The sequence below is a fragment of the Diabrotica undecimpunctata genome, chromosome 8, assembly GCF_040954645.1.
Source record: "Diabrotica undecimpunctata isolate CICGRU chromosome 8, icDiaUnde3, whole genome shotgun sequence".
Classification (NCBI taxonomy): Eukaryota; Metazoa; Arthropoda; class Insecta; order Coleoptera; family Chrysomelidae; genus Diabrotica; species Diabrotica undecimpunctata.
Genome location: NC_092810.1, coordinates 129,529,157 through 129,673,335, shown reverse-complemented (window position 1 = coordinate 129,673,335; position 144,179 = coordinate 129,529,157). Strand labels below are relative to the sequence as shown.

The 144,179-nt window shown below is 33.2% G+C and overlaps 3 protein-coding genes and 5 non-coding genes across 9 annotated transcripts; 2 read left to right on the top strand and 6 right to left on the bottom strand.

Annotated features, from left to right (window-relative positions):
- Positions 1 to 8,612: 8,612 nt before the first annotated feature.
- LOC140448566 (uncharacterized) lies at positions 8,613 to 21,675 on the top strand. Its single transcript, XM_072541650.1, has 3 exons — positions 8,613 to 8,865; positions 18,234 to 18,449; positions 21,265 to 21,675. The coding sequence occupies exons 1-3, from the start codon at positions 8,639 to 8,641 to the stop codon at positions 21,524 to 21,526; spliced, it is 705 nt and encodes a 234-aa protein (XP_072397751.1). The 5' UTR covers positions 8,613 to 8,638; the 3' UTR covers positions 21,527 to 21,675.
- A 29,843-nt stretch (positions 21,676 to 51,518) lies between these two features.
- Chd64 (transgelin calponin-3) lies at positions 51,519 to 120,597 on the top strand. Of its 2 annotated transcripts, none has more exons than XM_072541048.1 (4): positions 51,519 to 51,727; positions 97,138 to 97,274; positions 117,302 to 117,506; positions 119,736 to 120,597. In XM_072541048.1, the coding sequence occupies exons 1-4, from the start codon at positions 51,674 to 51,676 to the stop codon at positions 119,904 to 119,906; spliced, it is 567 nt and encodes a 188-aa protein (XP_072397149.1). In that variant the 5' UTR covers positions 51,519 to 51,673; the 3' UTR covers positions 119,907 to 120,597. The 2 variants fall into 2 exon arrangements, with proteins under 2 accessions (XP_072397149.1, XP_072397148.1); XM_072541047.1 differs by lacking the exon at positions 51,519 to 51,727 and adding an exon at positions 61,754 to 61,891.
- Positions 120,598 to 133,889: 13,292 nt separating this feature from the next.
- Positions 133,890 to 133,982, bottom strand: TRNAY-GUA (transfer RNA tyrosine (anticodon GUA)). Its single transcript has 2 exons — positions 133,946 to 133,982; positions 133,890 to 133,925 (listed from the first exon to the last, which is right to left on the bottom strand). It is a non-coding gene; the product is annotated as a tRNA-Tyr (tRNA).
- Positions 133,983 to 134,299: 317 nt separating this feature from the next.
- On the bottom strand, positions 134,300 to 134,392 carry TRNAY-GUA (transfer RNA tyrosine (anticodon GUA)). Its single transcript has 2 exons — positions 134,356 to 134,392; positions 134,300 to 134,335 (listed from the first exon to the last, which is right to left on the bottom strand). It is a non-coding gene; the product is annotated as a tRNA-Tyr (tRNA).
- A 299-nt stretch (positions 134,393 to 134,691) lies between these two features.
- Positions 134,692 to 134,784, bottom strand: TRNAY-GUA (transfer RNA tyrosine (anticodon GUA)). The gene is made up of 2 exons: positions 134,748 to 134,784; positions 134,692 to 134,727 (listed from the first exon to the last, which is right to left on the bottom strand). It is a non-coding gene; the product is annotated as a tRNA-Tyr (tRNA).
- A 1,779-nt stretch (positions 134,785 to 136,563) lies between these two features.
- Positions 136,564 to 136,655, bottom strand: TRNAY-GUA (transfer RNA tyrosine (anticodon GUA)). Its single transcript is given in 2 exon segments — positions 136,564 to 136,599; positions 136,619 to 136,655. It is a non-coding gene; the product is annotated as a tRNA-Tyr (tRNA).
- Positions 136,656 to 136,877: 222 nt separating this feature from the next.
- On the bottom strand, positions 136,878 to 136,969 carry TRNAY-GUA (transfer RNA tyrosine (anticodon GUA)). Its single transcript is given in 2 exon segments — positions 136,878 to 136,913; positions 136,933 to 136,969. It is a non-coding gene; the product is annotated as a tRNA-Tyr (tRNA).
- A 674-nt stretch (positions 136,970 to 137,643) lies between these two features.
- LOC140449113 (uncharacterized) lies at positions 137,644 to 138,327 on the bottom strand. Its single transcript, XM_072542256.1, has one exon. The coding sequence runs from the start codon at positions 138,325 to 138,327 to the stop codon at positions 137,644 to 137,646; it is 684 nt and encodes a 227-aa protein (XP_072398357.1).
- Between the last annotated feature and the right edge of the window lie 5,852 nt (positions 138,328 to 144,179).

Below are 144,179 nucleotides of genomic sequence, written 5' to 3'. Positions count from 1 at the left end.
CTGATCAATTGTTGACCTTTTTTTTCGGAATCCACATTGATATTTGCCATTTTTTCCTCAGTATATACTACTAAAAGATCATAAAGTATATAAGCCAGTACTTCGTAAGCCGTATTTAAGAGTGTAATGCCTCGATAGTTATCACATATTAGTGGATCCCCTTTCTTGTGAATAGATATATTGAATATTTTAAGTCTGTTAATCACCATGTGTTTGTCTAGTCTCTTATATACTGAGTGACAAAAAAAAACATCTACGTATGTTTATTAGAATTCATTATTTTTTTACATGTCGACTTATCGTGCCATGAGCAACAAGTGATAAAATTTTAAGGTTTATTTGATAAGTTTTTGTGGTGTCTGTGTGGATTGTTTAGTAATAAAAAAGCATTAAATTTTCGTGAATTTAGTGTCAGTTAAATTTGAAATTACGTATAGCTGATTGAGAAGCTTTTTTATTGTTCAAAATTCCTAGAGTGCGTAGAATTCGCCTGGTATCCCAGTTAAGTGACATTAAGAGGATTCGAATTGTCGGGTTGCGCGAAGCCCTTTTTGTTATCGCCCACGTTGGGTGCTACTTCTCACAGCTGAACATCGGCGTAACCGCTTGCTCCAGTGTGGACAAAAAATTCTGTGAGATCGAGAATGAAATCAGGTCATCTTTGATCGGGAAATCAGGGATGCATGATGATTGGGCAAGAGTGAGAAGGCGACATAGTAAAAGACGTGACCCATAATTTGACAGTGTGGCGCATTCACTACACCGTGGGAGTTATGATATGGTATGCTATTGTTTATGGTAGCAGATCACCACTAATTTTCATCAGAGGCATTATGTTATATGCTATATTCAGGAAATAGTGGAGCCTCATCTTATTTCATAACTAAACACCATTTAAAACCTAATTCTTCAGCAAAACAATGCCAGACTGAATCTTGCCAGAGAATAGTTAGACTTTATATATTTACATTACATCAACCATTTACTTTGGCTACCACGATCGCCTGATATGTCTCCAATTGAACCATGATAGGTCGCAGGCTTTTGAATGTGAAACACCCTTTACAGACTTTATCATCTCTTACTCACAAAATTGCAGTAGCCCGGAATGAAATACCTCAACAGGATATCGACCACCCCATCAGAACGACATCCAGGTGTGTCAGTGAGTGTATAAGAAATCGTAGGTCCTCAAGACACTATTGAAAACCAGCTTTGGCAGTAAGTTGACGAATCAAGCTGAAAATTTAGTCGTTTTAATATAGTAAGGGACACTGGACAGTATATTACGAATTATTAAAATTGGATAAATATATGTAGGTGTTTAACAGCTTTTTTTGTCACTCAGTATATTTCTGAGCCACAATTTATGTGTTCCACTTCGTTTTTCTTATTTTTTCATATAAAATATTATATATAGCGTATAAAATTAGAATTTGATATCAATGTGAAGATTAAATTAAATCTAACACCAAATACTTACTATGTGGGGACAGTGTCATCAGTTTTTATGAAAATGTACGGAAATCTGTATTAAATGAAAATACAAGTATTAAAAGTTTAACAATCGTATTTAGGTAAGAACCCGTGTATTTTTCACTTTACTTCTAGTGAAAGTGTTTTCTGTTCTCTTTGTAGATAACGCATTATTCAAAACTATTGTTTGCATTTTACTCATTAATTCAAGGTTAATTTGAGCACAAAAAAATAATAAAATGCAAATCACTAGCGCCTACTAATTTAACAAATCGGTGAGATATTTGTCAGACTAATCTTTGTCTGCACAAGCTATAATATCCGTAATATTCAATTCAATTGTCTGAAATTCGAATTAGTTGTGGGAACGTAGGGAAGTGCGATATAACATTAACCATAAAAAATAAATCATGCGAATTGTTACTTTCGTATTGTTTATTGTTAGAGTTGGATCAAACGCCCTCCATTAAAAACGAGTATAAACAAGGGAAAGTAGGGAAACCTATATATGCCAATTTTGAATCTAGACAACGAAATGCGTTAACCGGTTCATGTTCATTGTTTATGCGATTTTAATGGTAGTGCATTTTTCTACGGTAGCGAATAATCAATATCTATTTAGCCTACTTTATTTAATTCCTAAATTATGTATATTTGCATGAAATTTGAGCAGAAAAACTGGTATTAAGATATTATGTAGAAATTTAATTTTGACTTTCCCTTATTTAGCCATTTTATAGAAGTTAAAAAAAGATGTGTTAAAGAATAAACTTAACCGGTACTTCTACCATTTTTACGTAACTACATATTAGTTAGTGCAACAGAGGCTATATGTCATGAACACTCATTTTAAAAAAGCCCCCAAAGAAAGTGAACTTGGCAATTACCAAATGGCTTAAACAAGAATGAAATTGGCTTAATATTAACCAAAAAAAAAAGACGCTGTTCAAGACTTAACTGTATTAAAATAATTTTTAACCGGAAGTGGTCCTAGAATGGTTAGAGCGAAGATTGTCTTGATCGTAAAAAAGTAAAGAAGAAATATGGTAACAAGAACTAAAAATGTCACATACACTACAATTACTAACACAGGGGCATATCAGGAAGAAATAGAAAGTAACCTACAGAAACGTGCAAAATGAAAGCAATAATGAGTAACTTTAAAAAATGTTGGGGGATGTCCTAAAGAAGGCACAGAAGTACCAAGCCAAGCAAACAAGGAAAATCGAAAAACTTACAGAAGGCACAAGAAACCTAATACAAAAAAAAGGAAATGAAAAATAAGCACACAATTAACATTGCAGAGCTAAAAAATTTAAACAAAATAATTTCTAAAGCCGTTAGGAAAGACACAAGGAACCAGTGTTGAGTAATATATAACAACCGGCGATTTTATAGCTGCTATTTGAACATTAAGGAAAGAAGAAAACTTAGGGAAAATCAGGATCATAACCAAAATGAACTAAGACTTTTGAATAAGAAAATTAAAAAGGAAGTTAGAAAAGATCTGAGACGATACAATACTATGGAAATAACTAGAGTAATAGAAGAAAACAAAAGCTTGAAAGTACTTGAAATGAAAAACAAGTCCCCCGGAGGCGATGAAATAGTGGCAGGTGCCTTGAAAGTGGCTGGAAAGAGATTATGGCAGGTCCTTGCCAAACTATTCACTAGATGTTTGCAGGAAGCAATAACACCAACCCACTGGTATAACGCAGAAATTATCATACTTCATAAAAAAGAGGATGCTACCGACCTCAGGAATTAAAGGCCCATAAGTCTACTTTCACATATTTGTAAACTATTTACAAAAATAATTACGAAACGACTAGAAAATAAATTGGAATTTTATCAGCCCATAGAACAGGCGGGTTTTAGAAAAGGCTATGGAACAAACGATCACCTACTGGTAATAAAAAATCTTATAGAACAATGTACTGAATATAATAAACCACTAGCTTTAATATTTGTCGACTATGAAAAGGCATTCGACACCGTAAATCAACAAAAAATGTTGGAAGCCTTGTTTATTGGACACCATATCGCCGAAACTGTTCACTACGTTTTTGGAATATATATGTAAAAGGGCAAAACTGACCGACAAGGGCATAAACATAAACGGAGAAAAGCTTAGCCATCTAAGGTTTGCAGATGATATTGTACTAATAGCTGATAGGATAGATGAGGCCAAAGAACTTTTAAATCAGCTCTACCTTTCCTCGCTAGAAGGGGGATTGAAAATAAATATATCTAAAACCCAGATGATGACAAATCTAGGTCATGAGATTCGCATAGGAAAAGATAACCAAACCGTTGAGCTTCTCCGTCGTATAAAACTGACTTGGGCAGCCTTCGGCAAGCTGAACCATATTTTCAAATCGTCTGATATACCAATATGCCTTAAAAGAAAAACGTTTAATCAGTGTGTTTTGCCAGTGTTAACTTACGGTGCGGAAACGTTGACCATGACAAGGAGAACAGTTCAAAAGATCCGTGTGTGTCAAAGGGCGATGGAGCGTGCTATGTTGGGCGTTTCACTACGGGACAAGATCCCAAATCGCCAGCTACGACTAAGAACAGGAGTAACTGATGCAGTAGAGAGAGTAGCAACACTGAAATGGAACTAGGCAGGCCACGTGGCTCGAATGACAGATAATAGATGGACAAAGCCGATACTGGAATGGAGACCAAGAGATGATGCCTACCGAAGAAGAGGTCGTCCACCAACACGAACTGACGATCTAAAACGTTGTCATATGGATGCAAGAGGCACAAGATCGAAATAGATGAAAAATTATGAGGGAGATCTATGTCCAGCAGTGGGTAAGCGAATATTGAATGATGATTTGAACATCGCAGTTAGAAACTGTTATGGAAAAATAAAATAGGATTCTGAATATAGCTATTTATAAGAATATGCGAATCGAATAGCAATAGGAATGATGAAGGCGGTAGTGCAATATAACTTCTATAATATTTGGTGCGATGTGCAGGATGTGCGAGATATACCTGTATATGTATGAGGTAAATAATGGAGTACTGGTACCGTTATCTAGTGTTGACTAGAAAAATAATATTTATTTATGGCTAGTTTAAAGTTTTCCATTTTAATACTGATGGTATACTTTGAAGTAATTGAATCCCTAAAGTAATATACCGATAAGTTATTATGCTATTAAGTAGAGTTGAATAGTCATTTTTCTGATGACCTATTCGTAAATTGTTTCTCGTGAATGAAGCATTCATTGTTAGATATTACTATTTTAAGAGTTGTTGTTTGTTTATTTTTTAGATTAAAAATGTCTTTAAAAAGGATGAAGTAGATGAAGTTTGTAAAATCCACAAGGAAACTAAATTCCTGTAGCTGGCTGTATACCACGTACCACAAAAAATTTATTTAAACTTTTCTTTAAAAAAGGTATAATATTAAAAAATCCTATCGGGCTACATCACAGAACGTTTTCGGAATTAATATTCCATTATCAGTGCTATCTAGATGTACACGTTAAAAGCCACTAAATACATGGGTAAAAACCCTTTAAATGTTGTTAAATTAACTTTGAATTACATTATTTAACTTTATAAACTATGATGTTTAAGTTACAACAGGAATGGATAACATGGGAACCTAAGACTCCACTGGAAGTTGCTAGTCCTGAGACGAAGTGTCTACGAGTACTAGTTGCTATCAACAAGTCCTTTGTTTAAATGTAACTTTAAAATGATAATGCCTATATTTTGGAGTTGCGTTCCTGGGACGACTTTATTGTAAGATGGTTCATTCGATTACATGAAATCAACTTTAACCTATATCCGTCAGGAATCCGTCAGAAAAATCATAGCAAATGATTTGTCTTCAAAAAGACAACAACATGAAAGCAATAAACAATGAGGAAAAAACCAGGAAAAAAACTCATGATACTATCCCGACATGGTATTTGTTCTTACATTTATTTTACTCTCAATATTAAAACCAAACTCTGATGTTATATGTATGTTATTTTAAAACATAAATGATGTACTCTCAACTTACCAGTAGTGTTCTTTCTTCTGAGGAATTTGCTACGCAATTGGATTCACTTAACATAATTAGAATCGCTTCTTTGATTTTTCTCTTTTGATCATCTGTCCTTTAAGGACTGTACCTGAATCTTTCCACTGAACTCTATGTTCATTTTCTCACGCGTGTTTATATATTTAAGATCTATCAAATTCTCCATTATTTTTAATATAAGATTGATGTTCACTTATTCTAACATTTAATGGTCTTGAAGCTTCACCTAACTAAAAATGTTCACATTCACAAGGTATTTTATAAACACAATTATTTGTTCTTTCTTGTTCATTTTTAGGATTAGTTTTAGATCAAATATGTCTCAATGTATCTGTTGTTTTAAATGTTGTTGAAATGTTGAATTTATTTCCTACCATTTTAAGTTTTTTCGATAATTCTTTTATGTATGGTCTTGTTATTTTCTTCGCATTGTTTCTTGGGAATTTTATAGGTTATAAGTTGTTTTGTTCCATTCGGTATATTCTTGAAAATTCTTTATAAACGACAAAGGATAATACTTTTTTAATAAAACAGTTAACAAATGTTTATCTTTTAAGAACGAGTTTTTGTTAAAACAAGTAATTTTGGCTCTATCTTATACGGTTTTAACATTGGTGTGATTTGATTTGTAATTTAGATATCTGTTAGTGTAAGTTTTGGTTTTTTATACAATTCTGTTTCATATCCAGTATCCTTCTTTCAGATTAAAGTATCAAGGAAAGGTAATGTGGTATTATATTCCATTTTCATGGAAAATATTATTGTCTCTTCTTTATCATTTATATTAGTTAGGTATGTGTCCAACAACTCTGATCGATGGGGCCCATGGACGTATAAACATAGATGGACCCAGCAATAAGATACCTTAAACACACACTGTTTTGAAGCTTCGATATTCCTGGACAAGAGGGTAAAGGGGAGTAAAACGGGTATCGATAGACTGTGATACTTCCTCAATGAGCATAAGCGTGCTTGAATTTTTACTCGCGGGGATAATTATTCAGACGTTAATAATTGGAAGTAGTAATAATGTATAAAAACACGTTTTTATAGAAAAAATAAAATACAATTTTATTTGCTTTAAAATTAATACAATAAAATATAGTTGAGCTCAAGTTAATTTTTTAATAGGTATTAAATAATCCTACGATAAAAAAAACAATTAAAAAATATACATTTGTCAAATTTAAGTACATTTTTTTATTAATCAAAATATTCATAGGGTTTTTAACTAGTCTGTTGTAGAAATTTATAGTTTTATTAAAAAATCTGAAATATTTTTCAACTTCCTTACAAGTTTAAATAACCAAAAAGGGTGCTTTTGAAAGGTTTTTATACTGTTTTCTCTGTTGAAGTTTAGAGTAAGTTTCATCATTAATCAATATTATTTGGAAACCTACATAGAAAAATAAATGAGTTTTATTCATTTCACTAATTTATTGTTAATTCATGAGAAATATTAAATTAAAAAGCTACTAAACAGATCTTTTTAATCAGATGATGTCTACTTACAATTTAAAAATGTCTATACTAATTTCATGAACTAATATCTTGTTCAATACATTAATGAATATGAATAAAGCCAATGGTACGCCTATGAAAGACATATTTTAAAATGTAAACACACAGGCCTCCTCAGTTCGTCATCTTAAATAATGTAAACAAACAGTACTTACAAATTAAATGAGACATTGGGATGTAAATATTTCGTTTTTTTTTTGCAAATGCAAAACTGTAGCACCATTATTATAATATGTTTATTTCACTATTTACAAATATCACTTAAAATACAGCCAAAATATCGAAAAACAACTTTTCCTCATCTTGGGTAAAAAGTAAACAAACATGGACATGACATGGAACAGCATTTGAAGTTTGACGTAGAGCCATAAGACAGAGAAATGTAAACACCGTTGCCATTAATAAATAGGTTTCAGTGCTTCTACATATAAAATAATTGGTTGATATCTGTTATACGCTATTATTAAATGATATGCACACTTGATGTTTTAATTACAATTAAATATATTAATATAAGTAATAAATTATTATTTTGGTTTGATAGCACCTGTAGATTATAAAATAAATATAGTAATATTTTCAGCGATACATGAATAAGATATTTTAATAAAAAAATGTGACAACATTTGAAGGTGCTGAGAATGTGACCTAGTCAAATAATTTTGGCTTCACATTTTTATGTAAATAACTGAGTCCATCTGTGTTTATACGTCCATGATGGGGCCATATTAAGAACAGATCATATACATATCTCCACCACACTCTTGTCTAAACCAACTTAGGATTATTTTAAGTGGGTCAGTCATCTAAATAATGTTGTTTATAAAACGAAACCTGCAAATATTGGAGACTTAAAAACAAGAATTCGTAAAAAAATAAACAATATTTCTCAAGCATAAACAAGGTTCTACAAGAATTTGTACAACGTTTGGGTTACTGTCAAATACAACAAGGGCTACAATTCGAACATTGAAGATTAAGTCATGTATTAATTACTGGATTACTTTCAAGTTATTTATTATAATTTATTTATAATTTATTAATATTATAAATCAATAAAAATTAATTTTCTAAGCGCATATCTTTCAAATTATATCCGTTAGACCCCCAGTATTATACTTTTTTGGAATCAGCTCATTTTTATCGATCTAAAAATGTCCTAAAATATAGGGTGTTACATTTAAAAAAAGAGCCGATGACGTCATCACTGTAATGTGTATCACCTTGTATAATGAAATTTTATTGTAAAATGTAGGACATTAAATTTAAAAATCGACGTGTTTTAGATTTTTTTAAAAGGGCTTTTCATTTAGGAAATATCGAATTTATTCCATACTTTACGGACACACTGTACAAAACTGTTTAGTGTTTGATAAAAGTATTGCAGTAATTATTTCAAACTTATTCCTCTACAATAATTTTAGTAAAACGAATTCAAAGAAATTTCTATCGCTATTTTCTCAGACAAAGGCACATTTTTTCGTCGAAAAACATCGGTAATGCATAGACACCTTACAAATTCAGGTAGATAAAGTATCACTTATAAATACCCTTAACAACACTTTTATGAATCAGTCTTGAACGAAAATGTGGCCTAAGACAGCGTGGTGCTTACTTCTAGTAATATTTAGTGTACATTGTAAAGAGATTAAACATAGAGCCCCCAGATTTATTGGAGGTTCTTACACCAGTACCGTCACATCGACAAAAATAATTACTTCGTTAGTGCCTTCGTCATGTATATATGTGGATCCTACATTGCAGCCTTGCAGAAGTGTAAGATTTTTGAATTTTCCTCAGTTTGATAGTATAAGGTAAGTAATTGTTAACTAAATAGATCTAAATTTATTCATAATATCAAAGAATATAGATGCATGCATATTTAATAGTATTAAAAGATAGTAAATATATAGAGTAATCTTTATTCAATGATTATTACAGATATTTTTTACTATACAGATAACCATGCTAAATATAAATCCGTAATCATCGATAGTCAGCTAATTTTCAACATGATTTTTTAAGTCCATTTTCATAAAAATATATTGATGATTGGGTATTAATTACATATAATATGAAAACAGAATTATAGCTGCGTTTAGGATATTTTCGTTTGGGTGCTCAGTACTGCTCAGGCCGTAAGTGAATGCTTCCCCTATAGACTGGGGAAATAAAATTTCTCTTGGGACTCTATGGCTAATTCAGATATTGTACAATTTTTTTAGTTATTATAGGTCTATATAAAGAAAGAATATATTTTTCGCATAAAATTAGGCGTCTTTTTTTTTAATTATTAACAATTTAGTGTAGAAAATGCCATATTTTCGATTTTTTGCTTACTAATGAAAAGCTTAATGTTTGAGTTAAAATTACAAAACTTTATCTTTTAAAATATAAAAAAGCTGTAAAATGGCAACTTCTAAAAGTAAAATTAATTTGTTGCTTCACAATCAGCAAAATAAGGCAAAAATATTATTTGTTTATATCTATCGTAAAAAATCAACCTAGGCGTTTGTTATGACGGACACAAGTTGGATATTGTAGTCTTTAATAAACCCTCAAAATTTCAGATCGATACATTAATTAGTTTAAAAGTTCTATTTGTTTATCCCAGAGTTTATCCTCCCCATTTGTTTTTATATTTTATGATAGGAAATAATATTTTTCGTAACTTTTAAGAAACATATTATTTGATTGTATGTATAAAAAAATTTCACAAATTACATGATTCTTCTTCTTGTAGTTCCTTCTCCTAACGAAGGTTCGCTATCATCACAGCTATCCGTACCTTATTGGCGGCTGCTCTGAAAAGATCTACTGAGCTGCAACTATACCACCTCTTAGGTTTCTTAGCCAGGAAATTCTTTGCCTTCCTATGGATCTTTTCCCTTGATTTTACCTTGCATTATAAGCCTCATATTTCGCACCTCTGGTAATGGTGCCTAAATATTCCAGCTTTCTTGTTCTGATGTGCTTTATGACCTCGCAATCCTTTTGTAGCCTTCTTAACACTTCTGCCTTTGTAACTCGTTGGGTCCATGGTATTTTCAAAATCCTTCTATAGCACCACATCTCAAATGATTACAACTTCTTTATATTATCCACTTTTAGTGTCCAGCTTTTCATTCCATACAACAAAGTCGAGAAAAAGTAGCATCTTAAGGCTCTTATCCTCAGCTTCAGAGGAAGGTCTCGATTAACAAACATTGTTTTCATTTTTATAAATGCTTGTCTTGCAATTTCAATACGTGTCCTTATTTCTCTACCTTGGTCATTGTTTTTATTTACCCAGGTTCCCAGATATTTGTAGTTATTCATTCTAACCACTTTTTCTTGGCCTTTTTTAACTCTACTATAATCCTACTTTGTAGTTCTTGATATTTTGGCTCATTTCTCCCTTCGGCTTTTCTGCTCTCTTCCATTATTGCTAAAATTTCTGAAGTAATCCACTTCTGTTTTTTATCTGTCTTTTTAGGCTTTAAATTTTCTTCTGCAGCTTTTAGCCTTCTGAATATTGCTTCAGTTTTCATTGACATCTTCTGATGTCAAGATTTCTTCTCCTACGTCTATTAGATTTGAGTTGACTTGTTGAATTACTTTTTGATGTATTTCTCTTTTTCTTAATTTTGTATAAACGAACGTTGATTTATTTTTAGGTATTAGAATATTTTTGAGTTTCACGTGCATTCTAGCTATCAGCGGGTTATGGTCTGAGTTGACATCTGCTCCGGGATGTGCTTTTACTGTTTTAATTGAGTTTTTGTATCTATTTTTCACTAATATATAGTCTATTTGATTTCTGACTATGCAGTCATTTCTGACTATCGACTTGTTGTCTGCAGGAGAACTCCAAGTGTATAATCTTCTGTCGGGTAAGTGGAACATTGTGTTTATTATTGCAAAATGTTCATTTTGACAAAAATCCATAAGTCTATCCCCTCTTTCGTTTTTGTCACCTAGTCTAAATTCCCCAACATATTCGTCAACTTTTCCTCTTCCTTATAGCATTAATGTCCCCCATTACTATTGTAATGTCTTCTTTTTTAATAGATCTTAAAATTGTATCTAACTCCATGTAAAAATGTTCTATCTCCTCTTCATTCTTGTCCGCTGTTAGTGCGTATACTTGAATTAAGTTAACTTGTTGTATGTTTGTCTTCAGCTAAACCATTATCACTCTGAGCAAGGAGTGAAGCTTATAACTGATTTATATTTAAGTACTATCAAGTAGTAGTTATCTATACTTGGTTGAAGAATTAAGCATTTTCTTGTCTCAAGTTTAAATTTTAATCTTTATAAAAATTAAAACTTAGAACAAGAAAATTGAATAATTCTTCAACCAAAAATAACTAATACTTGGCAGTACTCAAATTTACTATTGACTCTTTAAATTTTCCTTTTCCCCACCCAACTCCACTTTTTTATGTATGAGTGTAAAATGTAATGATAATTACTCTTGTCTACTTTTTTTGTTCGGTACCATATACACTTCTTCCATATCAAAATCAATATCTACATTTTCATTTTCATTATATTATTTATTAAATCGTTTTCTACATTATTTATTTAAGATAATTATTTAAAGAAAGTGTATTTTAACTTTTCCCATAGATAACAATAACTAGTATTACAAAAATATCGATTTTTGGGGTAATTTTTTTTTTTTTTTTTTCATAAATCGTTTAAACAAACTACACTGTTTATTAGTTAGTTGATTTATAAAAAAATTACATACTTGTAATGTACGTAAAGAATACATACAAATTAAAAAAATAAAGATTAAAATCTGTTGAGTAGATCCGAAGATATAAACAACTGTAGTAGTTTGAAGATGAGTTTTCATTTTTTGACAATTTCATTTATAAACAAATATAGTTCGTCCCAAACCCTTCTTTCAGTGCGTCATAGTTGATCGAATTCTCCATATTAAGCTAGAAGCATCGAGTTAGAATCTATGGAGAAGCTATGAGCATATTAACGGGTGTATTAAAAACGGCGTAGGTAGGCGTGGCTAACGGTGATACCAATATGGCGGTGGGATCATGGCCGGACTCAATAATATTAAAACTACTATAAAAATATGACTAGTTCTTCAGAAGATTTAATCATAATCTGCAAAGTGCAATACATTTTTAATAAACCATGATTTATTTATCCCGCGGTAAACACTAAAAACACGATATATTATACATAAAGATAAATTAATACAGTCAAATACTATTAATTTATTCTCTGAAGTACGGGCCATTACTTTGTTTACATATTTGTATACTAACCTGTAGAACGTTATTCCTGAAGATTTTTTATTAACATTGCGTCTGCCACTGCAACTACGTTGAGAACAAGAAACCATTATTATGCACTATCACAATATATTATTAGAGTTTTTATAAAAGTATTATAAAACTAAAAATATTTGAAAAACGACAAACGTAAACAAACATATACGATCTGTCACAAGTGTCAAAACAATATGGCCGAAGTGAGGTCGTTTTTAGTCACGTGATGCCCTCTCCATAGATTCTAACTCGATGGCTAGAAGTGACAGAAAAAAACGTGAGTCTGTGATTATTATACATAGAAGTTCTTTTTGTACTGTGACAGAACTTTTACAATGTCAACTGATAAAATGATAACTGTCATTCCAGGTTAGTATTATCGAGACATTTTACAGTGAAAATTTAATTTTGTATTTATTGTAATAAAAATATTTTAAATATGCCGAGATATATCGAAAAAGATATATACTAATATTAAAATTATTAAATTATTTTCAATTAGAAAAAGACAGATTACCATCCTGCAACTGTCAAATTTAACTAAAATGTCAAGCAATAATTCTCGACATTCTTAAAATTCTATATGACGTCAAAATTAGTGACGCACTGAAAGAAGGGTTTGGGTCAGACATGTTTGCCTTATTTTGCAGTTTTTGAAGCAACAAATTAACTTTACAACTTTTAGAAATCATTTTACAGCTTTTTTTATGTTTTAAAAAATATAGAGAAGATTTATATTATTACCTTCAATATAAATTTTTTCAATGGTATGCAAAAAATCGAAAAAATGGCATTTTTTACACTAAATTCTTGATAATTAAAAAAGAAGAAAATTAAAGTTTTCTTTATAAAAACTAGCAAATCAAAAATTAGGAAGAAAAAAATATTATAAAAATACGAAATAGTCTTAGTTATATAAAATGCATAATTGTAAATACCACTTTTTTCCTGTTAAATTATACAAAAATATAAAATATTGTAAAATGACCAAAATTTATTCATTTGGAAAAAGAAGACATCAACATTGAACCTGTGCAGAATATAAAATATTCTGCACAGGTTCAATGTTGCCACATATACATTTGTTTTTTGCGGAGTAAATATATTGAATTTAAATTTTTTGATAACAAAATAAAACCTAACCTAACCTAATCCAATCACATCTGAAAATTTAAATTAAAAAAGGGGATGTGGCACTCCGGGTGTCACCGAGGAAGGGAAGCGTAGCTTTTTTTATCGTCAACGCACTAAACGTTTGTTTTCAATTTAATTGGTCAATTGAATTTCTTTCGATCGGAATAGGATTCGGATTCGGAATTGGATTCAGATTCTAATTATATTATTTTATTTTATTAAGGAACGTGCACGTGACTGCTACTGCTCCACGTAGTGTATGGTCGCGCGATCTCTCTATACATTGCGTTTCTGTTTCATTGAGATTCTTTTGTTTTTATTTTCCTCCTCCTATGCGCGATCACACCTAGCCTGCGATAAGAAAGCTATGCGTCAAAAAAGAAGTGCATAACAAATGCATCCAATGAAATACAACAGAAAACGAAATATTCACCTGTTAGATAGCAATGACGTAAAAAGGAAACGGAAATTGGACTCATTAATATTTCGTAAAAACTCATTTATCATAATTAAATTAAAACCTGAGCTAAAGAAATTAAATCTAATCTATATAGAATAACATAAGTTAATAACAAATAAAATACAGTTATTTGAATCCCTTAGAAACAGGAAACTGAAATGATACTTTATTATATTATACTCATTATTCCTTTATGAAGGTACTCGAGAATTAGTATTTTCACAATAAACAATATATTTGAAAAGTGTGGCATCATTGGTTCAAAAATTATGCACTCTGCATACGCACATCATTGACAGCAGATGTAATGGCGATTGCAGTTTGAAATTTATGTCAAAATATCAGTTTTTTTAATGATAAATACGGAAAATTATAGCTCAGCTTTTATTGCAAAATTAACAAAAACAAAGGGTCAAAAATGTTTTTCGATAAATTTTCAGATATTTAAAAGTCACATAGTACTTTTAAAATTCACCCAGTATCCTTAAAATATTAAAAAAACAGTACCTATACAAAATTTCAACACAATCGATGAAGTAGCCTTTGCAAAATAATTTTGATAACCAAGTTTTTGAAAAAAAGTTTTTAATTTTCAAATTTATCCAGAGCCAGTAAAAAAATTTAAATACATGAAAGTTTTTTTACATATTATAAAATAGTATTTTAGCTGTCAAAAAAATCGAATCATTGAAATCATTTTAATAGGGGACCCTAGGAATATTTTTAAACAACTGTACAATGTTTAAGCTAATAAACAAATACAACAACTTAATAAATTTTCAATGAACATTTTTTTATGTTCAAAAATATACAGTTATTCTATAATAAAATTGTAAAATTATTTAAATTGGTGCAACAGATGAGACTCACCAATGCAGATCCATTTCCCAGTTCTAATAAGACAATAGGAAAACAATTTTACAAATATAATTGTCTTAATATTTTATAATTGATGATTAAAGCAATTAAAAAATAACTTCTGTGGGTAGCATTCTTATTAAAACAATGAAAACTTTAATTTTATTGCATGTCTGCTATAATGAATTAGAGGTTGTACTAGTGTTCCCAACTGATTTATGGCATTTTCATTCATGTATTCTTCTGTTGTAAAATATTTTTTATAATCCTTTAGCTTGGCCTATACTCGATGTTGAATAGATAAGTTTCTATTCTAGTTAGATATCTAGTTTTTTTTACTGTTTTTTATTAAATTAAAACCAAAGACTCGATATATATTTGATTTATTTTCCTCATCGACAATAATTAGTCATTCAGCCAATCTGTTATAGTGTACTAAAACAAATACGTTAATAAAAAAAATTTGAAACCTTATGATTTTAGTCACGAGCTTAAACGTACAATTAAATATAAACTCAATACAGCAAAATAGCAATAAGTGCATAAATAAAATATGAAAGACATGCAAAAAATGTCGAAAAGTCATAGCTACACAGCAAATTTAAAAAAAATAAACTAGGTAATATGAATACAGTTGAGTCCATGGTCAGAAGATACAAAACTACAGGTTCGGTCGTCACAAAACCTGGAAATGTACGGAAAAGTAAAATAACCGAAGCAGATCGAAGGCATTAAGACGCGTTATAGTTAATAATCGACTAGCAAATTATATGAGTTAAGCCTTTTATGGAGTGACGTTATTGAAACACATGTTTCTAGATCAACATGTCATCGAGAGGCCCACAAATTGGGATTTGGTACTTACAAAGTAAGTTTTATAGTTAAAAAAATTAGTACGAATTGTTTTTAGTAAATTTCGTTTTATTTAAGGCTAAGAAAAAGCCACTTTTAACATTACAACAAAAGAAAAATAGACTGAGATAGTCAAAAGAGCATAAAGATTGGACTCAGTCGCAATGGGATTCAATACAATGGAGTAATGAGTCCAGATTTGAAGTGTGTATTGGAGACAGTAGGAGTCGCGTCATTCGTAGGAAAAATTAAGCTTTTCATCCCGACTGTCCAATGAGAAAAGTCAAATTTCCTGCATCTGCCATGATCTGGAGCAGCATGTCGTGTAAAAGTGTAGGAAAGTTACATTTTATCGATGGTATTGTAAACACGGACACATATTTGAATATTTTAGAAGAATCTCTTTTACCGATTATGGAGCCCCGTTTAACATCAGCAGAAGATTTTGTCTTCCAACGGGACGGCGCAGATTGTTATACCTCATAAAAGAGCTTAAAATGGATTAAAGACCATGCCATATCACTTCTTGAATGGGTTTCTAATAGTCCCGACTTTAAATAAAAAATATAGCTTAGACAATTATGAACGATAATGTTAATTATCACTTTTTATGTAGAACGAACCGTTCTCTCAGAAACAACGCTTGAAGTGACCGGCGTTTTTGAATGTCGCACTAAATCAATTTTAAATAAAATCTGATCTGAATCTAAAATCAACTCGACGGTAAAAATTCAATATCTTTTCAATATCAATCAACAAAAATCAAATTTAAAGGTGAAAAGTGGAGCTGTCGTATGCATTTTTTGTATTTTGTCGCAAATGAAGTCAATTTTTATAAAGGTCTTAAACAAATAAACGTTTCGCGATTTTTACCATGTTTTACGATTTTCTTGAGATTAATGTGGGGCATGTGAAATATTCTTTCACATTATAAACGATCTAAAATATTTTAAAATGCTTCTTTTCAATGACCTAAGTACGTTTTTCTTAAACTTCAGCTATAAACTCCGCCCAATACCGTCTTCATGAAGGCATTTCCCGTGACGTGTGATCGTTTGTAAGGCAAAAATTTAAATTCTGCGTTTTTCGGCATATTTTAAATGTCTCGTGTTTGTTGCCAAAACTCAAAATCCAAATTTTATGTTATAGGTTTTAAAGACTACGCTCTAACAATAATAATTCCACTACGACCGGTCAATGGAAGTGATAAATTTAAAGATCTCATGAGAATCGTAAAAAATGGCAAAAATCGCGTAGTTTATATATTTAACACCTTCATAAACACTGACTTCATTTACCGCAAAACACAACAAGTGCATACGAAAGCTGCACTCTTCGCCTTTAAGACACATTTCGGTTTTTGGCGATAGGACGCTCTGATCAAAAAATATTAAATTTTTACCGTCAAGTTGATAAAATTTTTATTTAAAATTGATTTCACGCACGAAACTGACAGAGGGTAGGGGTAGTAAACTTTTTTGCATCTTGTTTAGAGTCCCAAAATTGACATTCTCAGCAAAATTTAGCTTGTTCGTATGATTTTTAGAGGTCAAATCTCTGGCAAATGGACTATTATTAAAAATTCGCTTTTAGTTGTCAAACTTCAAATTTTTTTATTGAAATTTCATAGTTTTGTTTTTTATAATTTGTTGTATATATAATTGTTTTCAGGACTCTCTGCCATGTTATTTAATCATAACTTTATAAAAATTTATATCTTGTTTAGTCTTGAAAACTAAGTCGTCATTGATCCATGAAATTTTATTGAGTATTATAGTATGGTTGATTAGGTGCCTTCTACGCCCTGAAGTTGGCAATCATTATTACTATCCTTATGTTTGAGTGGTTTGAGGTCGGTCGCTGCAACGTCGCTGCTCGGAACAATAATTGTATTGAATTGGTCTGAATTGAAATGTCTGGAATTTCTCGGGACATTTTTCTTCGTCCTATAATGCGTTTACCTTAAATCTTGCCCTGCATTATCATTTATAGGATGTTCTAATTTTCACCACTGGTTATATGTCCCAATTTAAAGTTGAAGTATTGAAGTTTTCTTACTTTAACGGTTCGCTTCGCTTTGCATAGAGAAATTACAGAACCTTTAAAAATAGAACAAATACATAAGAATAAATAAAAGAACAGAAACTAAAATCAAATACTTTTACACAATAACTAACTATTTTTAAATAAACCGACATTTTTACAGACATCTATTGGCCAAAGTAACAACAATATTTTCAAGTGAATGTTGCTTTGTGTATATACAAAAAAATCATAAAAAAGTATAAAAAGAAACAAATAAAATTAAATTTATTATGGCATTTTTTTAATAATACTAATTTAAAAGCATTTTTATCCATAACAATAGAATTTTATAAATATAATACAAACAACTTGTAGTTTTCTGTTTTACAGTTTGCTACCCGATTTATCATTTCTCGCGGTAGATGGCATCAACAGCTACAAGTTTAGCTTTCTTGTTATTGTATTTCGATTTTAAACTATTCCTAATACATTCCAAATGAAAAACATATTTATAATGTACCTAATTATTTAAATTTTTTACCCGCTTAATTATGTTTTTTTTTGTATATTTTAGACAATTTTTCGGCAACAAAAGTTCTCCATTTCGGGCCCGATCTGATAAAACGGAAACCACACAATTAGGATGGGGTGAATATTTAGGTATTTACCAACCAACGGTAACAGTTACTGAAATCGAATTACAAACTGCCATTGTCCAGGACCCTCGAGTGGCTGTAACATATGCTGTTAAAGGATGTCGTCCTCTAAAACTCCCCAGTGATATAGACAGGTAAGACCTCTTATATAGATATTATTCTACCTGATCTTCTAATGACTGTCTTGGCCAAATATAATTATCAGTCTAATGTAGTAGGTATTTTCGAATTTTTGTAAATAAGATTACTGATACCTACTTATTACTTAACACCAAAAGCAATAAAAGCATGTTCAATTCTATTAGTAAAGAATATAATATCACAATTTTATTTTCAACTGTATTTTTTAAGTTCTACATGTAATATAAATTTTTAAAGTTGACAGAACACAGTTTGTTCATTATCAACACCATCATCCAGCCTTTATTTATCACGTCCACTGCTCGATATAGGCCTCTCTTAAACTCCTCCATTGTTTACGATTTTGTACCCTTTGTTGTCAATTTTTGGTGATACGCCTGATGTCGTCAGCCCAACGTGTATGTGGTCTTCCTCTACTACGTTTGTCTGCTCTTGGCCTCCAATTTGTAATTTTGCTCGTCCATCGTGAGTCGTACATTCTCGCTACGTGGCCTGCCCAGTTTCATTTCAGTTCCGCTATGTGTTCCACAACATCAGCAATGCTCGTCCTTCTTCGTAGATCTTGGTTTCTTATTCGGTGCCGCAACGTCACTCACAGCATAGCGTTATCCTTATCGTTTCTGTGCAATCGGAGACTTTCTTGTAAGGCGTTTATGATGCAATTATTCAAGTCGTTAAGATTGTTCTCGGAGGTTTCATGCAGTAGTAGCTTATTATTGACATGTGCCTGATATTGGTTGATATCTAATGGGGGTGTCCACATGTTATGAGATTTATTTTTAATCATTATGTTCCTTTCTCTTTTTATGTTGATTTGGACTTTCACTATTATCATTCTGTGGTCACTGCTTGTGGTAAACTTGTTGAGTACTGTTACATCTTTAATTATTTGTTTTTTGTCACTTATGGTGTAGTCGATTTCATTCCTTGTGCTACCGTTTGGACTTTCCCAGGTCCATCTTCTGTGCATCTTTTTGTGAAAGAAGCTGTTCATGTTGAATAAATTATTCTGGCGTAAGAATCCTAGTAGCGTTTCTCCTCGGTCATTTCTTCCTGGGGAACCGAATTTTCCCAAGAATGTTTCTAGCTCTCCTTCTTTTACACCTATTTTTGCGTTGAAATATTTGTATTTCCACATAAAATTGTGAATTGAGTACGAAAGTCATTAAGCGCAATAGATATATCGTCATAAAAAACATTTCGATTTCTTCGTCTGTATGGCCTATTGTTGGAGCGTATACTTTGATAATTTTGACTTGATATCTACTCTTCAGCTTCAGAATAAGATATGCCACTCTAGACGATATACTTTGGATGTTGTTCGCGTGGTTTTTATGGACAAAGAAACCGATGCCTCCAACTGATGTATTTTCAGGGCCAATCTGATAGAATATATTCCCTGATTTCAGTGTTTTAAGTTTCACCTCTCTTTCTAACTTCGCTGATACCTATGACGTCCCATTTAAATTTATTCATTTCAATTTCCATTTTTGTGAATCTCTCTTCGGGCAGTAGACTTCTGGCATTGTAAGGAGTTATGGAGTTTTTGGGTTTCTGTATAGTCAGTTTTTGTCCCCCCTAGAATCCTTGGAATAGACTGATAAATCAGTGTGAGATTTTGGATGCACCCTACTCACCTGGGGTAAATCTGTATTTGTTTTAAAATCTGACATCGCAGTTTTAAGGGGTATATTGTCATTAAAATACCAGGCCTGCCAGATGGGTTGGTGAGTGCTTGCAGTATTACAGCCAGTTAAACCAACTTGATTGCTGCCTGCGACTTTGTGGTACCGAACCTGTCAGGAATTATATTTCTCAGGCACCGGCCACTAATGACAAACCTGTGTCATCTCCTCAGTTGATCTGCGGGTACTTATTTGGCTAAGCCTTATTCGTATCTATCCTGCAAGAACTTCTCTATCAGCCATTGGGACGCGCCGTGTCGAGGTTGAGGACATCCCCACTCAGTCTGTCCTGCGCAGAGTACTTAAAGACCCCTACTTAGTTCAGGTCCCTCCTTTACGCAAGCTGAGACCGGCACGGATAGTTTGTTATTTTCTCTAAAAGTGTATGATAGATAGATTGCAATCAACTAAATAAGTAGGTAATTCGAATAAATGTACAAGAGTACTGTGTTTATCTATTCGTAGGCAAATATTAGCCAACAAACATTTTATCGAATACATCACATATAGAAAACGGCTACTTATGGCCAAAGAATTTCTTTCTTCGGCCTACCATTGTAACTGATGAACCCTATTGTGGTCTGAGACTTATCGGGAAGCTCTGTACTGAGTAGGACTACACGCAGGATAGACTGGGTGAGAAAGTTCTTATTTTTGACTGTACTCCTGCCCTCACATGTTTACCCCTGGCCAAAAGTGGATATATTCTTTAGTTTATTTTCTTTTTTGTTTCTGATAATGCTATAATCTCCGTACAATCGACAACCAGCATGAACACCTACACGCTGCATAGCGTACCAAAGAAGAAGAAAAAGCATTATTATATTATAAAAAATAGATTAACAACATATTAGTATCAGCTAAAATGATACAAAATACAATAACTAGCATTTAACGTAACAAATGGCACCCAAGTTTCATATAGGTATCAAAATATATTCTTATGACGACATTCGATTTGCAAACCGCCGCTGATAGTATTCATCATGAAATCCTTACATTCTTCCATTACATTATACATCGATTTTCTCTTAAACTTGGGCATATGTGTTACAACAATTAAAGTGTGGCACATTCTTTTGATATGAATCTTGAGTATAATTTTTTTTCTGATATTTTGCAGATGTGAAATTCAAGCACCTTCGACAATTCCCATCCTTGAAATTCTTCCCACGTCAACAGTAGCTGTTCCTCAGACGTCTGCACTTCATTCAAATGTCGGTACAAATAATTCAAGCGACAGTGAGTCTAGTGGCATTTTGTGGAAATTAAATGCAGCAGATAAAATAGAAACACCAACACCTACTCTTGAAAGTTCTAGTACACCAATAGAAGATAATACAAGAGAAACTTCACAGCGTCCTACGGAGCCGTTATTAATCTAAATAAAAATTGTGTAAATGACAAAATTCTAATGTCTTTTTTTTAATAAACTTTGGATTATAGCTCATAAAAATTCGAATACTTTTAAAGCGTTAATTTAGAATTATTGATTTTATAAAGAACATTTTCTAATAAAAATTTTCTCACTTTTTCTGTGAACTATTATTTAAACATATTTAATTTCTTTTCCTGGATCTTTATTGAATATATTGACATATTTATATTACCCTTTTTTCAAGAGTAGTTCGATCAACAGGTTATAGAGGGATAATATGGTAAAATCTGCACTCAGCTGGATTTTTATTTGGGGTTAAACAAGTACATATTTAGAAACCCCATTAGCCAAATTTTTAGTTCCCTAGGTAGCCCCTGGATACCCCTATCGCAAAAAATGTGTTGTCTAGATATTCCTTACTTTAAAAAATCTAAAAAAACTTCACTTTGTTTATCGAAAACCCACCCATACCAATTGTTACTTGCCTGCCAACTCTCATCATCCACCTTCACAAATTAGTTCTCTCGTTAATACCCTTGTCTCCAGATCAATGCGCCTTTGCAATGATGCAAGTAGACCCACTGAGCTCTCTAGTTTAAAACAAGCTCTGGTTAAAACGTTTACCGCGGAAAAATCACATCAATAGGAGCATCCACAGACATCAATCTCAACCCAAAGACTCAAACCCTCACCATTCGAAAGCTTTGCTTCCTTACATCAAAGGTGTCACTGACAAAATCGACAAAATTCTTAAATCAAAAGAAATAAAGACAATATTTACCATCAATAGGAACTTTTATCTCTTGTCCGATCAATCAAAGACAACATTCCAAATGAACAACACGTAGTTTATGAAATTCCGTGTGCAGACTGCCGCCGATCCTATATAGGCCAAACAAATCGTAAAATCCAAAATAAGATTTATGAACATTTCATTTTTGTTGGCAATTCCGATTTAATTTCAGCTTTAGGTCAACACCATCTTCATACCGGTCACAAAATTGATTTTAAAAACTCCAGAACCATAGCCCCCATCCGATTCTATAAACCAAGAATTATCTGAGAAGCAATAGGAATTGAAAATACGCCAAATTGTCTCAATAAAAAAGATGACGGGATCTTTATTAATATCATTAAAGTTTTTATTGGGTTAAGACAAATAAATAACCAGAACTAAAAATGTCGAACGATAATACCCCACACGTTCCGTCTAATTCCCATGGGAGCATCCCCTAACCAGCTAGGAAACTCTTGTGTTAAAAATCTATGCCAGTAACCGTTCGGTTGAAGAAGTAAGGTAAAATAATATATGATCCAACAATGGCTGCCCAAACACTCAACGAACACCTGTTCTGCGACCTAACTCGAAATAGGTGAGGATTTTTATAGGAGCAATATTGATAATTGTCTCTGTTAACGAACCCATCGCGATAAACTGTCGATTCGTCAGAAAATAAACTATTTTCAAAAAAATTTACGTTTCGACTTAACATTTCTTCCGTCCACATAAAAAAATTCATTCCTTGAAAATTATCTTCATTTAAATCCTGCGGCAACTGAATTTTAAATGAGTAAAATTTGTTTTTCTTTGTAATTATTTTAACTCTCGTTGTATTTAACTCTATGTTATTGCTCAAATGGCGCGTAATTGTGGATTCTTTTTTACTTGTACCATAATTCAAAATTCATTTTCATTTCCTAATTAAATATTTACCCCGATTTTGGTATTAATGGTTTTAAATATTGCAAATTGCCCTAAGGAACGATGAGGCTGAAAAGTTTTTCGAAGGATTTTTTATGGAATGTCTTCTGTGGGAAGATCTTTGATTATACATTTTTAAAGCTAGTAAACAGTTTCTAAGACCTTCGCCCAATACAAATGTCCTATTCACCAAATATTCAGTTGAAAAATTCATTACTACGATGTATTGCACACGTAAATTTTGCTTATTTCCATGGAGTATTTGTGCAGTCCCTCTCCCAGAGGCCATTATATGTTTCATGGTGAAGTTGCACTTCATGCTGTCATGGACGTTAGTTTTATGAAGTGAGACAAATGGATGGTAAGTCGCAGGTCTTTATGTTTATGAAGTAACTCTAAGAACCCTGTTGAAAAAATATCCACGCAAATTTCTTAGCTTAAACGCTTTAATATTTCATTAAAAAAGAGGTGAGTATTTGCATATTTAAATTATAAGGTAAAAACGATATCATATAAAGATATATTGTCCTGATATACGGTAATTAATTGGTACTGTCATGGACGTTAATTATGTGAGGGGTAAGTGGAACTCCTGTCACCAGACGATTTCATCAGCCTTCTGCCAGTAGTAGTCATCCTCTCACTAGCTATCCGTCGGCTAAGAATGGACCAGAAACAAATAAAAATGCATGAGGTTTCCGCAAACTGAAACTATATCCCAAGATAAGACATACTTCTAAAGATGAAGAGGAACTCCTAAAACTAATCAGTAAAACAGGAATGAAGATTATCAATCAACCCGGAAAAGGTCCAGCTGAGCAAAAGGGTTAAGTGCCTGTCAAACCAAGGCCTTGACTGAAAATGACATGACAATAAGGGCTTTCAAAACACAAACATAGATGTAAGGTATACACAAAAGATGTTTCAGATCGTTATATGATAAGATTAAGAAAAATATACTAATTAAGTATTTGTAAGCTTTTAAAAATACAATAAACTCTCTAACAACATTCAGTATCACCATGTACCAGATAGTTATTGGTAGTCACCTAATTCAAGTTGCAACCTGTGACACATATGTATAATTGCCTTTAATAGAAAATAAAAGTACTTCGTACGTTTCTAGATTGAAATGGGGTAATCCGTCATACACAGTCAGTTGTCATCTATCACTAATCAACTTGAAGTTTAGAAAGAAATAATCACACTAATTATTAATATTTGATACAAATTCAATAAATATAGACATATATGTCATGGATGTTTTTTCTGTACCTACTTAAACATGTGGTTAGTGAAAGCCAAATTGAGGTCGTGTAAATGATTCACTACATAACTGATTGTAGTCGGGTTGCACAATGTCGGTAAAAAGATTTTATTTAGTCAGCTCTTGTTCGCACTCAGAATAAAAATGCATAATTTGTGTTTGGTTAACTCCACTTCGGAAAGATGAAAGCTGATTAAAACGCATATTTAAAAGGATAATTTATAGTAAATAAAGGGTTTTACCTTCATTCGTGTGGCTCTTGTGTGTGAAGTGAAGATTAACAATAGATAAGGAAAACGTACATTTTTGTTTGTTTGTTGCTCTTGTTATTAATAGTTGGTTCGTTCCAGTTCTATTACTGTTAAGGTGGGTACACATATGCGAGCCGAACGGTATACGTACAGTACGCGTACAGATCCTTGAAAAATATTCTACATCGTACTAATCGCATACTTATCTCGATCCATGGAAAGCGACAAACCAACAACGAACACGCATGTGCGAAATGATTCATTTTATTTATAATTTAAGTACTGATTTATGTTCCTGTTTTTGCTTGTTTAACAAAAATAAAATTATGTACAATAATCATCGACGTATAAATAAAGATTTTATCTTTATTTATACGTCCATGACAATAATCAGTTTACTGTTTTCTCACGTCTCTCTAGGAAGGAACACGTCATTCACACAATGTCGATTTGATGACACAATAAAAATGTTCGCTGCGTCTAGTAAGCGCCGTCCAAACTGAAAGCCGAGCTTCCTTTGAAGTCGTGAAATAAACCGCAACAATTTGGTTCGCGACGAGTCACGATGAAACAGTACGCAAGCGGTTTTTTCTGCCGTACACATTAACGAATATAGCGTTCACAAACGGTTCGCGAACAGTTCTGCTCGCAAATGTGTACCCGCCTTTAGAGTATGTTATTTAATGTCTAATGACTTTAATATTTCATTCATAATCAAGCGTTTAGTTATTCAGTATTTAACTGTTAGATGTGTGAACCATTTTTGTGTAATAAACCGTCATTTTAGAGAGGGCGACGTATTACTCCTAAGACGACGTGAATGCCCTCTTTTGTCTGTCTAAAAGTTTGCACTACAGCTATAATATTAGATATAAGATGTAGTCATGTAGTAAGATGAGGAAGGTAGAAACAACGTTAATGGTATAGTCAGGTGAGTGAGAAAAATGGAGGGAGGCTGAATTCCGAGAATTAGGGTAGAGAGAAAGCCAGTTCGTGAATGCGAACGCGAATGCAAGTAAGTGTACCAAATAGATGGAGGTAGAGGAGAAGGCACTTCTGAAGGCACTAAAAAAATATATTTTATTTAATTTAACCTATATAGCGTTGAGTTGACTAACGGATATATGGCTGCCAAAATTGGATATCCGAAATTAGAAAACTTGATGGAATTAAATATTTACGATATTTTTTATTCATAAATAACTAGAATGGGTAAAAAGCATAAATGTTGGTCGGCTGCTGCTAGGCTAGAAGCTGTAGAGGCGGTAAAAAGTAATGAAATGGGTTATCTAAATGCGTCCCGCAAGTTTAAAGTTCCGGAATCAACCTTAGAAGACTATGAAAAAAACAGCAGTTCACCAGCTTCTCCTGGCCGGAGGCCTGTGTTTCTATTGAGCTTAGAAAAACATTTGGCTTCTTATTGTTCGAAGATGGATAAGCGGTATTATGGTTGGACAACATTGGACATCACACGGTTGGGTTATCAACTTGCAATGCATTATGGTATTTCCCATCTGATAAAAAATGGTTTAAGAAATTCTTACAACGTCATTCGAACATAAGTCAACACAAGCCTCAGGACCTCTACAAAGCAACAATAAAGAGCTTCAAGGAAGAAAACGTAACACGTTTCTTTAGCGTGCTTGAACCTGATCTAGACAAAATCAAATTTAATCAAGCGAGACTCTACGACGTTAATGAAATCGGAATAACAACGCTTCAGACGAAACACCCTCGCGTTATATCTTTAAAAGGTAAGAAGCAAGTTTGCGCGGTGACTGCTGCTTACAGAGGTTCACTAGTCACTGTGGTGTTTTGTATTAGCGCAATGGCTGCGCAAAACATATAAAGCGGAGTTGTTAGATGATACTCGCTTCCGGATCTATAGCAGCATGTCATCCATCACTCTGTATTCAACAACATATATTCACATGGATTAAACATTTTATTTCGCATGTGAAACCAACCAAAGATGATCCTGTGCTTGTTTTGGATGGACACTACAGCCATACAAGAAATCTTAAACTGATTCAAACAGCTAGGTCTAATGATTTAACGATTCTGCCTTCCTCCTCATAGTTTCCATAGATTGCAGCTTTTGAATTTAGCATTCATGTCTGCTTTCAAAGCATATTACTAACGGAAATACAATCATGGCTTAGACATAATCCAAATCGCAATATAACATCTTTCCAGATATATCAACTTATATGTAGAGCGTATCTAAAGTGCCCAAATGCTGAAATAACGGTAAAAGAATTCCGAAAGTAGGGTATTTATCCTCTAAATAGACAGTGTTGCTCGGATGCCGATTTTATTATAGAAAGGCAAAGAGAGAAGTCCACCATCGCAAAGAAAGCCCGAGAAAAATTTATGGTAAGCATGAAAAGAACACCAGAAAAAAATAGAGAAACTGCGTGTTTGGAAAATTTGCAAAAGAGAGGACCGCCTAAAGATAAGTCTATTTTCATCATTTAGTGGAATATAAAATTGAACATCGGGAAATGTAGATCTGGGTAAAAAGAAAGGAAGACAATGTTCAACTTATGTGATCACCGGCTATGCCAGATAAGAACGAACTCAAAAATAGCATAAAAGAGAAGGAATAAGACATTACAAAATATCAAAATATTGAGAAAAAGTGCAAGACAGCCTAAAAATAAAGACAAAGATACATTAGAAATTAACAAGTCAGTCAAGTGGAAAGTTCGAGACTCGGACCCGTCGAGCGACTTTGAAGAGGATTCTATTATTCTAGATAACGACTCTGACATGGATGCTAGCGATGATGACGCAGAATGTATGTTTTGCTGCGGATTTTTTTTTTTGGGGAAACCAAGGGAGAAGGGTGGATCAAGTGCTAGTCTTGTCAACAGTGGGCGCATAAGGAGTGTACCAATAGTTCTAAAAGGAAGACGTTTATACATATGTGATTTTGGTTGAAAAAATAAATGGCGATTTAATTTTTCTTTATAATATAAATAAATGAAGTTTATGTTTCTGTTTGCATTTTTTGTTTCTACTTAAATTACTATCCGAAATTAAGATACCACCAAGGTGTTAAAAATTACACACCCAATTTTTAATACGTCCAATTTGCACATTTTTTAAAATTTTTATTTTATGCTGTCCCTTTCTGACAAACATCCTAATTGTTTATATTGTTTTGATTTACCATGTATGAACTTGCTCTTGAGTAATAACACATTAAAATATACAGTTTTTCAAAATATATATACGCAAAAACAAAAGGCTATCAGAAATTAGCCGCCTTTTCCATATAGTTGTAACTCCCGAGAAATATGAAACCGATGAATCGGATATTAACATATTATTAGAAAGATCGTAAACACAAAGACCTTCATTCAAATACATTTTTTCCATAGCTAATGTTAAAGTGTTGCTATAACAACTGTTTTGAGTTTGAGTAGATAAAGTATCACGTTAACCGCAAGGGCGCAAGGGTAGATAAAGTGACACTTTAACAGCAAGAGTAGATAAAATGTTTTAACTTTTTTTTATTCAATAAAATTTACAAATTCAAACACATTAAGGAGTCGCTCCATGCACACCAAAAATAGCAATAACCTTCATCAACAAATAGACGTCATCAGGAGCATCTGTCAGAAATTTAATAATGTCATCTGACTCTAGGATTTTGGACTTTTTAGCTTTGTATCCTCCACTCAGGTTTTTTAGTAAGGTGGTTAACTTTCTGAATTTAGAAATGTCACAATTTTCATTCACCAACAAAGTACGCTTCAGCATCGAATAATACGACCATAATGACGATGGCAACGCTTTCTTCGACTTTTCAGAAAAATACGCCAGAAGTATTTTTTCACTCATGCCATTGATATCCTTAATGCTTTTCCACTTTTTAAAAGACTGGTATTCTTTCTCATACATCATCCTAGATTTTTGTGGCAACAATAAACTTTCTGCTTCCAACGCTGCATTTTCTACATCTGATGGCAGGTTTTCCTTTTCTTGTGTCAATTCTTTTCCGTCCATTTCGTATTTATTCACTTTGTACACAAAACGCAACAATATTCTCCGCAAAAACCAAAACGTAACATTTGTTTGACATTTGTTGACAGAGTAATTCATATCCCTAGCAACGGAGCAACACAATTGCGATTTTTGTGCTAAAAATTACAATTTTCTTTGAAATTCTATTTTTCACCTGAACTTGAAGTCTTGCTATAGAAAAAAATGTTGTATTGCACACGACGATAAAATCGCATTATCTTCTCGAGCATAATTAGCGTCTCGACTGACGTCTTGACGCTAAAAAACGCTCCCGAAGATAAAGTACCTACAATTTTATCGTCCTGTACAATAAATAACTATTTCCATAATAATTATTTCTATCACTCGCTAGTTTCGAGAGTTATTTTACCCACGTAATAATTGTATCACGACAAAATTATATTGAGAATTTTTGTGATACTTAATTCATGCTAAATCATCGTTCTTTTTAAATGACAGATCGGTAAATATGTAAAATAAATATTTATAAGGTCAGATTAAACGAATGAGTCTATTATGATATTGCATCAACCGTATATAGACTTATCCTTCGTGACGACAAGCTCAGCGAATTTACTTTTATGGATAAATATAAACGTAACTTGTACCAATTAAGTAAATAAGTATAAAATAAAAATTTAGTCTTTATAACCGGCCGGCGTCGTTCGATATGCTGTCCTTGTCTGGTGCATGTGGTAATATAGGCAGAACTAGGTTATTTAAAAAATCGCCGACCAGTATGAAACATTTATGTAATGTGCTAGTGTTAAAAGGAATGTGTGGAATGTAAAAAATTAATTTTCCTAGTGTGCGTGTACTAAATGTTAAGTTATCCGGTGTTTAATAAGCTTGTATAAATTGATAGTCGATTTAATTAGTCAATCGGTTTGTTTCTGTATGAATAAGTTCTTCAGCCTACTTTTTTATAACAATATACCTATGTTTGGAATTGAATATGGATATGATAGAAAGAAAAGAAATTATTAAAAAAATGTTTTGATGTCATATAGTTGCTGTGTTGTTAGCCTAGTTTAAGATATAGGTGCCGGAGTTAGGCAACACGGATGACGGGGGTTAGACAGGTCATGTGAAGGTTGCCGAAGCTCGGGCATGGATGTATGTTTTAGGGTTGAGAATAAACTGATGTTTATGTGAAGTAAGGATTATTATTTGTAACCCCTCTTCGATAACACGACAGTTGCTGTATTTGTTTTGCGTATTTACGGTTAAAACACGAATATCCGATATTATTAGAATTATCCGGATAGAGATAGAAGTACCCAAGCATAGTGGATATTTCGTTGTATTCTGCATTTATCCGGTTAACCCTGGAAGATCACACCGATTTTTTTTTAACATATAACGCACATATTACCCAATGATTTTTTGTGAAGAAAATTAAAAAAAGTAAATATTTTTTTATTATTTCCAGAGACTGTTGAATACACAAGAATAACTAAATCAATCATTTTATTTTCTCTCTCTTTTGTAGTACTATAAAAGAAAAAAATATTAAAAATATTTAAAAATAATTAACAAACATTTTCTAAAAAGCCAGAAACATAATTCAAAATGTTTTACCTTAATATAACAACAAATTGGTCTTTCTAACTAAAAGCTAACAACTTTTGATTATAGAACTATTCATTCTTAGCCAGGTATTTCAATTTCACTTATTTTGGTGAATACATTCACAACACAGTTTAGTTCTATGCAGTATGCTTTATGGCAAGCCTAGCATGCATGCTTCATTATTCTATCTTTTCCTTTGCAGAAATAACACCTAGTTTGCTTTACTAAACTTGTGGGATGTTGTGTGGTAAGGTCTTCAACTTGAAGAATGCCACACATTGTTTGCCTGAGTGGTTTCTGTGAAGAAGGTATTTAGAGTCTCTCTCGCATTAGTGGTTCAATTAAAGCCATTCCCCAAAGAATTCAGAAATGATTTTCTTTTATTAGATACATTTTTTTCCGATAGGGATTTGCGAGAGAAATAGCGGCATTGCATTTATACCACTTGTATCAAGCATGTTAAAGAAATTCTTAGTGGTCATCGTCTGGATCCAAGTAACCTTGCAACATTTCTATCTGATCTTCTATTATTAGATGCATTTTTTTCCGATGGGGATTTGCGAGAGAAAATAGCGCCATTGCTTTTATACCACTTGTATCAAACATGTTAAAGAAATTCTTAGTGGTCATCGTCTGGATCCAAGTAACCTTGCAACATTTCTAACTGGTTCATGATCTATTTCACTATCACTTTGTCCACTTTCATCAGTCCCGGTATCGGAGGTTTGTTCTTCGACATAATCCTCCTCAGATTCGGAATCGGTGCCAAAGATATTTTGACCATCATCCTCGTTGTTTTCATTAACAAATAAATTTTCAACTTTCCTTCCCATTTCAGATTGGGTCAACGGACGACGTGGACATTACCATTGAAATGCGGTTGCGCATGCTGTATTTAGTTAAGTGTCTGGTTGGGTATCTCACACCCAAGTGTGAGCTTCCAGGGTTAATATTATATTATCCTGTTCAAATAAACAGTCGTTTCTAATTTTGAGTAAAAAGGAATATGATTTTTCTGCTGTTAGTTATATCAAGTTCTCAATGCTAGAAGAATCTTCTATTGGACAATAATTATTCTCTGGTAGATTTTGAATAAAGGAAATAAAGCAAATCAAATTTAAATAAGCAGTGTTAGTTACACGAAAGTTTAAAATGTACCTACTGTTTTATATGTTTGGTTTATCTAGAATGACCCGGCCGGATAAATCAAGAAGTCATCAATCTTCTTTGCCTTTAATCCAATCAGGAAAGTGAATAAAATTACTGCTTAAGTGAGATAGAAGCATTCGAAATATGGAATTTTATCCCTTATGCATTTGAGAATCTTGAAAGGTGAAATCAAGAAGAGTAAAATATTTGAAAACTGTGGGGTTTCCTAAGGAAATCTTCGTGAAAATTGAATTTTCTTTTGTAAAGAAAATAGCATGTGTTGCGACGATTTTCCGCCTCATGCCATTTTACAAATCGATAGAGGAGTATTGATTCTATTTTTAAAAATGTTTGCATAAGTTCTACTGGTGCCCTAACTATTTTTGCCTGACTATTTTTTCCACCAATTGGTTGCATTGTTTCTGTGGCGATCCTTTCCCAAATTAATTTTACCTATTCAGATTTAGCCATACCATATTTATAAAGAACAATGAGTCAGAAATGCCTATTTTTGAATGCTTTTTATCTTTTATATCTGTTAATCGTCCTATTTGCGAGCCATGCCGTTACTCATTTTATTGTAGTTTATACTATTTACTCCCATTAACCTGTCAAAGAACATTTTTTTTTATCTTATACCAATGCTCCTGATAGTTAGTTTTGCACTAGTTAAAACTTTTAATTAAATTTAGCACTTTTTAGTGTCTGTATCATTTATTGTTCTGAATCTATTTTCTTGTAGCATTTTAAAGTAATTACTATTTAAATGGGAATAAGCCACAATTAAAGGTTAAAGTACGTTTATTGACGTTTCAATTTCCACTTCGGAAATCGTTCTCAAAATACAAACATTAGTAAATTAAACAAATTTTGTTTTTTGTTACTTAGTGAAAAATTCTTCTAATTTAATTTTATCTGACTCATCTATATTGACAATTCAGACATACATTATACATTTTAAAATAGGCTTTAAAATGATATTGCCAATATTGTTGAGTTGCGTTCCTGGGACGACTTTACTTATAAGATAGTTCATTCGACTACATGAAATCAACTTTAACTTGAGGATATCCGTTAGAAAAGATCATAACAGGTAATTCGTCTTTAAAAAGACAAATACATGCCATGATGACAGTAAAATTCTCCTGTTAGTGATTCCATAGTAAATTATGAGGGAAAAACCAGGAAAAAAACCTCATAATACTATCCCTACATGGTAAGTATTTGATCGTGCATGTAGTTTACCTTCAATAAACACCAAATTCCGATTTTATATGTTTGTTATTTAAAAAACATAAATGATGTATCCTCTATATGTTACTGACTTATTATACCAATACCAATACCAATATACCAATACCGGTATTTTCTTTTTAATAACTTCCTTTTTCAATATGGGTAACCAGATCCTACTACATTCTGCCGAGGAATTCGCGACACAATTGGTCTCATTTAGCATAATTAGAGCCGCTTCTTTGATTTTTCTCTTTTTACCATCCGTTTATTTTAGGACTATATTTGAATCATTCCATTAATGTAAGCCTCCCTTAGGTAAGTCCATCCGGTTTGCGCTCTGTTTCTACTTCTTTTGTTTACTCTTAGTCGAAATTCAATAATTCGCTTCGTCCAACGGTTGTCGTCCATTCTTCCGATGTATCCTGCCCAGTTCCATTTTAACAGAGGTAGTAATCTTTTGGATTACATCTGTAACTTTTGTTCGTCATCTTATTATTTCATTGGACTTGCGATCGCTGAGCTTAATGTTAATCATTCTCCGTTCCATAGCTCTCTGAGTCACTTGGAGTTTGTGGACTATGTTATTGTAAAAAGCCCATGTTTCAGACGATATGGTAGTGTGTAAATGCTGAGAGTGTGACAGACAGATTGGCGAAACATAAAAGTGTTTCACTGGTATGTGTTTTACCGTTGATTGAATAATCCACGGTTTTACTGTAATCAAAGAACAGATGCACATGCCAGTAAAGCAACATCTATAAGATACTTTGGTCCAGAGCCGGCAGTGGAGGTGCTAAAAAACATCGTTTACGATCAGAGAGAAGCCTAGATCCAAGTACTGCGGAAACAAGCAGGAATCAGCTCATAACAAGCTTCCATAGTGGACATGCGCCAGTTAAGGGACACCTGCATACAATGGGACTGTTTCATGGAGACCTAAGCTGCAGACTGTGTGGCAGAGAACAGTCAACCATATCTTGCATGACTGTGAGGCATTGGATCGCAGGCGGCAGACACTTTTTGGAGACTAACAAGTGACTTCAAAAACATATCGTATTCAACCACTACACCTGTACAAGCTTGTACACGGTTCTAGAATCCTGAAATGGGTATCATGAAGAAATGGAAGATGTAAAATAAGCCAATTGGTTGCTGTACGACCGGTTTACAACAGACGGATGCCGAGAAAAAAAACCTAATAAAAAGAAAGTCGGCAAGCATAAAGAGTCGGTCAAAGGAAGAAAGGAATTCGCAAAGAAAAAATGTGTACATACATTAGTAATATACGTCATTGTTAAATAAGTACTTATTATATAATTATGAATTACATCATCAATCTATATAGATGTAACATATTGTCGTTAATGTATCGTATATTATCAATGTTGAAAATTAATTAATAACTCTTAATTATTAGTCTAATTGAAAATAGAGATAATGTATAATCCTCGAGTATAGATAACATAATTGAAAAAATACCTAAGCTAATAGGCATCCCAATTTATAACAATATTCTTTGCGAATAATTCTCTGATTGAAATATAAACTGCCATTTATATAGTTATACTATTATAAATATTAAAATTATTTTAAAAATATATTTTTTATAATATCGTAGCATCTTTTGAGCTGAACTTATAGCCATCGAAAAAGCTCTAGAATGCAGTATATGCACTTGAAAACACATATTTCAGTTCATCCAAATCTACAATTTTGTTTAATATAAAAAATAATTGGCCTAAAGCGGTAGTGGTATTTATATGTGCAGAAGGACATGCTGATATAATAGCTAATGAGAAAGTGGACTGGTTGACAAAGATGGAATAACAAATGGTGAGATCCTACTTCAGATTTTGTCGAGTGATGGACGTTCAAGCTACAATATAAAAAAATATGGGAAAAAATGGAACAATATTTCGAACATGTCAAGAAATTTATATTTTTCTTTACAACTTATGCAAAATATGCGGCACATCTGCATAAATAAGGAATAGCGAATTCACTAGCTTGCTTTTGTGATAATGTTTCTATTAGAGATTTGAATCATATTTCTCTGGAATGCAAAATTAACAAGAGATATATAGACCAATTATATTACAGTCTACAACAAAAACAGTTGTGTTTTCCAATTAGTAGAGTATTAACTAGGTTTCCATGAGACGAGAATATGTGGCTAATGGACTTGCTTCCAAGCCATCTTCTCACACACACTCATGTATATATGCGGGAAAAAGCAGACAAGTCCAAATTTGACTTTTTTCAGGAAGTGATAAAACCTATTTTAAAATTAAATGCATGAGTAAATGTAGCTTTTATTACTTAAAATTATCTATATAGGATACATGTATTACAATACAAATTAAAAACAACATGAATGTTAAAACTTTTGGATTTTGATTGACGTGTCCAGTTAGGTACGTCTTTCTTTATTGACTTATCTTATTAGGTACAAATGAAGTGCAGATTTTAAAATAAAAAAACATGAATATTATATTATTATACATACGAAATAAACATTAAAAAATACAATTTTGAAAGAACAAAAGCAGGAAGTTTGATTTAATTAATTTCTTCATCATCACTTACAAAATCGGGGTGAGTATTTTGAGTTGTAGCAAGCCTTGATAAAAACTGTGAAATAAGGTAGGAATTAGAGGCAGTAGCGAGATAATGTCTACTTTTTTCTCTCTAGTAATATTGACTGGTTGATTAGTTATAATAGTTGGCCCCCTTTTCTATTGAAATCAGTAGTCTTAAATGGATCTTCTTTATTAAGGCTGTCTTTCAATTAAACGATTGCCAAGTCTTTCGTATATCGAAGACATCTTTTGTCCAGCCATCGAAATTGACAACCATCAGTGTCTTTATTTTTTAGTACCATGCAACCTTTAAGTAAAGATGAGAAATCAAAGAAGCCTGTGTGACCTGGTATCATAAACTTATGATCTATTAGCTTAATATTAGATGAGGATCTATGCAAGGCTCACGTAAACATCGCAGATTCATGAGAGTTACGGTTTTGTCTCCCACATGTATCTGAATAATAAATTACATCTTCTGTCTCATGTGGTACAATTGTTTGCAGATGTTTGTACAGACAAGATGCTATCTGATTTGCCTCTCTACCTGCAACAGATTCATAAAACGTGTAATAACCAGCTTTTCATGTGCTGTTATCATGAACCGTGAAATTAAACGTCCACAACTGCCTCATAAAATGCAACAGATGATTTTAAATCTGGTGTTGTTAAGCACTGTTGTATGTCCTTAAATGTGGAACAGTTTTGACAATTTCTGTATTTTTCCTTTTTTCATCATAGGCTTGATTAGCTTCCATTTGGTGTGATTTGTGGTCTAAAGAGAGTTTTTCTTTCTGGTCATCTGTACAAATTTTAAATTGCATAATAAATTTATCGCAGGTAAATCATGTATCAAGTTTTGACTTTTTAAATCCGAAGTTAAACTTTTTAAATTCCTGTGAATAAATTGTGATAGATGTGGGCGCAGGTGTGGACTGTTTGAACAATTCGTACATTTTTTGTAAAGTCATGTGACATGGTAAGTACTTCTTCAAAGTGTGCTTTCGTGAATAGTGACTTTCGTACAGTGGAAATGGAAGTACTTATATGAATTTTTATTTCTATTCGTTGTCTTCATTGATTTTCGTTTTTGGTATAGTCTTTTTTATCTTCTACATCAGTACCTGCGATCGTAGATTGTATCTTACTGGCGATAGTTAAAATAAAGTTTTTGTTTTCATCGAAAACGTTAAGAAGACAACCACGACAGATAGATAAAAAGAGAATAGACCAAAGTTCTTGACCTGCATTTAACCTTGTTCCACTATTTTTGGTCGATGTGAAGCAGTTTCTTTCAGTTGAATAAGAGATGCCATGTATGTTGCTCTCTTTGAGTACGAACCTAAACCACAATATTTATCAGAACACCTTTTTAACTCGTTTGCATTCAAGCGATCTTTACATTTCATTCGACATGAGCTTAATACTTTGGCTTCGCGTGAACGTATTGGTTTTCCTTGTAACGTAAGATAAGCTTTTCCTAAATTTTGTTGGAATTTCTTCTCAGCCTAGTGTTTCCTTGTCCTTTGTTTTTCTATAGAAGTTGGTTTTATCTCAGATGCTGTTTCATGTGTATATTTTATTTGCAATGTTTGTAGTGGATAAGAAAAGTGAGAAACGCAATGTAATAATATTAACGAAAACATTAAAAGTGATAAGAAACGCGATAAACGCAATGTAATCAATACCCAAATTACAAATTAAATGAATCATTCACATAATATTCTTGTTTCATAACTCCGTCAGTCTTTTCGCTAGCTAGCAATTTCACTGATAACTGTACCTAACGTTTGGTTAGGTATACGCCGATCTTAACCAGATAAAAGGACTTGATTAGTTAAGTTCATCTCTAAAATGGATAAAACTGTGAGTATGAAAAAGATCACTATTTGATAGGGAACCACACATTTGACTTGTCTTTTTTATTCCAGCAGTAGATATTTTTTTAGGTGATTTTAATAAATACAAAAATTTTCTCAAAAATTGACTTATCTGCTTATGTCCGCCGACCACACATATTTTCTGATGTATAGGTATGCATTGCTTGTCTTCTGCATTCTAATCCGTCTTCCTTAAGCCCTTTCTCTATAGAGAAATCTCTATATTTTCAATATCTACTAGCAAAGTCAAAGGAGAAAAACGTCTCAACTTTACTAAAGCATATTTAATTGTGGAAAAAGAGCTATAGAAATGGAACAGAGTACCAATTCACTGAAATTATCAAACATGTGCTACAATTACAAATAATTCATGGTATTCTACAAATGCTTGATATAATATATACAGATATATGTATAAAGATGGTATAATTTTTATTAAAATTTTTATATAGGTCATTTTCTAAATTTAGACTAATTATTATTATGAATAATACAAAAAAAAGGATGTTAGTGGTTAAAATATTGACATTATACCATATATACCGGAAATAATTATTTTTAAACTTAAACATTGGGTATTAATATAATTAAAAAAACCTCTCATATATAACAAAGGATTGCATTTTGCATATAGATGCAATATGACAGTAAGAGTAGGAAAAAAACACTTCTTGTTGACTCGTTTGGAAAAAATATATAAATATGTTTGGATGGGTTGCAGTCAATAAAAAGGGGTTATTAGAAAACTATTCTTTATACTCAAGCTTTCAATTGTGTTTACAAATTATTTTCAAGAGCCAAAATAATACAAAATATCTTATAAAGTGGAACTAATAATTGCAACAAAATAGACTTTGTTTTGTTTTTCTCTAGGCACCTGTTGCAACAAATGTTGATCTAGGAATATAGAAATGTTTATATTTATCGGTGAATATAAAACGGGTTGGTTCACAATAAAATTGTGTAAAGTGGAGAACTTGTTTGTTATTTTCTTCAACATTTTGGACTGCTGTAATACAAGTTATTGTGTTTTTATTTTTGATTAAAATCAACTAGGAATAGGTAGAACTAGGTCTATTGTTTATCAGCAAACAGTAATTATTATATTTAGATGAACAAGTTCTTGTTTTTATCGAATTAAAATAGACTTCGTTTTGTTTTTGTCTAGGCACCTGTTGCACTGAATATTGATCTAGGAATTCAGAAATGTTTATATTTATCGGTGAATATAAAACGAGTTGATTCACGATAAAATTCAGATAAAGTGGAGAACTTGTTTGTTATTTACTTCGAGATTCTGGACTACTGCAATACAAGTTACCATGTTTTTATTTTTGATTAAAATCAACTAAGAATAGGTAGAACTAGATGTTTTGTTTTCATTTCATTTATTAAGAAAATGAGCTAGTAAGGAAATTTTTCAACAATGGTTCAGCCACAAGAAGAGTAGATAAGACCTGGCCTTACGACCTACTTCAAAACTTAACCAAATTAGAATAAGATGAGACATCATTGAATGCCTCTCCTTTACGTCCAAAAGCAGTAACAAATTTACTTAAATTTTGTGTAATGATGTAGAAAAAAATATTCAATTTTGGGTTCAAATGGGAGAGTATGTCAGGAAAACTGAAGTTTTCCAGTTTAAAGAAGACCTCTGACATTTAGACTAAGCGAAGCTTTTGCTTTGCTTTTTCTTCCAGTCGCCCATTTACGACGAGTGACCTGATTTCATACTGTGTGAGTGTCTGACCTGGAATCAGAACAGCACCGGTCTCTACCCGGTTACGCTATTCATTTGGAGTGAACTCTCAATAAGATACTCAAGTGGTTTATTTCCCCTTGCCTGCCTGATGGTACTGTCGCGGTCGGATGAATCATTATGTGATATCAAGCCAACAGCAGATATCATTCCGCTGTAGTCTTGTTATAGTAATAACATAGCTTCTGCCCTATGCCATGGGGACTTATTTGGTTAAACCTGATTCACATCTGTCTTCCTTATCTGTAGGAGTATTTCCTATCAGCTGTTGTGTCGCGCCGTCTAAGAGTTAAGGAAATACCGGCCCAGTCCGTCTTCCATCCAAGAGGACCAGCAGACGAATCTTATTCACTCCACTATAAATTATCTAGTGGTCGATGGTTCAAACCCTGGCCAGAAAACAAAAAGGCTAACGTAGTAGTGTAAAATTTAAATTGATCTGCTACTTAGACTAGTAGATGCTGGCGTATTGGATCGACTTTTGGATTAGCAATACGGCAAGATATGGGAACTTGCATCTCGGTGTAACTCCTCCGTAGATTTCTACTGGAAGATTCCTTGTCCTGGAAGAATCACTTATACATTTCAAAACAGTTATATGGTTGCAATCTTGCAAAGATTTAGTCAAGGACAGAGAAGTCTGATTATAACTTATTCGTAAACAACTCTACAGTGAAGCTGAAAAAGATCAAGAGTAAATTCCAAAGAAAACGTCAGAGAAAAATTACAAAATAATAAATATGAAATCGACAAATAGGAAAAACTGCAAAACGTTAAGACGCAGTTAAAACACCAAGGAATTAAATGGTTAACAAGAACATTCAATTGTGTTTATGAGTCAGGTACCATATCACCAACTTGGCTTAAATCAACGTTTACAGTATTATTGAGTTCCAAAAACCTAATGCACAAAGTAGTTATCAATCGGTCGCGTCCAGATTAAGTGAGGGAGTAGCTAGAAGAAGGATCTGTCTGATAAAAGTGTATTTTGAGAAACAAGCATTCAAAGAGTTAACATCCATGCCTAAGACGAACCAACACTTGCATTGTTTAAGTGTTTTAGTTTTAAGAATTTACGATCCATTGATAAAATAATAAAGAACACATTTATAAAATATGTCCTCTTTCAAATGAAGAGTATTAAAACAAGTTTACATAAGCCCTTCTTCTTCATATAACTTTTTACTGTTGCATAGTACAATACAGTTATATATATATATATATATATATATATATATATATATATATATATTATGGTATACAAAGGTTTAAAATGATAATCAAGATCTTTGTACAACAAGAAAACTTTTATATTTTGTTACACTACAACACTACATTATATTTAATATAATTTTATGCTAAATTTCCTCACCATCTTAGTCACCAGCACTACTCTTATTGCCCTTTTCCGCCGCTTAAGTGCTGAAACAAGTCTCTCACGTCTTTTATTTTAGACTGATTAATAGAAACCCGAGGCAAAGGTGTAAGAGTAAGGTCAAGTTGCAACGTTTTTGCATATACACACGGTTTATACTTTAGCACGCGCTACTGTTGTATTTTAAACTCACAATCTTTATTCACAGGCTTCTTCAAAAAGAGACAGACATCTTGAACTCTTTTAAGGCCTGTCTTATAACCCCAAAATTTCTGTCGCACTGACTAAAGGAGTGTCCACGAACAGGATAAATATGTGTCACTTCGAGTCTGTATAGTTTTGATATCTATGCTTGGTATTAGGATAATCTACTAATTGATTGTGAATACAGTCAAAGATGAATGAAGCAACACTACTTGCTCCCTTTTTACATTGAGATTCTATGAAGAAATATACATACGTATCCATCATTATGCACGTGTATATTGAATACGTTCACCCATACAAGTGTTTTATAGAACTGTTTTGTTATGCTGAGCTTTGACAACGGTAGATTTTGTGCGTAATCAAATTCCAGGACAAGAATCTATCATCTGTTGCCTTTCTTAAGTAATTATTTTTTAGCTTGGAATATGTCTCGGGTCTCTTTTTATGGTGATTTTAATCAACACGGCATTCATCATTTCGGTTCTTTTCTAGTTTAATTTCACATTCACTACAATAATCACATGTGTCAGTGTTCGGTTTTTTTAACGTAAAATTAGTTTTTCTAAAAAAGTTGAAATAGGTCTTGTATTTCATGGTAAGATTATTCCCAGTAATGTCTTTAAACAACATGTGAAACTGCTCATAAATGTTCTTAATCGTTAAGTCTGGGACTGTCGAAGTACAATCTGTTTGTTTTTCCAGGTGTGTAATGACTTGGTTTTCCACTTGGTTTTCCACGTTTTTCATCAAGTGGAGTTTTCTCAACAATTTTTTCTGTAATATTCTTACACGCTTCACTCCTATTTGATATAAGTCAACAAAAAAGGAACGGCACACGGGCATATCACAACCAGAAGATTTAAGCTTATATTTTCAGTGATACTGTCTGCTAATTCTGGGATTTTCTATCTTTCTATACCTTTCTGGAGGCTCCCCTAATGCCATAAAACCTGCTAGAAGAGTGTCTTATTTTTTTAACCATTATCATAAAAAGAGTCAAATAAACGCTTTTGATCTTACGAAGTTATTTTTGCAAAACATTTTTATACACAACATTTACGGGCAACAGAAAATACCTTACTCTGTACAGTTTTTCCCGTAAATTTTGACACATACTCCTGCATAATTTGAATCTTAGATTTTGCCACGTTTTCTTTCCAACGGTCTTTCTCAACAACTTTCTTCTTGGCACCTTTTGATACAGGGTTATCTAAAATAGCTTTATGACTAGGCATTGCTTTAAAATACACTTAAACTTACAATTTAAAATATAACATAACCTCAATCACATTGTGAGAAATTCACCAAAACAGAGTTGATTTAGAGGCAGAAATCTTTCTCAGCTGTGACAACACTTCACTAAAAAAGTGTTGTACCAACGTAAAAAACCTTAATACCGTAGAAAACATTGGTAGACTGACAGAGAACAACATAAAGAGTTGAATTCTGTGTTTTCCAGAAGAAGGGCCCATACGTCTATAGGCCCTTATTCTAGCCACCGATTCAATCATAATCTAAATGCAACCCTTTTATATAACTATTTCTTTAACTTTTAGTCTATTGCTGCTACCTATTTTAATCCATTACTAAATATATTGGTGTCAACAAATGACTTACTGATGATGTCAAGATCGTATTCAGTATCCTTTATTTTATCATCATCGAGCCTGCTTTGTAAGCTCTATATAACAGTAGTTGTTGTTCTCAACCTTTTTAGTCGCCATTACAATATCTTCTACCTTTATTCTTGCCTATGGCCAGACCAGTTACACGTTAGTTTATCAATTCATGCAATAATGTCCAATATCTTTTGGTATTGTGCAATATAAGAAATATACTTTGCTTCCTGAAGGTTCTTTAGCATTTTTCGAACTTTCTTGTACCTTTTTTGGCCATTTTATTTTAACTAAAGTTTATTTGCATTAAATAACATCGTCCACTTAAGAGCGATACATTTTTTTCAGTTTTTAATCGAATTTAATTTTTTTTAGATGACATTGTCGCTAATTTTATTTATTAAACATTAAAGTTTATAAAATAATCTTTACAGAATTTTAATGTTTTAATTTACTAACCACAAATTTGTAGCTAAATTTAAAAATGATCACTTATAATAATTACCTTGTATTCTTAAAAGTATCTACATTTAGCCGAATATTTACGACGTTATATTTATATAAAAATTCATACACTTCCGGTATAGTAATCTCACCTATGATTTCCAGTAAATATGTTTCACCCTGTACACCGTTCACGTACTAACCGGTTCCTCGAACCCTCAAGTTCTTCGTTCATTCTTCGTCATCGAATTTTAAAATAATCAAAGGTGTTGTCAGTTACAGAGTCGTAACAGCTCACATTTTAAAAACTGAAATTTTTTTAATAATTTTATACTTTTTTCTTTTATTTTTTTTTAACAATTTATATATAATATAAAATCAGTATATCTTGCGTTTAGGATAAATAATTTAAGTTAAATTTAAATTACTTTTAAATGATAATTATTGAACCTAAACCCAAGATATATTGATTCTTCACTAGATTATTTCCCTGTTACTTTTCTTTTTAGTAGTTAACTAAATACTGGTATCGGAAGGTCCTGAATCGATATTTTCGATGTATTTGTATGTTTCTTTGAATTATGCCATATTTGTTCATCTCGAAGTGGAAATAATTTCCAACAGCAGCAATGAAGTTGTCGAGTATATTTTGTTGAACATCCTGTAACAATAAAACTAGCTCTGAAAGTTGGAAGCCAATGTATAAAAATAACACTCACAACTTTCTTTGAAAATAAATTGTTAAGACTTCGTCTAGCTCAGTCTCTCAGATGTGAGAACGTCTTATCCTATTAATGCAAATCTAAAAAATGAGTTTGGCTGGAAAAATAGAACAAAATATTACCTAATCATATTTATTGTACAAAAAAAAATTTAAATTTTAATATTAATAAAAAAAAAACAAAACAAATCCTAATTTTAAATTGATGCTTATGGCAAATATTGTTGGCTTCAAGTAGCTGGATAGGATTACTTGTTGGGGACTTCAAATCCTAATTGGATAAATTATTGAATGTAGTTTTGACTTCAGATGTAGCTAAATCTAGATACTTGAATGTGTGTATTCTCAGGTGGCCGTTGAGTTCTGAGTAGCAGATGCAGTTGTTATCCCATAGTCGACCATGGGCTTTGGAAAGACCACGAGACTCAGGAAGTTCCACCCATGTGGTTTGAATATGTCTCACCAAAAGGTCGACAAGAAAAAATTAATAAGGTTGAAGACTATATGAAGATTGCAAATAATTACAATTTTAAGACAATATTAAATAGAAAATAGCACATTGGCAAGGATTAAATGAATATAATAATTATTAAATGAATTACGTAAATTACATTAAAGATTCTAGCTACATATAGAAATATTACATTCAATAATAAAACGTGGTGTGGTGTGTATTTTTAGATATAAAAACTTAAAAATAGGAAATTATAAAAAACAGATATGTTAATCGACAATGAATTCAGGACAGAAACATATCTTTTTATAGATTAAGGATATTTATAAAAAAAATTTCCCTTTGTATTTAATTGAAGTAAAAACTGACAAATAATGTTTGTCGACTGAAGTGGAATATAAAAATTTTTATATGTATATCGCCTAGAACAGAATGGGGTCTGAATATAGTGAATAGAACGTAATAAGTGAAAGTTAAAATTGAAAAATAAAGCTTAAATAGGATATTTAGTTGATCGAAGAGTTAAGCGTCAAATATCTTTAGAATAAAAATGGTAAAATAAAAGGTAATAAATAAATAAAATCGAAAGAAAATGAAGTAAATTAATTATTTAAACAAAAATAACAAACATTTGACGTTTGTAACGTTACAATCTGCTTAAACTTGTTTTATTTGCCATATTTTCCACTACAACTCAACATATGCTATTAAAAATTATTACGTATCCAAATTAACATAGAATTTTTTGTTTTATGTTCGTTCGAAGTCGTCATTTTAGCTCTTCCAATAATAAGATATTTGTCTTATCGTGTAATAAAGTCATTCTCAATATTTATGTCAATAACAAAATATATCGTTTGCAATTATACTGGAATGATGACATCTACTGAGGTTAAATGCTCCGGAAGCAAACAGAGCTTCCGTTCAGATTTCAAGGGGAAGACTATTTCATGGGAAACACCATTCCATGTTAGCAAAATTAGGATAAGATTTTGAAATCTTGGAAGTCTTACAGGTAAGGGGATGGAGTTGGTAAATGCGCTTAAAAGAAAGTATATAAGTGGTATACCTACTGATAGAGAAAGTAAAGAACGTAGTAGAAGTTGTAAGAACGAGTGATAAAATAATTTCATTAAAATTTATATCTACTAAAGAATTGTTGTGTTAGTATGTGTGTTCCTTCGGTCTGGGTCGGTCTGGGTCGGTCTGAGTCAGAATAAGAAAAAAGCTTTCTATGATCGACTAGAAGACATACTTGGAGATGTTCAATCAGAGAATGGAGTCATAATAGAAGGAGATTTTAATAAACGTGTGGGTGAATACAAGAGAGGATATGAACTAATTAATGAAGGACTAGGTTTTGAAACGAAAAATCATGCTGGAGATGATATGTTGGAATTAGCAACAGCATTAGGTTTGGCGACTGTTAACACATTCTTTCCAAAGAGGGAAAGTCAACTTCATGCTCAAATAGACTATTTCATGGCAAAAAAACAAGATATACATAAATATGAGGAGTTTAAGTTGATATTCAGTGGGACTGTAAGCCAATAGCTTAAGTTGCTTCTGCTGGACATTTAAGTAAGAAGCTGAAGGAAACCAAAATATTGAAACTACCAAAAAAATCAAATGGTAGTCCTTATACAATTTGGGGAAATATGACTGCACTGTAAACTTTTTTTATTAGCAGATTTATCTTCTTTTAGAACATATTACCTTTTAAATAGGGTAATTTTACTAATCTATAAGCAAAAATGGTGTTATGACTTGACTACATATAATTTAAGTGGTATTTTTACTGGTTTTTATGTAGTAATTTTAATTCGTTTAATGAGGGTTACAAAATTTCTTACCGTATTTAATTCGGCAAAGTTACTAAAAATTTTCTCTTCATTCCTGACTCTCTGGAGGGACTGTAGTGGTAGTCGTGATGTCGTGTATGATCTGTGTCCAAAAATCTCTGTCTCTGGTCATTTCTTTTAATTCATGCATTGGTTTTTCGCATATTCCTATAGTTTGGCCGATTGATCTTATTGGGGATGGTATTGTTAAATATATTGCAGTTAAAATACTTGCAAAAACTTCAGTAAAAAGGTTTGAAGAAGTATAGTGACCCCGCAGTTGTAAGAAAATAGATCAGTAACAGATCTTCAAAACTTAAAGATCGCCAAAAAGAAAGCGAAAGTAACAGTAGCAAATGCTAAGCAGAAGCATTAAAAATTCTAAATCGTTATCTACACCCTACTACCTCTACCCCAAGGAAGGTGAAACGAAGATATATAAAAACTAATTATAGAGCAAAGAAAGTAGCAGAGAAACTTCTTGTTGACACTACAAGCTTTAGGGTGGATAAACAGCTCTGGAAAGGGAAGAAGAAGAGTCAATTATTGCACACGTAATTGCTGTATCAACGTTTAATAATAAAGACATATCTAGATAAGAGGGGCAAGAATTATAATGCTTCAAAGATAATTTTCCAGGAAAAGAATGGATGACATGATTTCTGTCTAAACATAACAATATATTGGTTATTTTGGACGATCCTGGTGCATTTAAAGTTATTATACGACGAGGCACAAAGTACCCTGCGCAAAAACGCAACGCAACAAAGGCGTGCACTTCATTAATGGTAGATGAAAATGAAGCTGGAAAAGTTGCACCAGTTTATGTCGTATACAAGTCTCAAAAACTGTGGCAAAATTGGACGGAGAATGGGCCTGAAAATGCCAGCTACAACAGAAGCATATTCGGCTAGTTTGATTGCCAATGTTTCGAAAATTGGTTTGTCATGCCAATACGCAAAGACAAAAACGCAAAAAGTACTGCTAGGTGACAATTTGAGTTCACATTTAAATATAAAAGTAATACGACAGTGGGAAAACAACAATATATCCTTTATAGCATTGCCTTCAAATACAACACACCTTTTGCAACAATTAGACGTTGTTCTGAAGCTATTTTCTTGTGGCATTTTAAATTAATTACTATTTAAATGGGAATAAGCCACAATTAAAGGTTAAAATATGTTTATTGACGTTTCAATTTCCACTTCGGAAATCGTTCTCAAAATACAAACATTAGTAAATTTACTAATGTTTGTATTTTGAGAACGATTTCCGAAGTGGAAATTGAAACGTCAATAAACGTATTTTAACCTTTAATTGTGGCTTATTCCCATTTAAATAGTAATTAATTAGACGTTGCTTTCTTTTGGCCAATGAAAGGTGGGTGAAGCAAAATAGCGAATAGCAAAAGACCAATTTCCAGCCTTTTACAGAAATTGATGGTAGCTATGAATGACAGGGGAGCTGAGATCATTCCAGCCGGTCTTAGAAAATGCGGAATGCATTTTTAGAAGTGTTGAGTCGTATGACAGAAGAAATTATGAACCAACAAAGTGAAAACATAAAAAAGTCATTGAGTGGCAGTTTTTTGGAATAATTCCAACGGAAGAGGAAGTCCATAAAACTACAGTGGGTCAAGTCCAAAGGCATAAGAAAGTAAATGTACCTCCTGGACAGAGTCTAAGTGCTGCTGATCTTGCCGCTACACCGTATTCCAATTCATCACAACCAGACAACTTAAATCGAAAGCGCAAAAAAAGACCTGCTTCTGAAAAAATACAAAAATTAGCGACCTCCAATCAATGCCATTAACCTCAAAACGCTATCAAGAAAAGAGCTCTACAAAGAAAAAACCGCTGAAGCGGCACAAGACTTGCTCTGAAACGAGCGAAGATTCAGATGCCATTTCTTACAGGGAAAGTGATAATTCGTCTATTTGTGAGTTCGATAATTTATCCGAATCGGATTAGGAAATGTTAGAACAAACCTCTTCGATAGTAAAAAAAAAATGTCAACAGATTGTCAAAGAAAGTGGCCACCACTACGGGAGAGAAAGATGCCGCCGCTATGGAAGAAGCAAATGCTACGATTGTGGAAGAAGAAGATGCCACCACTGTGGGAGAGAGAAATGCCGCCGCTGTAGCAAAGGAAGGTCTATAAGCCAAAGATAGGGGACTATGTCATTATCCAGTACGAGGGTCTCCGTTTCCAAGAATGATCACTGGAGGTGAAAAGCAAGGTGTAGATGTCAGCGTCATGGAGAAATGTGGAAGATTTTGGAAGTGTCCAGAGCGAGAAGACCAGCTTATGTACCAATTTGCTGATGTAATACAAGCCAAAATAAATGCAACCGACCAAATTTCTCGAAGAGCAATTTTTCAAGTGCCTGAAATGGACCTTTATGCGAATAATTGGAATTACCGATTAAAAATGATTTACCTAACTTCTTTTATTTATTATTTGTGGATAATAACATTTGTTTTTATTATTAATAAAGCTTTCTGGTTCAACTGTTGGGGTGATTTTATGACAGACCAACTACATATGCTCACATGCGTATGGGCGACTTTGTGACAGATCATAATTACAGGAAATTTCCATCACAATTCCGACCCGGTAAAACGCCGATTTAGACTTGTATGCAGAATTTACGTTATTACAAAGTCACCCAATGAGAGGGACGAAATTGTGACAAATATTTTTGTAAATTGCTGCATTTTTTGTAAATTTTTCCCAGTAAAATCCAGCTAATTTAGAAGTCAAAACTGCTGAATCTGTGTCAAAGAGACCTCGCTTTAGGATGACTTATGTATTGCATAGATTGCTCTAGAGTGGAATCACCAAGGAGAAAGAAAAAGAGAACAAACTTTTGTGGTGGGCGTTCATAAAGTATATCGTCGTTCAGATGTCAAAACCTTGTATCTCAAAATTAGTGTATTTTGGGAAATCACCTAAAACTTCCCATATTAGAAAATATAACTTTTAAAGTTATAGTTTTTTTTTTATGTGGGTAGTTCCACGAAATGAATTATTTGCGACAGTGACTAAACTTGAAAAAAATAAAGTAAGATTTTTTTCGACAAAAAAACGTGAGATACGAGTTTTTGAAATTTATATAGTATTTAATTTCAGGTCTTACGAGGTTTTGGTAGCATATTTTCAGCTCATTTACGCCTTTTTTAAACACAAAGAACAATATTATAGAGGAAAAATAAAATATTTATTCTTCAAAGAAATAAAACAAACATGTTACGTAAGCATTCTGATATAAAATAAAATAAACACAATTATTTTCCATATTCTGAAAACAAAAAAAAATTAATGCTTCAACGAGTCATAAAAACCATGATAATCTGGGTGAATAACAGTCTTAAGAGACTGCAGGTGATTAAATTTGTCTTCTGTAATGGGCAAATGGTTATTATACATTGTTCTTGCCGTTCCTGCATTATTCGTATTTTTGCGAACTGGTAAAAACTGCCACTCCTCATCAAAGTTTAGTTTGAATTGGACAGGCAAATCTCTGGAATACCTTAGAGCCCTCAGATTATTCACGCATGCATCTCCCACTTTTTTCCCTGGACGAATGGATGAATAATACTTAATTTCGGAATAGTCATTAAAAAATTGGTGATCAATGTTTTTAACTTTGTATGGATTTTTGGAATTTTTACGGGCCTCTTTAATTATTTCCACATAATTGGATGGTGAATAAATGCATTTATATTTTTTCTTTCTTTCAATGGTGGAGTGCACACTATCGCACTCCATTTGTGAGTGACCCTTAACTAAATATTTCTGTATAATTACCGTATCGTTTTAATTGCAGAAATGCTGAAGTGCATTAGCCAATGTCACGTTGCGATTTTGTGCAGAGCATCCATCGCTATAAAAAATTTTTTGTTTGCCCTTTTCTTGGGCATCTAACTCTTCATTTAAAAAATCAATTATACAAGGAGTTGGCATCTGTTTTGCCCTCTCCCTTATGCCATACATAACAAACTACCTTATTATTTGTTTAATTGTAGATGGTGAAGTTATGGCATGCTAGTTTCTGTTTAAAGTATAACATGCCTGCTGGGACGACAGAGACAAGTTGGACCGCTTGTATATCCATCGTAAATACGCACACTTTTCCTTCCAACGCATCTTCTTTATACTTGATTTTTTCCTTTCTAGCGCGATCTTAAACATTTTTGTTCATCTCTTTCCCAAGTAGAAAAATCTGTTTTGTCTTTTTTGCTACGCCCTTTCTTTTTATTTTTTTCTTCTCGGACAGCGTCTACTTCCAATTTTTTTGCGTCTGGCAAAATTTACAGCTTGATCTTCAGAATCCGACGAAGTATTTGGATGATAACTTGACTCTGATCCTTTGAAAGGTTGTTCAAATTCAATGTCGGTGTTATAGTGTCGATTTTCCGCAGCTTCTTCTGGAAGGAAACTGGAGTATTCTTCTCTAAAGGTCTCATAAACTTGTTCAAAGCCTGTATTTGCTTTTGACGTGACAACGTCTTAAATTAGGTTGTGGCTCGGAGTCATTCATGAAAAAGTGTAACGCCCGCTCACGTCTGTTACGATGAGTCACCGAACGAGAGAGAGGCCCGCCGGACCGGCGAATGCCTTGCGTCTCTCTCCCACTCAAACATGATCGGTCCGCTGCGCGCGCAGCACTAGAGAATTAGACGCGTTGAATCGGTGCGTGCTTGTGTCTCTGTCTTTCTCGAGCGTTCTTGGCGTTCAAGACACATTACAGCAGAAACACTTCCTTTCATTTCATATTTCTCCTATCATCGTCCTATCCTCAACAAAATCACTCAAATAGAAATTAGTTAAGTTTAAGTTTACATTATTTGTAAACATTATTTGTAAAACCATTTTTTTCCATAATTTTTATGACGGCTCTTAAGTTCTGCGACTTCCTCTTTAGAATGTGAATTTTGATTGGTAGTACTTTCATTCTGGTCAATATCAGAATTCGCTTTTAGACTTTCTAGTGCTAATTTGACCATTCTCGAAGCCCGGTTTGCCTAAAAATAAAACAAAAAAAAACACTTATTTTGTTTAAAAAAAAACCTCGTAAATCAATATTGTAAATACTTGATTATATTTTGGTAAGTAACAAAACCTCGTATCACAATTTTTTTCACCTAAAAATTCACTGTAATACAAGTTTTTGCTTTTCTCTAATTGATTTATATAATTTGTTTCAGTTGATGAATTGAAATATAATAATTGAGTCATCATAACCTCAAATTTTTTGGAATAATAATAGTTATGTTTCTGTTTAACGTAAAACAATGCGTCTACGTAATATAAAAACAAACTAATAAGATCTTTATACTTACCACAGCTTCTAATAAACAGTTATAATTCTTATAAACCTATCTAACTGCACAAAAATGTTTAGTATTTAATAATTTTTCAGACACGTGTTGACTTACGTGGTTTCGTGTACAAGATGTGAGATACAAGGTTTCTGAATTCGAGAGACGGAGGTGCAATTTCGCATGCTTTGTAATAAGAGGTTTCTCAATCGATGCAGCTCGATTTCCTAATATAGGCCACACAAAAAACGCAAAACCATCGAAAATTGAGATACGGGGTTTTGACATCTTAGCGACGATATATTTATAATACCTATATATTTATTGTTTATTATTTATTTATTTATTTATTGTTTGTCACTATTGTTTTTTGTGTTCCAATAATTCCTTTTTTTATATAAAAAAAAACACACAAAATTTAAACAACAAAAACATGAAAAAATTTCTGGGCCAGTCCGGACATTGACGAATTGGACATCACGAAATTCCCCTAGTTCCCAATAGTTAATTCTAGCGGTCCATCGAATGAATAAGCCATTATGAAACTCTCGTAACAGCATTATTGATTTGGTCGTTTCCTTGCGAGCAACTCCGTGAACTTTTGGACACGTTTGCCGGAGTGTGTCTACTACACAACTGCCGTTCCGTCGCTCACGTTAGTCGAGTTCATAGTTCGTCGTAGTTCGGGTGCCTTTAATTTGAGTTTTGTGGATATCTGCACATTTTTCAGAAACAGTACAAAATGGCAAATAACAGGGCAGCAAAAAGCGGATTCGCTGCAGAAGCTCAACGAAAGGTTAGTCAATTTTCCTTAAAAATCTTTTCCGTCAGTGCTTAATCCGTTGGTATTAACAGGTGGTTAAACACAACCAACCGGCATTTTTTGCATTGCATTAGTAAGGTAAATACCAAGGATACTGATAAATATACATTTTGCGAACAATATGTGGTTCATTATAATCACGTATATCGATATCAATAGATTTATTAGATTGTTCATATGGCTAATGACATGTGTTTAACCTGTCAGCAATTTTTTTTCCCATTTACTGCAAGGTCTTGATTAAATTTCGAAATAATTTTTTTATTGTAATACGATATCGACCACGTTTGTTGAAAGTCTCTGGTTGTGTAATTGCATCATACGTAATTTTAATGTTTATGAAGAAGTGATCTTAACCCTTCCTCCAAGAAGGAGTTACCCTTGACCTACATCCCTCCCTGCGTCCTTCTGTATCCAGTTCTAAAAGGTGTCAGTAGGACTGATTTATGTGTTTCTGTTTAATATTGCTCAGAAAAGCCAAACGACAAATATTTTCAAAAATTCTTAACTATTTCTCTTTCTAACCGATAAAGAAGCAATCTTGAACGTTTCTTCCAAAAGTTAAGATCTATGATGTTATTATTAATTTATTTTTTTGATTAATCAATACTATTAGCAAAAAGGCCTAAAAAACTAGTTGATTCCTTTAGAAGATTGATTATTATATCTATATGGATATTGGTTTAAAAGATCTATGTATAAATAATATTGTATTTATTTAAGCATTTAACCAGAAAAATTGTATTGTCACGTGGTGTACAGAAATTTTCTTAGGTTTGAATATTCTGCTGTTTTTGTGTTTCAGATGAAGATTTTTTTACTGTTCTATTGTACCTATTTCTTTCAGGAGAATTATAGTAACTTCGTTTCACAATTGATTTTATTGTATTTTCTGCTAGGGAAATTTCCTCAAATCTAATCTAATTAACTATCTCTTTGATTTGATCAATCCAGCACGGTGAAGATCTTCGTTTTACTGTAATATGTTTTCTATTTTTCTTTCAACAGTAAGGTACACCAACGAACATTTCTAGGAATTTCAAAGAAACTTTTTAAGAACAAATTATATAAGTTAAGTAGGTATCATAATATTATTGCGACAGGGTTTGCAATAGGTTTACTAATATTATGTACCTACTGCAACATTTAAAACAAAAAAATTTTAGATTTCAAAATTTTGCTTCACTGGGTTTTGAGATTATTTTTGGGATGCCATTTTCAAATGGAGTAGTGTTTTGGTTTTGGTTTTGTTCAAGAGAAAACATTTTCAATAATGAATTTGTTGTTCATTTAAATTCATTTAATTCCATGATATATACGAATTGTCATCTGCATTTAATTTTCTCATCTCAATGCCCTTTATTTTTTATGAACGAATACAGATAAGTCTTTGTACAATAATAACTTCTTTTTGTTTATCTCCATACCGTTTTGCTGATGAATATTTTTTATAGTTTTTAATGTTACAATATTATTCAAAAAGTTATGAGCAAACTACAATTTACTATAAATACTGTACCATCTATTTATGATATCACCAACAATATTTTTTTAAGTTCTCTTTATTTATTCCTCTTAGGAATTTATAATATGTATTTATAATTAAAAAAAAAAATCTTTAATTTGAATTTTTGAGTCTAATATACAATCATTTTCTTGCCCTTAATGTACATATCTTGTAAATATTCTAAATAATAATGTTGGCTCGTTTAGCCCGTTCAGCCCGTCGAAGCTGGTTCAAACCACTCTAGCCAGTTAGCGAGCCAGGAGATTCCTTTCCTTCCGAAACCTCTCCTGCCATTAATTAATATTTCATTAGATAATAATAACTTTGAATAACATATTCTTTTCTTTTCCATTTACGTTCCTCATAATAGAACCAAAGTATTTCAGCTTTCGTTGTTTTAAGTAGTTTGGGTATACTATTCATTGGTCTGAGAACTTCCTCATTAATTATTCAAGAGGCCGACGCGATTTTGAGAATTCTTCTGTAGACCTATATTAGGAATGTTTGAATTCGGTTCTGCATTGCATCTGAATAGGTGCATATGCTAAATACAATGACAGATAATACACCTAATGAGACTAGGTGATTCTTGAGTTTTAAGCTTATTGCTACACAGTAAGTTCTTCATCTGGAATGAGGAATGCTGTTCTGGCTCTTTCGATTCCACATTTTAGTTCTGATGAATTATCATTGTTTTATGAATTTTGTAACTTTTTACCTACAGCTTTACCATCTTTAGTTTTTCTGATCGCTGACTTCTTCAATGGTAGTCGGTGGTCCTGAATGATATTTCATGTCTTCAATGGTATTCTGCCTTTCCTCTGCAAAAGTTACTTCCACATATTTCGTCTACACTTAATAGTGGTTTGCCTTGGTTGTCTGCCAAACAGCCAACTGTTCTAGGCTTGTATAAGCCTGTTTCTTCTTTAAATTTTTTGTGCATATTGAATGAATCGTGTTTATGTTGCAATAGCTATATTTGATTGCTTTTTTGATCTCTTTGTCTATACTTTTGTATAATGTTGTCCTGATCTTCAAACTTTCGCTTCTCCTCCATCATATCTAAAATGTCATTTGTTATCCACGATTTTTTCTTCATATTTGGTGGTTTGCGGAATTTCTCTTGTATGTCTTGTGAGACTCTATACAACCTTTCAAGCCTCTGGTCTATTACATCTGTTTGAATAACGGTATTCAAGTTGTTCAGTATATACTGTTTTACACGTAATTCTTTGAGTATTTTGGGTTGACTCTATGTGGAATCTTCTTTAGCCTGAGCCTAATTTTGCGAATCAGTGCCATTTATCAATCATAATTTAATATATTTGATTTCTCACTACGCCTGGAGTACCTTGAGGTGATTTCCATGTGTATAATCTTCTGTATGGGATTTTGAAGTAAGTGTTAGTAATCACAAACTCTTTTTCTGCTGCAAAATCACCCAATAGGTCTATTTATTCATTTCATTCTCGAAGTTCAACCGGTCCTATGAAACCTCACACTTGCTTTTCACCTATTCTCTTCATCATGTATTCTCAATAATTTTTTTTAGATTCGTTTCAGATTCTTTTCATTTTCGTCAAAAAATCTTGTCTGCCCATTAGCACTGTAGGATGGGTGTTCTATAACATTGTTAGTTTGGTTTTTTGGCTTAAATTTCTATTTTTTATCTGCTTATTTAGTCCAAAGTAACATCTGTTCGCTATCAGAACCCTTCGTTTTACTTCTTCAGATGTATCATTATCGTTTGTTACGAGATGATCCAGATATTATTATTAGATTATTTACTACCTCAAAATTATAGTGGTCTATGCTAAAGTTTTGTTCAGGGTTTCTAGCTCTATCTCTGTTATTTGGCATCGACGTCAACATTTTGGCCATAATCTGCGTTCTTATTAAGGATTGATCCCTTGTTGTGCAATTCGGTATCTCGTATAGTCTTTTCTAATGCTATATTAAAGAGAAGACGCGCCAGCGCATCTCTCTATCCTAACCCTGCATCTGTTTTAAAGGCTTGTGACAGATTACGTTGTATTTGCACTCTGCAGATCACTTTACTCATAGTTGTTTTTACAAGTCTTATTCATTTATGGGGAATATTAAGTTCATGCATGGCTTCATATAATTTACATCTTAGGACGCTATCGTACGCTGACAAAGAGATGAAACCTATTTATGTTAAATTCATTGGTTTTTTCTAAGATTTGGCGTAACACAAAAATCTGTTCAATTGTTGACCTACCTGGCCTAAAACCGCTTTGATATTCACCAAGAAGTTCTTCCACGTACTTACTTAAACTTCTCCTTAAGAATTTCTCTCTAGTCTTCCCTATTTATCGCCTTCCTCCGCCAAGAACGTATTCCCATATTTCTCATGTCTTCATCAATGTTATCAAGGAACCTTGTTTTGCGTCTTCCTCTTCTTCTCTGACCAATGGGTCTATCAAGGAGCGTTTTTCGAGCTGGTCATCCAGTGCATCATTCCTCTGACATATGTACTTCTTCCCAGACTTTGACTATTATGCTGTGAATTTGGTGCATAATGCTGTTACCTCCACGTTTGATGAGCTCTGCAGGTATAGGTACAGTTCATTCCTGGGGCTTGTTATTTTTAAGCCGTATTATTGCTCTCACTTCCGGTATTGAAGGAGGTTCTACGTGGGTGTTATTTTTTGGTCTTTGTGGTGACGCATCATTTTCCACTTCGGTACCAAGTAGTTCTTTGAAGTGCTCAACCCATCTGTTTTGTACTCCATCATTGGTAATAACTATATGTCCATTTTCGTCCCTACACATCTTCAAGCCATGGTTTTAATTATTTTCTTTTCTATTTATATAGATGTTATAGAACTTTCAGTTTCATTTTTTCCCTAAATAAATAATTGAACGCTCTTGCATAATCTGGTTTTTCAAGGTCCGCTTTTTTACTTTGATGTTCTTTCTTCCTGAGTTCTTTGTACATTTATTCCTTATCCTTATCCTTATGTTCTTCTTTGTTGCATAAGTTTATCTTCACATTCATCATCGAGCCAACTGTTACGTGGAGTGGGTTCTTCTGAAGACGTCGTCTGCCGCTTCCTTAATTGTTCTTCTACATATGTTGTATATCCCATTGCTCGCTAGCTGTTATATTCTCATCTATTGTGTCTTCGTTTTCAAGGTAATTTTGATACTTTTCTAGTGTTCTCTTTCAAGAGTTTTAAATTATAGCGAGTGTTTTTTTGCGTCTACCAAGAAGTGTTATGACTCTATATTAGCCCCACGATAAATACGTACAACTATTAGATTAGAAAAGTGCCTGGTTTCTATTAGGATGTGATCTATTTGAATTTTTGTTGTTCCATCAGGGGAAGTCCATGTTACTTTATAGATATTCTTGTGTGGGAAGTAGGTACTTCCAACGACCATGCCCTTGGAAGCTGCAAATCCTATTATTCTATTTCTATTTCCATTATCGTTGGTGACATTATAATCACAATATTTTCTGTCCCTATTTTTGCATTAAGATCTCCAATTATGATCTTGATGTCGTTTCTGGGGAATCTGTCGTAGATAGTCTCTACTTCGTCATAGAATTGATCTTTGACACCCTCTTCTTTGTATTTAGTTGGGGCGTGTACATTTATTAGACAACTTACTCCTTACTCTTAGATAACGTATATTATTCGCGAACTTATTGATTTGAAGTACATAAGATGTTTTGCTTTTTTGTTAACAATTAATGCGGTCCGAATTCTTGATTAGACTTGTGACAGCTGTAATAAATATCGAATTGTCTCTTTTGGATAATTTCTGATCTGATCTCGTTCCAAAAAAAAGGGGCACCTGAACGTTCATCGAATACACACCGGACTCTTCAAGAAAATCGAATAAACTGTAAGGTATTCAGTTTGCCAAAGCGTATAGGATTACATGATTTAATTAACACTTTATTGTTATGTTTTGTTAGTGTCAAACGTATGATTATGCCTTCATATTTTGATAGATGTTAGTTCTAGGCGTCATTGTTAATAACGTAATATTTTATAGTTATCCTTTTTGGGAAGTCTATAGTTACATTGTTAGTGCATACTTCCTCTTCACTGTAATAAATCATGTATAGCCTGCATTTAGAACGGCATTAGTCTGTTTTTCAACCTCTGCAAAGATCGTTAAAGACTGCTATAAAAATAAAGAAGTTATGAGTAATAAAGCATTTTACAATCAAAGACAATAGGTCATAGAATGTACTTTTAAATTGTATAACTTTTACTGAATTCTACATAGACTGGATATTAAATCAAAAATAATTTATATTTAGAAAATAAAATTATCAATAACAGAATGTTGAATTTTGTGATATTAAGTATTCGTTTCATGGATAAATACACCAATTATTCTGACAGTTATTCGTCGGATCTGATTTTTAGTTGACAATTGACAATTAGATGTTGATAGGTTACGATATTTCTTGCCACTAAAAGTTAATTTTTATTACAATTTCACAAATTATTTGGTAAATCGGCTTCAAAAATTCTGGAGTACAAATCCGAGCGAATTCAAAGTTCAAAGTACATATATGTTGTTTGGGCAAGCTAAATACATTGTAATTTGTTATACAAATTGATGAAAAGATAATGATTTTTGTCTTTGAAGTTGGTGGGAAAATTATTCCCCGTGTTCAATCCCATAAAAAAAACGCAAGACTGTTATTATATCATAATAAGATATAAGATATATAAAATAAGATTCTTTTTGGTTCTGTTACTGTGTGGAATTGTTCTGTTGCACTATATTTCTATTTATGTATATCGAATGTCTTCGTTAGTTACGCTTTGCGAATTTTCTTCTTTACCTGTCCTATTTTAATTTTCTTTCCACAAAAAAGATTAATATAAGAACGTTATTTACCACAATAAAAAATTTTTCCAAGCATAAGTAAATGAACGTAACACGATTTTTATTATAGATTTGAAAAAAAAGTTCCTTTTTCTTCCTATGCCCTGCTCGATTATTGTGCGTTGGCTATCAAATTGGCTATACTAATTTTGTTGACGGCAGATCGAATAAAGTTCCGGTTATCAGAATTTTCGGTTATGCCATTATTCTCGACGTTATTTCGGATAAACGGAATTTCATTGGATATGTATAATGCACATGTATACTATGGATCGCTCGATACTCCAACAATTCATTACAGTTGGCAGGAAATTTCGAAATTTCTTTGCGAAATTTCACCAAAGAAAACAAAGGGTGTATGATCGTAGAAAGCTTATCATTTTGATTGACAACCATATTGAAGATTCAAGGTGAAATGATTTATAAATAGTATCGTTATCTTTTTATGCCAATAACACTAGACTACAACAAAAAGAAAAATTTCTTTGTTTGGGGTATATTAAATGGGGAAGGGGATCACTCTCAGGAATTCCCAATTCGAATAGAACCAGCTAGAAGTGCATTATATTGCATGATACTACTACATTTAAAGGCAAGAACACATCACGACTAACATTTACCTGTCAAGAATACATCACCAATATAAGATATGTCTCCAACTAACAATTTAAATGGACCTTTTCAGGACCAAGCGACAAAAGGACTTGGACCAAGCATCCGAATCTGCCATTTAAAGATAGAAGGTATTAGTAGAAGTAAATGTGAATACCTTTAAAAAGTACTCATTAAAAATAATATCGACGTGCTTGCAAGTCAGGAAATCCATGTAGAAAACAAAGAACAAATTCTCACTAGAGGAAGAATTCAAAGCTATGATTTATAGGGTGCTACTTACCATCCAGCTTATGGAGTGGCAACCTATGTTCGAAACAAAATAGAAAATACACACATATATTCTACATCAGACATATACAAATTGGTGAAATTACTGTCAGCAATATTTATAAACCCCCGACAGTCCTGTGGCATCCGCATGTTATTCACGCCCACCCACACCCCTCAGTTTATGTTGGAGACTTCAACAATTATCATGAACTCTGGAAGTATAGACACAGTGATCAAAACGGTGAGGGTCCGCTAAACTGGAGCGAAGAGGCTGACACTTGTTTACGTCTTTGATGCTAAAGATCGGGGAACTTTCCGATCTGCAGCCTGGAGGCGAGAAAACAACCCAGACCTATGTTTTGTTTCCACAAATGAAAACAATCAACCACTGGCAGCTTCACGTACGGTACTCCAGATTTTCCACATAGCCAACATAGACCAGTTGTAATAGAATTTTGCATCAAAATACCAATAATATCATCTTTTCCTCGACCTAGGTGGAACTTTCACAAAGCAAACTGGGCGATTTTTACTGAGAGATTAGACATATATCTGGGATGGATAATCCAAAAACGTACAAATCTTGAGATTTTTTGGCGCGGTTATCTCTACAGCGAAGAAAACTATACATAAAGGATATCGTAAAGAGTATGTTCCAGGATGAGATGAAAAATGTGAGAAATTGTATCAAGAACACAACTAACATTGTAACAACCTCAAGAGCACCTAGAGATCGTGACCACACAAACAAAGTAAAACAAGAACTAAAAATTCTAAAGTCTGCATGCTCGCCTACATCTCAATACTCTGACGAGTTTACTCCAGAAGAAATTATTTCAGCAATATCAGAAATTAAGTCTGGAAAGACACCCGGCTCCGATAAAATCCATCCAGAATTTTTACTCGACTCTGGCAAATATCCTAGGAAGTGGCTGGCTAATTTCTATACAGATATGTTAAAATCAGGAGAAATCCCCCATTCACTCAAAAAGACCTCCAGTATAGCCATAGTAAAACAGGAAAGGCAAATGATCAGCCCCAAAACTACCGACCGATTGCACTGCTGAGCTGTGTCTATAAGCTGTTGGAACGTTTAATCTACAACAGAATTAGTAGAAACATATTTGAGTTGATACCTATTGAGCAAGCAGGGTTCAGACCTAACCGCAGCTGCACAAAGAAAACTCAGCAGCAAGTGCATAGCAACCGATTTTTTTTTATTAAGTGCTTGTTGGACATGAGGCTACATTTCACAAAAATGGAACAGGAATCGGCATAATTTTCATTAATATGCATCAAGCAATCTCTACTTGTCTTTATTAACAGTCATAGCTAAAATAGGTGGTCGATAAATGTTTGAGGTGATATTGTTTTTTTTTGACGACCATATGAATATCTGGATTTTCAGAATAATCACTTTTCATTACATTGCAAAATTTTCCACTTAATATTCGCCAAAAAAATGTAGTTTTTACACGACGGTGCTTCAGTTTCTGAGTGGCTCCTAAATTTACACCGGTAAATATGATTTTGAAGCAAAAAAAGATGCTGGGAAGAGAAATACGAAAGCGGCTAATGAAGATTTTTAATAAAACGAAGTAAATTAAACCCCCAGGCCAAGAGCAGACAAACGTAGTAGAGGAAGACCACCTACACGTTGGGCTGACGACATCAGGCGTATCACGAAAAATTGGCAACAAAGGGCACAAAATCGCAAAGAATGGAGGAGTTTAAGGGAGGCCTATATCCAGCAGTGGACGTGATAAATAAAGGCTGGATGATGATGAAATCAAACCCCACGAAATCAGTCCACCATTCTACGATAACGACTTATAGATGTGGGAGAAAAACAATAAGATCCGAAGTGACAGTTATTTGCTGCCATAATGGAGAAACGATGCTATTGTACAAAACGATATTCGAATTGAACTGTTGAAGATCAGGGACACATGTTGATCTTTTTTTATTAGAATGACAGCTGATATTCATCAAAAATCCGTTGAAGGAAATGTTCCGATAGAAGATATGATGAACTCCAAAACATAGATAGAATTGCTAGAACATAAATTGGGAACTGAACTAAGAAAAGTTGCTGCCAACGGTCAAGCAATTTTTTAAGATTCAGGATCATGTCATGTTCATGTTTAAGGACAAAAACATATCTTATCGTGAATGACAAGGAAACTCACCAGATGTTTATCCGATTTAAAATCTGTGTGTTTTTGTAAAAACTAGAAATTTCGCAATATAAATTACTTACACAACAAAAGTTAAACTTGAACTTGTTGATTATATGCCTAAATGCATTCTAGTGTTATATAAATAAGTAAAAGGATGACAATATTTCCTATTCAGAGTTAAACTGTATTCTTTTTTCTTTGTCTATAACGAATAAATGTTTAGGCCTTTTATGCACTAAACTTAAATGCTTAATGGCTGAACCAATCCCTACCATTTATTACAACCACAACACTGCCCTTGACCTACATACCATTATTTACTTAAGTCCTTCCATTTTCTCCGTGGAATATTCTTATAGGCGTGTTTATGATCGATGCACAGTAATTCTTTACCTTATAAGTAAACTTGTTTTTGGGTTACACTGTCTCTGTTACCACTACCTTTTAATCATATTGCACTGAAATTTCGATTTAATTTAATTTTGCGAACTATCTATCCAGTTATCTCGGTTGTTTTATCATTTTATCAGTGCGGTTTCCCGAGTGTTTAATTCGTTGAGCTGATAGACATTTTTTGTCATTCCTGTTAGTAACTGCAGTGAGTAAACTCGTGTTTTGAACTGATTCAAAATGGTCCTGGAAACAAGAGCTGCCAAAAGTGGGCTTGCCGCAGAAACCCAAAAGAGGGTATTTATCATTTTTTTTATTATTTTTATCTGTAACTTTTTAGTCGTATAATTTTTTATATGAATAATGTCATAAATATATTATAAAATGCACTATTTTACGTTTCGCTATTCAGATCAAAGAAAAGAAGTTTATATTACATGTACGTACATACATCAATGTAATTGAAAAACTACTCATTCACGGAATTTTACGGAGTTCCTTCGATTTTATAATGCCATGAAAACGATTTAAACAAATATTTTAGCTAAAAATTGTTTCGTCTAGATAGATCATTTTGAATTATGTCTGTAATGTTGCTGATTTTTTAAGTCAATTAACTCGACAATACTTTGGCATACTTCTGCTTTTGGATACTGGCTTAAAACTTTATTAAAATAACACTAATAATATTATTTTCTTCTACTTAGCACTAACAGTTAGTAATCAGTTTTTTAATAACACTTAGATTATAGTCTATCAATGTAACTCTAAAATCTGAAACGTTTCTTGAAAATTCTGAAATAGACAATGTGTTTTCCGTAAAACTTTCGTTTAATAAAGAGTCCTTAATTAAAACCTTTTAAAATCTTCGAAAAAATGTGCTATTATTCTGATTCAAAGATAGGTACAAATTAATTAAATCCTCAATTAAATTTTCTTCTTCCATGAGAATAGGCTCATTTTTAGGCCAGGGAAATAAATTTTTCTCGGGACATCTCGGAACATATTTGAAACAAAGGCATAAAATGATGAAAAAATAATATAATTTGTTGAAACAGTTACAAAAATATATTTTTAGCGAAAAGTTCAATTTTTTTTATTGTATTGATTGTATTGATTATTGTATTGATACATGTAATTGATTTTCTTTTGTCTAAAAAAGCTTTAAGTGCTTATCGTGAAAGATAAAATAAATAAAATAAAGTGAAGCTAATTCTAATTACTAAAATTAATTCCTACTTCAAATTTGTGTAAAAATTATCAGCTTTTCAAATATGTAAAAATATTTTGTCTAAGAGTAGCTGTTTTGAAGATATTCTAATATTGTTTGTAATTTAAAACTAGCAGTAACTTTATAAAACTTTATTTTAATGTTTATTAAACGGTGCAGTAGTACATAAGTATATTTATTATTCTGTCTTAAGTCATTACAAAAAAATGACCTCTGTGATAAACAATTTAAATTTTTAAACTAACGAATGGATTAAGCTGCAATTTTAAGGGTTTGAGTTAAATTGCTGATATGTTTTGGTTAAGTTCGACCACCTTTTCCCTCAGTTGCTTTAAGTTGGTGACTCCCTCGAATATATGACTGTACATATTGGTCTTTAGCATAACCCAAAAATAAAAATCTAAGGGAGTTAAGTCTGGTGACCGAGGGGACCATTTTATTGTACCTTGTGTACTAATCAGACGTTTAGGTCAAATTAAATAAGTCTTTAACGACCTATGCATTATGTGAAAGAGAGCCATCTTGTTGAAAATATTCAATATTTTAATATTTCAAGAGAAGAAATCAACAATTTGCTAAATGTAGATATCCCGCACGATACTTGGAATATGGTAAAAAGGTGTGTTCCTCAAGGTATGCTAATTATTTTATTTGTATAAAATATTGCTCTCGTACATGCAGTATAAAAGGCGATAATTTATGACTGAATATATTTAATATTTTAATCTGGTACATAATATATTCAACACTTTTCCTTGACTTTAGAATCTTACCAGACAGAACAAATAATTTTAAATATTACTAATTCTTATGTGATTGATTAGCATAATGAGTCAAAAACCTCATTAAAAATTTGTTACAATGAAAATTTCGACATTTTGGATTGATTAGATTCAATATTTTTGTCAAATTTGGAAAACAATTTGATAATTAAACTAAATTATGTTGCTGTGAAAATGTTTATGTATAAAATTGTTTTAAGTATACAGTCAAAATATGTATTCATTATTTAATTAGATTTTCGGATAGAAAGCTTTTCTTCTTCTTTTTTATTCATTGTACTTGAGAAAAACTAAAAAAAAAACAGCTTCTGAGGTGTCTGGCATGTGCACAATTTTGGCTATCTGGGAACATACCTTTTATGTAGACATAACCCTGTCTGTTTTTCAGTGTGCCTCCAGTAAGTTGTCGTTCTATCGTTTTCGTGGTCTTCCTACTGATCGTCTTCCTACTGATCGTCTTCCTATTGGGGAACCGTCTTTGGCTATCTTTATGGCTCTATTTGTTGTCATTCGGCTTATATGATCGATCCATTCTACTCTTCTATTTCTTACCCAGTTCTTGATGTTCTTCACCTTGCATCTACATCGTATATCTGTACTTCTAGCTCTGTCCCATAGTGTCTTACCATCAATTTTGATCAAGTGTTTTCATCTCTGCTGTTTCTAACATTCTTTCTGTCCTCTCTGTATCATGTCGTGTTTCTGCCGCGTATGTCATTATTAGTCTGATGACTGTTCTGTAAATTCTGCCTTTCATTTCTTTCCCGATATTTTTATTTCACCATATTGTTTTGGTTAGGCAGCATGCAGCTCTGTTTGTTCTATTCACTTGATCTTCCACTTCGGTTTCGAGCTTTCCGTAGCTAGAGAATGTGATGCCTAGATATTTAAACTCCATCACTTGTTCTATTGTCTGACCTTCCAGATGCAATTTACATCTTAGTAAATTTGCATACGTCGTAAATCGTCTTCACTTTAAGAGAGTAGTATTGCGTCGTCTGCATAGCAGATTATTTTAAGTTGTTTTTCTCCCATTTGGTATCTTTTTTTAGTTCTTACTTTTTTTATTATTTTATCCATAATCAGGTTAAACAATAGAGGACTCAGAGAATCTCCCTGTCTTATCCCATTGCCAGCTTCAATAATATCAGTTAGTTCTTCTTCTTATAAATAGTTAAAACATATAATTAAACTAGATCACATTATGTTAAAAATGAATATTAAATATAAAATATTAGTTTACCTACCTACTAGGTACTTTTTCAAACACATATTCTAAAATTTTCTAAATTAATTTGTTGTCCCAAAAAGCAGCAAAATAAGACAAAAATATAACTTTTGCAAAAATTACTTATACACTTTTATAATTGCTCTCAAAGGGGGTCTTGAAGTGCATTAACAAACGCTCAACATTTCAACTCCATCATCCATCAATTTAAAAAGCATATTTCATGGCATACAAAAAAATTTTAGTTGTTTAATGTTTTACAATGCCATAAATACTAAATCCATACAACGGAATCTTGAATTCTTGAACTTAACACCAAGAGGAACCTATCTAGCCTGTAACTTTCAAGACTCTAGCACTTTTCCTTCAAGAAAAAGCAAGAAAAAGATTATCCATGTACCCCAGATTGAAAAGGTTTGTTAATGATACCAAGAGTATGTACCAACTTGGTACATGGTTCTTGGACTTTTTCATTAAAAGTAATGGCACAGATAAGGATACTAACAGAGGGACAACCACACGATTTCGATAATGATCTGGCGGGTCCTTAATAAACAGATAAAGAAATATCGCCGTACTGGACAGCAAATTGTACGATATTGGACTGTTTTTGCAAATTTTATATTTTTTCATCCCTGTATTAATGTCCCTAAATTATTGAGGACCATATATGGCGGAGTTAACGAACAGGGCCTGTGAAGAAGGCGATATAATTTAGAACTCTATAGACTTTTTGGCGATCTTGTTAAAATAACCATGTTAAATAGGTCGGTCGGAAAAAGACTAAGGGGGCGACCTAAACTCAGATATCTGGACGATGTGCAGGACGATTTAAGGGAGACTGGATCAAGGGAATGAAAAAGACAGCCACTCGGCAGGGAATGATGGACGAATGTTTTGAGGCAGGCCAGGACTCACGAAAGGCTGTAGCACCAACTGATGATGATGATTAATGTCCTTTCTTTTCGGAGTAATTCGTAACTTTGATTACCATTGGTCTATTGAACCCAAAATTTTTCCTTGGACCAAGAAATGTATGAATGAAAGAACCTATGTACCAAGATTCAAGGCTTTAGGATGTTTTCTTCAATAGTTGTCGCACAGATAGACAGACATAGGCGATAACGAAAAAATTTCAAGAAGGACGTTTTGTATTCTTAATAAGAAGGATTAAGTATATTGGATATTTATCATCAATAAATTTACTTTCGTGAAAAATTGTTTTCTGTTTACGAAATATTTATACGACTGTCTTCCTATTTGCCTCCTTAGTACGTGACATTAAAAGAATTTGTTGTTCGTTATTAAGCATTTCATAAATTCTATTGTTGAGAATAGTCTTGTCCATAATTTTGTGTAATATCTACACACCCAATTATTATTGTAAAAAAAACTATTTGCCCGGTCATTCAGTATCGAAATTGTTTTGCAAACCGCCGCAAATAATAAAGCAATAACGTGGTATTTATATAACACGTCTGATTGTTACAAATAAGTGAGATCACGTTCTTATCATCTATGTATATTGAATGATTACATATCTACAAAAAACCAACAATTTTATAATAAAACAGCACTTGTTTTGTATTTTATTGCAAAGTTTATTGTGGGCAGTAGTACGTTTGTTAGGTATACTAAAATGGTTTATTTGCCCATTGTACCGTTTGATATTGCTTTAGACTTATTGAACTCATATTTTTTGTATTACCCACTAGAATTGATTATATAAAGATTAAGTCAGTAGTCAGTTTGTGACTTTTTTAACGTGAGAATATTTTTTTGTTCCTAATTTTCCGTATTTTTATTAGCGAAAACATCATTTGCGTAGTGTGCTGTTATAGTAAAGTCGGCTTTATCATTTTTGCAAAATTTCTTGTTATATCCAAATGACCGCTACATATCGGTTGTTCTATCCACAATATTACGTTTCTTTCTATTCTATGCATGTTTTAAAAAGAAAACTTGGTTGTAGATTGACTTGTAAACTATCCCATTAAAATTATCAGTTTTTAACCAACCCTGTTTCTAATTAAATTATGTATATGACAAATTAAATGTATAATTCAATATATAATCTAAGTCCAACCTTCCTTTGGTAAAAGATTCCCTCTAAATGTATTGAAGCGCGAATGAAAAAAGCTGAAATCATAAGAGGTGTACAGCTTTAAACCAGTTTTCAACAGGTAGCGACCACAGAATGGTAAAAGTCTCGATAGGAATAGACCCTGGGAAAGAGAGATACCGCATGAACAAAAACATGTCTACTGGAAACCGGATAATATAAATGCATTTGAAGAACACATAAACAGCATTCTCGAAAGCAATAAGAGGACAGACCTAAATGTTAAAACCCTGAATGAAATTATAATAAAAGCTATACGGGAAAGCCATGAGATATACTGCCAAAAAAACTATAGAAAACAAGCATTGATGGAAGAGTGGAGAAAAATGCAAAGTAATAGAAGCAAAGAGCACCGTGAACACCGAGAGATAAGTAAAAGAATATAAAAATCTATTTGGACGGAGAGCCGAAAGCATAAAAGTGAACAAATCCAACAAACCGTTGAAGATAACAATAGCATCAAAGTTCTAAGGTGAAAATTAACAATTGGCAAAAAAGAAATAACGAAACGAAACAATATAGATGGAAATATCATCACCAACAGAGATATCAATTACTAAGGGTAGTTCATGATTTCTATACAGAATTATACAGAATTCAATAAAACCATGATTAGCAACTAAAAAAAAAGTTCGGGAAAAAGATTGGTCAACCAAGGATCATAATTGATGTTTGAATATTAACAGAGGAACTAAGGAACGTACTGAAAAAAAATTAAAAGAAATAAAGCTCTAGGAGAAGTTAATATCGTTATAGAAATAGCAAAGATTAGAGTAGACAGACTTTTAGAGAATATAAAAAAAACTGTTCCAAATTATGTCTACACCAACGTAAACTATCTACGATGGTACAACTTCTCGGAGTATTACTGACCCATAAGCCTGTTAAAACACAAGTTACTCACAAGAATAATAACAAATAGACTGCAAACAAACTTAGATTTTTACTAACCTAGGAAACAGGCTGGTTTTAGGAAAAACTTGGCACTAACTACCACCTTCACTGACACAAACAAGTGTACATGTTATGAGCCACTAAGTATTTGGGTAAAAACCCGTTAAATGTTATTAATTTGAATTTAAGTTACATTATTGGATCTTATATACTATGATGTTAAATTTACAATTGTAATTGATAACATGACAATGTAAGACTCTGCTGGAGGTTGTTGGTCGTGAGACAAAGTGTCTACAAGGACTTGTTGATAGCAACTATCAGTTGCGGGTCTCCTTGGCGAACACCTTTTTTTTACTTCCAATTCTTCTGACACTGTACTGTTGTATTTCACAGCACAAATGGTTTGTCTAATTGTCGTTTTTACCAATCTTACTACTTTCTTCTGGCACTTGAAATTCTTTTAGCGTTTATACTAATTTGTTTCTGTCTATTGCATAGTAGGCGGCTTTATTATCAATGAAAAGTACTTTTACTGAAATGTTGTATTCATAGCTATTGATCAGGATTTGTTTTTGCATAAAAATTTGATCGGTTGATCTTCTCTTGCGAAATCCTCCCTCGTATTCTCCTAGATTCTCCTCTACATATATTTCTAATTGTTTTTTTATTTGTATGGTGACCACTTTATATATTACCTCTAACTTCCTCTATAGTTTGCGAATTCAGTTCTATCTCCCTTTTTTGTGTATAGGAATTATAATGGACTTGTTCCATTCTTGAGGCATTTTTTCCGTAACCCACACTTCTAGTATTAGCTCATTAAGTTGGTTTATTAAAGCCTCTCCTCCATATTTTAAGTTCTCTGCCACAATTCCACTCTCTGGGGCTTTTTTGATTTTCATATCTTTTATTATTTCTTCAATTTCTTCTCTTGTAGGCTTTGGTATCTCTTCTATTACTATTTGAGGTTTAGGAACATCACAATTTTCTTCAGTAGTCACTCTGTCATTTAGCATCTCTTCAAAATATTCTTTCCACCTTTCGCATATTTGGTCTTTGTCCACTATCAGGGTTCATTGCTTATCTTTTCCATTCATTGTTCTTCCCCAATACCCAATTTTTTTATTTTTCTTGGTAATTTTCTTTAATACGCTTTACTTTATCATCCAAATGTAAATTGGTAATAAGAAGTATAATCAAACCTTGATTTCTTTACCACACGTGGGTGGTAAAATGGTAGTGAAAGCTACCATTAGCGAAAGGACAACTGACTTATCCGGCAGCTATATAGGAACAAGATGAGAGAGACGCAGACGGTAGTTTCTCGAGTAAGCGTTCGATCTCCTCAACCTGGAAATCATAAGTGAGGGCGACTATTAGCGCCAATGTTGCTTTATCCTTTAAACCAGTGGTGAATTCTCCTGTGCTTTGTACCTCCCGAATTCTAATGAGTTTCCGGTAGACATAGAAATAATTTCCATTCAATATTTAATCTAATAGTTTATGAAAAGTTGTGAAACTGCAACAATCATTTCTGTGACCGTATTTAGACGAAAGCCTCTTGTCAGTGTTGCGAATGATTTCCTTTACATACGTTTGCCTCTGTAGAAAATTGTTTTGTAGCCACTTTTAAATTTCTTTTCTTACGGCATCTTTCGTGACATTGTACATATTACAAATAACTGATCTATTGACATTACTTCGGTGTAGTACTAAGTAGATGATATAAGGAGACAAAATGGAACTTCTGTACACCACATAATCGTTTTAACATCTGGTTTTTAAATCACAGCGATAAATTAACCAATTAAACAAGTTTAAGGACATACGCCTTATCAAAAGATAATGCATTATTACATACTACAAATGACTGCATCTGTGTGCAAATGTTTATTTATAGATTTAATTTTAAGTATTCGTATTTAAAGAGGAATGATTTTATGTTAAAAGTAATACTTTGTTCAGATATGCTTGGTTAGGTTAATCCATTCACCTTTATGTTGTAGGATTTACATAACACAACGAATAAATCTGGGATTAACATACTCAAAGTGACAACTAACATCCATAATATAAGATCGATACTTTGTGAGATCTGATTTATACGAATTCATGTCACAGGAAATAGAATTAAGAATATATTGTACAAAAGAGCAACAACTTGTATAAATTAAAGCTATTGAAATGGCTTTTTAAAGGGCATCAAGTATCTTAAGTCTATTTATTTGCAACTGGTAGCTCATTATAAAAGCAAATCTCCAAATAGAGGTTAAGGCGATAATTCTGTATTGATGACTTTAACCAATTTGACAAATCATCTTTGGGTAAAGATGATTTGAGTAAGGGAAAGATGTGACGATTTTGATACCATCCGTGTTATCAGTTAGCAGTTCAGTCCATTCATTAAAATGGCATCATCGTTTTAATTTGTTGCTGCTAAACTTAAAAACGGCGCATATTCTCTGAGAAAAAAACCTATTGTGTTAAATGTTTATGACTGCCTTGTTCATCAACAACCTTTACCAACGGTTAATAATGTAGTGACTATGTGCTCCGGTACGACAGGTGTTAGTTAAAGAAATATTTACAGATTTTTCAGTGAAACACAACAAGGAAACATTATTGAACCAAAAAGACATGAAGGAAAACAATCAATGGAAGTTGATGACTTTCATAGAAACGTCCTTCGTAGAAAAGTTGATTAATTCTATTTAAACAAGGAGATTTCTACATTGGGTACAAAAGGCAATAATAGATAATAATTTTCCTCACTTTGGCGTAGATCATATATGGAAATGTTTAGCCTTTCCTGTAGATCAAATTGAATTCCACTACTAATTTGACTTCTGACCAAATGTTCTACATACAAGCTCATGGGACAGTTGTTTCAGAAAAAGTCATCTTTTAATTTCATTGAACCGTTTCCAAAGTACACTATTTGCTAGTTAATTCCACTCATATTAAAGACATATTAAAATAGTTATTGCTTCAGGATGCCACAAGAAATTAGCTTCAGAACAATATTAATTCCACTCATATTCAGCATAGAGAAGAACACTACCGTTGGCCAACGTTTTACATTTGTAGCTACATTGTAAGATGCGCATATTTTATCTGCGGTGTCTACTCCTTTTGTCTCATTATATAACGTTAAAATGGCTGGCTTGATTTTGTTACCAGTGCAGGATCTATTGATTTGCCATCATGTAAAGTAAAAACAAGAATAACCAGTCTTTCCTTTCTTTGGATCATATGAGACTAAAGCTGTGGAACCTTCGAATCCAAATTTACTTGAATACTGTTGTCTCCCAACTGAGGGAAAGTCCGGTGGTATCGCTCTCTTGTTTTTTTGACAGTTCCAACATATAAAATGTTGTTTTGCGTAGGTTTTCCACCAAATCAAAATCAGTAAACCAGTGGTTGTCAGTAGTAAGATTTCTGCCTGTGCCTTTTATATAATCTATCATCCTTTTGACAACATCTGCTGGTTTATTACTGAAATTGAACTGACCTTCGGGTTTTTTCCTGCATAGATGTTTAAGTTATGTAAGTAGCATACCTTAACCTATACAAGAGCAAAAATCTTCAAACCATGCTTTGCAAGTTTTGACGATATATATTTGCGAAAAGGCTTGTAATTTTTGATCCAAGGTTACATTTTGTCAATTAATGAGGTTATGAGCTCTAGCCGAACTCTTTTTGATTTAGGGATAAAATGCCATTCTGTCATTTTATCTTTTCCAAGAAAAAATTATTTTCATTAGGTTCAATTTCCAGTTAATTCATCTCTTGTTCAGTTTCAGAATCTTCTCGGTTTTTAACATAGTCTTTTGCATCACTGTCACTATCCTCGTCGACATTTTCTTCAATTTCGAAGTCATCATCGTCTAAAGATCTGAGTAGCTCATCTACATGTTCTTGATTCTGTAAGTTGTAAGTTTTTAGTCCACTTGCCATGGTTCTGCCTGAAAATAAAAATAAACCATTTGGTAACTTGTTCGGACGAAATGTATCTGATATACGACTTAAATATAGCCAAATATACATTATTTTTAAATTTATATATTAACATGCATAATAATAACTATATTACAATACTTACAATTTATACAAAACACAATATTTGCAATTGCTAGAATATTACGTTATTATCTGACCATTTGACACAAACTGTCTCGGTCGTATCAATTCAGTATCAATTAATATTATAAAAACCGGTGGCTATCTAGAAGTGGAAGATTGTAACTATAAAGGTTGCCGCACACAACACAAAAGACAGGTACTGTCCCTTCTGTCCCTTTTTGATTCTCCAACACTGACCCATGATATTCATTAAAGTTATGAATATAATGCATGGGTCGCATTGTTATTTCTATGTGAACAGGATGAACTCTTTGAAAAATAATATCTAAAAGTAAATTTCAACAGATGATATTATTTTAAGTGATTTCGGTTTGACTACTTTACTTGCTGTTTGCATTCGTAGTAAACTGCCAGTTGCAAACAAATAAATTATAGCTAAAAAAGATCCCAAAATCAGTGATATCCTCCATAAAAATACAATTCTTCAGTGTTTAGTAATATTACAAATTGCGCTGTACAATAAAATTATTTCGTATTTTTTCAGGACCATCTTTATAAAAATTTGACAACTCCTCTGGCAACCATTTATGTCAACGGCTATTTTAAAAACTCTTTGTACTTCCAAACTAGTCGATTGTCCCATATTCAAAGTGTGCTTGAAAAAGTCCATACTTTTACAAAATCTTGATACATTTCGCCTCGATAAACTGGCTTTAACATATATCCACTCAATAAAATCCTTTTCAGCCTTCAACGTTAGTTCGTAGTTGCATTTTGCCTGTGTCCTTGTTTTTCCTCTCATCTCGTTAAGTAGGTCAAGTTCCGGGCAAATCAATACCGTTATATTACAGCTTTTATGGCTTTACACAGGCTTTTGTGGACCATGAGATAATTTTTTATTAATTACATTGGCCACTCATGAGGACAACGCTCTCGAATAATGATGACCGTTTTGTTTTAGTTTATTTAAGGGTCTTAATTAAAGTCTTCGTTCGTTAGTCTTAAGAGAAGTTAAATATTGGCAATAGTTTATTATCAGAGGGTTAATTACAGAATTTAATAATAGAACTCAGCTGTATACAGGTAAAAAACAAATATACAATCAAAATTTTATGCGTAGTATCATCAATAATTTGTATATCTGGTGCAGATGTACAAATATAATAACAAAACATATTTCGTAGCATTGTGAGCCAATCGACTCTGCACGGTGTTGTCAAGTTTACACCAATGTAATTGGATCTAACATTAAAATGACTCTGTCGAAGTGTTAAAACCGCACCTATTCTAAGGCAGAGCACTCTAGCAAATGAAACAATAAAACACTTTTACCAGGTATTTTATATCTGAGCACACTTTAATATGATCGTGAGACCTTAGATATAACATTACATATTAATAACCAGCGGGCGTGTCATGGATGAAATATTCTCTGGAATTGCTTACACCGACGATATACTGCATTTAAATATTGTAATATGTATGCTAGCGGCTCCCAACGGAAACGACTTTAACTTTGATACACATTAGGAGGAAATTCTTTATTGAATTAATTGCTACTTCATTCGGGATGTAAACAACGTACTCAGTGACCCAAAGAAAACGGTGGGATCGTCTGCCCTTCTTCCTTTGAGCCCGTGATAAAAGTCAAGGTTGTAAAATATACAAGGCGAAAATAAAGTTTGAAAATAAGTACATTTATTTTATACTTATCTGTTACTTATATTCTACAGCGATATTTTGAAATTGACCTATTTGAGAAACCCCATAAGTCACAAAACTAAACCTTTCGGAAAACAAGAAGAAACGGTGTGAGGAAAACACAAAGATTTCTACAGTGGTGTTAAAAAGTGCTGCAATCAGCTAAGCGCCTTATAGTTTTTGAGGTTTAACACAAGTTTTTTGTATATTTTCGCTAATTCATTTTAAGTTTGTGCTTGTAATTAGCATTATCGGTATACTTACTAATGTTTTTTTAATTACTAGCTGAAAATTCTACAGAAAAGATTAAAATAATCTGATTGAAGGGATTTTCCATAATCCGAGAAAATTATGAGGTGATTAATAAGTCGTTAAAGTACTATTAAATTGAACCTTAATGACAAATTTGCCACATATTTTGACTATATAAACACTGTAGTTACCCTAACACGTTTATTCGCTCTTTGATTTTTGATGAAAAGGTCATCCCAGACCAAACAAACTAAATTATCGGACGAAAAGCGTTTTGAAATTATTTTTCACCATAAAAACGATAAATCTAGTAGCGAAATAGCATCCGCAGTAAACTGTAATCAATCTACAGTAATTAGAGTCATTAAGAAGTATGCTGAACAAGGAAAAATCGACGACAGACCGCGTAGTGGCCGACCAAAGAAAACTTCCGTTCGGGATGACGCTGCGTTAAGAAGAACAAGTCTGGCAGACCGAAGCCTTAATTCCACCCAATTGACGAAGCTGTGGTCTGAATTTACAGGTGTAAGCGTGTGCACTTCCACTGTGAGAAAAAGACTGCTTAGTTTTGGACTTCGAGGATGTAAGGCACGGAAGAAACCACTGCTTTCAGAAAAGCAAAGATTGCACCGTTTGAAATGGGCCAAAGAACATCGAATCTGGACAGCAGAGCAGTGGCAGAGTGTACTGTTTAGTGATGGATCCACTTTCAATATTAATAATCATGCTGGAAATGCGAACTATGGGGTTGCATGTCCGCTCGATGAGTGGGTCGCCTACACGTTGTCTCTGGGATGATGATTGCTACGAAATACAGGTACTACAGAATAAGATGCTGCGTAGTGGAAAAGACCTGTTTGGCGAAGAAAATTTATTTTTTAGGATGATAATGATCCTTACCATAGAGCAAAATTGGTTAAAGCTTGAATGGAGAGTAATGAAATTGATAGGGTGGACTGGCCAGCGCAATCCCCGGACCTCAATCCCATCGAGAATTTGTTACAAAGGATATCAAACATCATTTCCTAAAGCAAACCCCCAAATAAAACGAAATTAATCGGATCTCTAATCCTAGTTGGCATTTTAATGACGCGCAGTCTATTTTGAACCATGAACGAAGAGATTCTTGTAACTATTGCTTAAAATGTCTGACGATTTAGGTAAAACGATGAAAGAAATGGTCAAAATGACTTATTGACACATTATCCACGTTTTCAGTGGATCATAGGGTATTTATTTGGTTACATCTTATAAAGACCTGCCTTTTGACCTAGATTATCCATAGGACGTCCACTTTTAGGCCTCCCCTAGACGATCAGTTATATTAAGCAATATTAGAAGAAGAATATAGTTAATCGTCTAGGGCTGGGGCTAAGATTTAAGATTGCCCGATGATTGAATGAAAGCTTGAGCGAGCTTAATTTTTATTATGCCATATGTATCCATTGCATTGTGTAGGCTCAGTATTGCGCAATAATTTTTAGTCTAGGCACAATGCACGCGGGATCAAACTATTCTCCGAGTGAATACGAAAAAATTGCGCAAATCGTATCATTGTGCAAGACAATTGAGCGTTTGGATAGAAAGCACCATTCAATCTTATTGTACACTAAATGTACTGCACGATGTTATTGTAAGTCTAGGGACCGCCTAAACCATTTAGATGCGCCGTGTTCGGGATGAGAACTTCCCTGCCAGCACTATGTGCTGAAGAGCTCAGACCAAAGACTCAGTTTCAATTACACCTAGGAGTATCTTCTATATTTTAATAGCGTAAAACCATCTGGTTTAATTTTTTATGTCTGTGGGTAACTTCGTACTTGTTGCAGTGAATATAACAAGATACATACACGTTTTGATGAAATAACTTTTGCTAATATTTACTACCATAACCATGCTAATTGTAACTCAAATTAATATTCCCGAGACATTTTCATTTAAAAAAGAAGAGTGTTTGCGTTACTTTGACGATGGAACAAGAATAATGATGAGAAAAGTAAATAGTTCTCCGATAGACGTAACTGTTTACCCAAATATGTCATCGGGTATTGTTTATCTTCAATCGGTTACAATGCCTGCCGGTTAGTCTAGTATTTTGAATGGAATAATTTATCTGGTACGGTCAAAAAGCTAAAGCTAATTGGTATACACGTACAGCGACAATAAAAAACGTTGAAATAAATTAAAATGCTTAATGAGTTTATGTCATACGTACTAAAATAGTTATCTAATACATAATTTGTTTTATTTAAGTTTAAAAATAGAGGTGGGTAAGTGAAACTAAAAGGATTAACTGCAGTAAATCGAACGAAACGGATAGAAAAGATCTCAACATAAAGAAAAACGTTACATTAATTTTGAAATAAATATAAAAATCTAATATTGTTTCGTTGACACTAAGAAGTCATAAGTTAAGTGTTTTCCTTCTTTGTTCTATTGCTCGGACTGTTCCCTATTCCAAACTCTTCATGTTTCTTTTTAACAAAAACCAAGGAAAACTAGCATCGAGTATCAGACTTATAGGCGAGGCAATGAGGCAGTAAAAAGCCCAAAACCTACCTACCTACCTACCTAATTTTTTGCAGTTGGATGAATCACAATGAAACTTGTATTCGATTCGTAAGAGCGTTGGAAAATTTTGTAAACTAAATTGATGATGTTAAAATGAAAGTTGCACTACTGAACAATAAGGAGAATGCATTTTCCAAAGTGCATTTCGTATGTTTTTTCTTATCTTAATCTCTACTTATCCCTTAACTTTCGTGCAACTAGACTTGAACATAGACCTCCTCCATGACTCTTCACTAGTTCATAGCCTGCGTCTTCCTTATTTAGTGTAGGTCTTTAATCGTTTTTGGCTCATCATACCACCCTCTTGTGGTCTTCCTCTCGATCCTTTTTTCATGGAGGACATAGGCCTCCTCCATGACTCTCCACTAGTTCATATCCTGCGTTTTTCTTATCCAGTTTAGTTCTTCAATTCGTTATTAGGTCATCATACCACCTTCTTGTGGTCTTCCTCGATTCTTTTTTAGTGGATACAGTTTTAATTTAGTAATTATAGCATTATACGTCTTTATAGTATTTATAGACTATCAAAAACCATTAATCATCAAAAAACATCACAAAGAACATCAATAGAAACAGACATATTAACATATATAGAACAAAAAAGACTAAAGTGGTATGGACATGTAAGAAGAACTAGCGACAGCAGATGGATAAAGAGAATAACCGAATGGAGCCCCATAGGAAGGAGGAAAAGAGGACGACCCCGAAAATCCTGGAGGAACGAAGTAGACGACGCCATGAGTAAGAGAGGCCTAAACGATGGAGAATGGAACAACAGAGAGAGATGGAAACGGTTGAGCGAGGGAAGGCAGTGAATACTGTAGAATCCCTAAATATATATAAAAACCATTAATAGCATACAACCTGATTCAATGATGAGTACATTTAAGAAAACTGGACTTGCTACAAAGTATTCAAAATCTATATTGAAATCAATCGGCACAGCTGCCATTCAATAACCCGCTGTCAATATACCGCATTTTCCCATGGAATGCACCAATCTTCCAACCAATTTTCTCTCTAGGTTTGGATCCAGACTTCTCTGTTCTATTGCTGTGTCATCGACCTCTAGCCTGAGCATGGTTCGCGGGGTGGTTGGTGTTTCTGCGGTACTCCAGCCTTAACTATTCCGACCTCAGACAGACGTGTCCTATTTGAACCCTGAACTTTCTATTGGCTAGGTACGATGAGAGAAGTCATGTCACTGTCAAGTTAGCTCATTTTGTAAATGAGTTCCTCGTGCCACACTTTGTCAAATACCTTACTGTGGTCTAGGAATGCAGCAGCAGTATATTTCTTCTGGTTGAATTCCTCCTTGATGTCGGTCAACCTTAGGACTTATAGCTCTCTGGAGTATTTCGGTTCTGAAACTAAATTGTGCTTCTGGTACCGTACCTATTGTTTCGAACTCTTAAACTTTAACTCTTAAACTTTAACCTTGTTAGTATTACTCTCTGTGCAACCTTGCTTTTTGATTATTATTTTGATTATTATTTGATAATAAGAATTATCTCTTAAACCATTACCATTAAACTAGGACGTGTTAAGAAGATCTGGAAAGGACCGTGGAGTGTTACAAACTAAAAACAAACAAAAACTTTCCTATTTGGGACATATCATTCATAAGTTAGATATTAAGATTGATTTTAATGAGTAGGACAGAAGGAAGAAAAGGTACTGAAGAAAGCAACATTCATAGCCGTAAGATATAACAGTTTACTGTGGAATTCGAAATGCAAGTAAACTTTTTGTACTCGCTAAACAAGGAAAATTACGTATAAATGAAAGCTACACGCTGTAAGAGTATGGTACTTAAATAGATCATGTATATTATGAAGATTGAATTCTTGTTTTTATCGAACTGTCATGGAACAATGCTAAAGTCTGCATATTTCTTGTTTATTTCATACTCTCGTTAACTGACGATTTTTTGCATTTTCTGTGAATTCTTACTAAATACGTAAATTTAATGCTGATTATTGTATTCATATCATCAATTCATAATAAATTATCCATCTACAAGCAAGTACTGAGGCCAGTATGGGTATATGGGTGCCAACTCTGGGGCTGTACCAAAGCTAGTAATCTACTTATTATCCAGAGATTCCAAAACAAAGTACTGAGAAACATTGTTGATGCTCCTTGGTATATCCGTAACAGCAACCTCCACCAGGACCTGGGTATGGAAACTGTGATCGTAATAATCAAGAAAACAGCAGCAAGTCACGAGCAGAGGCTGCATAGTCATGTGAATGTCGAGACAATCCAGCTTCTTGACAACACTGAACTAAAGAGAAGACTCATAAGGACAAAACCATTTGAGTTAGTGTAAATGTGTAACAGTTTAGTGTAAAAAGCAGAGTATAGTGCTGTAATGTTATTGCATGTCAGTTGTAAGTGCATTAGTTGATAGATAAAATAAGAGTAAGCCATAGGGTAAGCCCTTAGATTTAAAAATTTGATTGTTTTCTTTACAAAAATCTGAAACTAGGTAGTTAAATATGTATAACTATTTTACTGTTTACAATATATAGAAATAAAGATAACATAAACTTGTGTCGATAAACACATTAAAAACTAATTCTTTTCAAATTAGATCGTTAATTAAATGGGTTAAATGACGAAAAAGGTTTGTAGGCTTGATAATACATGACCCCGTTAGTTATACAAACGACAACGACTAACAAATTGAACGACTTAATTTCCTCTTCATTTCAGTATCACTGATAGCTATTTCCGATTTTTCGGATAGTAGCACTCAAGTAAAAACCAAATTTCCTTTATTGGTGTTCGATGATAGCCGAATTTATCAAATTCAAGGTGTTTTGTAACAGTTTGCAGCTAATTTTATACCTAATATGTAAATAGCTAGGTCAATTATAAAAAAAACAAGTATATTTGTTTTAATGAATAAGTCATAACATTTACGAAAAAAGTTACTTATAACTGACAAAAGAGTTTCGTTTTCGAATAATAGATTCCGAAAGTGTTAAAAGGTCGTAATTAAAACTGTTAATGGTGGTAAATAATTAAGATAACTTAATAGAAAGATTTGATACGAGATTTACAAATTTACAAAAATTTAGCGTAAACGTTAAATTGTAAAAGATAACTTTTGTTCAGCATTATGAAGCAACCAAGCCTGCTTGGTTGCTTCTTAATTTCTTGTCTAGCTCTGGCTTTGGTCTGTTCAATATGTTCTTGGACATTATTTTGGATGTGGCGCTCAGCAGTGTTACTGCTCCCCAATTCACGCATCTACTTAAATCGCATTTTTTTGGTATCTTAATGATTACACCCTCGCTACATTTCTTTGGTAGCTCCTATAATTTCTACTACTTCGTTTGCGTCGGCCTTTATTCAATCTTGCAGTAGGTTGTCACTTCCAGCGGCTTTGCCACTTTTTAGTTGTTTGTGTGTTTTATATTTCTTCTTTGGTAATTTCATCTATGCTAACTTAACTCCTGTATTTCATTTTGTTCGTCTGTATCTGGTATTGTCTCGTGTGTGGAGTATATTTCTTCAAATTATTCTTTCCATCTTTGTATTATTATGTTCTGTTTTAATTACATTTCCTTGTTTGTTTTTGATTTTAAGTTTTAAGTAAATCATATCTTAAATCTGAGGACAATAGTGTGGTGAAACGTCATCACGGTGTGACATGTAGTTGACATAGGTAGGATATGTAGTTGAGTAGATTATTATGGGTGTAGATTTTACAGTTTTAAACTTAGTTGAGTTGGATAAGAATATTCAACAATTAATAACTGTTATCAAATACAGAAATAGAAATATTGAAATTTTAATAAATCTATTAAAAAAATTAAATCAAACTTCAATCAGCAGTTAAAGGTATTCTTAACGATTACGCTATTCTGGGAAGGATATTATTATTAAATTATAAAGATAACCATAACCAACAACTTGTGGCCGTTCAAAAGTTTATAACATTATCGAATTTCCTTTAAATTACGCCATCGTTTATCATTATACCAAAAAATCAAGGTTAGCATTTGGAATTTGCTTTGGGTGATCTGTTGATTAATTAATATCCTATGACTAATATCTATTAACGGCTATTTGTGGGTGAAATATTATACGGGAAGCATTGATATTTTGTATAACATTTATTGATAAATATTTTCTTTAATTATTAATTTTTGTTAGTATTTCTTTGAAAAATGCAAGTAATACAAGAAGGAATTAATAAAGAAAATATAATTCGAAATGGAAAATGAGGAAAATGGCACTTGGGTATTTCATCCCACAAATGAAATATAGAGGTGCAATTTTCTGCGATTGCTAACTTTATTACACATAGCGTAGTGGGTTCCAGAATCCTACATAACGAAGTCAGTGGGTACAACAAATAGTGATTTTTCACTTTAGGTTTTGGAGTAAAAAAGTAAGCGCCAACGCCTATATAACACAAACTTGGACCCAAAAAACGGCTCCCAAATCCTAACAGTTTTTCTCGTACGCTTATTGTTACATTCAAGTCTATAATATAAAAACCGTGTTATTGGTTATTACAAGTCCTCTTTGGATCGCGTGATTTGTATTTGCAATATAACCCCCTGGTTTGAAAGTGGTACAGCGAATTGTTTGCTTCAATTTTATGGTTCCTTTATAAATTTTGTATGCCTTTCCTTTTTTTATAAAAAATAATTCATAAAATAGATGAAAGTAAGAAGAACAATCCGCTGTTCCTAACAGAGGCGGGTTACCATATTTGCTGCTCTATTTTTAATATCGCTTTTTTAAAAGAGTCTAGACCCACCCAATTGGGATTAAAGCATAGATAAGTAAATGAATTTTACTTATCGTGGCTCATCGCGAAAACTGTAGTCTTTTTTAGCGAGTTTTCTTCTTCTTCCTCTTTATAAGCAATTCTGCTTGTTTATTGGCGGATTAATACCTCTATGGAAGGTTGTCACTAGAGACCGACCGATTAATCGGCTTCGGCATCGGCTTCGGCCACCTTCGGCCAATATTTAAACCTTCGGCCTAAATTCGGCTTCGGCCGAAACAAAGCCGAAGGTTTCGCCGAAGGTGAAATAATAAAATGCTCTGTCAGTATACTATACTACTATACTATAGAAATGAAACAATCTCTGAACAATATGCTTCGGCGAGTCTTTGATAATTTAAATAATATTTACACCCTATTTTATACCCTTAAATAAAACGTTTTACAAACTTTTAGGTCCGGTATTAGGTAGGATATAAATTTTAACAATAGGCCAAGATGTCTCAAAGATCATCATTTGAATATTTCTCACGTAGTAAAATTCTGATAATAATAATTTTATTGTATTTGTTAAAACTCACGATTACTGGTGTTTTGACTAGATACCTAAATGGCAAAACAAAGACTATTGACTATAAATTATTCGAGTTTAATGTTTTATAATGTTATTTATTTTTATTATCGCTTCTATTACCAAATAATGTATAAGTGTTTGACTTTTTATCTCATACTTTCATATTTTTGTTTACCACTTATCAGGTAATAAAAAAATAAAGCACATTATTTAAATTTTTAACATATAATAGGTATATTTTTAGTCACCTTCGGCTTCGGCTTCGGCTTCGGCCGAAGGTAACCTACAGGCCGAACTTCGGCATCGGCTTCGGCTTCGGCCAAAAAAATCACATTCGGTCGGTCTCTAGTTGTCACTCCATTTTTTCCGCGGTCGTCCGATACTTCTGCCGATTGGTGACTTATCTCTTGCTATTTTGACGACACGGGTCTCCTCCATTCTGTCTATGTGATTATTCCATTCTTTTTTCTATTTTTGTCTATTCATTAATATACTGTACGTTACATTTTCTTCTGTCTTCACTTCTCTTTCGATCTCTCAGCTTATTTCCTGTAATTCTTCCCAGTACTCTCATCTCTGTCATTTTCAGTAGCATTTTCGTGGTTGCTCTGTCGGGTCTTGTTTCTGAGGCATATGTCATTATTGGTCTTACACTGGCTTTATAAATTCTTGACTTCATCTCAGTGTTAATGTGTCTGTTTTGCCATATAGTGTTGTTAAGGCATCCTGCCAATCAATTTGCTTTTTGTATTTTTGATCTCTCACTTCTTTGTCCATATCTCCATAGCTAGACAGTGTAATTCCCAGGTATTTTATTTCCATTACCTGTTTAATACTGATGCCATCAATTTCTATTTTACATCTGGTTGGTTCTTTGCTAACTACTATTGTTTTAGTTTTCTGAGATTAGATTGTCATATTAAATTCTTTTGCTCTTATGTTAAATCTGTCGACCAGTCTTTGCAGACTATCTTCATCTTGGGCTATCAATATTGCGTCGTCTGCATAAGTATTTTTATTTCTTTTTTTCCCATTCTGTATCCGTCTCCTTTGTTAATGCGTTTGATGATTACATTCATGATCAAATTGAAGAGCATGTGGCTCAATGAATCCCCTTTTCTTATTCCGCTGCCTATTTCTATAGGTTCTGTAAGTTGTCCATCTATTCTGACTTCCATTTTCTTGTTTTGGTAGATGTTTTCGATAGTTTTTATAATATTTAGCGGAACTTCTCTATTATACAGAAGATGGATTACATATTTGACTCTTACTCTATCAAACGCTTTCTTTAGGTCAATCAGACACAAAAATGCTGGTCTATATATTACCTGTTGTTAATTTGCTAAACTTATCCTGTGGTTTATTAGCATTTGTAAAATTTTATATGTATTTTAATTTTATTTATATTGTATCTTCTTTTTGGAATAGTAGAATTAATTCGCTCGTTCTCCATTCTTCCGGTATTTTAGGTTGGTTTAAAATTTTAATTAATGTTGTTAATTGTTCTGTCCAACCAATTGATTTCTGAATCTTGGGACAATGAGAACTTTTGATCAACATGACCAAACCTACTTCTCTACAATGTTTGCCAATTTAACTGAAACCACTTTTTATCTACATAAGAAAAGTGCCTATTTACCTACATAAAAAAAGTGCCATGGTCCTTTCTTTGGTTTCTTAAAATTCTCCGTGATAATTGCAGCCAAGTAGTGGCACTACCTGCTCGTTTTATTTTCAACGTTCTTCCTTCTCCCTAGTTTGGCAATAGTTCTTTTTAGTTTTTATCGCACATAATTACCGAATTTTTTTGCTGTTTATCCTTATTTAATCTTTTCTGTTCAATTCGCTGTATTGAGCAGTATCACGTTATCTGTATATTTATAGTACCCTATGACCTTTATTTCTTTGCGTGCCTTTTCTGTTCAATTCACTCTTCCTAATTACATACTGCAGAACTAGATTAAACAAGGCTGTGGAAAATAAATCGCCCTGTGAACTCTTTCTAGGGATGCTAACTCTTCAAACGTTTTCTGATATGGAGAAAGAGTGTCATTGCTGGATGTTCCAAAATTAGTATTGTAGATACAATCCAGAAGTTTCAGAATACAGTGATCGCTTTATCGAAGATATAAACGCGAGCTGGGAAAAATTAAAAGCAACATTGAAGAAGCAACAACAGAAGCTCTAGGAAAACGCAAAGTCATACTGAACAAAAGAAACAACAATAATACATGGTTCAGAAAAGAAATAAAAGAGAATGTAAAGAGAAACGAAAGGCCTACACGAAGTACAAAACATCAAATACTCCAGAATCCCGAGACACGTATAGAAGAATACGAAATGAAACAAAGCAGTTCGTAAGAAGAACAAAATATGAACACTGAGAACAGTTTATAAAAAGGATGGAAAGCGACTTCTACGGTACACAAAAACAAATATGAAGATTCATAAGAAACCAACGGGAAAAATGGCAGAATTGAAGGAATACAATAACATACCAGCAAATGAATGGGGAAGATACCTGACGGAACTGTTTAAAGGAAAGGAAAATAATAATTAACACAATAGTAACTGAATTAAGACATGAAATAGAAATCAGTTTCCAGGAAGTAGAGATAGCCATAAATTCACTCAAAAATAGAAAGTCACCAGGACCAGAAGGAATAATCAACGAGCTTCTAAAACACGAAGGAGAAAGTATAACCCTAGAGATGACAAAACTTATACAAAAACTAATATTGTACTGCAAGGTACCAGACGCATGGAGAAACAGCATAATGATACCAATGTTCAAGAAAGGAGATAAAGAAGACCTTAACAATTATAGAGGTATAAATCTACTGATCACCGTAATTAAGCTTACCATAAAAATCCCAACCAACAAAATCAATAAACTAACAACTTTATCAGATGAACAATAAGGATTCAGGTCCTGAAGATCCTGATTAAGACAAATCACAGAAAAGGCGATCGAACACAATAAACCAGCATATCTATGTTTTATAGACGTGACAAAGGCTTTCGATCGCATCCAAGTCGAAGATGTCTTAGACCTACTGTATAAAAGAAACACAAATCAATATTATACAAACCATCGAAAACATCTACTTCCATCATCGAATACAGGCAAAGATAAATGGAAAACTAACACAGTGTATACCACTACAAAGCGGAGTCAGACAGGATGACTCGTTAAACCCACTTCTCTTTAATATAATAATGGACGAAATAATACAAGCAGTACATAAAGGTCATGGTTACATAATGTGGAACAAAGAAATGCAAATATTATGTTATGCAGACGACGCCGCATTAATCGCCGAGACAGAAGACGAGCTCCAAAGATTAACACACATCTTCAATACAGCAGCCAAGAAATACAATATGATAATGCAGAAAAAACTAAATGTATGACAACATCTAAATACCCACTACGATGTAAAATTCATGGGAAAATAATAAAGCAGGAAGCAAGGTTTAGATATCTGGGAATAGATATAACTAGTTACGGAGATGTTGAAGAAGAAGTACGACAACAAAGCTTAAAAGCAAGTAAAGCGGCAGGATCTCTTAATGACACTGTATTGAAGAACATACACCTAAGACAAGACACAAAAACAAGAATCTATAAAGCAGCAATCAGACCTATATTAACATACACGGCGGTGACAAGACCTGACACATCTAAAACGGGACGACTACTAGAAGCAACAGAGATGAAAATACTTCGGCGAATATCGGGAAAAAGTCTGTTGGATAGGGATAGAAGCGAAAACATAAGAAGAGCATGCAATATAGAACACATAAATGGATGGGTGATAACAGGAGTGGAACGAACACATTAGTAGAATACAAAGGATAGGATAGTACGAATAGCACGAGATAAGTCACCAAATGGACGAAGAAGTATTGGCAGACTAAGAAAAAGATAATGCGATAATTTAAACAATTTAGGAGGCTAATATTTAAGCAGAAACAGGTTTTAAAGCCTACATACAAGAAGGAAGAAGAAGCAATCGAAACGAAGAGCATAGTGAGATGTAGAGACGCATGCAAGGCTAGTGTATTATTTGTGATAATATGATATATGTAATCAGGATACCATAAAATGAGCTCTTAGATTTAGGAAATCTTGTGTAATTTGGTTTGCAATGGTAAAAAATGCTGATAAGGAATTAAAATCAATATACAACATATATTTTTATATATTAACAATGTACGAGATAATAATAAAGCCAGAAAAGAACTGTGCGAGAAATATTTTCAAAACAAGGCGTTCATTTTACACATTTATGCATTTCTATATTATTATAATCAAATGTCCAACCTGTTGCTCATTCTTCAACGTTACTTTCCTATGAAGCATTAATTTCTCACCTACGTAGATATTATTATGTAAATTGTATGTATTATATAACAGGACAGACTGGTTTCATTTGAACCGTGTAGGTTGAGGTATTAAACGACGGATAGAAAATAGAAACCCATCTATTACTACTTTCTTTATGAACGGTATATACTTAATCAGTAAATAATGCATATTAAGATGAAAGTGTTGTTCGAAATTAATAAAAGTGGTTGCCTTATTCATTATTGAAGAAATTGAAATAACTAGTTTTTATTCATTATAATTTTTATCTTAGTTTGCTCAATCATTCAATTAATAATGGCTTATGGATTTGTGTGTAGGAGTAAGTCTTTAAATATGGTGATCCAACTTATATTCCTATTTATTTTACATATTCAGGCCTTGTTTTATCTTTTACGTTTATTTTTCTTAAATCCCTTTTTCCCATTTCTTAGGTTAGGATGTTTGGGTTCTTATTGTTTTTGCTCTTGTTCCTGATTCGTATAATATCATTACCTTTTTGATAATTTTCATTCACTCCTTATATTAGAATATAACAGTGTTGTATCTTTGGGTTTTTGTTTTTTTTTGCTCTTGTCCAAAAAGAAGGCTAAGGTATTAAAAGATCCAAAGTCATACTTACTTACTTACTTAATCAGTATACCCATTTGTACCTTTCGGTGTTGGGGCGTTTATAATACAATTCATTAAATTACAATATTTTATAGTCTTCGAAGGTGTCCTAGCTCTTAACGAACTTTCTCCATTTCTTCCTATTGGATGCCATCTGTGTTGCTTCCTGTCAGGTCTTACCCCTTACTCTGCAGTGTCTGCGAGATGTCACTGTTCCATTCTTTAATGGGTCTTCCTCTTCTGTTCTTCCCTATTGGTTTGGCGTCCCACACTCTTTTTTATTATTGTCCATCCGGGTTAGATGTCCGAACCATGCCAATTTTTTCTCCTTGATTGAGTCGAGTATCGGTTTGATTTTGAGTCTTTCTCTTATTTCTTCATTTCTGATTCTATCAGTTCTTTTTCCTCCGATCGTTCTTCTGAGGTATTTCTTCTCTGCTGCCTGAATTCAGCTCTGACGTCTTTTGTTTAATATCCAATTTTCTGCTCCATATGTCACTGTAAGTCTATATATTGTTTTGTATATTGTCCTCTTGGTCTTTGTTGATATTTCTTTGTTATTAAGGAATCCTCTATTTAGTGCTTGGAATAGTTTTCCTGTGTTTTCCATTCTGTTGTTAAGATCGTCCTCGATGTCTCCTTTGTTGTTGATTACTGTTCCTAAGTATTTGTATGAATTTGTCTGTATTATTTTTTGTTGGTCTATCATTACTTCTATTTGATCTTCCGTCCCTTGTTTCCTTGATATTTTCATTATCTGAGTCTTCTCTTTGTTTACGTTTAAGTTGTATTTGCTTGCTTCTAGGTTCCATTTCTCTAAGTTGTATTTCAGTTTTTCTGCAGTTTCCGCAATTAATACTATGTCGTCTGCAAATATACACATCTCAGCGTTTATTATTTGCAGTCTGTTCCAACCGATGCAGTATTTCTTGAATGTTTTCTTACATTCTTTCACTATCTCATCTATTACATTTATGAATAGCACTGGGCTGAGGTCTAACCCCTTGTCTGATTACTTGTTGCATGGTGAATATATGGTTTTGTGTGTTGTGTCCTGTCTTGAATCCACTTTGTACGTCCTCTAATTTATGTTCTATTTCTTTTCTGATTTTCCTTTCTATTATGGTTTCGTATACTTTTGCTGCTACACATAATAGTGATATACCTCTATAGTTCTTACAGTCTCTTGTGTTTCCTTTCTTGTATATAGGTATAATTACTGCATTTGTCCATTGTCTGGGTATTACTTTTCTCTTCCATATTAGGTTATATTGTAACCGTTTCAAAAGATTTAAAAGAAACTCATTATATATTTCGATTATATATTTTTTTTTAATAAAACTAATAGCCCCATCTATCTGTCAAGTACCTACCTGTAGCCGACTCAAGTATTCTTCTGTACTTCCCAAATATATCCGGTAGATGAGCATATTTTTCAACTTGTCACTCACGCCCAATTTCCAGATTCAGGCGCCATGACAGCGCTTCGCTCTTTTCTGTTAAGACCGTCCAACCGTTAAGACGTGTTTCCAAAGTGGGTCTCAATTCAGAGGTGAGTTAATAAATCCTTTTCTTGTCCATATTTCAGTTCAGATAGATATATTATTTTTTTAGACCCTTATTGGAGAGGCTATAATGCTGATATTATATTTCTAATACTCGTCGCAAGATAGTATTGCTATGGAGTTATTCCAGATCATGGCCCAGTAGCAGTATCTTTTTTTGGAATCCCTAACCCCTCTTATCTAGGATGGTGGTGATTTTATATAGTACGTAGCTGAATCAATGGTTTATTTGGTGACCGATTAAATAAGAAGAGAAACAGAGCAGATTAAGGTTGTACCAATTTTTATTATACCTACTTTCAAGACAACAGAAATGATTATGAACTCAAAAAAAAATGAAAATATAGTGAAGTGTTCTAATTTAATTTAAAGGTTTATTTTCTTCATTGTTCCTAGTTGATAAATAACTATATTATTTTCAATGTAAACAAATTTCGAAATTTGGGGTTAATATATATATACATTCATTTTCTTTATAACCAATTCTTAATTTAATACGATACAAAGATTTTTTGTTTATGATAATGTTAACATAAAATAATATTTTGGAATCCCTTTGGGATGACGTAACTTTTAATGTTTTCTTTTTGTTCATTGCTAAGAAATAATAAAGAATAGTTTTCTTGTAAACTTTCAATAAATCTTAATTTTTTTTTCTCTTCCCCTTCGAGGATAAACCAGGGGTGGCGTCCAATAATAAATTATAACTTCATATTATCTAATTGTGCTTGGATTTAAAATACGATATAGTTTCTATATGTTTATGAAAACCCCGCCCAATTCTCTTCCGACAGTGAGCGATTCAGGCCTTGTATATATTATTGTAATACGGCAGTGTTACATAAATGGCGCCCAACGTGGGGCGTGTATCTTCATTATAAAAACAACGTAATATGTTTATGATTTCTGTTTACATTTCGTATTTTAGACTCAAGTTGTTTGTGTATTTGCTTTTACCCAATTTTTGTTTAATCAGTTTAACTGGTACGATTTTCGTTTTCCTTTAATTTAATCTTCGTAAAATTGCGTAGAAATATTCTCGTCGTATTTTTAATTTTGTGAAATACATAATACGTATTTGGAATGTTTATTACGTGTGCATTTTAATGGTCGTATTTTGAATGGTAAGATAATCGTCTGTTTATTCCCCGTTTGCCTAAGGTAAACATTCCATAAGTGAAAAATGAACTTTGTTTATTTCTTTATAAGTGTTTGGTATGGATTGAAACCTTGAATTTATTCCGGCTAATATGTTCAAGCATTTTATATTCTAGTCCTCAATTCATTTTCTTTGCAGTTCAGTCTTATTTGTTGATAGAACCATAATAATTATATTCCTCAATGTGTTTATTTTAAATGAACGAAATGGCTATTAGCGTTTGTTATTTGAAAAATCAATTAAGTGAATTTTATTTCTTGACCTTGATTCATGGTTTTTATTTGCGGCAAACAGCCGGGAATTATACCTATATACAGGCTGTCCCGACCTACGTAATTTTAAAATGTGTTATCTGGATTTTTGCAGAATACTTTTTTGGGTGTTTTTGATATAATATCTGTTATCTGTTAAATTTTCTTTTTAATTTGTTTTTCGTTTATTTTAAAAATTTATTTTTTCATAGTTTAACTTTTTCGTACTTTGAAAAGAAAATTTTATTTCCTGAAAAGGAAAATGCTTTCTATATTTTACAGTCCATGGTTCTTTTGTTTTGCATGTATAAGGAAGTAATGATATGACTTCGTTTCTCTCTGCCTAAGGCGTCTTTGTTGAGAATATAGAGCGGAAATATTGTTATTCTCCTTCTGTTATGTTAATTTTATGTCTTTGTGTGGTCAGATGTTGTAGAAGTATGTTTTTGGTACTGGAACTTATTGTTATTTGTGGTTTTACCTTTTTTTCTCGAGATGTCCTGTAGGACGTACAGGCACGTGACCTGTATTATTGTATCTTGAGTTATTTGTGTGGATGTCAGACTGTTGTATACGCAGCAGCTTTCTTTTTTTGTCGTTGACATTTTTGCGGTCTTCTAATAGTTTATTAGACCACATATATCTTTTTGCTTTGAGACTTTTGGCTAAGGCTCAAAAGCTTTCATTTATTATCTTGTGTTCATGATATGGCACAAGTGAGGTTGAAGTAGTTTACTGTTGTCTATTGTGACTCTTTGTATAAACAGAGGTGAAACAACCCGCTGCCGCCTATTGTGAATTTATCTTTTATCTTTATGTCGACGTTAAGACCACGTTTGTTTAACAATTGAAATAGTTCTGGTGCTACCGTAAATGACCCACTGAGAATTAAAAGTCTATATTATTTTGACTTTGTTAGAGTTCTGCTAAAGAATGGTAAACATTTCTTTGTGATTTGTATGACGACCATATTGGATTCAATTAGGTGTCAAAAATGTTTTACTGTTCAACTTTTTTATTGTTGTGGTGTGTTACATCCAACATCACGATTTTTTATTATTGATGGTGGACTGTAATATTTTTCTATTTCTTTGGAAGATTGTAATGATTCTTCCGTTCCTTTTAAGTCTTATCGTAAGTTTTTGTTTCGTGGAAGACTCCTACGATTTTTTTTGTTTCTTTCGGAAACAACAGTTTTAGACTAAACTGTTTGTGTACCGATTGTGGCTTGTATGCCATATACCCCATTTTCTTTCTTCTTCTCCAAGATGTGTATTAACGGTTTGGATTTATTTTCTTCTTTTTTCCTTTTGGGAGTCTTCTTGCTTGGAAATTTTTCGCTGTGATCAATCACAGAGGATATTCTTATGGAACTATTGGCCATCCTGTCTTTCTTCTTTTGCGTTAGTTTAATTTTCAACCAGTGGTTGGAAATTCATTCATTGCTTGACTGTCATAGTCAACTTTATTATTGTTTGATGCTATTTAGGTTGTCTACCTAGTGGATAACCATAGCGAAACTTGCTAAAGCTACTTAGTAGGCCACCCGCCTTTGTTGAGCTCGAAGCATCCTTCTTTTCGCTTTCAGAAACTTTAACACTGGTCTGTTCCACACTTTTGGTTAGGTTAGAGCCATATTTATAGAAATCTGCCATTGGTCGTTGTGCCTAATAGCCAACGAACTGTACCTGATGTCGATTCATCAAATCGAGCATCCAGTTTAATTTTGCATGTAAATATGTCGTGATTTTTGTTTATTTTTTATTGTTTTATTTAGACCTAAAAGCTTATCAACCTGTCAGTATTTCGTCGGATAATTCAGATTTGTCTGAAACCGAATAAATCGGTTTTCTTAAAATTTTAATACCTTTCTTCTAAAATGTTCAGTCCATTCTTAATTTTTAATTTTTTAGTTGATTCCCTTTACGCCTTTGCGTACTTAATCTTTGCTACCTTCTCCAGCGACTATTCAATCCCTCCGTGGCCCGTGTACAGGAAGAGTTGCGCTAACGCGAACTTTATCCTGGAGAGGATTCGTTTCCTTTCCAAATTTTTTTTTGGCGTGGGGTCAGTACAGCACTGATACCCTAGTACTTAGTACATTGAATACCACTTTGCTTTGGCAAATCTGTCCCTTAGTGCTTCTTTCCCTTCAGGAAGTTGACACGTTTCAATTTTTTTTGAGCTGTCTCGACAACCCTTGTTTTATGTCGGTGGTGTTGACTATTAGTCAGGGAGCATCCTGCTATAGTCAAGTGGATTAGTGGACCTATCCCTATTCCAATTAATAATTTTGTGTATCTCAGATGTTGTCGCAAAGAGACGAGCCTCTGGAAGTAGTGTAGGAGACTCCGCACGTCGATCTCCAGAGCAACTCAGTTTGGCTCGCACCCCAGTTCGTTGAACTGTTTTACTTTTTATTATTATAATATTGATCATTTATTGTGTTCAATATGTCTATATGTATGTATATATGTGTATATATGTATATATATATATATGTGTATATATGTATATATGTCGTATTTCTTTTCGACATAAATTTTATTTTTATCTTATCTTATTCTACTTCGGTATTATTCTCTCTCTAGTTTGTATTGATCGAGATCTTAAGTTTATGCTACCCCGACCAAGAACCTATATTGATTTTAAGGGTGTTTGCAAAATTTAATCTCATTTTATTTTTAGAATGCCTTGGTAGAATGTGATATTTTTATGCTTATGGTAGTTTATATTACAATAAATTGTACATACCTTTAGTTGTCTTCAAGTGGATACAAAATTCAGTTTATCTTATTTTACGGACTTATAAATCCAAGTAATTTTTTTTGGTATCTATACCAAAGATATCAAGATTCCTCTGTCTAGTTACCAATGATAGTTCATTATAGTATCTGTTCATTTTGCCTAAGTTTTACTCTTAGTGTGAAGACCTTCGAATTTCGACTCTCTATTCGAAACCCCCCAAAATAATGTTTGAAAAGATTATTGCTGTCTAACATCCTATATTCTGAATGGCCAGACACTGAGGAAGGCTAGGGATGAAGTAAGCGGATTCCCGCTAGTTGACTCGTCGGAATGATAAGCCATTCATAATTGTATTTCAGTAATAAATCTAGAATAACAGCCTCCCGCGTCAGGAAACTTTTTTTAGTTCTCCAATACCTGTTTAGTTATGTAATCTAGAATTATTTAGACCCTACCCGAAGTTGACCCTACCCGAAGTTAAACCTACCCGAATTTGACCTACCGATGTTGTCCCTATTATAGGCGGATGATACACGTTAGTTATCACAAATTCTAGTTGCCATACTAATAACTAAACATCAGCTTTTTTTGTTTCTAAATATAGATGTGTCTTACAGAAATTCTGATGTCTACCTTTCCCAGTAAACTTATTAAGGCTTGTCTTTGTAGAACTTTAATGTACCCAATTTTGAACTATTAGTAACTCTTTCCTTTTATTTGTGTATTTCTAAATGTGTCTATAATGACGCGCTGCGTTATTACCTTATGTTATTCGTGGATTAAGTCATAGATGAAAGACTCTATGCTTCCGAATAAACGATGACACATTTGTATTTTGTATTTTATGGCGTTAATGATACGATTGTATTATTATTCTTATGTTATTCGTGGATTAAGTCATAGATGAAAGACTCTACGCTTCCGAACAAACGATAACATTATTTTTTTTGTGTTTTATTGTGTTAGGTCTCATAACGACTACGCAGTAAATTATCTGTTTTGTATCTTGGTGACAACACTAGTATGTTTTGCTTTATATTACTTATGAAATTTCAAATAATAATATCTTAATTATATTGTTTCGATTGAATGCGAGCATTTGGTCTCAAATAATGATTTGTAGATATGTTTTGTTTTATTCCGCTTTGTTCATGATATTGGTTATAGGTGAAATACCCTATGCATTTTGAGAGTGAGAATGCAATTTTTTTTGTTTACATTTTTATAGTTGAGTCATTTCTATGCGTTCTGTTTCGCTTTGTTCTGAAATCTTTGAGTTGTTCCCACGTGAGTTGTGAAAGAAGGATTCTGTGAGTCCAGATTGTAGCTATATTTGTCCATTCTGTTTGTCTTACCTCTCCGTATATCTATTCCCACTTTTGAAAAGGTTAGTATGGTGTGCCACCATGCCTAGTCCGATTCCACGCTGGTACCCAGTTGAAATCGTGGGGAGGGCTGTGTAACCGTTTCAAAAGATTTAAAAGAAACTCATTATATATTTCGATTATATATTTTTTTTTAATAAAACTAATAGCCCCATCTATCTGTCAAGTACCTACCTGTAGCCGACTCAAGTATTCTTCTGTACTTCCCAAATATATCCGGTAGATGAGCATATTTTTCAACTTGTCACTCACGCCCAATTTCCAGATTCAGGCGCCATGACAGCGCTTCGCTCTTTTCTGTTAAGACCGTCCAACCGTTAAGACGTGTTTCCAAAGTGGGTCTCAATTCAGAGGTGAGTTAATAAATCCTTTTCTTGTCCATATTTCAGTTCAGATAGATATATTATTTTTTTAGACCCTTATTGGAGAGGCTATAATGCTGATATTATATTTCTAATACTCGTCGCAAGATAGTATTGCTATGGAGTTATTCCAGATCATGGCCCAGTAGCAGTATCTTTTTTTGGAATCCCTAACCCCTCTTATCTAGGATGGTGGTGATTTTATATAGTACGTAGCTGAATCAATGGTTTATTTGGTGACCGATTAAATAAGAAGAGAAACAGAGCAGATTAAGGTTGTACCAATTTTTATTATACCTACTTTCAAGACAACAGAAATGATTATGAACTCAAAAAAAAATGAAAATATAGTGAAGTGTTCTAATTTAATTTAAAGGTTTATTTTCTTCATTGTTCCTAGTTGATAAATAACTATATTATTTTCAATGTAAACAAATTTCGAAATTTGGGGTTAATATATATATACATTCATTTTCTTTATAACCAATTCTTAATTTAATACGATACAAAGATTTTTTGTTTATGATAATGTTAACATAAAATAATATTTTGGAATCCCTTTGGGATGACGTAACTTTTAATGTTTTCTTTTTGTTCATTGCTAAGAAATAATAAAGAATAGTTTTCTTGTAAACTTTCAATAAATCTTAATTTTTTTTTCTCTTCCCCTTCGAGGATAAACCAGGGGTGGCGTCCAATAATAAATTATAACTTCATATTATCTAATTGTGCTTGGATTTAAAATACGATATAGTTTCTATATGTTTATGAAAACCCCGCCCAATTCTCTTCCGACAGTGAGCGATTCAGGCCTTGTATATATTATTGTAATACGGCAGTGTTACAATATATGTACATATAACAATTTTTCTTTTGCTTTTACTCCTATATATTTCATCATTTCTGGTACTTCATCGCTTCCTGGTACTTTTCCAATCTTTATCTTTCTTATTGCTTCTTCCAGTTCTTCTTTTTCTATAGTTTCTGGATTTTCCGTGTTTCTCATGGATACTCTCTTGTTGTGGCTTTCCTTTTCCATTGTATTCGCTTGATTTCCATTCAGTATCAGCTGGAAATGTTCCCTCCATCTTTCCATTATTGTCTTATCGTCGTTTATTATTGTTCCTTCCTTGTTTATTATTTGTTTCAGTTTCGTTTCTTTGTTGCTTCTTAGGTGTTGTGCGGCCAAGCAAACGGGATATTCTCCAAACGAATTGATGGTTTCAGAACACATATTCATAAATCCATAGCTATTTAAATAACCTCGGGCCAATAAACATAGTTCTAACAACTATTAGGGCTCCCGGTAAGGGTCTAAAATAAATATTTATTTGAAAATATTTAAGAGAAAAGGAATTTTTCGGCTTACCTTATGTGCCAATGTGTAACGATAAGACTACCAAAGAGAATTGAAGTACTATTGTAAAAATAATACCTCAATCAACCATGGGAGCTTATCGTCTATACCTTGCCTAGCTCAGTATCTCAAGGGTGAGTTCTTCTTGTCTTAAACTAGGGATTGAACCTGAGTTCTCAGCTGATAGCAAATACGACAAATTTCAACCAAACATATTTATTTAAAAGAATAAAAAAACAATAATTAACCCTGCCAAAGTTTAACAGTTAATAAGTGCTACTTATTGCTTCGATGGGCTGCTTGTGTGTTCTAGCTGTTGGGTCCTCCAATTAGAAGTTGTGGCTTCTGGAGAGCTGCTTTCTCACGTGGCTGTATGTCCTGATTAATTGTTAAAATCCAAATAAAGTGGTTGGTATGCCAATAAACTAATAAATCCAATAAAATGTCCAATAAACCAATAAATCCAATAAAATGTCCAATAAACCAATAAACTGTCCAATAAACCAATAAACTGTCCAATAAACCAATAAACCCAAGAGAATTTGTAGACCATAAAAATGCATTTCGATAATCAATGAAACACGCATATATATGTACATTCATAATTTTTTTTATGAGTGACAAAAAATTGTTATTTCTACATGCTAAAAAAATTAAAGAATGGAGTTATATTCATATAAGGGTTTATTTGTGTTGAATAGAAAGTGTTTCGTTAAAAAATTCAGGGAAAAATCTTCGTGTCTGAAAGCATCTGAAAAAAAAAAGAGTTTGAATACTGGTGAATTTGAACGGTAGAAGAAAATTAAGTTGTGTGAATTAAAAAGTAATTTTGTTTTCGACAGAAGTTAATGTTAAGAGTATTTTTAAGGATCAATAAATTATCATTGCATTGGGAGAAGCTTAAGCTAAGAGAATTTTGTCTCCGAAAGGAGATAGGAGTTTTGGTTAGGACGTGAGATCGAGATCGGTTTTTGGGAGCAGATCCAAGGAGAGAGTTTAGCTAGCGAAGTGACGAGCGTATCCGGGTCAATTTTAAAATTGAAAGAAATTGAAAGTTAATCGGTTTATTCAAATTTGAGAACAATATTATAGAGATAAAAAGTTTTGAAACGGAAAAGTAATTGATTAAATTTATAAAATTATTTTTTTTATATATGTTTTGTAAAATAGTATCTGTTTAGTAAAGCGAAATAATTTTGGCTGCTCAGTTTTCAATTGTCAGGATAGGGAGGGAGCGATATTTATAGTTGGTTTGTTTTATATGTGTAATAAAAATTTTCAAGTATTTTATCAAAATATTTTCACTGTATCGAACATTTTGGCATTTCTTTTATTTCCTTCTATTTATGTTGTATGTCGTGAACACTATTAAAAGGCAAAGATATTTCACAACTCACAAAAGAACTAATGAGGTTAAATTTGAACATCTGATTTACAATGAACGTCTGTAATTAAGATCATTTTTATTGTTTGTTTTGTATATATGTATAACGTACTGCAAATTTTTAGAAGTTTTGTATTTATTTTTTTTTATTTGTTTCTAGGTAAATGCCAAATACAGCGAAGACTTGGCTAAAGAAAGTCTCGAATGGATCGTGACGATTACAGGAGACGAACTTAACACAGCTGGTGATATGGACAACTTTTATGAAGTACTTAAGGATGGAACCGTATTGTGCAAGTGAGTATTTAACGTAAGAGAAAGTGTAATGTACCATTAGGTAACGATTGCTTTTATGGGCATACGGGTACAACAATTGTACCAGGAATGTCAGATAATCTCGACAAAGAACGCCTTTTATACAGGTATATCATTAACATACGGTGTTTAGGAATTTTATATTGCATAAGGCTCTTTGGAAATGATTTAAAAAATAGTCTAGAAAGCAAACTGACAGAAAATATAACCATTTTTTCACTTTAACTTTGCATTTTAGTTCGATGACTGGTTAATATAATATCATATAATAAAAGTATACATTACTATTTACTAGAAACTAAATATAACTATAGAAAAAAGTAGTAAGAACAGGAATTTTGTAAAAGTTTCAGTTAAAATCGTTGTGTGGGAAATGCGCTTTGTCTATTTCTGTATACAGGCGCACAATAACTGGCTCCCCAGCTCTATAAAACCACTTTAATCCTACGCAAATTGGCTACCAATCCCATATATGAACTGGCTTCTGCGTATTACAAAATTCCCAGAATATTAATCTTCTGAAACTGGAATTTTGAGAAAAACCAGTATAATATACACCAGAAATTAGAAATGTAGTCGTAAACAATTTATTTATTAAAGAAACTGCAACTTACAGACTATAAAAGTTAATGCCTTCTTGACATTATGTTTTACAAACTCAAAAGCAGTTATACGTTTTTCCTGGAAAAGACCTATTGTATGCTCAATGAAATTTCTTTTCAGACCTATTGATTTTCGGTATACTTTTTTAATCTGTATAGTGAAGCCATTTGTGAACAAGCACTCGAGGAAGAAGATCTTGGTCTGATAATAAATGGTGAGACGATCAACAATATAAGGTATGCTGACGATACGGTTCTCCTAACGAGAACGCTAGTAGAACTACAACATCTCGTTCAAAGTCTCAATATATACTGTAACAGTTACGGCTTGAAAATTAATTTGAAAAAAACTAAATTTATGGTAATCACGAAATCAAAGAACATCAGAGCTAATCTTGTAATAGACAATACAACGATTGAGCGTGTGTCCTGTTATATGTAAATATCTAGGTGCTTGGATCACAGACGATACTGATCAAACAAAAGAGATTAGATGTAGAATAGAAATCGCTAGATCAGTCTTTAATAGAATGCGCAAACTCTTTTGCAATCGTGATATCAATATAAAGTTACGAATAAGAATGCTGCGGTGTTATGTCTTTTCTACCCTGTTGTATGGAGTAGAGGCTTGGACACTAAAACAGTTGACCACAAAAAAACATCGAAGCTTTCTCAGAATATCATGGATGGACCGCGTCACTAACACGCAAGTACTCCAAACTTTAGACAAAAGATGCGAAATTCTAAATGAGATAAAAACTAGAAAGATGGAATACTTGGGGCACATTGTGAGAGGTGAAAAGTACGAACTTTTAAGAAATATCATGCAGGGCAAAAGAAGTGTGGGAAGAAGAAAAATATCGTGGCTTCGTAATCTACGTGAATGGTTCGGGTGTAGTTCGATTGAACTTTTTAGGCGCGCTGCTAACAAAGTCGCAGTGGCCATGATGATTTCCAATCTCCGCTAGGAGTGGCACGAGAAGAAGAAGAAGATACTTTTTAGGGACACTACTACTTCTTACTTTAAAATAGGTATTTATTTAAACATTTTCCAAAACCTCCAAACATTGGAAAATGTTCTGATTAGAAGTATAAAACATAAATTGCATTTTAAGTGGAAGCTCTCGCATGCATTCGTCGTTCTTTGTAGAGACGTACTATTCTCGGCCCACATGATATGTGGAAATTTGGCGTCTATAGTTCTCCACCAAGAACTGTGAAAATTTTTGAACTGCCGGATGTCTGGATAAGATTGCTCCAAAATCAAAAGCAAATTCAGTTACTTCAGTTAAAACGGCATCCTTTCAAATCAGAATTTGGGAAAACTTGTCTAACTGGTTTGTTAATTGCTATTTTAAAGTTCACAGAACGGCTGGTCAAGAATTATGCTTAAACTCGTACACTCGTACACATAAACAAAAAGTACGTAGTGTTCATTCATGAACCCGTGAAAATTGACGACTCCGAATCGTTCTGAGAACTGCTCTCCTTCATTTATCGTTTTCAAATTGTATTTAGCTCGTCATACTGTTCCTTCACACTCGTTAGTAGTTTCGGTAACATCTTCCTCCGACTGTAGTACCTGCAGACTCTACACCAGATCTACATAATTCACAGTAAGCGTTTTAATGCCAAAACGGTTTACTTCTTTGTGAAGAAGTTTTATGGTCTTCTCACAAATGTCTTCAGCGGCCTTTTTTTCAGTGAATTGCTGAGTTTTTAGTGGTTTTGAGTTTCCAGACTACTGCGCTTATGTTTGTGCTCATCACCAAAGCCAACGATGTGTACGGTGCGAAAGTTTCCCTTTTCACCACTTACATCCAGGGTGTGCACACTGGTATCGCTTCAATTCTCCCAACAATAACTTATGGAAATTATATTTAAAACTGTTCACCACTAGCATGGGTTTTTCTCGTTTGCTTAACATTTCTGTAGCTTGCATCTTATATGACGATATAATCGAGAAATACGCAAAACTTCAGCAAATTAATTTGAAATAAATTTACGGCGAAGGGGTATATTTAAAGAATGATGAGAAAATCCAGTTTCTAACTGGCCAACTGAATAAAATCCATCGCCTACCTACTTAAATTTCCCAGAATTTCATCGGTAGCCAATTCGCGCAAACCCCTGTATTCGTATAGGGATTATTACCTACGAGCGGGTGCCAGTTCACATGCATTCTTTGTATATCCTTTCTGAAAAACTTATAAAAGTAGCTTTCGAGAATGTTAAGAAAACTTCTTCGTGCATTTAGTACTTTGAAATAATTGCAAATATGCATACTACACAAATATCTTCACCGGCAATACAAAATCATTTATAATGCAAGTAGCCACATAAATTCATGAAAGGAACTCAATATGTACTATTATCATAAACGAGAAACCAAACCCCAAGTTCCAAACAATCGCTAGATAATAGGGTCTTCTATCGAAGAATGAAAAGCATGGCTAAGCGAATCTTATTGACAAGCCGAACCTATTTCCTTTCGCTCTTAAGCCAGCATATTGTCCTTCTTTCCTATTTGCCTTTTATAGAGTGTTTTTAAGTACTTAAGTTTTTGTCTTTCGATGGTTAGTATTATTCCATGCCATATTGCCCATGCCATAAAATGAGTAAAGAGTACGTAGCAACCAAGCAACTTGCATAGACATAGGCGTAGACACACAGACAAGAGTGTGTGGCTCCTAGTGTGTACTCCTAGTCTTTCTGTCTCTATCAGTGATAGTATACTATTACTGCTTTTATTGGACGAGTTTCAGGGCACTGTTTGTTATTTGGTCTGGTAGTGGTACATTTTTTCTTGATTGGGTACGAATTATTTTCTTGAACTCTTCTTAGTCATTTTTTCGTAAATTTCTTCCACTTTTTCTATGATGCTTCATCCTTGAATTGGTTATAATGTAGATTACATTCCTTTTTGAGTGTTTTCCTCATGGCATCTATTTCTAGTTGAACAAATTGTACCTTGATCTTCGTGAAGCAGAGAGATAGGTTTTTTTATCGTTTACTTTACATAATTCTGGTTTATTTGGATTCAGTTGTTGGTTCCCATAACTGGTTTTGCTGTTTTAGTAGCTTTTGTTTACCCTGGCGGCTTAGCCAAATTGACCTATTTTTAATACTGGGTTGAAAGTTCTGTTGGCTCTCGTGTCGCTCTTATGTTTTTCCCTTATAAGCTTCTTTAATTCTTCCTCTGGTGATTGGTGTCTCTTCAGTTGTAGTACTACTTTGTAGTGCATTAGTTATTGCCTGCTCAAATTCCTTACCTTTTTATTGGAATTCGTTTTTTCTGTTTATTTCTGGAATATTTCCTATTTTCGCTGACTATTTTTCTAAAAGTATTCCATTTTGTCCCCTTTTTGTAGTATACTTGTGCATTTTCTATTTGTCAGTCTCCTACATTTATTACTGTTGGTCATCTCCTTCTTTGTCCACAATTTGGATTTACGTTTGGAGTCCTATGTTCTGTACGATTGCTATGTCTAGATGTGTGGATAGTCTGTTTCTACAGGTCCCATGACAATGTTTTTGATATATCAAGACAATTATTGAGCAACCTTCTGTCGGATACTTTTCCTGTTGCTCCAATTTAGAGATCTTGTATTTAGGTCTCCTATTATTATGGTACGTCTGTATTTAAGATGACATATAGATGGTATTCTTCAAGGACCAGTTCCCGTGGCATGTGTATAGTCTGGCTACTATTTCCTCAATGACGTTGGTATTTGTTCTTTTTCTTTTTGAATTCCAGGAGTCTATCATTAGTATTCCTTTATACTTATCTTAAAGTAGGTATAATACCTACACCACTGTTCAGAGTAATAATTTAACTTTGGCTCTAAGATTTTTGCCATTTTTTTAACATCCTCTCTTTTAGGAAGAGATTTTGTAGCGTAATTCCTCGCAAACTATGCATGTATTTAACTTTCATATTTTATGATATTTTAGGCGCTCAATTTTTTTTATTGTAAAGTTTTGACATTCAGGTTTTAATTATGTTTCTCTTTTCATAAAAAATATAGTGTACGTGTTCAGGTCAGAATCTGCCTTGTTTAGTTTTTTAAAATATTTTTTCATCTACTTTAGAGGTATTTACAAAAATTTTACCTTGTAAATATTTAACTTATTCCAAGCACTTCTACTTTTCATTGAGGAATGTAGTTTTTAGCACTATTTTCAAAGAATGACTCACTTTCTCGCTTTCAATGTTATTTATGTAACTATATGTGTTCGGTTGCCTAGAATTTTTAATATCCATATATGGAATACCATATGGAATATGACTAAGGATTTATTCAATTTTTAGTAACATTGTGATTAATCGTGATAAAATTTACAAAACGATGATCTCAGCCGTAACTGACTTTAACCATTTTGGAAAAATACTAATCTTATTGATTAGGTCATGTATTATATTTTAAAAAGCAAATCAATCAAAATGTTTTGACTTCTAACAATTGAGATTGATAATATCAATTATATTTATAGAAATTATTAATTTCGGTATAAATTATAATTTCCATGTAATATATCCTATATTTCTACAAGAAAACCATGACGAGAGAAATTTAAAAAGTGACCAAATGACAGGCGCAGATTACATCCCAATCCTACACATTTCAAATCGTTATTTATAATAGTTCCTCTTTCATTAAGTATTGTATCATTTACATTTAAATTTAGATATATTTTGTATAAAACATAATACATATATGTTTACAAACGAACGTCTAACTTATTTATATAGTCTATCGACTCTGGAGTCGCCATTAGGAAATCCTCTGACCTGCCTTGATAGGATCTTGTGGGACATGACATGAATGCGTGCCCTCCAAGTAAAAACTCGGCAGGACCCTGGGCTACCTGGCCTTTCGGCATACGCCCGTTAACGAAACCTCTGCCCCTACGAGTCCGACACCAAAGTGAAGGTGCCACGGGGCGCGTCCCAAAGACGTCCCGTGGGTCCCCCGTGGGGGTACCCCGTAGGGTTACCACGACACGTCTAGCACACGCAACCCGCGGGGGCTCCACCTTCCCCGTAGTACCTGTGTTGTGAGTACCTTGCCTACCCGTTACTCCCACACTACGGGCGGGTAGGTTCGGCAGGCGGAGGGATTTCCACCTCACACGTAGACAGGTCGCCGCCGAGGATCTCTCCTCTACCACTCTTGGATCTCCCGGTGGGTACGTGCCGGGACACCTACACCACTCCTGACCGCCGTCAGGAGCGGTATATCCACACCCCTCCTGACCGAGGTCAGGAGAGGTATTTACGGGCCCAGCTCGTTCAACCTCACCAGGCTCTTTTGGAATGGGAGTAGAGTGGTCCCACGAGTAGTCTCGTCTCGGATACTAGGAATGTAGACCGGTGACCGTGTCGCCGAAGCGACCGTGTGCGTTTCTACCAACCCGACACCTCAAACGACGGCTCTCCACCTCCCTATTCCTACCCATTAGTCGCCTCTTACGACAGGCAGGGCTTTCTGACCCCGGCCGTATTCTTATCTCCGCGAGCCGGACGGAGGATCTTGTGTGACACTGGACAGTACTGGACACTGTTCACTGTTAAAGTATATTCGTTTACCAAATTCCCATCAGTAAACATGAGCACGTGTTGATATTCGTCGTCTCATTCGTCAAGAGGCAATAAAATATAATTTATTACCGTAAGCGAGACAGATTCTCATGTTACAGATCCCAACTTGTGATTATTTTAAATTCTAATTGTATCGTGTTGATTTTTAAGTTATTATATTGTGCTATATTTATATTATAGTTATTGTTAAGTTATTTACTGGTCGTGTTATTTTTTAGAGTTTAGTTTAATTGTGATATAATGATTAAATTTCAAGAAATTCTTACACTAACAGTTTCAAAAGTAAATATTTTTAAAAATCATATGATACATAGGTCGTACGACCCTGTTTGGCTTACACGTGGTTCTGTTGACGACTGGGAATTTGTAGAATGAATAGGGTTTATATAATGTGACAGATGGTTTGTGGCTGTCCGCAGTCACAGAGTGGGGATGGTCGTTTACCCCATTTGTGCATCATGTAACCGCATCTGCCATGTTGGGTTCTGATTCGGTTCAGCATAGCCCATCCCATGTGTTGCGTGGTAAGTCAAAACCTGGTGTTTTTTGTGTGATGCAGGGTAACCTGCTATTTTGTTGTTCCATCCGTTCTCGAGTCCAAGTGGTCGTTAAGTTGAACTCTTTTCCACAGCAGTCTGTGCTGTTTTTGTTGGCGGTCGACTGGAGCGTAGATGGTTACCGTTGACAGCATCTATATCTTGATGGATTGGCAGGATCTCGTTACTAAGTATCTTTCTGTACTCACTAGTGAGGGAGTATATGCGCCGTAGTTTGGGTGGTGGAATGTGGTTCAGTACTGGGAGCCATTGCGTAGGGGTGGATTTGTTAACACCAGCATCTTCAATTGGGCATCTACTTTGTGTATATGTGGGTTGTTAAGTCAGGTTGAAGAGCAATATTCCGCGATTGAGAAGACCCAAGGCAGATGATCGCAAGGTGGAAGCCGATGTTCCCCATGTTGTGCCGCACAGCTTCTGGATGATGTTTCTGGATTTAAGTTTTCCGCTATTTTTGAAAGATATTCCTTAAAAGAGTCACCCCAAGGTACTTTGGTGTTTTATTGTAGGTGAGTGTGGTGTTTTCGAATTGGATGTTGAGTGTTCTTCCTGCAAGTTTGTTATTTGTTGAAAACTGGAAACCTCTGTTTTGGTGGCGTTTGGTTGGAGCCTACATTTACGGAAATACTTTCCCACTGTGTGTAAGTCCACCGTGAGGATTTCTTCTGTTTGTTCAAATGCCTTACACCTTGTTGCAAGGACCCAGTCATTGGCGTAACCAAACTTCCTTTCTGCGTTTGGAAAAATATTGCCATGAGATTTTTTTGCAAACTTGTAACATTTACACATTGTTTTAAATAAATTGTAACAGTTATTTTTTCGACCCGGGCAATTTTTTAGTTTTTTTGGATCATTATGAACAAAAAAGGTTTGTTGTAAGTTTTTTCTAAAGCTGATCGTTTTCGAGTCATAAATAATTATTTTTAACTCGAATTTATAATTTAAAACTGAACAAAAAACGCAAAATGATGATTTTCAAGGCTCAAAAACATACGTAAAAAATCATCTTTTTTTTTTAAATCATCAAGTGCCTAAATTCAAGTTGAAGTCTTCTTCTATCAGCTCTCGATGAAAATTCCTGGCTTATTTGATTTTAAAACATTGTTTTTTAATTGAAGCGCATATGAGCGGCCTCTCATTTGTACAATGAGAATTCAAACCAGCAAAAATTTGTGCCGTAGATCTTGTTTCTCTCTCTCTCTTCACGCCGCAGTGCCCCCGTCCTGTCATAAGCACAACATTAACAATCAAAAAACAATGTTAAAATGAAATAAATCCAAAGTACTTATCGAAAAATGATAGAATAAGGTTTGAACTTGAATTTGGTCCTTGATGAATTCAAAAATAATATTTTTTACTTGTATTTTTGAGCCTTGTGTAAAAAATTTGAACAACTTCTCAGCTGGGCGACCTCTTGAACTTTATTTTGGGGTATCTAATGAAAGTGATTATGCTAAAAAACATCATGGGAATATTTTTCCGAACGAACCCAAGCCTTGTCTATGTAGAGTACAGAAAACTTATTTGTAGGTTAGGTCGCTTTTCTTCTGCCGTTTCGTGTACACTGAATTTTTTTAATGCGTGGCTGCTGAAACGTCTATTTACATCTTTTGAAACGACTATGTAATTAAAACGTATGTTTAATCTATCTATTCATAATATTTTATTTGCTGTGTATGCACTTTTTAAAGTTTTGTCATTTATCTTGTCAATTGACAATGCCCGTATATATGTATGTTATCATACGTAGTCTGTCTTTGTTGTACCATACAGTACACTATTTTCGATCTATTTTTTCCTGTTCCCCAGTTTGCTAATTTATTTATTTCTCTATCACATCCAAAGTGTATAAAAGAGTTACTGAATTTAATGCAAGTAAGGACACAAAGATCTTGTTCCCGATATCTCAGTTTGTAATATTATTTGGTTTTTCTGTTTTTATTCCCTTGTTTCAATTCAGCTATCTCAATAAATTGTGACTTTATTTTAGGCGTTGAGAATGGTCCGCTTTCATGCAGGTTAAAATATGTAAATAAATATTGTATAATTTTTTTTTGAATAAACTAAAATGATGCTTTTTGCGATTCGACTTTAAGTCCGGAAATTGTTTTCAAAAAAAAAGGTGTGAACTGTAAAAAATGATGTAACCTGTAAAGTGTTATGTAACAAATACATACGAACAAATTTTGAATTATCTAGAAGAATTATCATGACCATATTCGGTACACGAGCAATGAGCATACCTACTCATTATCACTTTACAAAAAATAGTAAGAACAAATACCTTTATTTGACACAACATTTGCCATCAAGATAAAGAAGATTGCTATAACACACTTCGTGGTAACTAGATTATATTTATTTATAGAATTTAATGCCATTATTTTAGCTAAAGAACAAACAATAAAACTGTATTTATATAATATGTAGTTAACTTGAGATGCTATTTTCTTGCTACAATTAGTTAATGTGCAGTTTTTCAAAAGTCAGTCAAAACAGATGTTTAATAAGAACCAAATCTAATTCAAGGTGAAGATTATTATTAGGATCGAGGTCAGTTAAAATATTCCAATAAACGTTAGACCATAAGAGAGCGGCTAATCTAGACAGACCATAAAAGGATCTACGACCGTTACACACGTGACTGACAGGTCTACTAATCAGTATAATTTTGTAATTCTTTTAAAACTGAATCATAATATTCGAAAATCCTGTGCTAGTCGATTTTGGACAAATACAAAAATAATCCGACTCATAATCGATTCTCAAGATAAAAATAAAAAATTTATATTCATAAAAATCTTTGTATACGAAGGATGGAAATGCTTATTTTAAACTCAACTATTGAATTCTTTTCTATTTCTTAACTATAGACACTTCACTACAAGCTTTCAGTCAATACAGTTTGTTTAAAATTAGCAATTACGTTATGGATTATAAATTGTCCGAATAGGAAGACCTAAAGTAAACGTTAATATATTATAGGCTTGATTGTTATTCTCATTCTGAAATAAAAATAATGGATTATGAACATGATGAACAACGAATCCTGAAAAGAAAAATTTAAGGAAAATCTCTGGCCAAAAACAAACATATAAGATCTCTTTTCTAGCAAAAAATACCAACCATTACTGATACAAAAAAAAATTGTAGATTCTTTCCCTTTTCCTTAATAAATGTTGCTGAAGCTTTAAACTTTTCCAAAGATTCAAGTCCCGGATCAGATGGTATCTCTTCACCATTTCTACTACATATTCCAGACAATGGGAAACATTTATTATTAGACCTTCATCATGTTATCTGGAAAAATCAGGTATTTCCATCAACCTGGTCTGAAGCAATCATACTGAGAACTACTCTTCTTAAACCAAATAGATCCCGATCATCCCCAGAAAAATATCGGCCAATATCTTTAACCAATAAACAGGATTGTATTGCAAGCTTCTTTGATATTAATAAAGCCTATGATACTGTATGGCGGTTCAATATCTTATCAAAATTGCATAATTGGGACATTAGAGGTAATATGTTAAAATTCATATAAAATTTTCTCTATCTTCGCAGCTTCCAAGTAAGTTAAGACAATGTTACCTCAGATAAAAAAATTTAACAGAACGGCGTACCACAAGAATCGCTTATAAGCACAACACTTTTTCTTGTAACCATCAATGACATACTTAATCAATGCTCACCACTTGTTAAAGGGAGACTTATTATTTGCCAAAGGAAAAAACCTTACATCAATCCAAAAACATTTACAACAAACAATCAATAAGTTAATATCATGGTCTGAATTTATCGGATTACAATGTTCACCAACAAAAACCAAATGTATTCTATTCATATGAAAACATAAAAAACTTGCACCACATCTGAAGCTATAGTATAATCACTCAGTTTTACAATGTCCGATTTTTAGGCGTTTTTTGGCCAAAAACTAATTTGGAAAAAACATTCAGAGGAACTTAAAAAATCATGCCAATCAGGATTATATTTTATGAAAACTATTTCCAGTAAAAACTGCGGAGCAGATCAAAGTACATTATTGCATGTACATATATAAATCTTTAATTCGATCCAAACTCGACTATGATGCGATAATTTATTCCTCCAGCAAAACATCAGTATTGAAAACCTTAGGAACTGTCCAAAACTCAACTCTACGAATAGCTACATGCGCGTATCAAATAACACCAGTGAAAAGTTTACAATGCCTAACAGGAGAACTACCCCTAATTTTTCGATGCAAATATCTTTGTCTTTCATATGCTTCCAAAATAGCTAGTAATAAAGAGCATCCTATTTATACCAATACGTTTGCTGATTTCCTGACGTTTTTCAAATAAATATCCTAACTTTTTCACCTTGGTTGAAATGGAAACTTATCAAAATCACTATAAAATATACACTGACGCATCCAAATCATCAGACGGTGTTGGTGAAGCGATTCTCAAACCAAATCCGCTCTTTAAATTTAAATTCAATCCCATTACTTCGTTGTACACTGCAGAGTTTTTGTATGCAATAATACAAGTACTTATCCATATAAAAGAGCCGAAACAGTCCCAGTCTCTCATAATTACTGATTCACCAAGCTCGCTTTACACTGTCAAGCATTTATATACCAATAATCCAATCGCCTTACAGATAAAGTTAGAAATAGCGAACCTAAACGAAAAAAAGATCATCGTCGACTTTATGTTTGTCCCATTGCATTCTGGTATAAAAGAAAATGAAGAAGCAAACCAACTAGCCTACTCATCATCATTCAGCAAAGATTCCATGCACATTAACAAAGTTTCTTCTTATGATTTGAAATCTGAAATCAAATCTAAAGAAGTGCATGGTAAAACATGTGGAGTACATCGCAAAATAAACTAAAAGAAATTAAGTAATTAGTGAAACTGTGAACATCGAACAGACCACACCAAGTGAGAATAACGTAATTGCAGTAAACAGTAACTTAACCCATAAAACCTACCTCTTTATGCGAACTGTGTCACCAATGTGTGAAAATTACCAAAAAACCCTTTCCGTGAAACATATTACAAAATTAGTGTAAATACACTACGAAGCTACAAGAAAGAAGCATAACATCTCAATGAATATAAAGGAAGTGTTGAAGAAAACATGAATAATGAAAATACAATAGGTTATATTTTAAAAGACACTTGGTTATAAGTAGCAACCATAAGGCAAGAGAAAACGAGGGAGACCAAGAACAACTTGGAGAGAAAGAATAGACAAAGAGATGAGAGAAAAAATATAAAAGAGGACCTACGCAACGACCGGACAAAGTGGCAATTGGAAGTCGAAAAACGGCGGAGAACGTTATAAACCGACATCTTGTAGTAGTAGTAGATAACAGAATAATTGAAGCAATCTATGAATGTGGAATCCGGAGAAGGTGATGAAGTCTATAGGAGTAAAGAAGTAGCAGAAGAAGCTTAGATACCTTTAAGATCGAATAAAAACTATTGTCCCAGATTAATCTTACTCCCACTTGTGGAAAATAAGATGGATGGAAAGTGTAAACGAAACTGGCCTAGAAAAATTGACAATGGATGGACAGGAATTACCGGCGAAACATACTAGGACAGGTCCAGGCTAAAATAATACTGTAGTCCACCGATGAAGATAATGACTATTTCAAAGAGATTTTTCTACACCATGATCTAGACGTAAAGACGTTTCTAACTCAGATATTAAGAGTCTCTTATACAGAGAACAGCGTGTACGTCTACTAATTAATATACAATTTTAGTCTCTTAGCTCAGACCGTAATAATTTTTTAAAACCTGTAACAGAATTTACAACGCCCATAAAATTAAAAAAAAGCTATGCTGTCTCTTACGAATGTTATTGTAGTGTTTGCAATGGTTCTACCCTTTTCTTGCATGAGAGCAGGTGAGGCACGTTCTAGTTAGACCACCTATAAGAGTTAACAATGGTGGCGAAATAAATAGTTTATGTTTGCTTTAAAACATAAATTGAATTTCATGTATAGGCGTAGTATTGATTTTTCTAAAATGGGTTGTAAAATAATTACTTTTTTCTATGACCGGTATGAAAGTAAACCTTTTTAAAGCCGTGTTAGTGGATGAACAATCACTTTTTAACACGTTAAAAAAATCAAATATGTGTGAAAAAAGTGACGTAACATGTGATTATTTCACGCTCGCAAATTGTAAAACTCGCCGGTGAACGTTGGCATTCCGCAACAAGCTACCGAGATAGATAACAGATGGCGAGACCGAGACACCAAGCGACATAAGCAAAACGTGCTTCTATACTTCAGTATATCAGATATAAAAAAAGGCTTCTTCAAAACTGTTCTTTAAAAGGCTACTGGAAGAAGAAAATGACGATATATTTTTGGTATTACATGTTTCAAATGAAAAAACGGAGGTGTATAAATTCTATATTTAAAACGAGACGCGAAGAAGGATTTTATATTTTCTAGGACGATAATATCCTTGCAGGATTCTACTTGGATGTCTACTTCTACTATTCTATTTCGGATTCTATTCGGATTCTATTCCATTTCGGTTCTGTATGTATTTCGGAGGTTATTATTTTTAATAAGAAACCATGTACAAATCAGTACTACAACAGAAATGTCGTGCAAAGGCCAACTTTACTACTGTATTTTGTACTGTTTACTACATTATGAAAGTAAACACATACTCCGCCTTACACATACTTCTTGAAGTTTATATTAATCCTTACATTTAAAGTCCATTGTCTAACTACACTCAGTCTGTTCCATTCAGAGCCCTGTAAAGTTGAGTTTATCTCTTGCTTTTCCAGAACGTTTTCCACCCTCTGCACGCGATGATGGTGTAGCTTCTGTAGGGAATTCTGCTGTATACGCATATTGTCGGTAAGATAATGGATAATCTGCTATCGAGCAGCTTTTTTTAAAGTTTTCAATACAAATGACACCAGACTTACCGATTTCATGGACTTTTCCTGTACAGTCTTGCCAGGTTTAGGTATAAAAGTTACCCTTGAGCCTCTAAACAAAGGCAAATTTACTGTTCACACCCCTAACTTGCTCATCCTCGCATGATATTCTACGATTATATAGATGAGGCATAAATAGAAGGTTCTGTTACTGCAGACTATTGAAATAAACCACATTATTGAAAGCTAGATATTAGTACAACTTTATTCTCTATGTTATCTCCAAAGAACCTACAAAAGAGCTAGTATTACCTTAATACTCGTGATCTATTATATCCACATTTACTTTCCCCCAGTAATTGGCTACATTGGCTTTTGCACGGTCGTCCAATACTTCTTATGCCGATTGGTGATTACTTTACTTACTTTCCGTATCTTTAAATTTTGTATTTCCAATGGTTGGCCACATAGATGGCTCTGTCATTCGCTAAAACTAGGTCTTCTTCTGTGCAGGTCTCTATCATCTCTGTGCATGATAGTAGATGGTGACTATTTTGAACTTCACCACAGTGACAGGTATCGTCCTCCTGGTATCCCCATTTCTTCAGGTTACTTGCACAACATGAAACGCTAGTTCTTAGTCTGTTTAGCGCTTTCCATACGGCAAATTGTGTCCAGTGGCCCTTTCCTCTGAGGAAGCAAAATGTGTTGTAGCTGACGCTTGCCATAGGTGTATTCGGCGCGTCTTTGGCTCTTCGGGAAGAGATCGTGATTTTTTCAGAAAGCTTTTCCGAGATCTTAGTCGACTTGGCTGAACTTGGTGGTCATACAAGGTGTGTCTTCGATCCGTCTCCTGCTTCTTTCGTTCTATCGCTGATGTGACCTGTCTTCTGATAGTGTCACCTCGGGGGAACAAATAAGGGTCTAACCACCTTCTGTTGTCTCCGGGTGCTCTGTAGAGGGCTTCGAATATACTGTCGAGAGCTCCCCTACTTAAGTCCATTTTCGGGTTATGGACTTTATCTTCGGTGTCTTGCCTTGAAAAAGGCAAGATATTTCTTACATGACAATTTCTTCGTCGAAATAAAACACTAAGTTAAGTTGAAACAATTCTCAGCCACAGAGTATGGTAAATAAATGCAGGAAGCAGAGCCCCGAGATCACTAAGCTCTCGGAGAGCCCGTGAGGGACTGACCTGGTTGACCTGAAAATCGCCAATATTTATATGCGCGGTTCGAGCGATAAATAGGGATTTCCAGGTCAAGAGCCAATGGGAAAATTCGAGGCGGGGCGATGCGCATCGAAATGCGTACTTGTCTAGACTATGGCATTCGATGACAATAGCAGGTGGAGCGATTCCAACTATAGGGTAGACCTCTTCGATAGGTGTCGGTTTCAGGCAACCAGATATTATACGAACCGTTTCATTTAACGCAACATCGACGTTTTTAGCGTGAGTAAAGTTTTCCCATACTGGTGCTCCAAACTCGGCGACAGAAAAACATAATGCTCAGAAGTACGGAGAGTTTGTGGTTGTGCTCCCGATTTTGTATTTGTTAGTTTGCGGATGATATTATTTCTGGCACTAACTTTTTTCTTGACATCTTGACAGTGATATCGATAAGACAGAGTTCTATCCAGGCGTACGCCGAGGTATTTTGGCGTCTTATTGTGTTCCAGAATCTGATCACACCATTCCACCTCCAGTGTCCTCGGGCATGCTTGTGGAAGGTGGAAAGCACACACCTGGGTTTTTGTAGGATTGGGTTTCAGATGGTTTTCGTCATAGTGTATTGCTAAGTCTTCTAGCTAGGGCATCTGTCAGCTTTACTTCGATTTCATTGAAGGTACTTCCCTGAGCTGTCACAACTGTATCAACACAACAAGATTAGTGATTTATCTCTTGCTATTTTGACCACACGGGTCTACTCCATTCTGCTTATGTGGTTAGATTAGTGATTTATCTCTTACTATCTTAACCACACGGGTCTCCCCCATTCTGCTTATGTGGTTATTCCAATCTTTTTTTTCTATTTAGTGTCCATTCATTTATACACACTGTACTTTGCATTTTCTTTTAATCCGTTTCCAGTAGCCCTCGTGTTGTTGATGTGCCAAGTCGTGTTTCTGAGGCATATGTCATTATTGGTCTTACACTGGCTTTATAAATTCTTGACTTCATCTCAGTGTTAATGTGTCTGTTTTGCCATAAAGTGTTATTAAGGCATCCTGCAGTCTATTTGCTTTTTATACTTGATATCTCACTTCTTTGTCCAGGTCTCCATATCTGTGTACAATGTAATTCCAAGGTATTTGATTTCCAGTACTTGTTCAATACTAATGCCATCAATTTCTATTTTACATCTGATTGGTTCTTTGCTGGTTATTGTTGTTTTAGTTTTCTGAGATATTGTTATATTAAATTCTTCTGCTCTTATGTTAAATTTGTGGACTAGTCTTTGCCGACTATCTTCAGGTTGGGCTATCAATCTTACGTCGTCTGCATAATTAGAGTATTTTACTTCTTTATTTTCAATTGTGTATCCTCTTCCTTTATTGATACTTTTTTTTGACTAATATTAAGAATAATTGTTTTAATACATTTTCTATTCAACATAAGCTCTTTAAATACAAATATAATGATCTCTGACATTTTAAAGAAACTATCAATTTGTTTTTTATATTCACAATCTTCACGTTTTGCATTATCACGTTGATGTTTGTTGCATAATTATCATTCATTACTTATTTGTGAATATTTTTACTAATATTATATTAGTGCATGGTGTTCAAGAAATTCAAATCATAACTGGAATTTTTTTTTCATTTGGCATTGTAGCTGCACTTTAAAAATGACAATACATTTTATAAATAATATTTTATCTTAATATATTTAAATAGGGCGTTCATATCATCTACAATAAACATTGATAAAAAAGTAAAAGAATCAATAGTCAATAAAATTCCATGGTAAACCGAAAATGATGTCATGGCTTATTTTAAATTTATTTAAACTTCAAACGTATTGGCATACAAGGAAATGTGAGTCATGGCTTGGTCTGGCCGCTGGTTATTGTAAACTCTAGAGATGGTCAATATCGTTCCACTTTTGGTATTCTGTATCAGACCTATTAAATCATTATACCAGCACCGTCTTTACTATAATTATAAACCAGACACGGTGTGGTTAATGTTCAGATAACATAGCCATGTGGCTGTTGTAAGATTATAATTTTTTGGTTTTACAAAGATTTTTTGGTTGTTACAAAGCTAAAATTGCCTTTAGCACAGTCTGGTTATGTAAAAATCATCGATTTCACGGCAAAATTTTTCGCAGATATCTGAAGCTTTTAAGACATAGTTGGGGTTACTAGATGACGAATAGATGAAAAAGTACTCGTATTTTTACCTTGCTTTTTTTTAAACAATAATTTATGGTCACAATTTGATTTTTTGTGTTATAAGTTTTTTCCCATATATTTTATATAAACAATATTTATATCATTTTTTTATATCAAGAATATCTTTATTGTCCCGTTTTTAAATTTAAATTAATAAATAATTTACGGAAATATTTGCAAAAAAGCAGTTTTTTTGCACTAATTTATAAAATTTTATTAATTTTTTGTAAACAAAATAAAATGTATGTATGTAGGTATGTTTTTTTACTTATAAACAATTGTAATAACTTACATAGCTGGTAAAAAAACTCACAGTTACATAAATAAAAAAAAACCTATGACCATTAGGAACGAAGTTAGGGACTATTTTTAAAAAAATCATATCTCCATTGTTTATAAACGTAAAATTTGCACAAATTTTGAATGCAAATCTAAACTTTATATTGAAACTATTATAGCTATAAAATTCATCCAATTTTTCGAAACTTAAGCCCTTCGAAACGAAGGTACTTTCGAAAGATCGACATAGGAAAGTGGAGGGAATAACTGTTTTAGTTTCGTTTTTTTTTTTCGAGATTGGAACTTCAAATTGAAACACGTAGGAAAAATTTATATTATCTCGGCTTCCATTGCAGCTAGAACCCCTTTTTAATCTGGGGTAGCTCGTCGAAATATGAATAACTACATAGTTTTCACTGTCCGGGAAATATGGAAAACATCGGAAAAATTGAGTCCATTTGAAATTCACCGTAAAAACTTACTTTTTTTTAATTTGGCTGGAATAGTCTGTCCCGGTATTAATAATAATGACATAATTTTTACCCCCCTCCCCCCCAGACATCTCGGAAAATCCCGGAAATAACTGCATAATTATGACCCGAGGGTTTGAAAGGGTTAAAATTGTAAATCTTACATTGTTTATATATTGTTTATAAGTAGAAAATGACATTTAATCATTTGCATATTTTGTTTATTAAATATTGTTATCACCAAATTTAACAAAAGCAGTTGTTAGATAGTACCTGTATAATCGGAAAATCATTTGTTCGCGGTCTAATTGCACGCTTGAGCGAATGGACCTGATATGATGGTAGAGAATTTATATAAGGGCTATTATTTACCTTAAGTTACTCGTTTACGTCCAATAAACATTTGTAAGACGGCAAGAATTTTTTGTGTTATTTATTTTATATAATTTTTTCGTTAAAAACATTGTTTTTATTAAGAAGTGTGTTCAAATAACATAGAATCAGTGGCGTATAATAAAACCTTATAAAATAAATATGTTTTAAAAAAGCTTTACAAGCAAGGATCGTTCTCAATTTCTGTAAGGTTGAGTTCACTTAGTCACTGAAGAAGAACCAATAGTCTAGCAACAAGCAATAAAAACTGTCTCCCTTTATGTTATGGGTTGCTGTTGCGAAGTAATACACATCTTTTACAAATTGTACAAACCATGTCGGTTTTAGTGTAGAAAACGAATTGATGTAAGACAATGTCGTAATAATATAGAGAACAGTAGTTTTCAATTTAGTTTAACGATGTGACGACATAAGAAACATTGTTAGTCTCAGAAATAAGTAATTTATCAAATCAAATATTGAAAAAGAAAAAACGTGAAACAAAATCTAATTTTATTACCATTACTGTAAAAACTCTTTTGAAAATATGGTAGAAATTAGAGCTTAACGTAAAATAGGCATTATACAGGGTTTTTCAAAAAGGTATGTCATAAATTAAATCACGCATTCCGGGGACAAAAATAAATTGATTGAATCAACTTACCTTAGTACAAAAGTGTACACAAAAAAGTTACAGCCGTTTGAAGTTACAAAATAAAAATTGTTTTGGACACGTTACTTTCTTGTTCTGAAAGCATTTTTCATACAAAAGAAACAACAAAATCTAAGCGCACAGAAAAATTTTAAGGGGGGTGTGCCCCACATTCAAAAAATGAAAGGAAAAAGAAACTCTCGAAAGAAAGCTGGTCTGGAAGATCAAAATTACTACATTATTATGTATGTATGTAAAAATAAAATTAATATTTTCTAATATCTTCATCAGCATTGATAAGAGCTTGTAGTCCATCTGCGTGAAAGGAATTATGGAATTGTCTTCTTTAGAGAGCCCTTCCCAAACCTGTTTTATACCGTGCCACAGCTCTTCAGCATTTTGAGGTATAAAATTACGCCGATACAACCGTTTTATAATAACCCCCAAATATTCTTGATTTGAACTGTAGGTGGGCCATGGTAAGGTTTTGATGTTCTGCAGCCACTGATTTATTATATTTGCAGTGTGAACATGACAATTATCTTGTTGGAGGAAAAAATTATTTTCTGGATACAACTGTTCTACAATGGGAAGCATGATGTTTTCTAGATGATTCAGGTAGTCTGTCCAACAAACCTGCCATCAATACGCCGTACCATTCCCATTCCTCTGGATGAAATCCATCCCCATACATTGGCCAGCTGCTCGATATCTATCAACATATTAGAGGATTAAATCTATTATTATCTGGTCTATACACCCCAATTTTGCCCTTTTTAGAAGATTGAAAAATGTTCTCATCTGTAATTATTACCCTGTCCCAAAAGTCTTGATTTGTGAAACTGTGACATAATTCTTGCGGTTTTCACATCTTCAAAAGGATTCTCTTCTAATCTCTCCAAAAGCCGAGCTCCAAAAGTACGATCTTCATGAGCGGTAGATATTTTTGGTCTTCCAGAATCTTGCTTTCTTTAGAGAGTTTCTAGTTCTCTTCATGTTTTATTAATCTTAAAAACTTTTTAGGAACCAGCTGTACCTCATTAAGAGGCCAGGGCAGAATGGGACGCTTTTAATGAGAAAACTAACGCACAATAGATCTATAAAAGTTGCAGTGTATTTTTTAGAAAAATGATTAAATTTAATTTGAATAATTGTTGTTTTTTTTTAGATTAGTAAATAACATCCAACCCGGAATGGTAAAGAAAATTAACACATCCGCAATGGCTTTCAAATGTATGGAAAATATCAACGCCTTCCTAGAAGCTGCCAAACAATTAGGTGTACCACCTCAGGAAACATTCCAGACTGTAGATCTGTGGGAGAGGCAGAACCTTAACTCAGTTGTCATTTGCTTACAATCATTAGGCAGGAAGGTAAGAATGCTTCTATTACATATATTTCCAAACTGCATATTTGTTTGAATGCATTTACATATTAAGTAACCATTAATTATTAACTAGTAAGTTTAATGAAGTATTGAGGAATAACGTTTTGAGAAGAATTGTAAAAACAGCATAACTCTAGATGAAAAGGATCTTATACCTAGGACGCATCTCTCGACACGAAAGATAAGTGCTATCAAAACTAGTAATATAATGAAAAATAAAGCCCCGCTAAGGACGTGACCATAGGCAGTGTTGTATGGTTGAAAAACATACTTCATTTGAGAAGACGATTCAGATACACTTCTAAGAATGGCACAAAACCCCCTACAGTTCGCTAAAATTATTGCTAACCTTTGCTAATGGAGAGGACACTTGAAAAAGGGAAGAAGTGTAGTGAGCGGCAATGTAAAGATATTTTTGAAAATCATTTACACTAGATGACCAGAGTTTACACCAAAGTTGGGTGGTATCTTTGACATAACCTAAACATGGTCGCCATTTTCAAGTAATGGCTTAGGATGGTCTCTTTTAGTTAAATGATGTTATTTTTATAAATTAAATATACGAATTACGCAAAAAGTTTTACGCTTTCTTTGAAGATCATCGTCATTATCATTCGGCTTATTGCGTGTACTACAGGACATAAGCCTCCTCCCTACGCCTCCAGGAAATTTGTTGTTTATCGTCTGTCCATAGAGTCGGTGGTTTTCCTTGATTTTTTTTTATCTTCACAGGGTCTTCATTCTAATAATCTCTTAGTACATCTATCATCACTGAGCTGTACTACATGTCCTGCGAATCTCCATGTTAGCCTTGATAGTTTTTCTATGTATTCTATGCCCGTTCTTTTGTGAATCATTATTTAATTGAACTGTGAATAATTCTTATTGAAGCATTATTTTTGTGAGCGTTAGTGTTTTGGATTCATATGTTATAACTAGAAGCGAACATTGATGTATTCCTTTCTCTTAAGGCTCATAAGGATTTCTCAATGGTGTTCAGTACTTCTTGGTTCTTCTTCATTCTTTTGAATACCTCTTTATTTGTAATTCTATCATTTCACGGGCTCATGAGTATTCTCTGATACAGCCACTATCTCAAACGTTTCCAATCTTCGTTCAAGGTTCACGGTTTAACACTATAAAACAGAACAGAGAAGATGTAGCATCGCGGCGTTATTACTTTTATACCAAAAAAGATTGTGGCTTTTGAAGAAAGCTCTAATCCGGTTGAAGGTTCATGTAGCTTTTTCAATGCGTGTTCTTATTTCCTAGTTGTTGACCGATGCTTCAGTTATTATGGTGCCGAGGTAGTTGTAGTGGTTCAGTCTTTCTTCTAAGGTTAAGTTGACTTATAGTTGACTTTCTGCTATCTTTTTCTTTCTAATTATTATGAGCTTTATAATCTTCCTTGCGTTTGTATTCAATCCATATTGTTGACTGTGGTACGTGATTTTGTTCATAAACACTTGTAGGTCTTCTAGTTTGTCCGCATATAAATGGTGTCATCTGTGTATCTGATGTTCAACTGGTAGGATGTTTAGTAGAATCCCTATTTTAATTTCGTGTAAATCTTTGCTAAATATTCTTTCAGAGCAAAGATTGAATATTAAAGGAGGCAAAATACATTCTTACTAACATACGTATACGTCGAATGAGGACAATATTGTCTCTAAATCGAAGGTTATTACGCATTTTTTCGTCGATTTTTATCCCGGTCTTGTACCAATTAACTTTTTTGAAAGCATGCGCCAGAACTTCTGTAAAGAGAGAAGACACGGCATCGTGTCTTCTTTTTTAAAACCTCTCTCCAATGGGAACTCGTTAGTTTTTTCATGAAGTTGCAAACCCTGAGTTAGAGCCCTGATTATTCAGATCAATTCTACCATATCGAAAGCCTTTTAGAAACTAACAAAAACTAGTACTGGTGAACGGTTGTGCTCTATAGCTTTCTTTACTAAGGTTTTTGGCGCTATAAGATGCTCATTGGTACCGAAACCTGAACGAAAATCAGCTTATTCTATTGATTGATAGAGGTTTGGTTTATTTTCTAAGCTACAGGTGACTATTTTGGTAAAAAGTTGTACATAGCTAGAGGAGGCTTTATCGGTCTATAGTTTTCTATTTTTATAGATTAATATCATTCAAATTTCATTAAAACCCTTTAAATTAAAGACCTTTCTATCAGTACTTATTAATAACTTAATATATGTTTTAGGCTGACAAATATGGCAAACCACACATCGGACCAAAAGAAGCCGAAAAGAACGAGAGAATGTTCTCAGAAGAGAAGCTTCGTGCTGGTCAAACAATCATAGGACTTCAAATGGGAAGCAACAAAGGTGCAACTCAATCAGGGATCAATTTCGGGAACACAAGACACATGTAAATTAAGAACAAATAAACTTGGAACCATTCCAGCAGTTTTGTGTTAAAACTATTTCAAGGGTTTTAATGTTGAAGCTGTTTGGTACTCAAAAATAACAGAGTCTTTTATAGTACTTAGAACCACATAGTTGCCTGTTAGATGTTAGGTACTTAGCCTACTGTTAGTCGTTGTGTAACTTTTAAACTCAAGCCAGAAACTTGATTTTTGGTTGAATTAAAATTGTGATATTAACTAAAGAAATATATTTCAGAACCAAATTGGAGAAATAATTGCACCAATAAATAGCTAACACTTCCTTCTGCCAAGTATTTCAAACATTGTACTTTTCAACTAAGATTTCGATCTATCTAAATCAATTTCTTCCATCGTTATATATAATATTGCACACAAGTAGTACTATTACAATAATATGCAACATTGAATTAGACGTGCAAGTTTTTATTAAAAATAAAGTTTTTGAAATTTTAACATTTTAAGAGTTTTAGCTTGAGTTTTGAGATTCTGCTGTTTTTGATCATTTTTGTATAAGAATATTTTTAAGACTATTATTTATGAAATATATGTTTTGTTAATACATCGAAAATATATATTAGTGTAGATTTACAAGCTATTTTTGATCGATTTTTAAACAGTATTGTTGTAAACATTCCTGTTAAACACTTCCATAAACAATAAACTAAAAAATAGCGTTTTTGGCGTTTTTATTATTTTATATAGGGACCTATAATGTATACAGAGGATAAACCATAAAGAGGACCATAATATCCGTTATAAATTAACAAGGACAACTTCAAAACAGCAAAACAAAAATAACAAAATTAATCGAAACATTTTACAGCGACCTTTATATCTCAATAAATGGTTCACTTGCATCTTCGAAACATAATCTGAAAATAATCATAACACCCGTGAACTCAGAAGTAATTCCCGAAATAAGCGAAGGAGAGATAAAAAATACTATCAAAGAAATGCAAGGAACAAAGCACCTGGAAGTGAGGGAGTTATATATTACAAAAATAAAATAGACCGTTAAAGCTTGATTTGGTTACAGCGTACCATTCGCTGATATGCATATTTCTGCCTCGGGGTGTCCTCAGAGCGAACTCACGGTAAGTTCTAACGAAATAAAACCTTTTCTATGCATAAAAGTAAATATTTAAAATATTTACCGACAGACGCTAGAGCGACATCTACTAATGAGAATATAAATCGAATCGATGAAACATAGATAGAAATCTCTATTTAGTTAAGGCACGATTTAAAGATATCTTATTTAAAGAAGGAGATCGGGAAAAGGAGAGAAAAAATTGACAATAATAAACTATAAGATACCTACATTGCAAATGTATACAGACAGCAAATAGAAGATCAGATAAGGACAGAAGAAAAAGAAGACATTAACCAATTATGGGCAAATATACGAGATATTGTGTTACAGAAATCGGTTGCAATATCAAAATCAAGTCAGAAAAAAGAAATCATTGGTCACAAGTTGTACACGGAGAAAAAAAGAAGAGTATAGACGTCTTAGAAGAGAGGAAAAACGTATTCATCGACGTAAGAAGAGGAAATACGAACAGAACACTCTCAATGAAATTTATTCGATAAAAATGAAACGAGGAAATACTACCATCCTTAAATAATAGCCGTCGAGAATTTAAACCACGATTAAAAATTTGTAAAGACACTAACGGTGAAATTCTACATGATAAAAACTCAGTTCTTAACAGATGGGCACAAGATTTCAGCGAACATTTAAATATAAACGATATTGAAGAAGGTTACAACTAGACAATCAACAAAATCGACAACGTCAACTACACAGTGAAGACCCAACAAGAAAAGAAGTGTCAAATGCGATCCTAAAACTCAAAGACAATAAAGCCCCAGGAATAGATGAAATCTGTTCGGAAATCTGTAAAAAAAAAGGTGGTGATCAATTTTTTGCAGCAATCCATAAACTAATAGTACTTATATGGCAGAATGAATTGGTACTAGAAGAGTGGCTAAAGGGAATAATATGTCCGTTGCATAAAAACGTTGATCAACTAAGAACTACAGAGGTTTTACTCTGTTAGCATCTGCGTATAAAATCTTCGGCAATGTATTGTTTGAAAGACTTAAACATTTTACAAAGGATATTTTTTTTTATTTAAACAAAAATGACCCTGCATCAACTACTAAGAGTTATTAGCAGGGGGTACAAACACAAATTACAAGTATTCAATTTCTTACAATGTATATATAACTTAAATATATTCTATTAAATATTGTAAAAATTAATGTCTTTCAAATATTTCAGCACTTGGTTGAACTGGCAGCTTAGTAGATTCATGTTGGTAGAGAGGTTATTTTTTTCTTCTTTCTAGGGTGTATGTTTTGCATTCTAATGTTTCACAGTGATTTGTGTCTTGCAGTTGTGGCAGAAAGGGATGGCTTCTTTATTTATTAAGTGAATATGGGTTGGTATAGTATGTCCTAATCGTAGTCGAGTTATTATCACTTGTTCACAACGTTTGAGTGGGAGTGGTAAGGTGGTGCTGACAATTTCTATGACATCTTTTAATTTGTTCAGGTTCAGGAGTATAATTTTTTAAGGTTTATTATAGAATTCTCTTTGAAGTGAGTTTCTTGTATACACAATATTAGTGAATACTTTTGAATTAATAGTTTGAGTGATTCGAGGTGGGCGAAATACACATTTGGGTTCCATTGAAGGATTATTTAATTTTCCTCTTTTATCATTATGTTAACTGGTAATTTTACAATCGACTACAGATATATTACGTAGAATATAAAGAGTAGTAATATCCACAAATTGAAACAAACGGATAAAAACTGATCGACAGATGTAATGAAAATTGCATATCTAGTAGGGATTTCCTCGGAAGTACAAAATTTTAAATTATTTTTCTTCAAAGTAAGCTTTATTAGGGCCAAGTAACTGGTACAATCGAAATTCACATAGTTGCCAATATATTAAACAATACAGGGTATATGGGTTCAAGAACTCTGTAAAAGAAAGATGCTGTGTGAGATTTTTGGCATCCATATAATAAATGCTAGAAGTAAGTATATTATATCGATGATATTCGGCCATGTTGGTTGCCCATTTCAGATTATCAACAATGAAGAAATCCCATGGAAATCGCTAAAACTTGATTGCAAATTTTTTAGTTAGGTTTTAGATTGGTTTCTACTCCAAATTTTTAAAATTATTTGGTCTCAAAAATCTGGAAAAATGCCGTTGTTATTTCTATTATTAAACCAAATAAAGATAAATTACAATCAGAATCATATCGTCCTATATCATTAACATGTTCTTCATGTAAATTTATAGGAAAAATAGTCAATAAAATGTGGAACTTAGAACATAATCATCAACTTACCATCGAACAAGCTGGTTTTAGACCAGGAAGATCTACAAACGACAGCATTATAATCATAATCTAGAAAACGCTATTCACGAAACTTTTAAAAATACCTAATCAAAAATGTACGGCAATTTACTTTGATATAACTAAAGCATTTGATATAGTATGGAAACATTGTATATTGAACATTCTAAAAAAATTGGGATATCAAGAAACTATTTTGGCCTACATAAACAATTTTTTAACTCAAAGAACATTTAAAGTCCGAGCGAATGGTGCTATATTTTGTTTTCTTTAATCATCAATCTGGCTAATTAATAAAATAAACTGCTTTCATATTTAACCTTTATTTCCTCCGATTATATTAGATTACTACAAAAGTACAAATTCAAAAATACCATCTCTCAACATTAAATCCTATCTCTCATCTGTCAGTTCTCTTCTTCTTGTTAGAAAGAGGACAGAAAGGAGGTTTTTAGCGATTCACAATACCCTCCCTCGTTAAAAACCTTTCAAGCATAGAAAATTCTTAAATGTAGAGAAACTCATTACAGGTAGGCCTTTTTTAAGGCCATCAGCTTGTTGCTCTTTAGAACTAATATATCTTAAATCTAAAATTCCCTTCTCTACACACTCAGTAACAAATCGATACTTTAAATCCATATGCTTCACTCTCTTGTTATTTCCCTGATTTTTCACAAGTGCTAAACACCCTTGTTTATTTTTATCTTTCCTGAGTCGGGCCCTTGGACATCGCTGATTCCTAAAATATCTATATTCAGCCTTTCCATTTCTTTAACGGCATTATGTACTTTTCCAGCTTGATGTAGACTTCTAACATTCCAAGTCGCTACTTTGCAAGGTTTTCGCATGTTGACGACCGGGGAGGCCTTGCAGTCTTGTGAGTTTCCTCCTCTGCCGGATCTTGTTTTCCGAATTTCATGATCAGTACAGTGTTTGGTTGTATTGTTAGTCATGATGATTAACTAGGGATGCTCTATGAGCCTTTAAGGTAAAATGTTATTTCTCAAGATAAAATATTCGCAATGGCAAAATTACACTTCAACCTACCGCAACAATGTTTTAATGCATACTATCACAAACAGTTGCCATGACAACTAACTCATCAAACCCTACGTGTGTAACAAGGACCTGTCCTTGTCGATTTATGTCGTTTTACTCCTTTAAAACTTGCTTGTATGGAAATAGCCGCACTACATTGCCCTGCTTAGTAAAAACGTCCGATCTACAATCTTCTTTTTTTTCTCGATAAGGTTATATTCTCCTACTATTAGACGTTTATCGTCGTATTACTTAGTCAGAAAATCCTTTCTGTCACCTCAAATCGTACAAAATCATAAATTTGTTAGTCCTTTCTACAACTAACATCCGTTGTGCTTAGAATAATCATTCTATATGCTGACTACTTAGTTAAAGCGTGCTTTCTGCATCAAATTGTGAAGATAGGATTTTTGGCTAAGTAAGTCGTGTTAAAATCATTCAACTGGTGAAATTAATGTTGATCTAGCGCTTATACGAAATATATGACTAGGGGAATTACTGTGAAGTTATGTGAATACCCGATCGCGTCTCATATAGATATTTGATAGATAATTTAATTGGATGTAACATTTTTTGTTGATATCATTTGTATTTTGTGACACTTGCAGCAAGCAGGCTTATTTGGTAATACTAGTAAAATAAGTGCAACTACTATACTTTTTGATTCGCTGTGGTAAGTAAAAATAAATATAAATAACAATTGAATATTCAGTAAATTTTTGTTTTTATTCAGGAACATGGACAGAGGGAAAAAAATAGTTGCAATAGCATTGCATAATAAACAGTTTCGGGAAGAAATGCGTATTAACGGCCAGAAAAAGAAAAAACGAGAATTTGCTAATGCAGAAGTTGAATTTAATGCAGCAGAATCTTCTACAGCTTCAGAAACAACAGACAACCCGGGTGAGGAGAAAATTATATCAACCACAAACACTTTTCCAATAATATTAACGAATATGATGTGGACATCGACGTTGCAGAAGAAACTTTGTCTGTTATTAAGCAGGTACTTGATAATATCGTGCAAAACGCAGTGCATACTGTTGAGCTGAAATGTGATGAATTTTATACAAAGAAAGGTACAATCAGAAATCGCAAAAAGTATGATTTGTCACCAGCTACTAGAAAAAAGCCAAACAGTTTCTTAGAAGCAAAAATATTTGATTAAACCACCATGTAATCCAGAACAGTGCAAGTTAAAGTGTGGCCTTAACAAAAGTCTGTAAAGTATTTGACTTTGATGACTTTATGTCTTGTGTCCAGAATTCAAAGTCTGGAAAAGTGCAGATACATATTACTTATGCAAACAGAACATTTTTATTCATGAAAAGATCATAGCTCAAAGCATAAAATTAATCACTTGTCACCAAGGCCATATTTACGCGATATAGTTCTTATTTCTTGTTTAAGAGGAAGTAAAAACCTTAAATACAAAGTCAGAATCCGTTATTGAGGATAATTTGTAATTTGATTTAATTTTTTTCTTTTTTTTTAATGTAATTACTTTTGTGGTAATATAAAATATGTATCAGTTTTGCCTTTTTGCTTAACAAACTTATTTAATGAGTAAATGCAGTTGTTAGTAAAATTTTAATTGTCATTCATATTTAAACTAAATTTGTCCTATTTGAAAAATTAATAATTCTAAATAACCAATACATTAATAATACTTAGTTAAAAAGTCCTATCTATTAAATGTCAAAGGGGTAGTTTAAGTGATTGCTTGATATATGGCAAGAAATTGAAAAAATAGAGAAGCGCAATGTATGGTATAAAGTGAAAACAATAAGAGAAACAACTAACGAGAATTGAGAATATTACAGAAATAGGTATTAACATTTATTGGTATTAAAAGATTGAAAGATTTTTAACAAGTAAAAGACAGAGTGGAAGAAAGAAGATCGAGCTATTATCCCTTTTTGTTCGAGAGAAACAACTAAGTACGCAATTTTTAATAATACTTAACAAGGTTCGATAAATACGCAACGAATTATAGGATTAAATAAATATGACACAAAAACCTGGAGTAAAACATTAAATTATCTACCCTTCAAAACAAGATGTAATTATGCTACTGCGACAGTTGGTTGACTTCAAGCATCAAGTGTTTCCAAATAATTGTCCCTCTAAATAGGCCCACTGTAGATTAGTTGCTGTTCGTGTTAACTCCCTAATTATCGTTTCATCCCTTGTGTTTATAGCTTCTCCCAATCTTAACTCCTTATAAAATAGACAGAGGTTTTCCAGGCTGTTTAACTGGTTGTTAGTAGGTTAGTTGCTTTTTAATTTGAATAAAAACGAGGCATAGCACATTCTAATGTTCTAATAAAAGATAATGCATTAATTATTTTTATCGATATCATTAATGTATCTAAATATGTAATAGACAAACAATATGGAACTTCCCATGTCAGTTGGGCCACCTATGAAATTTGCAATGCATAGCGATTACCACAAATCATAATCTACATGCTTTATAAGTTTCTATATTAATTAATATGGCATTTTTATTATTATTCTTTAAACACATTACCCTTATTGTTTTTTATTTACTTCCCACAAGAAATTTATTTTTGAAGCGAAGCTTCTATACAGGCGTTGTATTATTTTTTTTTCTCTATGGTAAAATGCTGCGGCAGTCGTCACGGAACTAGCGCTATCAGAAGGCGCTACGGGTAGCGTAACGAAATATCGGTTCTTCACATTGATTCACTACTCTCGAGCAATTAGTTTATAGCCATCATATATTTTAACGTTAGTTTTTAATAAACTCCTTTCAAACTATACTCAAATTCTATTTATAGAATTTTAATTTTTATTTTTAAATTTTATTTTTAAATATTTTATTTATTTTATATAATAATTAAATTTACTATCAATATACTATTTTTTTATATATATTTTATTATTAATTTAATATTTAGTCTAACTTTGACGAGTGTGTCAGAAGTAAGCAACGCCTGCTTTGTTGATATGTTAGCAGGCGGCGTTTGTGCACACATAATAATTTATATTAATAATAAAATTAGGTACTTACTTTCTTCAATTTTGAAAATATTATTTTAATTTAAAAATACAGAAAATATAGTAGAATTATAAAACTTTTCCCACCTTTTTATCTCTAAATCGATTTTTTCATAATTACCTTAAAACCAGAGATAGCTGTAGAAAAATTACATCAAAACAATTGTCAATTAATGTCAAATGTGTTTTGTGATATTGTCTTTAGATATTAAGCTCATTGCCACTCGTTACTTTAAATGGGTCGAGAAAAAGTTATCATTGAGAAAATTTGTTCAATCAGCATTAGATTTTTTTAATTCTGAAAAATCCAATTCAGAAATCACAACTATGCCGCTATTGTCAAAGTATAGTGTGCGAAATATAGTCAGAAGATACAAAATTAGATATTAAAATGAGAAAAGGAGATAGAAAACGATGTTAAAACTACAGAAGAATAAGCGTAATATCATCAATAGGAAGATTATATGGAAAGATACTACGAGAAAAGATAGAGCAAGCGATAAAAGGCTAAATCGGGGAGGATCAGGCAGCCTTCACGGCAGGCAGATCATGCATGGACCACATATACACACTGGAACAACTGTTGGAAAAGAAAAAAGCAAACAATAGAGATATAAATTTGGCATTTGTGGACCTGAGAAAGGCGTATGACTCTGTACCAAGGTCAGAACGATGGCAGGCAATGTACAAATTAGAAATACAGACGGAACTCATAGAAGCTACAAAAGCTCTGTATAAAGAAAATAAAGTGTCCATTAATATGGGAACAAGAATCATAGGAAACTTCACCACAACAAAAGGGCTCCTGCAGAGTTGTTCCATATCTCCAACCCTATTCAAAATATACTTTGAGAAAGCCTTGACTACATGGAAAAGAAAATGCGAAGGCATGGGAGTACCGGTATGGAACGAATACCTATATACGTTAAGCTTAGCAGACGATCAAGTAGTGATTGCACAAGACCAAGACGACCTCAGCTACATGATAAAGAATCTATAAGAAGAATATACCAAGGCTGGCCTAGATATTAACCTCGCGAAACCAGAGTAACTATCTACAAGTGAAGAAGACATAGAAGATCTACAGATTGATGACAACTTAACAATCAAAGGAAAGGATAAATTCAAATACTTGGGGTTTATAATCACGAAAAAGGCAACAACAGAGGAAGAAATTTCACAACGATTAGGACAAACAAGAACAGCAATCCGACAACTTAACTCAGTATGGTGGGATAGACACCTAAATATGAAGACAACAACACAGATTTATAAAACATTAGTGCGAAGTATTATGACATATGGGGCTGAAAACTGGATCATAAACAAGAAAAACAGCAGTAAGATAGTAGCAACAGAGATGGAATGCCTGCAAAGATCCTGCAGAGTAACAAGAATGGATAGGAGAAGTAATGACGAAATAAAGCAAAGAACGTCAATAGAAACAGACATACTAACATATATAGAACAAAAAAGACCAAAGTGGTATGGACATGCAAGAAGAACTAGCGACAGCAGATGAATAAAGAGAATAACCGAATGGAGCCCCATAGGAAGGAGGAAAAGAGGACGACCCAGAAAATCCTGGAGGAACGAAGTAGACGACGCCATGAGTAAGAGAGGCCTAAACGATGGAGAATGGGACAACAGGGAGAGATGGAAACGGTTGAGCGAGGGAAGGCAGTGAATACTAGAATCCCTGAATATATATATATATATATATATATATATATATATATATATATATATATATATATAGGTATATATACATATATATATATATATATACATATATATATATATATATATATATATATATATATATATATATATATATATATATATATATATATATATATTTGTGTGCTTGCTGATACTTTTTTCAGACCTGATAGCGATCAATCATCATGTATAGCTTTATTCAAGGAGAATTTATGAAACTTAACATTTATTGAAAACTGAATTGCATTGTGGCACACAACAATTGTAAGGCATACTGTAAAGTTTTAGTAAAAGTGTCCAAACAATTAAAATGTCCTAAATAACGTATTAAAACTTAAATCAATAACAAAATTGCAAAACCACTAGGAAACAAGTACCAAACAATGTAAATAAATGGCAGCATAAAATAAGTTTACGTTTTAACACCAAACCCTGACGCTAGCGCCACCTACATGCATGTGATATTATATTAATGCACAAACTTATATTTTTAACTTTACTTTAAATAAAATGTTGAAAAATCGTTTTTATTGTAAATAAACAATGTTGAACATCTGAAAATTATGTTTAATTCTAATCATACATAATTCTGTCAAAAATAAAAATATTTTACTCTCGAGTAAACATCACATTTTTTAAAATACTTCATATGCAACTATAATCATATAGATAGTATATTATAACTGTGTGTATGGGGAAATAAAATTGCTTTTACGTCACTTTATGTTTAAATGAACTACTACTGTATTAGAGGAAGTCTGAATAAAACATTTTGGATAAGGGTATAATGTAACTGTTTGTATGGGAAAATAAAAACGTTCTTTCTACTACTCTCTTTATAATTTTGTCATAATTTGCTCACCTATTAGAACTTCCTAGGACTTCAAATAGTTATTTCAAAACCAAAATGAACCAAATCGATTGAGTTGTTCTCGATTTATTATAAAAAAAGTTATAAAAACATAAAATGACGTTTGTTAAACGTCATTTTATGATATTTTATATGTAGTTATAAAATATTATAAAATGATGTTTAACAAACGGATCAAATGAACTAAAACTGTAGAGCTGAAATCTTATAAAACTTTTTAAATTTATAATTAAAAAATTAAGGGTCATTTATCGAGATAAAAAATATCCTATCTCCAAGTTGGACCAATAAATACACTTTCACAAATTTTATTGCAATTATTTCAGTTGTTTTTAAATATTAGCTTGGACAAACATCGTGACACAAGATTTTTGGATATAAAGATATAGGGTAAATGATACAGTCGTTGGCCATGCTATAGTGATTGGCCATGTTAACATAAATTTATAAATATTAAGAATCTCTGCTGTTACTGAAATAAATCAAATCTACAGAATAATTTTGATAAGGTCGCTTAATGTTCACCTAAAGTTTCGTATGACTACAGTCACAATAAAGTGCTTAAAGGGTGTGGTTAGTTCTTGCTGTCGTCAGTTTAGTTGTTCACAGGTAAAATCTTACGAATTTCTGAAGGATTGTACACTTGTTTTTGATCCATTATAAAGTTAATCGTTGTAGATATAGATATAATTTAGCATGATATATTAAACTAAGGTTGTATCTGATCAAATTTTAGGCCCCAAACATTTTTAGATAACAAAAAACGCGCGAATTTATTATGCCAATAACTATATCAATAATTTAGGTATATAAACAGTTATTGGCCGACCGGCCAATTACTGTGATAAATTTCTAAAATAAATTTTCAGATACAATTTGTTTTCCATAAAAATATGTACTCTAAATTACATTATTCTTATTGTTACCTTTTAATATTCTAAGAGTAAACAGTCGTTGGCCGTAGGCTAATTACTATATTTTAATGTGGCCAATCACTATCGCAATGCTTTTTTTTCAGTTATAACATGCCAAAGGTCTGTGAAGGTTTTTCTTACCGAAAACTTTCTCTTGGACCTAACCCAGTATTAACTTAAGAAGAAGAAGCAGTTCTAGAAAGATGGATTTTGACCTCATACAAGAAAGGATTTCCTCGTAGAATGGAAGACTAAGAACCGCAGAAGGAATAACAGCAGCTAGCTCAGTTGTAGCCGAAGCAGACATAAGAAACTGGTTTACTAATATAGAAGACTATTTAAAGGAAAAACAATTATTTGAGATTCTTGAAGATCCCAGCAGAATCTACAGTGGAGATAAAACCTGTTTTTGGCTTTGCCCAAAGAACAAAAAGTTCTTGCACCAAGAGGAGCGAAAAACGTTAATGAAATACATCTTTCAAAAAACAATATCACAGTGATGTTTACATTTTCAGCTTGTGGTGTTGTGATCCCACCTATGATTATCTATGCTTACAAAAGACTGCCAGCTGAAATTGTTCAATCTGTACCTGACACCTGGGGAATTGGATGCAGTGATAACGGTTGGATGAAAAATCAGCTGTTCTACGAATATATAGGAAACATTCTGTATCCTTACTTAAGCAAAAACAACATCAAATTTCCAATATTAACCAATTAGCCTTGTTCTTTGATGGTCACCGCACACATTTAATCTATGAAATAAGCGAATTGTGCACAAAGCTACAGATAATTCTAATTGCTCTGTACCCTGACTCGACACGAATCTTGCAACCTGCAGATATGGCCGTCTTTAAGCCCTTAAAAGAAGGATGGAAAAGTGCTGTATTACAGTTTCGGAGAGAGCACCCTACTGAAGTTGTAACAAACGACAATTTTGCTGCAGCTTTAAAAACAGTGGTTGATAATATAAAACCAGAAAATATTAGACACGGTTTTCATGCCTGTGGACTTTTCCCTTGGAATGTATCCGCAATTGATTATTCCAAATGCACTGGCAAGACAAAAGAACAAGATAGAGACACGAAAGTCAGTAAAATTACATTCGAAACATTTAAAAAGATTGTTGGAGAGGAAAAAATGGAAAGGCTTAAAAACTTTGTTGAAAGTGATGCACATAATTCCGATTTTTTGACGTTGTATTATGTTTATAAAGAATTTTTGGAGGCAAGTCCATCCGTGAATACTGATCAACTGCAAGATATGGATAAACGTGAAGATACAGAGTAGGAGGAACGGACCAAGTCCATGGGACGATCCAATCTGAAATCTGTGAGCCAGAATTAACTCTTGAAATCGGAAATTTACAGGATGAAAAAAATGAGGGTTTTATTAAGCATACTTTGGAAATTATCGTAAATGAGCAAATGTTTGACATTCAAAATATTCCTATTCTAATAGAAGAAAATACTAGCTTTGACAACCAAATGCCTAGACCTTCATCGCTCGCCTGTGAACACGACTTATTAAATAAGTCATCTTCATCAATCAGCGATTATGTTATTTAGCCGAAAACTCCTGAAAGGAAAGTAAAAAGAGAGATGGAGAAACTACCATTTTTTCTGACTTCTTCCGTTAGGAAAAAGGCAATTAAAGAAAAAATAGCTATAAAAAAAGAACTGGAGATGAAAAAGGAAAAATATAAGACTGAAAGATTGAACAAAAAAGATCTAAAAGAAAAACAAATGAATAAAATAAAGCAGCAACAAAAAGAAAGCCTAAACATAATTATACGGAAAGATCACCAAACAACACTAACGTTAAACTTGTTTTTAAAAATAGTACAAATCCAGAAGCTGTAACAAGCACAACAGGTAATATACAGTGTATGGTGATATATAGTGTATAGGTGTTAATAGCTGTGCAATCAAGAAAGTATCTAAAATAGTACAGGCAGACGATGGTGATGCTTTACTCAACGTAACGGAAACCTTGTCAAAAAGGGACTTCCAAGATAGCCCTGAAAACATAATAGCCATGAAAGTTATCTTACTGTTGTGCCAGAAAAAACAAAAAGAAAACTGTTTAGTGACAAGAGTTAAGATGGAATCATTAACACGAATTTGGTTATTATCAAACCATCTGCTCCTAATCCATATAAGAACAAAACTATATACACTGGGCTGTGCTATACGTGTGTTAATAATACAACACGAAATTCTCCGAAATGGAGAACTTTTCGTGTAACGTTTGTTTTGACAAAATAACATTGTAATTGGTTTGTAATTTCTTGCATTTAATAAAAATTTTTGAAACCAAATTCGTCTTTGATCACTAAAAATATTATTTAATTTTTAATGGTTTTTTATTTTTTTAACCAAAATTAAAATAACGCAGGTAGGATACATAAATAAGAAAAATATGTACCTACGATAACTTAGCCTCTTACTGGTGGCCAATTACTATCTACTTACTATGCCAATTATTATCAAAATTAGGCCAATCACTATAAAATCTGCTTTTGCAAGAATAAAACTTTTTTTATAAATATTAAACATTTCTAAACAATAAATAACATACGGAGTCATAAACAGGATACTTTAGTCTAATATTTAGTGTATTATTTAAATATATGGTTTTTAATACAAATTAATGCCTTAAACATTTATCAAACTCCAATGCTTAAGTGGCCAATCACTGTAACCTTTACCCTAATTATTAAACAAAAATTTGTTTAATTTGTATTTTGAGAAATATTTGATTTCTGAAATTTAAATCGAAACGTCAAAATAAATTTATTTTAAAATAAAATGTGGCTTATTCCCAGTAAAAATAATATATTCTAATTAATAAATAAATTAGAGTATTTTACTAGTAATAATGGCTATTTTTTCGGAATAATTTATAACAACAGGTTTTTATTATTCTGTATTGATCTAAAACATTCTCATATATCTTTTTGTATCTACATATTTGGAGTAATACATATTGAATAAACAATTTAAAGAAAAAGGATTCCTTCGAGCCGGATTTGAACCAGCGACCTATGGATATCTATTGTATAACATTCAACTACAGTCCACCGCTCTACCAACTGAGCTATCGAAGGTGTAATATAAAATAACAGAAAAAAAATTGCAACAACAGTTTATAATTTTTATATTAGGTAGATATATGAGGAAAAAACATAAGGTGAGTAAAAATATGTAAAGCAGATCAAAAGACAAATTTTATGAAAAATGCAGACTGGTCACTTGTTTTTAATTCAGAAAATGGTGTAATCTATTGAAATTAGTCAATTAAGCACTAACATAACAGCGAAGGCCCTTGAACATTAGGTAAATTAAGAAAAACAGCGTTACTCATACAGTGCACTGGACACCCAAGGCAGGACACGCAATAGATTAACCATTTACTAAAAAAGATTCCTTCGAGCCGGATTTGAACCAGCGACCTATGGATATCTATTGTATAACATTCAACTACAGTTCACCGCTCTACCAACTGAGCTATCGAAGGTGTAATATCAAATAACAGAAAAAAATTGGCAATAACAGTTTACAATTGATATATTACGTATATGAGGAAAAAACATAAGGTGAGTAAAAAAATGTAAAGCAGATCAAAAGACCAATTTTATGGAAAATGCAGACTGGTCACTTGTTTTTAATTCAGAAAATGGTGCAATCTATTGAAATTAGTCAATTAAGCACAAACATAAGAACGAAGGCCCTTGAACATTAGGTAAATTAAGAAAAACAGCGTTACTCTTACAGTGCACTGGACACACAATAAATTAACCATTTACTAAAAAAGACTCCTTCGAGCCGGATTTGAACCAGCGACCTATGGATATCTCTTGTATAACATTCAACTACAGTCCACCGCTCTACCAACTGAGCTATCGAAGGTTTAATGTAACATTAAAAATACTTTTTGAAGAAAAAATGCAAACAATAGTTTATGAGGGCCGATTGGCCATCCCTCCAAATGACAGATAACTGAAAATTTAATGTTTTTATAATCTACTTAATTATATAATTAAAAAATAATTAAATCACTTCGGCAACAGGTAATCTCTTAAATACAATTTTTATTTAAGGACTGTATCTCTCATTCAAAACATTGTTAACGTTGATATTGTTGCCGAGTGTCTTAGCCTGAGGTTTCTTCGGTCAGACAGAACCCCACAGACTTGGTACGATCTTCGGATTTCGAGCGTAGGGAGGATTTAGTGTCCATGCTTCTTTTCGTTTGATTTGGATAGCAAGGTACTACGTATGTCTTGCGAAAGGCACCTTTTATGGTACTTGCACTCGTAAATGGGAATCTATCTCTAGATTCCGTCACTAGATTTGTAATAGTTTTTGTGTAACCTTAATCAGACTTTAAACGCGTATGCAGTGTACATATAAAATGGGGTCAAATGTACGATCTCGATGAGAGAAATATCACAAAACCAAAATACAGAATAAGTGAGTATAATTTAAGCGCTAGCTCTACCTCAAGAATTATACGACAAAGTATGCAATACTAAAATAGCAGTTAAAATAATGTGTATTTAAGTCAGGTGTTTGATCCACATGGTGGAAATATCACGAGAATCGATAAAGTCCTAAAAGCAATAATCTTCTTCTTCGCGCGACTAGGATTACTCCTGTTTGTCTGAATCTTATTCTGTTTCAGTCGTTGTTGACTGTACATTCCAACGGTTCTTCTGCTATACGGCTTGTTGTTTTTACAGATGTTCGCTAATCTATCTGATCCCATTCGGTTTACATGTTCGTTCCAGTTTTTTTTCTTGTTTTTATCCACCTGTTAATATTTTGAATTTTGCATTGTTCGCGTATACTTCTATTGGTTTGTCTGTCTCTTAATAATATGCCCGCTATTGATCTTAATACTTTCATTTCGATATTGTTGATTTGTTGTTTCGTCTTTCTTGTATCGGTCCTTGTCTCCGCTGCATATGTTAGCATTGGTCTTACTGTTGTCTGGTATACTTTCATTTTGCTTTCCGTGGTCAGATATTTGTTTCTTCATATGGTTTCTCGGAGGCAACCACTTACTCTTGCCGCTTTTGATGCTTGCCTTGTGGTCTCTGTTCTTATATCCCTGTCACTAGTGATCTCTACTCCTAGGTAATTGAATTTCATTACATGTTCTAAAAGCAATACTAAAATAGCAAAATAAATAAAATGGTTATCATTCTAGCGTATGGTCTACAGGGTAGAGATTTCGCTAGAAATAATTTAAGTCTAAAATATAGCAATAATAATATAGCACAATTATGGGTGCACCGACTAAGTGTGTGATCTGCGGAGTAGAAATGTCACAAAATCAAATGCACAACAAAAACAATCAAATAACAAAAATATATATTAACAGAAATAAAAGGAAGATTCCAGGTGGATGTAAAAACACCGAACGTACGATTTGAAATCTTCAATTACGAGGTGAAACTGGAACTGGCTTCTGACTGAAAAAACACGTTCTTTTATCTCTGAGATTCCTTTGTTCTCAGGGATTATGACGTAGTTATTTGGACTTTCCAGCCAGAGAGCCAATCGGCAATTTTTACCGTCAGAGGTGCTGTCGGTACCTACTAACGTCTGACAACAATAATGTACTCCATCTTTTTAAGGATTTTCATTTTACTCCCGGACTATGATTAAAACTGCCAAAAACATTCCTTCGAGCCGGATTTGAACCAGCGACCTATGGATGACTACGTTATGAATTCCACTACAGTCCACCGCTCTACCAACTGAGCTATCGAAGGTTATAAACTTTACAATGGAATATTTTTTTCCAATAAAAATGAAAAAGAAAAAAAATGTTAACAAATATATGGAAAAAACGTTAGATATTTTCCGATGGCTATTATTTATTTAATAATATATTACCATATTACCTTGTATTATTTATTTACATATTCTGTATTTAGTAATTATTTTATTAACATTTTTTGTGGTTGAAAATTAATTAAAATAATAAAAAGTTCTCCTTCGAGCCGGATTTGAACCAGCGACCTATGGATGACCATGTTCTTAATTCCACTACAGTCCACCGCTCTACCAACTGAGCTATCGAAGGTTAAGGATTTGTATCTTAAAACAATTTTAAATTATAGTAGGTAAATTAAATATCTAGTAGGTACCTAATTTTATATTTAAATGGATTTAAAGTGGAATATAATAATCATTTTATTCCAATTATTATATTATAATTATTCTAAACATTAACTAGAATTATTTTTATTAAAAAACAATTTTTTTACAAAATTTTATTAGCTAAAAGTGTTTTCTATTTTTGCTGAAATTTAAAATACTTATATAAAAATGTACTTTCCACCCACATGATTTCCAACTTTTCAAGACATTTATGTTCTTAATAAATATATTTTTATTTGAGTATGGCATAGTAGTAAACTTAAACATGAGTATAAATTTGTAACGCATTGCTTATCATTTATAAGCGTAGCAAACGATAAACATGGAAAAGTGTTTATTTGATGTTTATAACCCTAATAAGAAATTTGTCAAAATTTGTTATTATTGCCTTTGCAACAAATTTTTGTAGGGGAAGGAGGGGAGCTTTCGACCACAAAATGGGTTTTTGTATATAAAAATTTGTTAAATGCATATTTTTAAAATAAAATAGCATTAATGGGTAGATCAAAGTTTTGTTCAAATAATTAACCTGAAATTAAAGAATTTTTTTAAACTTTACAAATGGTCGAATGCTCCCCACCCCTAGGGAGCATTGTTTTAATTGTGTGGATTTACTGCGGGATGGAAAGGTTTATCTGTTACATAACTAGGGTCAAAATCGTCATCGCTAAAAGCTAGTCTGTTAAATGGCCAAATCCCAGGCTTTTTAAAACTACTCACAATATTTTTATTTGTAAAAGCTCTTGCATATGCACGGTGTGTCAATTCTGGTATATTTTTTATTGTTATGGTTTTTCCTGGATTTAATACCATCCAATCATTAAAAGCGATGCTACAAAAATTTTTAAAAGGCCCATAGACCCCAATATCTACGGGTTGCATTCTGTGAGTCGTATGGGGTGCAAAACTTAATAGAACAATCCCACTCTCTTTGCAAAATTTTACGCTGTGAAGACTGATATGAGACTCGTGATTATCAACCAGCAATAACATGGGATCCTCAAGGGAGCAGCGAGTATGCTTTACTATATGCTGTAGTACCGAGGAAAATAACTCTGCAGTCATCCAACCGGATTTGTTTCTCAATGCCAAACTTGACAATGGCGCGTTAACTATAAGGTCTTCCATATTTTTAATCCTTGGGAATACATAAACGGGAGGCAGGCTTTGTCCAGAAGCACTTACCATTCCCCCAAATGTCACCAATTCACCCCTTTCAGCTGAAGAAGCTTCAGAGACTTGTTTTTTGCCTTTGAGGGAGACAATTTTCACTTGCTTCATGACAGTGGTAACTCCGGTCTCATCAAGATTATAAATTCTTTCTGGACGAAATTAGTAGCGCTCCAACACTTTTTAAAGATTTGCAAAAAATTGGTCAGCCTTATGTTTATTAAAAGCCATACTTCTGCTTAGACTGGTGCTTTCTGGTTTCCTTAAGGTTAGCGGTGGGTGGCGTTTCATAAATCCTCGTCGCCATCCATCTTTTGCCTTTTTTTCCTGGTACCACTCTTGCGGAATTTTGCAACTAGGCAATTCGGAGGCGTAATCATAAGCTAATTTTTGGATGTGAGTATAAGTTAGTCCGTAGTTAAGGTCAGAGCATCTCTTGATATATGCTTCCAATTCAGCTTCGTGCTCTACCGTAAATACCTGCCTATTTGTATATTTGCTTGAAAATTCTGGTGAATTTCTGTCAGCGTCACTTTCATTCCCAGAGTCATCCGGATTTTGCATATTCTGCCACAAATTCTCTTCTCTAGTTTTCTTCCGTAATATTTTTTTCACCCCAGTTTTAAGTGTTGACCTGTTTATTCCGTGAATTCGGGCAGCCTCCCTTTCTGAAGAAGTTCCGGTAAAACAGTCTATAATTGCTGTCATTTTCGTCTATTTGGTTTCTGTTGGTTTTAGTACTTGTTTTCGAGGCATATCTAAAAAAATACAGCAAGTAAAAATATGGAAAGTTTTTTAAAATTTATTACACAATAAACAGTATTTATTAAAAAGACCATATTTTGAATAAAATTCCAAAAAATTCGTTTTATTAGCTAATTAAGTTCTCTAGTTAAAGTTAATTTAATTATTCTTTGTCCAAATTTATTAGTCCTTGTCTCACTCCCCTTCAGTCTTTGTTTACCTTCCACATAAATAAAAACATAATACCAAAGGAAATAATATTTTAAAACGGCTGGGGAGCATTCGACCAGTGGCCAGGGTACAGAAACAGATTAATTAGTTCCACAAAAAATATTTATAGTTTTTAGGTTAGAATTGTATTTTTCAATCAAAACTACAATATCTAAAGATTCCTTGTAAGAAATAATGAAATCCAAAAACCAGGTTTTTAAGCAAATGTTACTTGAGGTTTGAGGCAAAAAAGGTGCGTTTTTAAACTTTTCTCCTTAAAAAATCAGAAACGTTGGATGCACATGTGTAATTATGATCAAACGATGCGCAACTAACAAAATAACCTAAAGTCACTTGATTTCTGCGGGAAATTTAAACCACTTGGAAAATAAATGTGATGGTTGAATGCTCCCCCTGGTCGAATGGTCCCCTCCTTCCCCTATATTGTTCGTTTTTTATAAATAATTACTGTTTAAGTGTGTGTAAGTTTACTGGATACTACACCAAACGAAGCCGCCCAAGTTATTGCTGTACAACTGCATATGACACGCGCAGCGGTTCAAAGAGTGTTCCAACGTTATGAGGAGACTTGTGTTCCTTTCGTAGACGATCTGGAACAGCTAAAAAGCGATTTACAACTTACTGATCGTGATGATCGCTTTATTGTGTCAATAATATTAAGAAATCGTCACCTTAATACCGTGTACGTGCGACAACAGCTCCATAAAGTAAGAGGAGCGTTTATTAGTCAGTAGACAGTAAGACGAAGACTGGAGGATAATAATCTGACCCTTCAAGTACCTGTAATTGGTCAAAAGTTTACTGCAGCTCATTGTCAAGCAAGCCTGCGTTTGGCACGGTATTATCTGAAGGAACAATGGAGATCTGTTGGGTTTTTAGATGAGACCAGAATATCTCTCTATGGTAGCGAACGAAGAAGGAAAGTGTACCACAGACGAGGAGAGCGATTTGCAGAATGCTGCATTAAAGAGCGTAGTCCTTATGGAGGTGGTTTAACGGATGCTAGATACATCGAGGAGATGTTAGCAATGCATGTGATACCTTACATTGACTACATTGGAGACGAATTTATTTTTATGCCAGGAAATTCAAGACCGCCTACCTCATGGAATGGCCAGCGTGCAGTCCAGACCTCAATTCCATAGAACATTTATGGGATGAGCTAAAACAAAGAATTTGAGCTAGACTTTATACTCCAAAGTCGACCTCAGAGCTTATTGTCGCAGTAGAATAAAAGTGGCTTAACATCCCACAAGAAATAATAGCGACCTTGATTAGATCTATGCCTAACCGTATGAGAGAAGTTATTAATGCAAGAAGTCATGCAAGATGACAACAATACCATATGTAAAGGGCTTATCAGAAAAATTAAAAAGGATAGGAAATAAGTACAACATCAAAATAACATTCAAAACAACAAAACACACTGAGATCTATCCTTTCCAAAACCAAACCCAACAACACACAAGAAAGATCAAACAACTCATCTATAAAATACCCTGTGAATGCAACAATTTCTATATGGGAGAACCCGCAAGACCATTGTCAGGATAAACGAGTTTGAAATATAGATCAAAAACAGGTATTTCAAAAAATCACAGATTACTTTATATATTTGAATAAAAAAATTTCAGAATAGTAAAAATTTTTGAAAAAAATATTAGAGGACATATGCGCCCGCCCGGGTACAGGCAGCATATTTATGCCAGTGTTGCCAGCGGTCGTAATAGCGGCCGTTTTATTGGAGTCCGAACTTGTCGCAGACAAGTGCCAGTCCAGATTTGGAACAATGAGTAGTTCACTTGATTCCCATCTTGACCCCATGTTTTTGCCAATCAGTGATAAAGAAATACTATCTAGTTAAGATTTCTCAGACATAGAAGTTTTTTCAGACATATTTTCTCAGAAAATAGGGTTGTCAAAACCCAAAGCAAATAGCAAACGCAAATTGCAACTAACTAAAATCATTTCAAAGAAATTGTGTACGAGGAATGTTTTGGATCAACCAAGCTGTTCTACATTACTCTCGCTGATGATGCCTCACAGAAAGAAATAGAAGGTGCTGATGCTACAGCCAGCATTCCGTTTGATTCTAGAGAAAGAAACGAGAATAGGTTATCAAAAGCTTTGGAACAGGAACGAAACAATATTTTATCTGAACAATTGGAAGGATTCTTTGATATTGAAACCTTAGCTAAAACCCAACTATGATGAATTTAGCGTCCATTTAAAGGATGATTGATATTTAAACAATATATTCCCCAGAAAAGGCAATAATATGATGTAAAACTTTTTCAATTATGCGGTAGCAATGGGTATACATGGAGTCTGGGAATATATGCCGGAAAGGAAAAAAGAAGAAAGAAGAAGAAGAAGAAAAAACTATTATTGCTGATAACGACTACACAAGTCGAACTAACAAATATTCTGTTGGACAATAAAATACATTACATTGGTACATTGGGAGCTAACCGGCGTGGAAATAAGAAAGAAGTCGTACTCAAAAAGTTAAAAAGTGGTGAAGTATTTGGACAGGAAAACGAAAAAAGTGTATGCGTCCTGAAGTGAGAAGATAAGAATGATGTTCTTCTTCTCATCACTTAACATACTATACAACCCATGGCCATACAATGACGTAGTGGTATGGTTCATAATCCGAAGGCAATAATTGATTATAACGATGAAAACTCATCGATTGATCAGATGACCTCTTTTATAATTCACCTTTGCGAAAATCACAGGTCACAGTAGTTGTAAATTCTCACATAGTTTACAACCAGCTTGCTGACAAAAAAGTAAAAATTGCTGCGTTTCGGAAAGAATTAGTGAGATCTCTATTAAATTATGATTAGAAAAATGACAGAAATGGAACAACACAAACGGTAGCAAAAAAACCAAAACAAATTTATAGATTGCTTAAAAAAGAAGGGCCTTTTAACAAAGCCAGAAAATATTGTAAAGATTGCTATACAAGTAAAATTCGTGGAAAAATATCCAAAAATCATGTAAAAAAAGTTGTGACCTATTGCGATATCTGCGAGGACGTTACATGACTGTATTAGCTCAAACCCAAATACAAATACTTCACTATAAAACTCAGATCAACATAAATATTTTTATTTTGGTCTGAGCTATAGAAATAAAACATTAAGAAGATGATTAATATAGTTTACTTTTCGATAAGGGCTTTCTTTTTTCCAGTAACTTTGGCATTCCTTCTCCTTAATTCGTTTTTTAACTCACAAACAGTCCGAGATCCGTATTTTTCTGCCATAATTTATTATTTATTAATTTCGTAAACAAAAACACCATATACAAACTTCACGAACTGTCATAACGTTAACCAGAGATACCTAAATAATATATGACGTTGACCCCCCAACTACACTAGCGCCGCCAAGCGGGAGCAACGGCGTACATAGCTGCCATTATGACTTAACCCCATATAAACAAAATATTTACGGCAATCTAGTGTTACAATAACACCTTTCAAAACAGTATCTCCATAACTATGGAGATACTATAGTATATGGATGATGTCAGCCAGATTGAGTCAAAATAAGTGTAACTCTCAAGAATTTATTTACCGCAAATTGACAGAAAAACATATTATTTATACGATATATCTTTTTACATTAAATAAGTGAAACCGATTTTCGAATTTAGTCGACACATCAAAAACATGTAATTTTAATTACAGTTATTGTAGCTTATTCAGAAAAAATTGTATTTTGAAAAACTACAGGTCTTCAGAAAAAAACAAGTGCTCGGTTTTTTTTGCCGAATAGTGTTATGTGGTTCTGAAAGTCACCATTTTTCTTTTCGTATGTTTCCTAATACGTTCTACGTTTCCGACTTGATCCTTCTAAATTTTTTGTCGTAATTCCAATGGGAATCGAAGGTATATTGCCTATACGGCTTATTTGTCAGCTGTCTTTTTCCATTATACCTGACACGAGATTCAAGAGAAATAGGAATTGAATATTTATGCTTATGTGTCTGTAACCTCAGATTTAGTTTCTTTATTTCTGTCTATATCAGTTCAAATAAACATTTATGAGGAAAAGAATGTTATTATTGTTGTTTTGGTCTATCTTATGTCGGATTTGTGTAGTAAATATTTGGGTGTCAATAAAACGAGTGGCAAATATAAATTGCTTGATTAGTGGTTTGTGGAGTAATGCATAATATGTATTGCATGTCGTTGACTTATACGATACCCAAGGAACAGGGGTGGAGTTATTTCGATTTGTGATGTCTCCAAACAGGTTTCAATTTCATTTACGCTGTACCTTAATACAAGAACAACCAATGTCACATTTTTGCCAAATTGAGATATTGCTGGCACCAAGCTCAATTTTCTTCAAATTTTTAGTACAAGAACAACCAATGTGATATAATCATTTTTGAGGGTCGTATCGGAGTTTTACGAAACCAATGTCAATTGGGATTTTGCACACTAATTTGTACAATAACAACCAAATAAGACATCGGTTTGTAAACGCAGAATTTTTTCTATGCAGTAAGATCCTATTTCCAGATTGGTTGTTCTTGCATGTTGTGAATTGCGTTCAGGAGTGTAGCGCTGTTGTAGACATTGGATTATTTTCGAACTAACAGACTCCAAAAGAGAGGTTATAAACGTTATTAGAACGCAGATGTCAGTATTGGATTGTTACTTTCCTAAAAAAGTTAATATTGTAATAGTGCAGTTGTTTTTATTTGCTGTTTGTAAGTGACTATGAATAATAGCCGATCCAAATTAATAATTAGTTTGTGCTCAAACGAACAGGATAAATTGGGTAAGTACATTTGTAAATTTACCAGAATTTCGACATATTGCTATTCATTACTCGTAGTGTATTATACAAAATTAATTATCTGTTAAAGCAGGGAATAATTTAAGAAGATAAATGAGTAAAAAATTAAAGAGTATTTTAACTTAACCTCATATTTGATACTTACTATCATGCAATCATTTATTGCGT

What these genes read in the sequence shown, in the direction of transcription:
- LOC140448566 (XM_072541650.1), top strand. Translation starts at nt 8,639, where the DNA reads ATGTGGCCTAAGACAGCGTGGTGCTTACTTCTAGTAATATTTAGTGTA. An exon ending in CCTCAGTTTGATAGTATAAG is followed by an intron (nt 8,866 to 18,233) that starts GTAAGTAATTGT and finishes TGTATATTTTAG; the next exon opens with ACAATTTTTCGGCAACAAAA. An exon ending in CTCCCCAGTGATATAGACAG is followed by an intron (nt 18,450 to 21,264) that starts GTAAGACCTCTT and finishes GATATTTTGCAG; the next exon opens with ATGTGAAATTCAAGCACCTT.
- Chd64 (XM_072541047.1), top strand. Translation starts at nt 61,835, where the DNA reads ATGGTCCTGGAAACAAGAGCTGCCAAAAGTGGGCTTGCCGCAGAAACC. An exon ending in CCGCAGAAACCCAAAAGAGG is followed by an intron (nt 61,892 to 97,137) that starts GTATTTATCATT and finishes ATTTGTTTCTAG; the next exon opens with GTAAATGCCAAATACAGCGA. An exon ending in GATGGAACCGTATTGTGCAA is followed by an intron (nt 97,275 to 117,301) that starts GTGAGTATTTAA and finishes GTTTTTTTTTAG; the next exon opens with ATTAGTAAATAACATCCAAC.
- LOC140449113 (XM_072542256.1), bottom strand. Translation starts at nt 138,327, where the DNA reads ATGAAGCAAGTGAAAATTGTCTCCCTCAAAGGCAAAAAACAAGTCTCT.